Here is a 144,179-nt window from a genome sequence, read left to right on the forward strand (position 1 = left end):
CCCTGTCTCCCAATTTATCCCTCCCCCTTCCCCGCCTCTGCCCCATAACTATCTTAGCAAAGTGACTTTTCCAGTCTCCCCATCAACAGGTAGAGCCTATTACTCCACGTCTTAAATCGAGGCTTGACCAAGTCGTTTGATTTGGTTAGTGATTTTCTAAAAATTTTTATTTCTTTTTGGCTGTGCTGGGTTTTCATTGCTGCAAGCGGGCTTTTCTCTAGTTGAGTGAATGAGGGCTCCTCTTCGTTGCAGGGTGAGGCTTCTCGTCGTGTAGCCTGGGCTCTAGGGCACTCGGACTCAGTAGTTGTGGCGCATGGGCTTAGCTGCTCCGCGGCACGTGGGATCTTCCTGACCCAGAGGTTGAACTGCATCTCCTGCATCGGCAGGTGGATTCTGGTGTTTTATAATAACACATGTGACGCATCCAAACGTAGATGTGAGTCCATCTTCCTGGGAATAAGCCTGAAATAATATACGGAAGAGGCCAGGTGGAGCACTGACATGCTTCAGTCAACAGCCTGCCAATCTAGGTATGTGAGTGAGGCCTTCCAAGATCATTCAGGCCCATTGACAACTGACCCCAGAATCATCCAGAAGGATCATCCAACCAGCCCACAAAATCATGAGAAATAAATACCTATTGTTTAAGCCAGAAAAGAGAAACTATTTTATACAACTCTATGTAAAGAAATTTGAAATTTTGGATAATTTTTATTATAATCCAACTTGCTAAATTAATGATAATAATAATAATAATAATAACTTTAGCTGGGAGGGATCTCCCTTGCTCCAATAAGTGGCACCAGATTATGAAGTCTTCATTGGAGAATTCTACAAAACCTTTAAGTATAATCTTAGTCCAATAAAACTTTGACAACTTTGGAGCATAGTAAAAGAATCAGTGCCTTCAGATACACTTTTAAAATTTTCATTTTAATTATTTCACCCAGAAAATTTGCAAGAATAATACAAAAATTATCACATGCCCGTCACCTAGACTTTGCAATTTATTATCCAGGATCATGTGTTGCATTTAGCTGTCATGTCTCTTTTTCCTTCTTTATTTTTTTTTTTTATTTTTTTTATTTTTTTTTTTAACTATAATCATATGGGGAAAATTAACAATATGTAGAAAAAAGAACTGGAGGAAAAAATGCCAAGATGTTAACAATCCTTAATTGACTGGTTTTTGTGTAGTTGTTCGTTTCTTTATGCTTTTCCCAATTTCCTACAATGGGCATGTGAAACTTTAAAGGGCAGAAGTAAGCTAATTTAAATATATCTGTGGTGAAAGATCCCCTGAAGGAGGGCATGGCAACCCACTCCAGTATTCTTGCTTGGAGAATCTCACGGACAGAGGAGCCTGGCAGGCTACTGTCTTTAGGGTTGCAAAGAGTCAGACAGAAGCGACTCAGCACGTGGTAGAAACTATAGTCAGGAAAGAATGAAAAGTCCTTTCCAATTACCCTTCAGTAGTGTGAGGTGGGATGGGGATCGTAGATTTCATTTAACATAATCTGATCAGCTCTGACCACCAGCTTATACCAACACAGCATAGGGAGAGGGAGAGGGTGGGATGATTTGGGAGAATGCCATTCTAACATGTATACTATCATGTGAATTGAATCGCCAGTCTATGTCTGACGCAGGATGCAGCATGCTTGGGGCTGGTGCATGGGGATGACCCAGAAAGATGTTAACGTTTGGGAATGCATGTAAGAATTAAAGATTTTAAAATTTTAAAAATAAAAAAATAAAAAAAATAAAATAAAAATAAAAATAAAAAAGCCCTAACTACCACTACTACCCAAGTATACTCCATTCCAACCACCTTTCCATCAAGAATGACACATGCTAAATCAATATGAAACCAGTAATGGAATGTACCCAGGAAGGGAAAGTGAGCTCTTTTTCCTTCTTTAATCTGAAATAGGTCCAGTCTTCCTCTAGCATGACTCTATTTTTTGAAGAATATCGGTCAGTTATTTTTCAGAAAGTTCTTTCAATTTGGGTTCCTGTGATGTTGCCTCATAATTAGATTGAGGTTACCCTATCCTTTTCTTTTTTCAGTCAGAAGTACCGCAGAAGTTATCTTATTTCCTTCTCATTGCATAATATCAATATCAGGAGGCACATGGTATTGTTTTGTTCCAGTATTAATGATGTTAATGTGTAATACTTGGTCATGGTGATGTATGTCAGAGTTTACCACTATTTTCCCTTTTGTAAATGATACATATTTCTTACGGAGATATTTTGAGACTGAAAGTATCTCGGTTCTTATAAAAGTTTTAGCTAATAGTTATAACACAATGTTATCATTTTGTTAAGCATGATTGAGTTTTCTGTTTGGAGTATAGTTGCCTTACACTGCTGTGTCAGTTTCTGCTGTACGGCAAAGTGAATCAGCTCTAAATATATTAATACATGCATTCCCTCTTTCTGTGGATTTCCTTCCCATCTAGGTCACCACAGAGCACTGGGTAGAGTTCCCTGTGCTATACAGTAGCTTATCATTAGTTATCTATTTTATAAATAGTATCAATAGTATATATGTGTGTGCATATATATATATATATATATATATATCAATCCTAGTCTCCCAGTTCATCCCACCCAAGCATGATAGATTTTTTTAAAAACCTCTTAAACATAATTTTAGACCTACAGAAAAGTTCAAAATATAGTACAAAGAATTCCCTTATATTAATCACCAGGATTACCAAAACATAATATATTTTATTATATTTGCTTTATTCTGTCTCTCCCCCCACCCCGCCATATCTATGTATGTATTTGTACATGTGATTTTTTTCTGAACCACTAAAAATAAGTTGCAGACACAAAATTTCAATTGATATTTCTTAAAAAGCAAGGTCATTCTCTTTTAAAAACTATAGCACAATTACAAAAACTGAGAAATCAACATTAACACAGCTTATCTACAGACCTTATTCAAATTTTGCCAGTTATCTTAATAATGTCCTTTCTTAGAAAAAGAATTTGAATCATGAGTTGCATTCAATTGTCCTGTCTCTTTGCTTGGTTTCCTTTAATCTGGGGTATTTCATCATTTCTTTTTTGCCTCTCATAACCTTCACTTTTTTTATGTGCAAACTGTATTTATTCACTTTTAAATTGTTGTTTATTACCTATACAGTTTTTTTTTATTTTAATTTTTACTTTACAATACTGTATTGGTTTTGCCATACATCAACATGAATCTGCCACGGGTGTACATAAGTTCCCACTCTGAACCCCCTCCCACCTGCCTCCCCATACCGTCATTTTTGAGGCGTGCACGGTAGTTATTTTGTAGAATGTCCCTCAATGTGGGTTTGTCTGATGTGTCCTCTTGATTAGATTCTGGTTATGCCTTTTTTTGGCAGAACTATCACAGAACTGATGCATTTTGCTCAATGCATCACATCAAGAGGCAAAAAACGTCAATTTCTCCCATTACTGATGCCATTAACTGTGATAATTTTGATCATTGCATTAAGGAGTTGTCTCCCACTTTTCTCCACTATGAGGTTATAATATTCCCCTTTGTACAAATATCTTCTGGGAGAGACCTTAGGACTATGTATTCATCTGTTATACACCAAATGTTTAACCCTTGTTATAGCATACATTGTCGATTCTTGCCTAAATCAATTATTATTATGATGGCTGCCAAATGGTGATTTTCTAATTCCATCATTTCTTCTACACTTACTAGTTCATATTCCATTGTAAGGAAGAGTTCTTCCTTCTTCCACATTTATTTCAGTATAATGGATTCTTTTTTCTCAATGGATTATAATGTTACTGCCATTGTTTATGTTAATACTTAGATTGCCCCTTATTTGGCCATTGGTACACACTTTAAGAGCTTCTCTGGTGGCTCAGCAGTAAAGAATTTGCCTGTCAATGCAGGAGACCCAGGTTCAATCCCTGGGTCGGGAAAATCCCCTGGAGAAGAAAATGACAACCCACTTCAGTATTCTTACCTGGGAAATCCCATGGACAGAGGAGCCTGGCGGGCTACAGTCCATGGGGTCACAAAAGGGTTGGGCACGACTTAGTGAGTAAACAGCAACACAGTTTATTTAAGCCAGCTTCTCTGTGCTTTTCACATGTACACCGTTCTTTGACCACTTTCTTCTTTTCTTGACAATATGTTATTCAGAAGTCAGTATGTACTTTCCCAGTATCAGCCCGAGGATTATCCAGTTCTTCAAAAAACTTGATTCCTTGTGATACAGAATGGTATTTCCAAACTAAGATTCAAACGCTAAATGTGCTCATTGCTAGTGTGGTGTCACATTTCTAGGCTGTCTACATGGGCAAAGCTAGGAAACATGTGTTTTTATATGTCAATATTTACATATATGTATATACATATAGACACACCTGTATCTCTCTCTGTTTTTCATTCTGTCATTCTATCTACCTATCTATCTATAGTTACTTCAAAAGTGAATTTCATGTAGGTATCTCATGTTAAGTTTTTTTTCTATAGTTATGCATTATCAATTCTGAAACTACTTTCTGTGAATTCTCAGTTCAGTTCAGTTTGTGACCTCATGAACTGCAGTACACCAGGCCTCCCTGTCCATCACCAACTCCCAGAGTTCACTCAGACTCACATCCATCGAGTCAGTGATGCCATCCAGCCATCTCATCCTCTGTCGTCCACTTCTCCTCCTGCCCCCAATCCCTCCCAGCATCAGGATCTTTTCCAATGAGTCAACTCTTCGCATCAGATGGCCAAAGTATTGGAGTTTCAGCCTCAGCATCAGTCCTTCCAATGAACACCCAGGACTGATCTCCTTTAGGATGGACTGGTTGGATCTCCTCACAGTCCAAGGGACTCGCAAGAGTCTTCTCCAGCACCACAGTTCAAAAGCATCAATTCTTCGGCACTCAGCTTTCTTCACAGTCCAACTCTCACATCCATACACGACCACTGGAAAAACCATGGCCTTGACTAGATGGACCTTTGTTGGCAAAGTAATATCTCTGCTTTTTAATATGCTGCCTAGGTTGGTCATAACTTTTCTTCCAAGGAGTAAGCGTCTTTTAATTTCCTGGCTGCAGTCACCACCTGCAGTGATTTTGGAGCGCCCCCCCCTCCGAAATAAAGTCTGACACTGTTTCCTCTGTTTCCCCATCTATTTGCCATGAAGTGATGGGACCAGATGCCATGATCTTCGTTTTCTGAATGTTGAGTTTTAAGCCAGCCTTTTCACTCTCCTCTTTCACTTTCATCAAGAGGGTCTTTAGTTCCTCTTCACTTTCTGCCATAAGGGTGGTATCATCTGCATATCTGAGGTTATTGATATTTCTACCACCAATCTTGATTCCAGCTTGTGCTTCATCCAGCCTGGCATCTCACATGATGTACTCTGCATATAAATTAAATAAGCAAGGTGACAATATACAGCCTTGATGTACGCCTTTCCCAATTTGGAACCAGTCCGTTGTTCCATGTCCGGTTCTAACTGTTGCTTCTTGACCTGCATACAGATTTCTCAGGAAGGAGGTCACGTGGTCTGGTATTCCCATCCCTTTAATAATTTTCCACAGTTTGTTGTGATCCACACAGTCAAAGGCTTTAGCATAGTCAATGAAGCAGAAGTAGATGTTTTTCTGGGATTGTCTTGCTTTTTCTATGATCCAACTGATGTTGCCAGTTTGATCTCTGGTTCCTCTGCCTTTTCTAAATCCAGCTTGAACATCTGGAAGTTCTTGGTTCACATACTGTTGAAGTCTGATAGTTACATTCATTGAAATTTTGTGTCTCATTTTGGTATATTCTTCTGCTTGTTATTGCTCATGGTGCCTTGTTTGTTTATCTGCAGCAATAACTTTAGGCTAGGATGGAGTCACATTCCTTCAGAAAGATTTCCATTTGCCTCTGTCAAATGGAGCACTTGGGGGATTACTGGGGCTTCTCTCAGTTGAAGATAATGTTAAATTTTAAGGCTTGGGATTCCCTACATATCAGGCCAGTAGAACCTGCAATGAAATTCTGTTTGAGGGCTGGGCCACATTCTACACCCCTTTTGGGGTGTCAGCTTATTGAAGGATGGCTATCATGTTAGACTCCCTTCTTTGTCTACATCTTGACCTTTGTTTTGTGTTCCTCTTGTCTTAAGATATTATCAGAACAATTTTCTGATTTGGAAAATATTCACATGGGAAAAGTGGCCTCCTCATTTGTCTCTCTAGGTCTCCATTTTATCTTTATTTTGTCCAGGTAATGCCTTATTTACTTTAAGGCTTTTAAAATAAGAATATATTGTTTATTTTTTATACAGGCTTTTAAAAGTTGCTTTCAGATTGTTGGTAGGAATAACCTGGCCAGTCTTAACAAAATCCTGGAAGTATGCTGTGGAGCTGGGGAGGGTGGCCTCAGACATTGGCAGGTGGAGATGCTAGTGAACCTGTCCAACCTGCTCATACACTTTCTGGTCCATCCTGTCTTTGAAAGCATCTTCTTGGTGTGTATCCTTTTTTTTTCTATTTGCTGAAATTTATTCTTGAGATACATCCATTAGGAGCACCTGACTCTGTTTTTTGAATTTATACTTAATTTATTAGTGAAGGGGTCATGGTATGAACATATCTGGTTGATCATGCAATACTGACAACTTCTGGTGAGCTCTCCAATGGGCCTGCAGGCTGGCTTTTGGAGGAAGATGGCTAATTCTGCAGTGAGGCTCTTCCTACAAAGGACTGCCTTCATTTCCAGTTTTCTTACTAGGATTCAGCCAGGACGGTGAGCAACTCAGCATAGTGAACATACAGAACATTTAAGACATTCCTAAATTTGGGAGTAGAGAAGTAGTTGAATGAGGGGACCTTTGCGCTGTGCAAGCTCTTGGTCAAGCGGAACTGCGCACTTGAGTGGGCGGGGCACAACACCTGCCGGGAGCGTGGCCAGGGCCCAGAAGCAACGCTTTATGCATGGGCCCTAAAGCTGTGCTCCAGGGCCAAATATTTACACCAGACAGAATGGCTTTCTGTCTGTGGGTGGAGGGAGTTTCTACTTTCATATGTTCCCAGAGAACACTGGGACTCAAATAATACGCTGCCAGGCCTGTCTCAACCCAGAGCATAGCAGCAACTACACCAAGCACAGGGCTTTGAAGAAAACGAAGACCAAAGAGCACTTAGCAGCCACCAGACACAGTTCATGAAACCAGGACAAAGCCCAAAGACAAAAACCAGGAGCTCTGAGTGGGAAAAGCCATTTAAAAAGAGAGGGATAATTTCGGTGGCCTCACCATGAGAGTCCACGATGACAAATTAGAGGAGCTACCATATATGCTAGGTGTCCTCTGAAGTGTTTAGACATACAGGTTCATTTTGTTCCCATAACTCCACGAGGTCGGTACTATTGCAATTCTCCCTGTATTTATGAGGACACATAGGCACAGAGAGGTTAAGTAACTAGTGGAAAGTCACACAGCTACCAAGATGTGTTCTGTGTCCTTAGCCCAGCCCACAGTAGTTGTTGGCTGGGTTATGCTGAGGTCAAGAAAGAACATGGACGCCTGTCTTCTACAACGTGAGGGAGGAAGGCAGTAGGTCCAGGGAACACAGGGACAGCCAAAGACAGCTGCATTCGCAGCATCTATCCTTGCTGATTTTATTGCTGGAAAGAGTCATTCAGACTGTGTGATCAGGGAGGGGACGGGATGCTAAAGGGTGGAGTGTCCAGAGTGGAGCAGTAGCGTTCCACTTAGAGCGTTCGTTCACTTAGAGATGTGTGTGAGAGGTACGGGAAGATATGGGGTGCCGTTTGTCCTGAGCCCTAGTTTCACTCACCGGATGAGGACAAACTTGACCTGTGAAAAGCTGCCATTAGCCCTGGAAGGGGGCTTCCCTGGTCGCTCAGCGGTAAGCAATCTGCCGGCAATGCAGGAGATCTGGGTTCGATCCCTGGATCGGGAAGATTCCCTGGTGGAGGGCGTGGCAACCCACTCTACTATTCTTACTTAGAGAATCCCATGGACAGAGGAGCCTGGCAGGCTGCAGTCCATAGGGTCGCACAGAGTCTGAAGAAACTAAGCCGGTAGCAGCAGCAGCCCCGAACAGTCCCGTCCAGGCAGGTCTCTGTCTCCATCTAGCGGCCACGATGAGGAACGACACTCAGAGGCGACCCTGCAGCTGAGAGCCGAACTCAAGTTGGGAGGAGAATAGAGGAGGGGTTCTGAGCTCCAGGGGTTCGCGGGAAGGGCGGGAGGTTGTGTGAACATAAACCCCCTTGAATCATATGTAAAAGCAGCTGCGGGGCATTTCCCCGCAGCGGTCACCAGGTCTGCAGAGGCTTTTGTGAAGCACACAAGTTCAGAACCACAGCTGGAGTGTCGGAAAGTGGGGCCCAGAGCAGGTGGCTCCAGGCTGGGGGACCCTCCCCCTGTGTCGGAGCCCGGTGAGCAGAGAGCCTGCAGGCGGGGCCCAGCCCTGCGCCCTCTGCTCACAGAGGCAGGACGTTGGAGGGAGTACTGCACCCACGAGACCTTCTGGGTGGTGGCGTTCGGGCCCTCTTGGTATTCAGACGGCCGGGCGGGCCTCGTGACAGGGGCCCCTGGGACGGCTCACCTCCTTATCGGTCAGAGGCTGGCCCGTCGGCTCTCGGGGCCTTGCTCCCCTCAGCAGCCCACAGACTGGCACACGCCCAGCCTGTCGCCCAGGCTCTCCTTCCCTCCCTTTGCTGTAAGACCCGGGACCCTGCCTCCTCCCCTCTCTGTAGCTGCCCCCTCCACCCCTCCCTTTGCTTGCCCTTTTCCCTGGAGGCCTGGCTGCGGAGGGGGTCACAGCCCCCCTGCGCCTCCCTTCCTGGGCCTGGAAGCCCGGCAGGCAGAGCATCCTGCTTCAAGGGCTGCCCTCCGGCTCAGGCACGAGACGTTCAGGGCACACACAGCAGGGCCACTAACACTACCAACTACCTACTAACACTACTAACCAACCACTAACACTACCAACTAACTACTAACACTACTAACCAACCACTAACACTACCAACTACTTACTAACACTACTAACCAACCACTAACACTACCAACTAACTACTAACACTACTAACCAACCACTAACACTACCAACTAACTACTAACGCTACTAACTACTAACACTACTAACTGCTAGCACCCCCAACTAACTACTAGCACCACCAATTAACTACTAAACTACTAACTAACTACTAGCAATACTACCGAGAGCAGCAGGCAGCAGAGCGCCCTCCAGAGGTCTCCAAGGCCCCACTGCGGGTCTGTGGGGCCTTTTCCTTTTGACTCAGTTTTGACACCTAGAGGCCCACTTGGGCTCCTGTCCTTTGCTTTCTTCTCTTGATGATTAACTCTCCGCACCTTCCCCTGTTTTAGCGTGCTGCCTTGCAAGATAATTGTGACCTGATCAGAATATGTATTTTTTAAAATACTGTTCAAATTCCCCCATACTATGATTTTTAAAACAAGTTTTTATCATTTATATCTTGTTTAAACAAGATTTCTGAATTCTTTACTCCTGATATCCAGAACAAGAGAAGAATGCCCGGTTTGTCAATTCTATTGAATATTTTAGCGAACGTAATCAGGTAAGAAAAATGTACTAAAGGCATCCAAATTGAAAGGAAGTAGTAAAATTATCTGTCTTCAAAAATAAAATGTTTACATTTCATGAACATTCCAAGAAATCCACAAAAACAATAGAAATGCTGATTAATGAATTTAGCAAGTACTATAGTATACAAAAGCAACTCACAGAAATCAGTCATATTTGTATAAACTAGCAATGAACAAATGAATTTCTGGGTGTGCAGTATAGGCTTTGGTATTTTAAAAAAGCCCCCTGTGTGAATTGAAGGGGCAGCCGAGGGTGAGACACATACTAGGTGGCCAGATGAACTCTTAATTCAAGGCACCAGCAGAAGTCTGCTGAGGGAGTTGGTGAGAGACACAGTGCCCTAAAGACATTGACCTATATCCAGAATACTATGATGGTATGGCAGCTGGTGATACAGCTCTGTTCAGCTCTTTGAAGCCCTTTTCTAATACCTATCCCCTGGACACCCTAGTGAAGTGTCAATGATGAGTGTGATAAGTGGGGATGAGAAACCTCTTTGATATGTGACAGGCTTCAAAGCCTATCCCATGGGCTCACACACTGCCCAGTCTCCTGGGTGGTCACTGTATGCACAGTGTAACAAAAAGAATATCTTAAATGCTAGCAGGACATTTTGACTAATTACAAAGGACATACATAGAAAAGATACATGCACCCAAATGTTCATATCAGCTCCATTTGCAATAACTAAGACATGGAAACAACCCAAATGTCCATCTACCAATGAATGATTAAAGAAGATGTGGTATGGAATATACCCAGCCATAAAAAAAGAACAAAATAATGCCATTTGCAGCAACATGGATGCAACTAGAGATTGTCACACTAAGTCAGAAAGGAAAAGACAAATACCATATGATATCACCTATATGTGGAATCTAAAATACAGCACAAATGAACCTATATACAAAACAGAAACAGACTCATAGAGATCAGACTTGAGGTTGCCAAGGAGGAGGCGGGGAGCAAAAGGAATAGACTTGGAGTTTGGGGTTGGTAAATGCAAACTCTTACATATAGAAAGGATAAGGTGCACAGTCTCCTGGTATAAGCCATACTGGAAAAGAATATTTTTAAAAGAATGTATATATATGCAGATGGATAATAAACACATGAAAAGATGCTTAACATCACTCATTATCAGAGAAATGCAAATCAAAACCACAATGAGGTATCATCTCACCCTGGTCAGAATGGCTGTCATCAAAGTCTGCAAATAATAAATGCTAGGGAGGGTGTGGAGAAAAGGGAACCCTCTTACATTGTTGGTGGGAATGCAAACTAGTACCACCACTATGGAGAACTGTGTGGAGATTCTTTTAAAAAAACTGTAAATAGAACTGCCATATGTCCCAGCAATACCACTGCTGGGCATACACACCGAGGGACCAGAATTGAAAGAGACACGTGTACCCCAGTGTTCATCACATCACTGTTTATAATAGCCAGGACACGGAAGCAACCTAGATGTCCATTGGCAGATGAATGGATAAGAAAGCTGTGGTACAAATACACAGTGGAATATTACTCAGCCATTAAAAAGAATACATTTGAGTCAGTCCTGATGAGGGGGATGAAACTGGAGCCTATTATACAGTGCGAAGTAAGCCAGAATGAGAAACACTAATACAGTATATTATCACGTATATATGGAATTTAGAAAGATGATAACAATGACCCTATATGCAAGATAGCAAAAGAGACACAGATGTACAGAACAGACTTTTGGACTGTGTGGGAGAAGGCGAGGGTGGGATGATTTGAGAGAATAGCATTGAAACATATATATTACCATATGTAAAATAGATGACCATTGCAAGTTTGATGCATGAAGCAAGGCACTTAAAACCAGTGCTCTGGGACAACCCAGAGGGATAGGGTGGGAGGGAAGTGGGAGGGGGTTCAGGATGGGAGAACACACGTGCATTCATGGCTGATTCATGCTGATGTATGGCAAAACCCACCACAATATTATAAAGTAATTAGCCTCCAATTCGGAGAAGGCAATGGCAACCCACTCCAGTACTCTTGCCTGGGAAATCCCATGGATGGAGGAGCCTGGTAGGCTGCAGTCCATGGGGTCGCGAAGAGTCGGACACGACTGAGCAACTTCACTTTCACTTTTCACTTTCCTGCACTGGAGAAGGAAACGGCAACCCACTCCAGTATGCTTGCCTGGAGAATCCCAGGGACTGGAGCCTGGTGGGCTGCCGTCTATGGGGTCACACAGAGTTGGACACGACTGACGTGACTTAGCAGTAGCAGCAGCCTCCAATTAAAATTAATAAATTAAAAAAAAAAGAATGTATATATAAACCACTTCCCAGGTGGTGCTAGCGGTAAAGAACCTGCCTGCTGGTACAGGAAACCTAAGAGACACAGGTTCAATCCCTGGGTAGGGAAGATTCCCTGGAGAAGGGCATTGCAACCCACTCTAGTATTCTTGATTGAAGAATCCCATGGACAGAAGAGCCTGGCAGGCTATGGTCCATAGGGTTACAAAGAGTCAGACATGACTGAAGCGACTTAACACACACACACGTGCACAACTCACAGATGTTGTCGTTTAGTTGCTAAGTCATCTCAGACTCTTTGCGACCCCATGGACTGTAGCCCCAGGCTCCTCTGTCCATGGGATTTCCCAGGCAATATACTGGATTGGGTTGCCATTTCCTTCTTTAGGGAATATTCCCAATGCAGGGATTGAACCCATGCCTCTTGTGTCTCCTACATTGGCGGGTGGATTCTTTACCACTAGCACCCCTGGCAATACTACTCAGCCATTTAAAAGAAGAAAAGAATGCCATTTGCTGCAACATGGATGGACCTAGATATTATCATACCAAGTAAAGTGAGTCAGAAAGAAAAGGACAAATACCATATGATATCACTTATAAGTGGAATCTAAAGTATGACAGAAATGAGCTTATCTACAAAACAGAAACAGACTCTTGGATGTAGTAACAGACTTGTGGTTGCCAAGGGGGAGTGGGGTGGGGAGGGATGAACTGGGAGTTTGGGATTAGCAGATGCAAGCCCTTATGTATAGATGGATAAACAACAAGGTCCTACTATAGCACAGAGAACTATATTCAATATCCTGTGATAAGCCATAATGGAAAATAATATGAAAAAGAATCTATATGTGTAACTGAGTCAATTTGCTGTACAGTAGAAATTAACACAACAATGGTAAATCAACTATGCTTCAATAAAATACATTTTTAAAAAAGAAAGTCTTTAGTATTTTTACTATTATGAGACTTACCCTCCAAATTCTTCAGTAAAAATTGCTTTTCAAAATAATAATAAAATTAATAAAATGGCATAACCATTTTGGGGCAAAAATAATAATTTAGCTCCATAAATGTTAAACAGAAAAAAAAATCACTGTGGGAGAATGAAGTCAGAGGTGTTAATGGATGTGTGTGTGTGTGTATCTCTGTGTGCAGGAAAGTTCATCTCTTTCTTCCCCTCTCCTTTCTCTTTTTCTCCTCTCCACTCTTATTGCCCCAGTAACTGCCATTTCAGACTCCGCTTCGTGGTTCTTTATGCGTGTCTTCCAAAACCTGGCTGCAGAGGAAGGTACAGTAGCCACTGTCCACTCCTCCCTTCCCTGGGACCCCAGATGACTAGTACCCAGATAATTCTGACTTTAAGGATATTACTTTGGGGACTTCCTAGTGGCTCAGTGGTTAAGAATCCACCTGTTAATGTAGGAGACAGGGGATGGATCCCTGGTCCAGGAAGATTTCACATGCTGTGAAGCAACTAAGCACACGCACCGCGGCTATCGTACCTGTGCTCCAGAGCCCGGGAACTGCAGGCACTGAAGCCCGTGTGCCCTAGGGCCCGTGCTTTGCAACAAGAGAAGCCACAGAACGAAGAGTAGCCCCCACCTGCTGCAACTAGAGAAAGCCCGAGTGCAGCAACAAAGACCCAGCAGAACCAAAAACAAATAAAAAAATAAACACTTTTAAGGCTACGACTGTTGACCATCTTGGGAAACATTCAGGACATAGCAGAGCTTATCACTTGAAGAAACAAATTTAAAAGAACCAACAGTTCTCAAAATCACCATCCTGCCTCTGTAGTTCGCAGTTTCATTTTGACTCTCACAGTTCCTGAACCAAGATTCCAGTGGTCTCCCATATTCTTCTTCATTTCTTCTCTTCTCAACATTCTATCTTTTGAGAATCTAAGACATGAAGATATAAAATAGAACACCATGAGGTGCCCGTTGATTCTGTGTGACAGTGATCTGAGAGATTTTTCAGAAATAGTGATCTCCTACCCTAATTTGGACTTCCCTGGTGACCAGTAAAGAATCTGGCTGTAATGCAGGAGCCGCAGGAGATGCAGATTCAATCCCTGGGTTGGGAAGATCCCCTGGAGTAGGAAATGGCAACCCACTCCAGTATTCTTGCCTGGAGAATCCCACAGACAGAGGAGCCTGGTGGGCTACAGTCTGTAGTGTTGCAAAGAGTCGGACATGACTGAGGCGACTTAGTGTGCACCCTAATTCACTAGGCCTCTGCCTTTCAGGCAGGAATGATTTCTGTTGGTTTCATGTAAGATCCTATCATAGGTAATGTTATAACTTATGTCTGGAGGTCATTCTAATAGACTTCCAGGGCCTGGCCTAACATAAATACTGGTCTGGACCATCACATGATTACTTCAGTGATGCCATCTCCGTGAAGAAGTACCCATTTGATCACAGTGAGGTTTCTAGAAACTGCTCTTTATTTAACTAGGAAATAATGCAGGTAAAAGTATCTTTAGTTCTACATGAAGGGGACAGCGAACTCTGCAAAGGCTCAGATAGTGACAAATTTAAGCTTTGTAGGCAATATATGGTCTCTGTTATATATATATTCTTCATTTTTTCAAACAACTCTTTAAAAATGTAAGGACTTTTCTTAGCTTTCAGGCCTTACAAGTACAGATCATTAGCCAGATTTACTCTGTGAGCCATAGTTTTCTAACCCTTGTTTAGAGAGTCTCACCTCCCAAATCTATCAAAGGCCTCCACCATTTCTTGGGCTTTCCATAGTGCCAGTACAGATTTATGATGCATTTACCTTCTCTGACTCCTGAAAAGGGACTATGAAATTGATTTTTGTATATAGTGTGAAGGAGGAGAAAAGATTCATTGGTACACACAGATAGCCAGTAGTCCCAGGCCCACTTATTGAAAGGCAGTCACTCCCCCATAGACTTGAAATGACACTACCATCATATATCACATCTCATTTAGATAGCTATGGATTTCTCATTAGTAAGCATGGGGAGCAGAAGACAATGGAACATCCTCTTTATTGTGATTTTCTTTTTTTATGAAATATAGTTGATTTACAATATTATATTAGTTTTAAATGTACCTGGAATATTGTCTTGAAAGTGCTGATGGGTAAAAAATCAACCCAGAATTCTATATCCACTGGAAATATCCTCCACAAATGAAGATGAAATGTTTTCAGAAAAAATAAAGCTAAGATTATTTGTCACCAGCAGACATACACTAAAATAAATGCTATAGGACATTCTTTAGGCTGAGGAAAAATGACACCAGGGGATTACACAGATCTTCAGGAGCCAACAAAGAACATCAGAAAATTTGACTATCTGGATAAATACAAAAGACTATGCAGTTAGCACTCTGTATCCATAAATTCTGCATCTGCAGATTTAATTAACAATAGACTGAAAATATTTGAAAGATAAAAAATTCTAGAAAGTTCCAAAAAACAAAACTTGAAGCTATTTACATAGCATTTATATTTTTTCAATTATTTACATAGCATTTACATTATATTAGGTATTATAAGTAATATAGACATGATTTAAGGTATATGGGAGAATGTGTGTAGATTATATGCAAATACTATGCAGGGTTGCCGCAAACCTCCAATTTGTAAAACACACAGTATCTGTAAATTCCAATGAAGCAAAGTTCAATAAAATGAAGTATGCTCATAACTACTTTAGCTATCTTATGAATTGTGTTTATGTAACTTTTCCACCTGTTTAATTTTAGTCTATGTTCTTCAGATTAAATGTACAATAAACATCCTGTAAGTGGGTTTTCTTTACTTATCCATACTGGCGATTTCTGCCTTTTAGTTGGAATTGAGTCCATTTATATTTAATATTAATATGGCTGGGTTTATGTCTACTCTTTTGCTCTTTTCAGTTAGTCCAGTCTGGTCTTTCTTCCTTTTTGCTTCTTTTGTGTCATCTTTTGAATTATTTGGGTGCTTTTTAAAGTATGTTTTTATTCCTTCTCTTGACTTCTTAGATACACCACCATTTGTGGTCAATGCTAGGGTTTAAAATATAAAACTTTTATTATATTCTACCGTCAAATAATATTATGCTTGTTTAGGTATAAAATAATGGAATAAAGTTACAAGAGTGCTTTACTACTCAAATCTTCTGGTTTTATTTACAGATATTTTATTGCTACATGTTTTAAATATCACAATATGCTATTATTTTTATTTTATGTAGTCAATTTTCTTTAAAAAAAAATCAGAATATGTAAAACCTGCTTTACATTTGCCTATATATTTACTATTTCCAGAAATCTTTATCTTGTCATCTGGAGTTTCCATATGCCATCATTAAATTTTAGCTTGAAGAACTTCCTTTAACATTTATATTAGAGCAGGTGTGCTGGTAGCCAATTCTATCAGCTTCTGTTTGCCTGAAAATGCCTTTTTTACCTTAATTTTTGAAGGCTGGATTTTCTGGATAGAAAATTATAGATTGGCAGGTTTTTCTAACAGTGATTTATAGATGGTAATCCTTTGGCTATTTTGCATCAAATTTGATAAGAAGTCATCTGGCATTTTTATTGCTGTTCTGCTCCATGTAACCAGTCTTTTTGTTCAGCCTACTGTTGATTTTCTTTCTGTCAGTGGTATTTAGAAACTTGATTGCTTTCCCTTATTTTGGTTTTCTTTGTGTTATTTGACCTTCCTCAATCAGAATATTTATAATTTTTATTTAACCTGGTAAATGGTTTACTTTTATTTCTGCAAATATTTTCTGCCCTTTATGCCTGCATTTTCTCTCTTTTCTTTCATGAACTCAAAGTACATGAATGTTATTTTGATATTATCCCAAAGGTTACTGTGATTCTTTCCATCTTTTTCTGATTTAATTTTTCAATTTATATTGGAATATAGTTGATTTATAATATTGTGTTAATTTCAGGTGTACAGCAAAGTGAATCAGTTATACATATACATGTATTTACTTTTTTAAGATTGTTTTTCTTATAGGTTATTATAGAGTATTGAGTAGAGTTCCTTGTGTTATACAGTAGGTCCTTGTTGATTATTTTATATATAGTAGTATATATATGTTAATCCCAAACTCCTAATTTACCCCTCTCCCTCATGTTTCCCCTTTGGTAACCAAAAGTTTGTTTTTATCTTTCCATCTTTTTGTCCTTATTTATCTTTGTGCTTAATGTTGGATGATTATTGTTATGTTTCATATTCACTGATATTTTCCTCACAGTGTTAAATATGCTATTGAGTACCCTGTGAATTTTTCTTTTCAAAAAATTTTTTAGTTTTACAATTTCCTTTTGGTTCTGATTTTAGTTTCTATTTGTTTATTTCATTTTCTGTTTTTCTCTCGTATTATGGTCAGATTTTCCTTTAAATCCTTGAATGTATTTGTAAGAACTCTTATAATCTTTGTTTGTTCACTCAATTTATTCAGTTACATCTGTGTCAGGTTCTATTGGCTAATTTTTCTCTTGGTTATGAGTCACATCTTCATGCTTGTATGTGCATCTAAAGTTTTAGATTCTATACACATACATGCTCCTGCAAACACTTAAGGGAATCTTCAGAATTCATAAAGACTAAATTCCTATCTCTATATCTCACACCATTGATTTAGAGGAAACCAAATTATCTTACCTTCAGGATAAAACTCTCAGTTTTCTGAGAAAAAGAAACAAAATGAAAGACCATTTTCTCTATTTTATGATTACCTACAACCATAAACACATTTAGTTTGTAAAGAATGAATATGCACAAAGCAAAGTATCTGGAAGGCTTCTAAGCAAACTACTAATAGGATCTACCTCTCAAAAACGTAAGGTAGATTATATGTCAATTATATCTCAAAAAGCTGGAGGGGTGGGGAAGAATACATGATAGAGTCTACATGTTTTAATTATGCCTGTCTTAAAGACTGAATATTTGAAAGCAAACTCAGGTTATTTTTGAAATTCACACACACAAAAAAAAACAAAACAGAAATGGTCCTATTATAAATTTAATGAAACAGCAAGTTATAAAGGATCAGTTATTGTAAGATGCTATTTTTTCTATAGAAATAGACATAGTTAGGATTTCCCTGGTGGTCCAGTGTTTGAGACTCCAAACTTCCAATGCAGGGGTGCGGGTTTGATCCCTGGTTGGGGGAACTAAGGTCCCACATGCCACGAGGCCAAAAAGTAAATAAATAAAAAGAAAGAAATAGACACAGTTCTATGTACAAGGGTCTTCCCTGGTGGTAAAGAGTCAGTTGGTAAAGAGTCTATCCACAATGCAGGAAACCCAGGTTCAATCCCTGGGTCGGGAAGATCCCCTGGAGAAGGAAATGGCAACCCACTCCAGTATTCCTGCTTGGAGAATTCCATGAACAGAAGAGCCTGGTGAGTTACAGTCCATGGGGTCACAAAGAGTCAGACACGACTGAGTGACTAACCCTTTCACTTTCTATGTACATGCTGGAATGATTAACTGTCCTGCCTTTAATGGTCATGGAAACAAAAGCTTTTGGCAAATTATTACTTAACATAAAATCCAGTGTTCTTGGGTATGTTTAATTGAAAGTGGCCTTGCTATTAAAGATCTGAGAAAAACATGGAAAAAGAAAAAGTTTCTAACCACAAGAAAAATCCCATATATGGATGATGTCAGTTAAAATTTATAGCTAAAATCCTCTGTCTAGAAGCACAGAAATACACACACATGCACACAAATACAATACATATAGAAAAAAAGGACAGAATGCAATTGATTGCCATATCAGTTGAGTTTGTCAGTGAGAATCTCCTCTTTTATAATTGATTAATTTATCATTTCTTTGCCAGATATGTATATTGTTATTAGAATTTGATCAATAGCAAAGGAAATTTATGAGTATCCATTATCCAATGCTGAGTGAAGAAACAATGACAAAAACTCCACCTATGGTATAACCAGGATGCAACTGAAAAAAATGATGTGTTTATTTGGGGTTGGTTGAAAGTTTTGTGTTTCAAGCACTGTGTGAGCAAATAGGGGAGTTTATTGATGGACAGTAGGCTATATTTGTTTCGTTAAGTAACATCAGCTCTCATGAATGAATGGTTGTACATCTTGTCTACATTTGAACACATGTACCCATTAAGCTGTCCATAGTGGTTCCCTTGGGATAGATTGATTTGGGCTGAAGTGTTTCCATATGTCTTTCAGAGATGTGTGTATTCTGCAATAGTCTTCACAATGTTTATACTATAGTGTAATTCAATAGCAAGTACAGAACAAATATGTGCGGGAAAAATTATTCATGACAACTTGCTGTGTTTATCTCAGGAGTACTGACAGATCTGAACATATACAACGGGAGGCTTGAAGAGACAACTTATTTTTTAAGTTCTTAGGCTTGTGACTTCCTTGTGCTTCTTTGTAAATTGACTGTTGTACCTGGACTTACTATTAAGAACCATGTCTAATTTTGAGAAATCCCAAACTCAAGAGACCACTCTTTAATAAAATAACCAACATTTCAAAGAATATTTGATGAAGTTTGGAAATTATTCTAGCTTCAGTAAATGCAGAAAACATATTTGAACACTAGAAATCTGAAGGAATTTTCATTTTATTTTAAAAAGTTATTAGTATATTGTGTAAGAGGTGAGAATGACATTTTAAAAGTCTTTTTTCTTGTTGGGATTGAACATTCATTATTTTTGGCCTTTTGACTTCTCAAAATTTGAACAGTTTGCCTACAACAGATATTTCTTTTGTAAATCTCTTGGATAATAAGGCTCTTCCTATAGGAGAATAAAGAAATTCCAAGTTCTCCAAATATGTATATGAGAATATGGAAATTGTATAAGATAATGATTATTTCATCAGAACTACCTTCAATATGCATCCAATTATGTTTAAAGAAAAAACATAAATATTTGTACATCACATATAACCATGTGTATGTCTACACATGTGTAAAAATTATATATTTAATCATAGTGATTATTATAAGAATGCAATTAAACTTCACCCTCTGTGTCCATATATGCATGTATGAAATGTGTCTTTATGTGTATGTGTGTGTTTATATATATATGAAAAGTGAAAGTGAAGCTGCTCAGTTGTGTCTGATTCTTTGCAACTCCATGGGCTGTAGACCACCAGGCTCCTCCATCCATGGGATTTTTCCAGACAAGAATACTGGCGTGGGGTGCCATTTCCTTCTCCAGGGATCTTCCTGACCCAGGGGTTGAACCCATGTCTCCCTCATTGCAGGCAGACACTTTACTGTCTGAGCCACCAGGGAAGCCCCATATATATACATATATATATATATAGATATACACACACACACAAAAGTATAAATTGATATTTAGCTTCATACAAAATAGTCTATACTAAAATGAAATTTATTGGGACCTCCCTGGTGGTGTAGTGGTTGGCTACACTGCAGTGGTCCACTGCAGGCGGCATGGGTTCAACCTTAGATTGGAAAACTAAGATCCCACATGGCACACTGTGCAGCCAAAAAAAAAAAAAAAGGAATATATTCATATATCATCATTTCTATCATATTTTCACTTCTGTTTCCTGGAAAGCTTGTAATTATCATGAAAAATTGCTACAACTTAATTTTTAATAGGTAAATAAATAAGCATTGATGAACTATTATTGATGATTATAAAAAATGTGACTGCTTTCATCATCATGATTCTTTGATAGAATATACACCTGGATCACAATGTTAGGGTGATATAGACACAAATTTATTTATTTATACAGTAATGTAATCTGTTGTTATATTTTCTAATAAAATATTAATATTAAATTTTATATAAAAATATAGTTTAAAGTTTTGAGAAGTGGGAAAATCCTATATTTTCTGAGGCATATGTGTATAGTTGTCACTCAATATTTGTTTTAAGAATATATATATATCGTGTTAGCATAATAAAGACTAGAAAATGTAGATCTTAAAGTAATGGTGTCTGAGGGTTGGCATCATAGGCATTAAATTTCAGTTGTTTAGTAAGTGTCTTATGAGCTGAACATTTCTTCATTAAGAGCTGAATATTTTTGGTGAATGTGGCAATTGAGAAGCTCTTTGCAAGTGTTTTACTAAACATCAGGTCTTGAAAATTTTTCATGAAAATATGATCCAAATTATGACATACAAATTAATCTCATTTTAATGTAAATTTGTTGCCTTTGAAGCTAAATATACATGTAGGTATGTATGTGTTTATTGAAATGAGAGCATGCATATATGGAAGCAGTTTGTATGAGCATGTTGAAAACATAATCCAAATGTTTATCAGTGGTACTAACGAGTACTGTTTATGACAGTGCTTTACTCTTGATCATCACATGGCAATTTTCTGAATCCTTTGCAAGCACCATGTCGTATTTACATGTGAGAAAATGCTATGTGACTGACCCCTAAGATATAATCAGTGAAACATATATACAATAAAGTCATAGGAAGCCACTGAGGCCCTTTAATGATGTAGGAATGTGTCACTGTTCCAGTGTTAAATGATTAAACCATGACGCTAAAATCATGTCTGTCCCCTCTAACTGGAATTTGTACATATTTGAGTATATGTATCATTTCACTTGGGCACTGTATAGCATACAGTCTTGAGAACTATCTAGACACTTATCTTAGGCTTCCAGACAAATAGTTACCTCTCTCTTAGTACCCCCAAGTACTAGCACCCAAACCAGTAAAATGGAGCAGGATGCCCAGGGAACCTGGAAAGTGAGCCAGGTCCGTGTACTAGTGCCTAGATTTGCTCTTCTCCAAACCCTTAGGTGCAAATATTTTCTGTTCCCCCTTAGGCCTGGATCCCAGAGGTTAAAATATCCCAAGATAATTTGGTAACGAGAAAACACTGGACATAAAATGCTGAGTGAAGAAAAAGTATAACTGCAAAGACTAGGTAAGTGGAAACTGAGTTCTTGAACCAAAAAGTTGTCTGAGGAGAGTACAGGTTTAGGCCTCAGTTTGATGCTGATGGAAACCAAAAGCAGAATCACAATAGTGTGAGCATGTTTCTTGAAACTGGGCAAGAAGCAAAGCAGCCATGTTTCTTGCTGCCTGTTTCTCTTGGTCACATTTTTTTCACACCAGACGGGCGGGAGAAGAGGGCATGGGCTGCAGGAGGTGTGATGTTAGATAGAATTTCTGGAGCAATACTGCCATCATGAGGAAGTCACTGGAAGAAGTCCCAAAGGTTTCCTCTGAAAGGACTTTTCATCTGGAAAGGTCCCTTCTGTGAAGAGACTGAAGGGCTGGGCACCCAGCCTGAGCTCAGTGCCTCCTCCAGAAGCCAACTGGGAGCTCTGGACTAAGGTGGGGTTCAGCTCTAGGGGCTGGCCTTTGGGGAGGCAAGACAGCCAGCAGCTGCCAGGAAGTCCAGGCACAGGAAGTCGTGGGGTGGGGTCTTGGTTATTCTCCCAGGGTGGGCGGGACCAGAGGAAGCCACTAACAAAGTCTTAGGCCTGTGGGTGTTTTTCTCTCCCAGCCCTTCTGAGCACGTGGTATTCCCTTGCTCTGGGACCTGGGCTTTTTGTGGTAGCAGAATCAGGGCACAGAGGACAATGCCTGGGGGCTTATAGCAAGACCCAGTGTGTTGCTGGAGGTCTCAGGTGTATCCAAATTGGAGCTGGTAGAGCCTGAAGAAAAGTGGAACCACCCAGCCAAGCCAAGAAAGGTTAGTACTTCTGCTATGAGAGCAGACCTCACGCAAACAGATGGGAAGCAGAAACAAGGGAAGAGGATTGAAGATGAACCCACGTTTTAAAAGTCCTTGTCTGCCGGAGGTGGCATTACCTGTGACCTCGCTTCACTTCTTCATACATGGCTGTTGTAGCAGGTACATTGTAAAGAAGCATGATTATTTCTAGAAATGTGAAAACAGGTGGCAAAATTTTAAAACATGTCAAAATTCCGAAGAATATTTAATGCTGTTTTAAAAAGCATTCAAGCTGCAAAGTAAGAAAACTTGTTTTAATGCTCAAAGTAGAGGGAATTTGAACGTTGTTTTTTAAGTACATATATGTGAAAAGTGAAGAGAGAAGAATGCTTGGCAAAGACGTTTTAAAAGTGGGTTTTCTGACTGAGGTACCGATTGTTTCCAGCTTTATAATTTCTTAAAATTTGAATACTTTGCCAGCAGTAGCTATAACTTTTGTAATTTCTTAAAATAGGAAAGTCTTCTAGAGTAATATATAAAACATTTTGAAGCACACAAAAATATATTGGTATGCAGATAGGCAAATGATATAAGGTAGTGCTGAAGATTGTGTAAAACTACAACCTACAATATGTGTCCAGTTCTGTTTAGAGAGAAGCAGACTATGTATGTGCATGTTCGTATATTTGTGTGTCTGTATATGTATGTGTAAACATGTATTTATGTATATACTTATACATATATATATAAGCATTTTTCAAAGCTACATATTTAAAATGATGGTCAGTGTTGTAGTTACGAGTATGCTTTTCAACTTGAAATTCTCAGGCGACATATAAATAACATAAGGTATTAATGAAAGATTATAGCTGCATGTAAAGGGTGTGAGTGCATCTATCTCCTTAAAGTCTTAGGATACACATCTGGGTGATGGAATTTGAGAGATACCAATTTCAATCTTCAGTTATTGAGTTCTGTTTTCTTTCTTTATAATTTTAAAAGAAATTTTTAAGATAAAAATCGGGTATGAATTTTGAGAAGTATTTAAAAAAGAAATCTTAACGTTTTGGCTCAGGAGTATCCAGTGTCTGTTCCAATATTAGTTTTAGAGAAAAAAAGCATGTACGTGTATGTCGTAGTATTAATGATTAGGTAAGGCAAATCTCAAAATCAAAATTCCTGAGTGGTGGCATTATTGGTATGTTAGGTCCTGTGGATGAATTTTAAAAAGATTAAGTGAGAACCTAACTAATATTCTTTAATTAATGGGTCAGTCAAGTAGTTCTTTGCAACTGTTTTATTGTCTGAAATCCAAGTCTTGCAGACGTTCCATGGTAATTTCAAACTACCCAGGGAACAGAGTGAAAATTTGGGATCTAAAACAGGATGCTTATATAAAACCAATTTAATGTCAATTTATTGTAAGTTGTTACCATAAATACAGAACTAAATGTGTGTGTGTTGAAAGAATGGAAGCAAATGTGCAAAAGATTATCAGTGTTTAGTACAGATTTTCTGACAGCATGTTTACTCTTGATCAGCACATGGTTATTTTCCGAATGCTTTGCAAGCACCATGTGTTGGTTGCTTATAAGAAAATAAAGGAGACTGATACCTAAGACTTAATTAATGGCGTATATATACATAATAATAAAGTCACAGGAAGCCATTGAAGGTCCTAATCACATGCATGGGAATGTGGTTGTGTTCCGGTGTTAAATGATGAAACCATGAAACAAAATCCTGTCCCTTCTGACTGGAATTTATATACGTTTAAGTATCCATGTCATTTCAAGTGGGACAGTGTATGGAATTCAGATTGGAGAGCTATCTGGACCCTCCTCTTAGGGTTCCAGTCAAGTAGCTGCTTTCCACTCAACACCAGGCCTAGTGCCCACTCAGAAAATTTAGAACTCCCAAGGAACCTGGCAGTGAGATCCAGTGAAGAACCACGTGGCCTAGTGCCTAGGTTTGTTCTTCTCCAGGGCCTTATTTCCATCATTTTCTTTTCTCTCTTAGCCCTGGATCCCTAAGACTGCCAGTTAGAGTAAATAACAAGGGACAATGTTGGGGATCAAGGCAGGGAAGGGTTTGGTAGAGTAGAAATGAAATTCTTGAAAACATGGCTGATGAAGGTAGGTGGTTTAGGCCTCAGTTTGATTTATGAGGGAAACTAGGTGCAAAAATATGTCTGTTTGAGCAAATTTCCCCCACACTGGGCAATAGCAAGGTAGCTTTGTTTCCTGACTTCTTTGTCTCTTGGTGGCTCAGATGGATTGGGCGGGAATAGACCTAGGGTGGGTGGAGGCGGGCTGGGTTAATTGGCTTTTCCAGAGCAATACTGCCACCAAGAGGAAGTAGTCTGACAGAACCCAAGTTAGAACTGTGAGACCTAGAAGTTGAGAAGCTTGCCTTTTGCAAGGTTGAGGGGATGCTGGCCCTGAGCTGGGCCTTCACTTCAAACCTGAAACATTTGGGTCTAGATGTTCTTGAGGCTGTTCTTGGTTAAGGGCCGTCAAGGAAGATATGGAGACATTTAAGAAAGCATATCCCAATGGTCAAAAACCCTATGAAGATGTAATGTGACCTTTGACCTCTGCACCCTACTTCAGCTAAGCAGATAGCAAAGAAAGCTTGTGTCAGATGAACTAAGCTGCCTGAATTCTGTAAGCTTGACTTGTTCATATGCTAGACTAAGGAAGCTAGATGTATGAAGACAATGACCCATATCTGCAGTTAGAGTTGAGTGTGACAGAATTCCCTAGACCTGGAGTTCTTCATGCTCAAGAATTTTCAGTTCACAGATTTTGGTATACATTAAGAGACTGTGTTTGGCCAGGAAGTGGATGGAAGCCTAAAACAACAGTACCTTTCTGAGTGTCAGGAATTCAAACGTGACACCATGACCCAGCAGTAGATTGTAACTCTTGCCAACCCTAACTACTGCTCAACCATTGGCACTCATCTCAGATCAAAAGCTGCTTCCGGATGAAAAGTTAACAACAACAAAAAGCCCACCTAGTAGGAAAGGTGGCAAAGGAAAGAGCAGACAATAAAAGGCCATGTAACACAACAGTCTTACTAGTAGAGATTTTCAGATTCACCACTTCCAAAGTAAATTTCAATCCCACATGTGCTCTTATGATACTCTTCATTCTTCCTTATAACCCTGAGCAAACCACTGAAAATAAAACAATATCACCCAATTTGTGTAATGATTTGTATGATGGAATTGGACAACCTCCTAACCAGGTGACATGTATTGTCAGCTGACACAACTCTTTGGAGGTCAAACGGTCAGCATTGACCAATTGGTCAATTGGTTATCTTTTACAGGAGAATACCCTTTGTACGGAGACTCTGCCTCTCAAAAGTAATCACACGGGCACACTCTCACAGCAAAGCAGAAAGGTGGGGCCAAGGGTGATCATGAAGGTTTCCTTTATAAGAATGGGAGGGGCAAAAGGTCCATTTTCTAGGTTCAGCTACAGCAAGTTCAGCTAGCGCAGGCAATCTTTGTCCACCTTTGGAAAAATTGAAATCCATTCTATTTAGTCCTTCTCAGGAGAGATGTCCAAACCTTTGATTCAGGGGCGAAAAGCAAAATACTGAAACTTCAGGATCAAACCATCCAATGTGACTAATACAAGAAAATGAAAAGAAAAAGCTTATCTTTTTCTACTTATTACATTCATGATTAATTCAAGTTGAACACATAAACACATGCATTTTAAAAAGTGAATAGGCACAAGGGAAGTATCTAGAAAGTGAACAACCAAACAACAGACAGTGTCTAACTTTGTTGAGTGATGTTTCCCATGGCTTACCTTCAAGTTTTAACTTTCTTCTTGTCTGAAGTGTTGAAGTGTTGAAAGCAAGAAAAGCTTGCATTTGAAATTGTTTAAAGAAGAAAGGAACATTATCCCAATATGCAATTAAGAAAAGACTGTGTTACAAGATCTATTTTTCTTATAAGTATGTGCATAGGTCTATGTATATGCAGGATTTAAAGACCTCACTCTTAATTAGTATGCCAGCAGAATGGCATTTCTAAATTGTGCTTAATAGAAAATCTGGTTTTCTAAAGCATATTTAATGTCATATGAAAAGGCTTTTATGATATAAGACCTAAGAAAATGATAGAAGGAAGGAACTCAAACTTCAAGGATATTGCACCTGAATCATGTAAGTCAAAATCCATACAGCAAACCATGAAATCCATTACACAGGTGCCCACACATGTATAATTATATAATAAATGTAACATAAAAGCAAAATGCAATAGCTTAGATATCAATGGAATGTCTGTTGAGTTCCTGTGACTTAGAGTATCATTTCTTTACTGCTTTATATTTGGTCTAATTACTGAGTCTTTTCTAGATGCATGTTATTTTATGATTTGATCAATAATAAAGGGATACTATGAAATTTAACCATGAAAAACTATTGTACTGCTCATGAATAGTTAATGCTGTTAGCAACTGCCCACTGTCCACTGCTGACTCAAAAATTCATGGCACCAAACTCCATGTATAGTGTGACCAAGTTGGGTTTGAAGAAAAAAAAAGGAAATGTTGTGTGTGTGTGTGTGTGTGTGTGTGTTTAGTGTTGCGCTGAGGAATATAGGGAGTATAATGATGACATGTAGACTAAATCTATTTAGCTGTTGAGAATAGTTTTATATCACTTTTATTAAATTTAAACAAACATACTCATCAATCTGCTAATAATGGTTCCCTTGGGAAAGAAGAATTTTGGATAAAGTGTTTATATTTGTTCTTGATAGACTGTGTTTTTCAAGAAGCCAATAATAAATTTGTAATTTGAGAACAAATTTAGAACAGATACGCACAGAAGAAATGATTAACATAACTTATTTGGTGGCCATTTGATAACTAATGTCTTTATATCTCTAACTGGTCACAAAAAACACCATTTGACACACCAATATTTTGAAAATAATTACCTGCTTGAATGGGCATCACTGCACTTTAAGAATGGCTGATGTACCTGGTAATTTTGTAAACAAGAATGCTTAAATCTAAGAAATGCAAAAAGATGGGAGGCACCTTTAGAAATAGGAAGTATTCCAGGGAACATTTAATGATGTTTGCAAGGAACTGAAACTATAATCAGTGAAGAAAACAGGTTTGAACACTTGAGGTACAAGGAAACTGGGATTTTAGGCTAAAGAATATATGTGCACAGGAAATATGTAAGAACATATGGCAAAGATAGGTTAAAAGTTATTTCTACTTTTGACTGAGGTGCCATTTATTTTTGGCTTTATTAATAAAATATGAACAGGTTGCCAACAGTTAGGCATCACTCTTTTAACTGCCTTAAGGAGAGACCTCTTTCTAGAATAAAATGTAAAGAAATTTCAAGCTGGGTAAAATATATATTGATATTTATATAAGGTTATGCAGAAAACTTTGTGTAAAACTACACCCAATATAAGTAAAATTATGATTAAGCAGGAACAAGTGAGTACATGTGTACATATGCATATAACAGATACCTTATATATATTATATATTCAATATATGATAAATAGGGTGATAAAAAGCATTTTCATAAACTATTTACTAAAATTAGGACTTGCAAATTTTATATAACCTTAAAATGCCTGGGAATCAAGAGTGAAAATTTCTATGGAAACCATAATGTACTAATATACAGTTTTAATATAAATTATTGTTGTGTTTGAACCAAATGTAGAATTCCATGTATTGAGAGGAGTGGAAAGACATAATCCAAAAGGTTATGAGTGGTCATAAGTTTTATGGTAGATCTTTGCTCTTGATCAGCACATGGTTATTTCTGAATCCTTGGCAAGTACATCTTACTTATTAGTGAGGAAATGGTTTTAAAACTGATCTCTAAGAGACAAATGGTAACACACACATACTTATACCCTATTAGAAAAGGAATTGGAGGCCATTTAATGACATGAGAAAGTAACTTCTGATGTGGGTCATTGTATGACATATGAGGAGAGCTACGTGGACCCTCTTCTTGGGGTCCCCGTCAAATGTCTGATGACAATTCAACACATAGAGCCTAAGTCTTTACCTAGAAAATGTTGGGACATCCCTTGAGAGGTGTAGAGATAAGCCAGGCAAGGATACATGGATGTGTAGAGATGCCCTCCTGGATGAATTTTCAGCATTTTGTTTTTCTGTTTAGGCCTGGATCCCTGAGACTTATCCACAGAAGCAGATAACTTGATGACTTGGGAAAAGGCTGGGGATGAAATGCTGAGTGAGCAAAAACAGAACTGTGAAGACTAGGCCTAGTGGAAATTGAAGATGCCCGATTAGAGTGGGTAGTTTTAGGCTTCAGTTTTCAGATGAAAATCAAAGCATAAGGACAGCAGTGAGCAGGTTTTCTCAAACTGGGCAAGATACTAGGCAGCCATATTACCTGGTGACTTTGCCTCTAGGTAACGTTTTTTTCTGACAGGTGAAGAGGGCTGGGGGGCAGGGAGGACAATACTTGCTGACATAGACAGAGCACTACTGCCATCATGCGGAAATAATTTAAAATCTACCCACTCCAGTTTTGTTTTGTTTCTGTGATGACTTTCAGTTTCGAAAGATCCATTCAGTGGAAGGGTTATGTGAGCCCTGGTCTTAAATTAGGCCTTCCTGTCTTCTCTGAATGATTATAGGAGCTCTGGCCAAAGGCCTAATGCTGCTATGACAAAGGAGAGGTCCAGGTCTAGGAGTTGGCCTGTGGGACTGGCTGGACTAAGCCATCTGCCACAAGGAAGTTCCAGCACAGGAAGTTGTGGGGTGAAAACTTCAAGTAGTTAAAAACACATACAAAGACACATCGGTGCTCAAACTCCTGAAACCTAGGATAAAGAGAAAATTTAGAGGATCCGTGGAGAGGAGCAAATATAAGGTTTATAGAAGACTGGACAAGCATTATGCAAGCTACAAGGAAACAGACTGGCATCTTAACAGTACTGAAGACAAAACAAAGATAAAATGATCAACCCAGAAGTTTATACCATCAACAATGTCTTTCAAAATAAGGAGAAATGCTTTTTCAGACAAAATCTAAGAGAATTCATTATTAGCAGACCTTCACTACAATAAATACTAAAGAAAACTCTTCTGGCAGAAGGAATGTGGTGTCAGACAGACACACAGGATTGACACAAAGAATTAGAGATCTATAGAAATGGTTAAAATGAAAGTAAATACAAAAGGCGTTTTTCCTTATTTCTAATTGTTTTCAAATATATTTGATTGTCTGTTAGAAGAATAGTAGTTTATTTTAGAGGTATAAAGACAGCACAAAAGATAGGAAGCAAGAACGTATTGTCATAAGGCTCTTCCACTACGTGAGATGCGATATATTTATTTGAAATCAAACTGGGATTAATTGCATGTATAGTTTCTAAACCTGAGGTCAACCACATATGGGCTTCCCTAGGGGCTCAGAGGGTAAAGAATCCACCTGCTAATGCAGGAGACCCTGGTTTGATTCTTAGGTTGGGAAGATCCCCTAGAGAAGGGAATGACTACCCACTCCAGTGTTCTTGCCTGGAGAATCCCATGGACACAGGAGCCTGGCGGGCTACAATCCTTGGTGTGGCAAAGTTGGACATGACTGAGCAAGTAAGCACACACATGCACACAGCCACATACAAATTTAAAAAGAAGTATAAATAATGAGCTAATAGTAATAAAACTAGAATCATAAAAATGCTCAACAGATCCACTAGAATTTCAGGAAAGATGAAAAAAAAAAAGAACTAATAGAAAGCAACCAGAAAAATGATATATTTAATTGCTGCCATATTAATAATTACATTCAATATAAATGATCCAAGCAAGTATTTAAGAGACAGAGATTTTCAGATTGTATTACTTAAAGTAAGAACTGAGTATGTTTTGGCTGCAGGAAATCCACTTTAAATATAAAGATTAAAAAAATATTAAAAAATAAATAAATAAATATAAAGATATTGATATGTTAAAAATAAAAATGATGGGATAATATATACCAAGCAAACATTATAATCAAAAGAAAGCCATACTGCCTCTTTCAATATCTAAGGAGACTCCTAATGGTAAAGGATATAGACCCAAACATAGAAGAACTATATTGGAGAAGATCAACTTTAAGGGAGAAGAGAACTTTAAAAAATAATTATTATCAATATCTTCAAACAAGCAAGAGATAATATTTGAACTATAATAGAAAGGATATGGTGAAAAAAATAAGGTTACAATGGAGAAGAACACAATTAAAAGTAACATAGCAGAAATACTAAACTCATCAAAGAGGTTGGAAAAAGACCATACTTGTAATTTTAAAAATTGAAAAAGGGAAGAAAACTAAGAAAATAAAGTGCATCAGTAAATGTGATTTAATATCCAAATAATAGGAGTTCCCAGCAAGTTCACAGAAATGTAAAATCCTAGATACCAGGTTGAAAGGGACCATTAAGTTGCCAACATAGTGGGTAAAAAGAGACCTACCTGAGGACGTATTATTATGAAATTTCATCACACCAGTAACAGGGAAAATCTTATCACCTATAAATACAGAGAATTAGAATGACTTTGAACTTCTGAACATCAACACTGGAAACTAGAATTCAATGAGACAACGTCTTCAAAATACTGAGGAAAAATATTTCCAACCTAGAATTCTATACACAACCAAACTTTCACTGAAATATAAGGATAAAGATATCCTTGATTTGCAAAATCTTAAAAATTTACTTGCCTTAGAGCCTTTTTCAAAAAGTTCCTTTAGCCTGTCTTTTCAAAAAGTTTTACAATTAAAAGGGAAAATATGGGTTTCAGGAAATTGGAGCTCTCATAGAGGAGATATGAAAAAGAAATCCCCAGAATGTGGATGAAAGAAATATCAAAATGATAATTAAACACCAGACAGAGGGGAAACCAGGATGCATCCAAGGGGCTCAGAAAATTATGACATAAATTTTGCCAAGTAGGTCACATTGATATAAATACTTAATATGAATTAGATTCTTGAGAGATATTTTAGGTAGCTTGTATACATCTATAGATAAATATATAATAAATTTATTTCAGTCATTATGCATAAGCGAAATGCGATTTTTAAAAAACATGTTTTCATTTTGATACATATGAAGTATAGGGATATTTCAAAAATAACTATGATAAATTAATGAAACAAATAGAGTTGTTTGTTTAATATCTAGGAACAAACCCCAAGAATATAAGATTTTGGCAAGACGTTCATTATGTAGTATGTAACCAAAGAAAGATATAAAAACATATATTAAGTATAAATTTATTTTATGAATAAAAACTATTAATATTATATCTGCAAGGCAAAGAAAAGAGCCACAAAATTTTAAAATTCTAGTTACTACCTATAAAAAGTAGAATTATGAACATTTATTCATTTCTAATTTATAACCTTTTTAGTTTTGAATATTTTAAAGTGATGCATATCACCTTAGTAGCTGTGGGAAAATAAAGCTATTCTCATAGTAAAATATAAATTAAGGATATGGGCCCATGTACAATAATTATTGTGTTAAAAATATAGGGCAAAATTAGATTCGATAATATCAAACACAATTTCTAAAAACTCACATGTGCACATATAGTCACATTCACCAAATAAATTCATTTTTGTTGGCCGAATTATATAATTTATGTCAATGTGTGTAAAAACAGATTCCTAAACAAATATGCATGAAAAATATCATCAAAAATGTACATATAATAAAATGTACTTCTACTTGAAAAAGCAGATGTTGGAAATGAAAATTCAAAATATAGACAGGCATGCATTGAAATCTTAAGTTCTAATAATATGTCCCCAAGATTCACTGGAAACAAATAATCTTCTATCTATGCTAACCTAGAGAAGCAAAAATTAGCTTCTGCCATAGAAGTGATAGAAATGTGAAAAATAATATACATTTTAAATTTAAAAATGAATATAGGTGTACATATGGAATTCCAAGTTGGATGTGCCATTAACCAGTAAGAGTTACTTTAGGCCTTAAAGAAAGAATCTCAGGAGCTGAGTCAAAAAACAGCCTTACACCAAACATAAAAGTATTAATGTGTCCCAGAAAGTGGATGGAGACTCTCCCTGGGAAGCCCTTGAGGACAGGTGACTAGAGACAGTCTCCTCCAGGCTTGAACTTCCAGCATTTTCTTCCATTTAATCCTGGTATTCTGAGACTTGTCCTGAACTTGATAATTGGGATAAAGTGCTGGAGAACTAATGTTGAGTGAAGATGAGCTGAACTGTGAAGCTGAGATCTGGTGCAAAGCAAATGCTTTATGAAGAAGATGCCTGATGCTGAGGAGTAGTTTAGGCTTCAGTTTAATTATACACAGAAATGGAAAGCAAAACCACTGTAGTGTGAGCAAACTGGGCCATGTGTGAGACAGTTTTGCTTCCTGCTGCCTTTTTTTTTTTTTTCAGACTAGACGGGCGGGAGAAGAGGGCCTCAGGGCAGGGCTGGTTGACATTTCTGGAGCACTACTGCCATCACGAGGAAATCATTTGGTGGAGCTCTGAGTCCATTACTATTTTCTCTCAGGAAACCCAGAAGTTGAAGACCGTTGGACCTGTGGGAGGTTGAGCATACTATAACTCCAAGGTTTGCATCCTTGCCTTCATCTCAGATACATTGGCAAAGACAAGATATAATTGTAAAATCTGGCTACCGAACAGGCAGCTGCCAGGAAATCCAGGCACGGGAAGTCGGGGTGGAGCCTCTCCCATTGCAGGCAGCACTACAGGAAGTGGTTTAAGACCCAGAGCAGAATTTCTGATCATTTGCCTCTTCGTGTCTGGAGGGCTACAGTCCACGGGGTTGCAGAGTCGGACACGACTTCAGTTTCACTTTCACTTTCGTGTCCCTTGAGCATGAGGGAGACAGTCTGGGACTCAATACTTCGGCACACTGGGACCTTGGCACCATTTGGCAGTGGTGTCAGAGCTCAGAGTGCAGGGGAAAAAATCTCACTGTTGATCATGAGATATTTTGAAGAGTGTGTTTGAGCTGAGAAGCGTAATTGATCAATGACACAGTGTCATTAGCTCTCAGGAGAGTCTTGAAGACATTTGGCGGAACATGCCTCAGTGACCCCTGGTGCCTTATGAAAGTGAAAGGTGACTCCTGACCTCCTAAAATTTCTGCTGAAACAGACCAAGAGAGAAAGCCTGGACCAGATGTGCTGGAGATCAGCACTTTGACTTAGCCACATGCTTGAGTAGAGTAGACAAATGTATAGAGAGAGAATCATGAGCAACGCAAGCAGTGGCCTCAGCTCTGGAATTTCTTAGGCTCAAAAGTACTGTGTTCACTTCACCCCAGCTATCCTTAACAGAAGCCAATGGACAAAGACTGGATAGAAGACTAAGGAAATACTTTCTCCCTGAATTTCAGTTACAGTGAAAATAGCAAAAACTAGATACTAAGAACAACTATTGTCAATATTACTGCCCTTCAACGATTGACATCCATTACGAATCATTGGCTATTAAATGGAAAGCTAAAGGAAAACAATTTAGCAGGAAAGGAGAAAAAAGAACGGGGCTCAACCTTCCCAGAAGAAAAAGGCCATGGAACAGAAAAGTCTGTTGGCAGAGGTTCTCAAATTCACCATTACCCAAGTAAATTATGGTTCAAGAAGTTCTCAACCATCTCCATCTCCCAATGAATATATCCTGAGCGAGCTACTGAAAATGAAGCCAGCAATATTGCCCAGTGTATGATTATTTGTAGAAACAGACAAGCTCCTATGAGCTGGGAAGCAGTCAATTGATTTAACTTGTCCGAGGACAATTTATGTGCATATTTCACATGACCATACCCTTCCTCCAGATACTATGCCTTCCAAAATTGATCACACAGCCACATTGCAATAGGAGATGAGAGTGTAGGGAAAGTAGATTCATTGCGCTTTCGTTTACAATGGCTGACATTGCAGAGGGAAAGGACCTATTGTTCTCAGGTTGGATCTCACTTGGTTCAGTTACGCTGGATAGTCTTCTTAAGTCCTTGTGAAGACTGAATTCCATTCTCTATGATCAGGCAAGGTATCTCACACCCTTTGATTAGGGATTAAAGCAAATTATCTTCAGAATCAAATCATCCTAGTTTGTTAATATAAGAAAAGAGAAAGGGAAAAGTAAAGTCTATGCTTATCACATGTATTATTACTCAAAGTTGAATACATAAATATATATGGATTCGAAAGAGTGAATATGCACAATGGAAGGATTCTAAGCAAGCAGTTTTTTGTATCTACCTTTCTCGAGTAATTTTTCTAAGGTTATGCCATCAAGTTTTAACTTTATACATGTCTGAATCTTTGAAATACTAACAAGCCTGGGTTACATTTGAAATCAAAAAACCAAGATATAGCCCTCAGGCTTCAGGATAACCTTCCATGTAAGATTTCATTTCTTTTAAAAAAATCTGCATAGTTCTATCCACAAATGGAAATGGAAAAGGTCAGTTTTTTTCAGTAAAGAAAACAAATATCTTTGGGCAAACTTCTAAGTAATACAAAATCCAATGATCTGAAGGATATTTAGTGACATGTGAGATGCCCTTGTGATAAAAGGACTCAGAAATGTATGACAGAAGGAAAACAACCCCAAACCCAAGGATATCCTTATACTAAAAAAAAAGGAAAAAAGAAAAGTGAAGCCACTTAGTCGTGTCCAACTCTTTGCGACCCCATGGACACTAGGCTCCTCCGTCTATGGGATTTTCTAGGCAGGAGTACTGGAGTGGGTTGCCATTTCCTTCTCCAGGGAACTTCCCGAACCAGGGATCGAACCCAGGTCTCCCACAATGTAGACAGACGCTTTCCGTCTGAGCCACCACTTGATCTTAGCCAAAATATCCTTATATAAGTATCCTTATACTAAGGTATCCTCATAAGGATATTCTTACACAACCCCATGAGAGCTATACATGGGAACATTCAAATGGAACAGATTTAGAAGGAAGAGCAGGAGAAAGAAGATAAAGATACAAAGCTTGTTTCCATGGACTGCTCGGCCTTTCTCTAAGGGGTTATATACTGAGATGATATCAGGTACAGAAGAGTAAGTGGCACTAAAATAGGTGAGAGTTCAGGAGTCTGATGTACTCGGTTTTCTGAAGAGGATATCTTATGAAGCCTATAAAGAGTCTTCATCAATGAAAGGCTAAGAAGCAGGCTCTGAGAATAATACTAGCTGAGACGAATGAATGATTAGGTCCCAAACCCCAAGGGTCTCATCTTCCTTAGGTAAAAGCTAACCACTTAAGAATTCATCTCTGTACCTGATGACTGGATTGCTTTAGCCCTAAAGAAAAGCTGCAAAGTCACAACCTCCTGGGCTGAGAAGATATCTCCAGGCTGCCTTCTCCATTCTTGGTTCCCATATGGTTGTTACATCGGCACTCCTACTAATGCTCTAGAATTCATCGGCTTGACATGGCAGTGTGACCATCCTTGCTCCAGGCAATGAGTGTACCAACCATTTGGGTATCCCGGAGAACTCCAGATCACAGACCAGCTGCTGTTAGATGTGACATGGACTGAGATTCCCATCCCAGACCCCAACTCTGACCCTGCTGATACAGGGTGCCTAGACCCCAGAGTACAACTGTTTCATTCTGTAAGAGGCGGGAGACAGATGCCCAAGGTCTGCACAGACTCTAAATGATTTCCTCTAGTTCTGTCTCTGAACCCCCACCCCTGCCACAGTCCTGGCCCCTCACCTAGAAACTTCTCTACCAATATTCTGCCTTTGTGCAGAACTCCTAGACAGTCTCAGAGTTCAAGTAAAGGAGACACAGCTTGGTCAGGGCCCATTTATCCTGGGAATTAGCCTTACATTTCCTAAAGGCTAGATCTCACAGAAATTCACACTAACAATTTTGTCTTTTCCTTTTTTCAAATATTATTTATTTATTTGAGATCTCAGATCTTTGTTGTTAGGGATCTCTGATGTTTGTTGTGGCATGCTGGGTGGTTTCTTTCTTTCTTCTTTTTTTTTTTTAGTTGCTGCACACAAGATCTTTTAATTGAGGCAAATGGGATCCCTTTCCTCAGCCAGAGATTGAACCTGGGCCCCCAGCATTAGGATCATAGAGTCTTAGCCACCAGGCCATCAGGGAAGTCGAAATTTTGGCTTTTCTAAAACTACTTCCTTGTGAGGGCAGTAGGCCTCCAGCTAAGGCAACCAGCCCTGCCCCCAGCGCTTCTTCTCCCGCCCATACAGTCTGAAAAAAACACCACAAAGCTGTAAAGGAGCTAGAAAACATGGCTGCCACACTTGAAATCCATTTTGGGGAGACAGGCTTGCAGTGTTTGTTTTTTGCTTTTGGTTTCCATTTGAAATTGAAATGTACCCGAAAATCACCGACCCTCATAAGACATCTTTTCAAGAGTTCTTTTGCAGATCTTATTACCGAGTCCAAGCTCACTCTGCTCTCCGCAGGATAGGCCGATGAATGGGAGAGGCAAGGTGTTGAGGCAAGGAAGGGACTTTAATCTGGGAGCCAAATGACCGAGAAAATGGCAGGCTAGCATCTCAAAATAATGATCTTATTAGGGTCTGGATGCCAGGTTCTTTTATAGATCAGAGTGAAAGAAGCAATGAGGAACTAAAGTCAAAAGGCAGAATAGAGAGGAAGATGCAGTGGGGAAGTAAAGTTAAAAGGTCTCCAGTCTTATAAAACATCTCCAAGAGAATGTCCAACCTTTGAAAGATATGTTAATCTCTTCTATCTTTAGTCACCTAAAGGAAATCAGTCCTGAATATTCGTTAGAAGGACTGATACTGAAGCTGAAGCTCCAATACTTTGGCCACCTGATTCGAAGAACTGATTCATTGAAAAAGACTCTTATGCTGGGAAAGATTGAAGGTGGGTAGAGGAGGGGAGGACAGAGGTGAGATGGTTGGATGGTGTCATCAACTTGATGGACATGGTTTGAGCAAGCTTCGGGAATTGGTGATGGATAGGGAAGCCTGGCATGCTGTAGTCCATTGGGTCACAAAGAGTCAGACAGACTGAGCAACTCAACTGACTGAAGTAGTCCTCTTAAGTCCTTGAGAAGACTTCATTCCGTTTCTTCTAGTACTGCCCACAATGGGAGGAAACAAAACCCCCCTGCCACAGTCAGGCCCCTCATTCAGAAGCTTCTCTGCCAACATTCTACCTTTGTCCAGAGCTCCAAGACAGCCTCAGAGTTCAAGTAAAGGAGACCCAGGTTGGTCAGGGCTCATTCAGCATGGGAATTAGCCATAAATTTCTTTAAGGCCAGATCTCACTGGAATTCACACTAACATTTTTTTTTTAATAGTATTTATTTATTTGACTGCCAGGGTCTTAGTCATGGGCTCTTGGATCCTCATAGAGTTAGTGGATCGCTGATGTTTATTGTGGCATTTGGGATGCCTTTTTTTTTTTTTTTAAAGTTCTTGCCTTCAAGAGCTTTTAGATGAGGCATGTGGGATCTAGTTCCTCAACCAGGGATTGAACCCTGGCTCCCTGTATTGGGAGTAAGGAGTTTTAGACACTGGGTCATGAGGAAGTCCAAATTTTGGCTTTTCTAAAACTACTTCCTCGTGAGGGCAGTATGGCTCCAGGAAAGGCAACCAGCCCTGCCCCCAGCGCCTCTTATCCCGCCCATACAGTCTGAAAAAAACACCACAAAGATATAAAGGAGCTAGAAAACATGGCTGCCACACTTGAAATCCATTTTGGATTTGCAGTACCTTGCTTTTGCTTTTGGTTTCTATTTGAAATCGAAATGCACCCGAAAATCACAGACCCTCGTCAGACATCTTTTCAAGAGTTCTTTTGCAGATCTTATTACCGAGTCCAAGCTCAATCTGCTCTCCCCTGCTGCTAAGTCGCTTCAGTCGTGTCCGACTCTGTGCGACCCCATAGACAGCAGCCCACCGGGCTCCACCGTCCCTGGGATTCTCCAGGCCAGAACACTGGAGTGGGTTGCCATTTCCTTCTCCAGTGCATGAAAGTGAAAAGTGAAAGTGAAGCCGCTGAGTCGTGTCTGACTCATAGTGACCTCATGGACTGCAGCCTACCAGACTCCTCCACCCATGGGATTTTCCAGGCAAGGGTACTGGAGTGGGATGCCATTGCCTTCTCCACCGGATAGGCCAATGAATCAGAGAGGCAAGGTGTTGAGGCAAGGAAGAGACTTTAATCTGGGAGCCAGCAGACTGAGAAAATGGCAGGCTAGCATCTCAAAATAACGATCTTATTAGGGTCTGGATGCCAGGTTCTTTTATAGATCAAAGTGAAAGAAGCAATGAGGATTCAAATCAAAAGGGAAATAGAGAGGAAGATGCAGTGGGGAAGTAAAGTCAAAAGGTCTCCAGTCTTGTAAAACATCTCCAAGAAAATGTCCAACCTTCGAAAGATGTGTTAATCTCTTCTAACTTTAGTCACCTAAAGGAAATCAGTCCTGAATATTCTTTAGAAGGACTGATACTGAAGCTGAAGCTCCAATACTTTGGCCACCTGATGCGAAGAACTGATTCATTGAAGACCCTTAAGCTGGGAAAGATTGAAGGAGGGAAGAGAAGGGAACCACAGAGGATGAGATGGTTGGATGGCATGATCAACTTGATGGACATGAGTTTGAGCAAGCTCTGGGAGTTGGTGATGGACACGGAAGCCTGGCATCCTGTAGTCCATGGGGTCACAAAGAGTCAGACCAACTGAGCAACTCAACTGACTGAAGTAGTCCTCTTTCCTTGAGAAGACTTCATTCCATTTCCTCTAATTCTGCCCACAGTGGGAGGAAACAAACCCTCCTGCCAGAGTCCTGGCTCCTCACTCAGAAGCGTCTCTACCACGATTCTACCTTTGTCCAGAGCTCCTAGACAGCCTCAGAGTTCAAGTAAAGGAGACCTAGGTTGGTAGGGCTCATTCAGCCTGGGAATTCACCATAAAATTCTTTAAGGCCAGATCTCATGGGAATTTACAATAACATTTTTTTTTCTTTAAAAATAAAATAGTATTTAATCATTTGACTGCCAGGGTTATTAGTCGTGGGCTCTTGGATCAACATTGAGGTCTTGGATCACTGATGTTTATTGTGGGATTTGGGATGCTTTTTTTTTTTTTAAGTTGTGGCCTCAAGATCTTTTAGATGAGGCATGTGGGATCTAGTTCCTCAACCAGGGATTGAACCCTGGCTCCCTGTATTGGGAGCATGGAGTCTTAGCCACTGGGTCATCAGAAATACGAATTTTGTCTTTTCTAAAACTACTTCCTCGTGAGGGCAGTATGGCTCCAGGAAAGGCAACCAGCTCTGCCCCCAGCGCCTCTTCTCCCGCCCATACAGTCTGAAAAAAACACCACAAAGAAATAAAGGAGCTAGAAAACATGGCTGCCACACTTGAAATCCATTTTGTGGGGACAGAGTTGCCTTACCGAGCTTTTGCTTTTGGTTTCCATTTGAAATCGAAATGCACCCGAAAATCACAGACCCTCATCAGACATCTTTTCAAGAGTTCTTTTTCAGAGCTTTTTACCGAGTCCAAGCTCACTCTGCTCTCCGCAGGATAGGCCGATGAATGGGAGAGGCAAGTTGTTGAGGCAAGGAAGGGACTTTAATCTGGGAGCCAAACGACCGAGAAAATGGCAGGCTAGCATCTCAAAATAATGATCTTATTAGAGTCTGGATGCCAGGTGCTTTTATAGATCAGAGTGAAAGAAGCAATAAGGAACTAAAGTCAAAAGGCAGAATAGAGAGGAAGATGCAGTGGGGAAGTAAAGTTAAAAGGTCTCCAGTCTTATAAAACATCTCCAAGAGAATGTCCAACCTTTGAAAGATATGTTAATCTCTTCTATCTTTAGTCACCTAAAGGAAATCAGTCCTGAATATTCGTTAGAAGGACTGATACTGAAGCTGAAGCTCCAATACTTTGGCCACCTGATTCGAAGAACTGATTCATTGAAAAAGACTCTTATGCTGGGAAAGATTGAAGGCGGGTAGAGGAGGGGAGGACAGAGGTGAGATGGTTGGATGGTGTCATCAACTTGATGGACATGGTTTGAGCAAGCTTCGGGAATTGGTGATGGACAGGGAAGCCTGGCATGCTGTAGTCCATTGGGTCACAAAGAGTCAGACGGACTGAGCAACTCAACTGACTGAAGTAGTCCTCTTAAGTCCTTGAGAAGACTTCATTCCGTTTCTTCTAGTACTGCCCACAATGGGAGGAAACAAAACCCCCCTGCCACAGTCAGGCCCCTCATTCAGAAGCTTCTCTGCCAACATTCTACCTTTGTCCAGAGCTCCAAGACAGCCTCAGAGTTCAAGTAAAGGAGACCCAGGTTGGTCAGGGCTCATTCAGCATGGGAATTAGCCATAAATTTCTTTAAGGCCAGATCTCACTGGAATTCACACTAACATTTTTTTTTTAATAGTATTTATTTATTTGACTGCCAGGGTCTTAGTCATGGGCTCTTGGATCCTCATAGAGTTAGTGGATCGCTGATGTTTATTGTGGCATTTGGGATGCCTTTTTTTTTTTTTTTTAAAGTTCTTGCCTTCAAGAGCTTTTAGATGAGGCATGTGGGATCTAGTTCCTCAACCAGGGATTGAACCCTGGCTCCCTGTATTGGGAGTAAGGAGTTTTAGACACTGGGTCATGAGGAAGTCCAAATTTTGGCTTTTCTAAAACTACTTCCTCATGAGGGCAGTAGGCCTCCAGCTAAGGCAACCAGCCCTGCCCCCAGCGCCTCTTATCCCGCCCATACAGTCTGAAAAAAACACCACAAAGATATAAAGGAGCTAGAAAACATGGCTGCCACACTTGAAATCCATTTTGGATTTGCAGTACCTTGCTTTTGCTTTTGGTTTCTATTTGAAATCGAAATGCACCCGAAAATCACAGACCCTCGTCAGACATCTTTTCAAGAGTTCTTTTGCAGATCTTATTACCGAGTCCAAGCTCAATCTGCTCTCCCCTGCTGCTAAGTCGCTTCAGTCGTGTCCGACTCTGTGCGACCCCATAGACAGCAGCCCACCGGGCTCCACCGTCCCTGGGATTCTCCAGGCCAGAACACTGGAGTGGGTTGCCATTTCCTTCTCCAGTGCATGAAAGTGAAAAGTGAAAGTGAAGCCGCTGAGTCGTGTCTGACTCATAGTGACCTCATGGACTGCAGCCTACCAGACTCCTCCGCCCATGGGATTTTCCAGGCAAGGGTACTGGAGTGGGATGCCATTGCCTTCTCCACCGGATAGGCCAATGAATCAGAGAGGCAAGGTGTTGAGGCAAGGAAGAGACTTTAATCTGGGAGCCAGCAGACTGAGAAAATGGCAGGCTAGCATCTCAAAATAACGATCTTATTAGGGTCTGGATGCCAGGTTCTTTTATAGATCAAAGTGAAAGAAGCAATGAGGATTCAAATCAAAAGGGAAATAGAGAGGAAGATGCAGTGGGGAAGTAAAGTCAAAAGGTCTCCAGTCTTGTAAAACATCTCCAAGAAAATGTCCAACCTTCGAAAGATGTGTTAATCTCTTCTAACTTTAGTCACCTAAAGGAAATCAGTCCTGAATATTCTTTAGAAGGACTGATACTGAAGCTGAAGCTCCAATACTTTGGCCACCTGATGCGAAGAACTGATTCATTGAAGACCCTTAAGCTGGGAAAGATTGAAGGAGGGAAGAGAAGGGAACCACAGAGGATGAGATGGTTGGATGGCATGATCAACTTGATGGACATGAGTTTGAGCAAGCTCTGGGAGTTGGTGATGGACACGGAAGCCTGGCATCCTGTAGTCCATGGGGTCACAAAGAGTCAGACCAACTGAGCAACTCAACTGACTGAAGTAGTCCTCTTTCCTTGAGAAGACTTCATTCCATTTCCTCTAATTCTGCCCACAGTGGGAGGAAACAAAACCCTCCTGCCAGAGTCCTGGCTCCTCACTCAGAAGCGTCTCTACCACGATTCTACCTTTGTCCAGAGCTCCTAGACAGCCTCAGAGTTCAAGTAAAGGAGACCTAGGTTGGTAGGGCTCATTCAGCCTGGGAATTCACCATAAAATTCTTTAAGGCCAGATCTCATGGGAATTTACAATAACATTTTTTTTTCTTTAAAAATAAAATAGTATTTAATCATTTGACTGCCAGGGTTATTAGTCGTGGGCTCTTGGATCAACATTGAGGTCTTGGATCACTGATGTTTATTGTGGGATTTGGGATGCTTTTTTTTTTTTTAAGTTGTGGCCTCAAGATCTTTTAGATGAGGCATGTGGGATCTAGTTCCTCAACCAGGGATTGAACCCTGGCTCCCTGTATTGGGAGCATGGAGTCTTAGCCACTGGGTCATCAGAAATACGAATTTTGTCTTTTCTAAAACTACTTCCTCGTGAGGGCAGTATGGCTCCAGGAAAGGCAACCAGCTCTGCCCCCAGCGCCTCTTCTCCCGCCCATACAGTCTGAAAAAACACCACAAAGAAATAAAGGAGCTAGAAAACATGGCTGCCACACTTGAAATCCATTTTGTGGGGACAGAGTTGCCTTACCGAGCTTTTGCTTTTGGTTTCCATTTGAAATCGAAATGCACCCGAAAATCACAGACCCTCATCAGACATCTTTTCAAGAGTTCTTTTCAGAGCTTTTACCGAGTCCAAGCTCACTCTGCTCTCCGCAGGATAGGCCGATGAATGGGAGAGGCAAGTTGTTGAGGCAAGGAAGGGACTTTAATCTGGGAGCCAAACGACCGAGAAAATGGCAGGCTAGCATCTCAAAATAATGATCTTATTAGAGTCTGGATGCCAGGTGCTTTTATAGATCAGAGTGAAAGAAGCAATAAGGAACTAAAGTCAAAAGGCAGAATAGAGAGGAAGATGCAGTGGGGAAGTAAAGTTAAAAGGTCTCCAGTCTTATAAAACATCTCCAAGAGAATGTCCAACCTTTGAAAGATATGTTAATCTCTTCTATCTTTAGTCACCTAAAGGAAATCAGTCCTGAATATTCGTTAGAAGGACTGATACTGAAGCTGAAGCTCCAATACTTTGGCCACCTGATTCGAAGAACTGATTCATTGAAAAAGACTCTTATGCTGGGAAAGATTGAAGGTGGGTAGAGGAGGGGAGGACAGAGGTGAGATGGTTGGATGGTGTCATCAACTTGATGGACATGGTTTGAGCAAGCTCCCGGAGTTGGTGATGGACAGGGAAGCCTGGCATGCTGTAGTCCATGGGGGTCACAAAGAGTCAGACGGACTGAGCAACTCAACTGACTGAAGTAGTCCTCTTAAGTCCTTGAGAAGACTTCATTCCGTTTCTTCTAGTACTGCCCACAATGGGAGGAAACAAAACCCCTCTGCCACAGTCAGACCCCTCATTCAGAAGCTTCTCTGCCAACATTCTACCTTTGTCCAGAGCTCCAAGACAGCCTCAGAGTTCAAGTAAAGGAGACCCAGGTTGGTCAGGGCTCATTCAGCATGGGAATTAGCCATAAATTTCTTTAAGGCCAGATCTCACTGGAATTCACACTAACATTTTTTTTTAAAATAGTATTTATTTATTTGACTGCCAGGGTCTTAGTCATGGGCTCTTGGATCCTCATAGAGTTAGTGGATCGCTGATGTTTATTGTGGCATTTGGGATGCCTTTTTTTTTTTTTTTTTTTAAAGTTCTTGCCTTCAAGAGCTTTTAGATGAGGCATGTGGGATCTAGTTCCTCAACCAGGGATTGAACCCTGGCTCCCTGTATTGGGAGTAAGGAGTTTTAGACACTGGGTCATGAGGAAGTCCAAATTTTGGCTTTTCTAAAACTACTTCCTCATGAGGGCAGTAGGCCTCCAGCTAAGGCAACCAGCCCTGCCCCCAGCGCCTCTTATCCCGCCCATACAGTCTGAAAAAAAACACCACAAAGAGGTAAAGGAGCTAGAAAACATGGCTGCCACACTTGAAATCCATTTTGGAGAAACAGGCTTGCAGTACCGTGCTTTTGCTTTTGGTTTCCATTTGAAATCGAAATGCACCCGAAAATCACCGACCCTCATCAGACATTTTTTCAAGAGTTCTTTTGCAGATCTTATATCAAGTCCAAGCTCATTCTGCTCTCCGCAGGATAGGCCGATGAATGGGAGAGGCAAGGTGTTGAGGCAAGGAAGAGACTTTAATCTGGGAGCCAGCCGACTGAGAAAATGGCAGGCTAGCATCTCAAAATAACGATCTTATTAAGGTCTGGATGCCAGGTTCATTATAGATCAGAGTGAAAGAAGCAATGAGGAAGTAAAGTCAAAAGGCAGAATACAGACGAAGATGCTGTGGGAAGTAAAGTTAAAAGGTCTCCAGTCTTATAAAACATCTCCAAGAGAATGTCCAACCTTTGAAAGATGTATTAATCTCTTCTAACTTTAGTCACCTAAAGGAAATCAGTCCTGAATATTCGTTAGAAGGACTGATACTGAAGATACAATACTTTGGCCACCTGTTGCGAAGAACTGATTCATTGAAAAAGACTCTTATGCTGGGAAAGATTGAAGGAGGGAAGAGAAAGGGACCACAGAGGATGAGATGGTTGGATGGCATCACCAACGTGATAGACATGAGTTTGAGCAAGGTCCGGGAGTTGGTGATGGACAGTGAAGCCTGGCATGCTGTAGTCCCTGGGGTCACAAAGAGTCAGACCAACTGAGCAACTCAACTGACTGAAGTAGTCCTCTTAAGTCCTTGAGAAGACTTCATTCCATTTCCTCTAATTCTGCCCACAATGGGAAGAAACAAAACCCCCCTGCAACAGTCCTGGCCCTTCTCTCAGAAGCTTCTCTGCCAACATTCTACCTTTGTCCAGAGCTCCTAGACAGCCTCAGAGTTCAAGTAAAGGAGACCTAGGTTGGTAGGGCTCATTCGCCTGGGAAAGTGAAAGTGAAGTCGCTCAGTCCTGTCCAACTCTTTGTGATCCCAGAGACTGTAGCCTACCAGGCTCCTCCATCCATGGGATTTTCCAGGCAATAGTACTGGACTGGGTTGCCATTTCCTTCTCCAGGGGATCTTCCTGACTTAGGGATTGAACCTGGGTCTCCCGCATTGTAGACAGATGCTTTACCATCTGAGCCACCAGGGAAGCCATAAGTTTCTTTAAGGCCAGATCTCACGGGAATTCACAATAACTTTCTTTTTTCTTTAAAAAATAAAATAGTATTTATTTATTTGACTGCCAGGGTCTTGGTCATGGGCTCTTGGATCCTCATAGAGTTAGTGGATCGCTGATCTTTATTGTGACATTTGGAATCCTTCATTGTATGTGTGACCTAAGGATCTTTTAGATGAGGCATGTGGGATCTAGTTCCTCAACCAGAGATTGAAATCTGGGTCCCTATATTGGGAGCATGGAGTCTTAGCCACTGGGTCATCAGCAAAGTCTGAATTTTGGCTTTTCTAAAACTACTTCCTCGTGAGGGCAGTATGGCTCCAGGAAAGGCAACCAGCCCTGCCCCCAGCACCTCTTCTCCCGCCCATACAGTCTGAAAAAAACACCACAAAGCGGTAGAGGAGCAAGAAAACATGGCTGCCACACTTGAAATCCATTTTGGGGAGATAGGCTTGCAGTACCTTGCTTTTGCTTTTGGTTTCCATTTGAAATCGAAATGCACCCGAAAATGCACCGACCCTCATCAGACATCTTTTCAAGAGTTCTTTTGCAGATCTTATTACCGAGTCCAAGCTCAATCTGCTCTCTGCTGCTGCTGCTAAGTCGCTTCAGTCGTGTCAGACTCTGTGCGACCCCATAGAAGGCAGCCCACCGGGCTCCACCGTCCCTGGGATTCTCCAGGCCAGAACACTGGAGTGGGTTGCCATTTCCTTCTCCAGTGCATGAAAGTGAAAAGTGAAAGTGAAGCCGCTCAGTCGTGTCTGACTCATAGCGACCTCATGGACTGCAGCCTACCAGGCTCCTCTGCCCATGGGATTTTCCAGGCAAGAGTACTGGAGTGGGGTGCCATTGCCTTCTCCGCCAGATAGGCCAATGAATCAGAGAGGCAAGGTGTTGAGGCAAGGAAGAGACTTTAATCTGGGAGCCAGCAGACTGAGAAAATGGCAGGCTAGCATCTCAAAATAACGATCTTATTAGGGTCTGGATGCCAGGTTCTTTTATAGATCAAAGTGAAAGAAGCAATGAGGATTCAAATCAAAAGGGAAATAGAGAGGAAGATGCAGTGGGGAAGTAAAGTCAAAAGGTCTCCAGTCTTGTAAAACATCTCCAAGAGAATGTCCAACCTTTGAAAGATATGTTAATCTCTTCTAACTTTAGTCACCTAAAGGAAATCAGTCCTGAATATTCTTTAGAAGGACTGATACTGAAGCTGAAGCTCCAATACATTGGCCACCTGATGGGAAGAACTGATTCATTGAAGAAGACCCATAAGCTGGGAAAGATTGAAGGAGGGAAGAGAAGGGGACCACAGAGGATGAGATGGTTGGATGGCATGATCAACTTGATGGACATGAGTTTGAGCAAGCTCTGGGAGTTGGTGATGGACAGGGAAGCCTGGCATCCTGTAGTCCATGGGGTCACAAAGAGTCAGACCAACTGAGCAACTCAACTGACTGAAGTAGTCCTCTTTCCTTGAGAAGACTTCATTCCATTTCCTCTAATTCTGCCCACAATGGGAGGAAACAAAACCCTCTTGCCAGAGTCCTGGCTCCTCACTCAGAAGCGTCTCTACCACGATTCTACCTTTGTCCAGAGCTCCTAGACAGCCTCAGAGTTCAAGTAAAGGAGACCTAGGTTGGTAGGGCTCATTCAGCCTGGGAATTCACCATAAAATTCTTTAAGGCCAGATCTCATGAAAATTCACACTAACATTTTTTTTTCTTTAAAAATAAAATAGTATTTAATTATTTGACTTGCCAGGGTATTAGTCATGGGCTCTTGGATCATCATTGAGGTCTTCTTTTAGATGAGGCATGTGGGATCTATTTCCTCAACCAGGGATTGAACCCTGGCTCCCTGTATTGGGAGCATGGAGTCTTAGCCACTGGGTCATCAGAAATACGAATTTTGGCTTTTCTAAAACTACTTCCTCGTGATGGCAGTATGGCTCCAGGAAAGGCAACCAGCCCTGCCCCCAGCGCCTCTTCTCCCGCCCATACAGTCTGAACAAAACACCACAAAGAGGTAAAGGAGCTGGAAAACATGGCTGCCACACTTGAAATCCATTTTGCGGGGACAGAGTTGCCTTACCGAGCTTTTGCTTTTGGTTTCCATTTGAAATCGAAAGGCACCCGAAAATCACCGACTCTCTTCAGACATCTTTTCAAGAGTTCTTTTGCAGAGCTTTTTACCGAGTCCAAGCTCACTCTGCTCTCCGCAGGATAGGCCTATGAATGGGAGAGGCAAGGTGCTGAGGCAAGGAAGAGACTTTAATCTAGGAGCCAGCCGACCGAGAAAATGGCAGGCTAGTGTCTCAAAATCACGATCTTATTAAGGTCTGGATGCCAGGTTCTTTATAGATCAGAGTGAAAGAAGCAATGAGTAACTAAAGTCAAAAGGTAGAATAGAGAGGAAGGTGCAGTGGGGAAGTAAAGTTAAAAGGTCTCCAGTCTTATAAAACATCTCCAAGAGAATGTCCAACCTTTGAAAGATGTGTCAATCTCTTCTAATTTAAGTCACCTAAAGGAAATCAGTCCTGAATATTCATTAGAAGGACTGATACTGAAGCTGAAGCTCCAATACTTTGGCCACCTGATGCGAAGAACTGATTCATTGAAAAAGACCCTTATGCTGGGAAAGATTGAAGGCTGGTAGAGAAGGGAATGACAGAGGAGGAGATGGTTGGATGGTGTCATCAACTTGATGGACATGAGTTTGAGCAAGCTCCAGGAATTGGTGATGGATAGGGAAGCCTGGCATGCCGTAGTCCATGGGGTCACAAAGAGTCAGACGGACCGAGCAACTCAACTGACTGAAGTAGTCCTCTTAAGTCCTTTAGAAGACTTAATTCTCTTTCCTCTAATTCTGCCCACAGTGGGAGGAAACAAAACCCCCCTGCCACAGTCTTGTCCAGAGCTCCTAGACAGCCTCAGAGTTCAAGTAAAGGAGACCCAGGTTGGTCAGGGCTCATTCAGCCTGGGAATTAGCCATAAGTTTCTTTAAGGCCAGATCTCATGGAAATTCACAATAACATTTTTTTTTTTCTTAAAAAATAAAATAGTATTTATTTATTTGACTGCCAGGGTCTTAGTCATGGGCTCTTGGATCCTCATAGAGTTAGTGGATCCCTGATCTTTATTGTGGCATTTGGGATGCCTTTTTTTTGTTGTTGTTCTTGCCTTCAAGAGCTTTTAGATGAGGCATGTGGGATCTATTTCCTCAACCAGGGATTGAACCCTGGCTCCCTGTATTGGGAACATGGAGTCTTAGCCACTGGGTCATCAGAAATACGAATTTTGGCTTTTCTAAAACTACTTCCTCGTGAGGGCAGTATGGCTCCAGGAAAGGCAACCAGCCCTGCCCCCAGCGCCTCTTATCCCGCCCATACAGTCTGAAAAAAACACCACAAAGATATAAAGGAGCTAGAAAACATGGCTGCCACATTTGAAATCCATTTTGGGGAGACAGGCTTGCAGTGTTTGTTTTTTGCTTTTGGTTTCCATTTGAAATCGAAATGCACCCGAAAATCACCAACCCTCATCAGCCATCTTTTCAAGAGTTCTTTTGCAGAGCTTTTTACCGAGTCCAAGCTCACTCTGCTTTCTGCTGGATAGGCCGATGAATGGGAGAGGCAAGGTGTTGAGGCAAGGAAGGGACTTTAAGCTGGGAGCCAGCCGACCAAGAAAATGGCAGGCTAGCATCTCAAAATAAGGATCTTATTAGGGTCTGGATGCCAGGTTCTTTTATAGATCAGAGTGTAAGAAGCAATGAGGAACTAAAGTCAAAAGGAAAATAGAGAGGAAGATTGTAACACATCTCTAAGAGAATGTCCAACCTTTGAAAGATTTGTTAATCTCTTCTAACTTTAGTCAATACTAAAGAAAATCAGTCCTGAATATTCATTAGAAGGACTGATACTGAAAGTGAAACTCCAATACTTGGCTACCTGCTGGGAAGAACTGATTCATTGAAAAAGACCCTTATGCTGGGAAAGATTGAAGGAGGGAAGAGAAGGGGGTGACAGCCAATGAGATGGTTGGATGGCATCACCAACTTGATGGACATGAGTTTGAGCAAGCTCTGGAAGTTGATGATGGATAGGGAAGCCTGGCATGCTGCTGTCCAATGGGGTCACAAAGAGTTGGACGTGACTGAGCGACTGAAGTTAACTGACTGAATCATATCTAATCACAGGTTGGCAGTTACAAGCTATCTCTCCATGAGCTGAACAAAGGCACTTTAGTATACAGTCAAGCAGAGTTGCAGGGTCCTCCAGGCAAATCATTGAGTATGATTATAATAATAAAAGCAAGTCAGAGAAACATTTCCTACATGAAGTCCAAATTGGCTTTCTCCCTTCCTCATTCAACACTCTGTAGAATTTTCTGCATTTTCAAGTTTACTGATGCAGGGCTCAAGTCTCAGGGATCCCTGCAAGGGGAAAAGAAATTGCTGGAATGCCAAAGCTTGCAGGAAGCCAGTTGCAGGCACTGGACTTTGTGGTGTTTGGTTTGGCTCGTTTCTCAGCTTCCCTGGTGACTCAGACAGTTCAATCTCTGGGTCAGGAAGTTCCCCTGGAGAAAGAAATGGCAACCCACTCCAGTATTCTTGCCTGGAGAATTCCATGGACAAAGGAGTCTGGCTGGCTACAGTTCATGGGGTCACAAAGAGTAGGACATGACTGAGCCACTATCACTTTCACTTTCAGGCTCCTATCAGTTCAGTTCAGTTCAGTTGCTCAGTGGTGCCCGACTCTTTGCGACCCCATGAATCGCAGCATGCCAAGCCTCCCTGTCCACCTCAGGCTCCTATGGAGTCCTCCATTTTCTGGCTCACATACTTTAGAAAGTAACCAAAATGGTGTCTCTCCTTTTCAATGTCTTTGTAGATCGGAGAGCACACTAGTAACTCAAAATAAGCATTCATATTTAGTTAGTTTCATTTAAGGAAATGCTAAAAACCAAAGTTCAAAAGAGAAAAATTTTAAATCTGGTTTTATTGAATGATTTATGAATTAGGCAGCACCCACCTAGCATGTAGAAGGGAGCTCCAAAGGGGTACAGGAAAGGAAAAATTTTCAAAGGCAGGACAAGTAAGTCATAAATAGAGAAAACTGTTATTTCAGAGTAGGTCTTCTCCCTTCTGGAATAAGGGAGTTTTATTATTTGATTTACCTCATCTTCCTTTGGGGGATGGAGAGGGCCCATGTAACAGAGTACGTCGTGGTGCTAATGGGAAAGTTATTGATTGTTTCAATTAAGACTGTATTTCTGAAGGAGGTTGAATTGTCAATTCAGTTAGACATTAAGCCCTAGTTTGCTGGTATGGCCTAGCGTAAGTGACTCCATTTTGGGCCTGTGGTTTTCTTTTTTACAGAAATTAGAGTCAAACTCTACATAGGTTTTTCTTTTTTTTCATCTAAGTATAGTTGATTTACAATGTTGTGCCAATTTCTGCTGCACAGCAAAGTGAATCAGTTATATACATATGTACACTTTTTATTTATGATCTTTCCATTATGGTTTATCACAGCTTATTGAATATAGTTCCTATGCTATACAGTAGGACCTTGTTGTTTATCCTTTCTAAATGTAATGGTTTGCATCTACCAACCCCATGGTTTTTGAATGTCACAGTTTTTGAGTGACTTTCACTTTAAGATTCAAGTTTTTTATCAAATGACTTTTCTTGTTTCTTTATACTTTTATGCCTCATATAGATCCGTATTTTAATTTTTGCATAAGTATTAATGTTTTCTAAGAATATATAATGTGTTTTTAATAATGAATTTGATAATTAAGTAGAAATTATAAATTGTGTACTCTAAGTGCTTACATAATTTATGGACCAAATTAGACAGCTGCTGTAAACTGTAATTTCCCAAGGCAAGCTAAGAGGAATGTTCACTGTATTTACAGTTCCATAGTCCTGAGACAAACACTGATTACATTTTTATTTGATCTTTACCATGTTCTATATTTACAAAAATATATTGATGCATTTTAATTTATATATATACGTACATGTTTTACAATAATTGGGTATTTTCTTACTTATCTGTTTCGTTTTATACCTTTTTCCCTTTTGCATTTTATGAGCATTTTGAGTAGTTTAGTTATCCAAACTATAATTTAAAAATATGAAAAAAGGGAATTCCCTGGTGGTCCAGTGGTTAGGACTTCTCACTCTCACTGCAGAATGCACAGGTTACATCCCTCGTTGGAAAATGCAAACCTCACTGTGCAGCCAGAAAAAAAAAAAAAACTGTTTATTACTTATGAAAAATAACCTTTATTCAATATAGAATATTTAGTTCATGTGGAATTCAGATAAGTGAACACAAAGAGGCCTATAATATTATTTGTATTTTATATATGTATTTTATCTTTATATGTATGTTGGAATTCTGCTGGCTAACTTTATATCCTCTTCTTTATTCACTATTCATGTTTCTCTACTACTCAGTGCCTCATAATCCATGGGGTCGCAAAGAGTCGGACTGGACTGAGTGACTTTCACTTTCACTGTGCCTCAAATGGTTGACCTGAATTGATTACATAATCTGGCTACCTTGCCATATTTATGAGTCCTGGTTATGTTCTGCCAGAGGGTTCTGGTATGATTTCAAGGATAGGTCGGGGTATTTCTTTAATCAGGCCTCTCAGTTTGACTTCATCCCTTGGCCCAATATTGCTGATCTTAACAGTATCCAGGAGTAATAGAAATATTTGGTAAATAGCCAAAATTAATTCATGAGAAGATACTGGCAAATATATATGAAGACAATGCAGCACTTACACAGTTGAACAATGTTAGCAGGTTTTTTCTGATTATTGAAACACAGAGACTTGCATGTGTTTCCTTTCCTCTCCACTCCCAATTCCTCAGCATTTTCTGAGCCAGAGGAGTCCAGAGATATACAGGTAGCTGAGTATAAATAGGGCCTTTATGGAAATTTCTTCCTAGGCCTGCTTATCCAAATGAAAGTCAAGTTAGGAGAATTTGGAAAGTTTAAAGGTTTGAAATAAAACGCAGCACATTGTAGAAAGAGCTTAACCTGAGAAACAAGTGGACTAATGTTTAGAAGGTCAACAGAATCTGACTTGTTTTTATCTGTGTTCCTGTATGCCAAGAATCCAAGATGGAACTGAACTTGTTTCCTGAATCCTCTCTGCACCTGAGTCTTAGAGAATGTAAGCAAAACAGAAAAGGTTGGGAGGCTTCCTCAACGTGCCCCAGAACTGAGCCTATAGTTTATTTCTCTAGTGCTTAAGAGTATGAGTTCTGAAATCTGATTATTCTGGTTTTTAAATTGTCTCTATTCCTTGGGAAAGGTTTGTAAAATTTCTGTGCTATGTTTCCTTATTTATTAAGTGGCAAGAATCACTCTACTCATCCAGAGGGATGCTGTCAAGAATCAATCTATGAATTCTTACCAAAAATCTGTGGAATACTTACTGGTATACTGTAAATACTCAATAATTATCAGCAACAGTTGTTGCCTAGAAATGCCCTAATGTTGTCCTTGATGTTCTGGACTGATCTTTTTTTCTCCTAGGCCTGGCTGGCTCCTTGAGACTTGGCCAGAGAAGCAGACTATTGATACATTGAGAAATTCATAGGAAGTAAAGCTAAGTAAAGAAGAACAGAACTAGGTCAGGTAGAAATTCAGTTCTTGCAAAAGAAGATGCCTGATGGAAATATGTAAATTAGGCCTCAGTTTTGATTTCAGTGGAAACGAAAAGCAAGAGACAACAGCATGAGCAAGTTTCCTGAATGGTCAGTCATGTCCCACTCTTTGTGACCACATGGACTACAGCGAGACTTCTCTTGTCCATGGCATTCTCCAGGCAAGAATACTGAAGTGGGTTGTTATTTTCTATCCCAGGAAATCTTCCCTGCACCAGGGATGGAACCTGTGACTCCTGTATCTCATGGATTGTTAGGCAGATTCTATACCATTATGCCACCTGGGAAGCCAAGCAACTTTCTTAAAACCCTCCAAAATACAAGGCAGCCTGTTTCCTGGAGCCTTTGTCTCCTGGTGATGTTTTTTTTTTTTCAGACCGGTTGGGTGGAAGATGAGGGTTCAAAGACCTGGCCGGCCTACATATCTGGAGCACTACTGCTCTCATGAAGAAATTGTTTGAAAACACCAAAAACTTACAACTTCCTTGCTTTGAGGCCAAAAGTTGTAGAAGAGCACACATGTGGGGACTTGGAAAAGGCTTGGACCCAAGCTGGGCCTCCTTCTTTCTTCTCTATGGCCTTACAGGATTCTTGAACACTGGTGGAATCCTGGTGTACAGTGTGGAGAGTGAGGGACTAGAACTGAGCCAGCAGCTGCCTGGTCCAGGCAAGCAAGTCATGGGTAAGGCCTTGTTCCCCACCCAATGCAGACAGGATTAGAGAAATCCACTGAAAGACAGAGGCAGGCTCTGGTGGGTATGTCTCCTGTTCCTGCTCTTTGGAACAAAAGGTAGTAGGCTTTCAAGTGCCACCCAGGTATAAGGGGATGTGGATCTTTAATGGCAGCAGCGTCAGGACATCAAAGACAAGCCAGTTCCAGGTAGCATTATGACAGGAGCAGGTGTGCTTGCTAAGTACTCGGGTTCACCCAGATGTTTACAGGCCCACTGCCTGGAGTTCACAGGGCCTGAACAGAGGCGGAACCACCCAGCCAAACAAACGAGTGTTAAATGACCTTGTGTTATTTCTTCATATATATCTGTGTAGCAGGTACTTCCTGAAGAAGCATGATTGTTTCTAGAAAGGTAAAACCATGTGGCAAATATGATGTCACTGAAGATGGTGAAGCAGGGAACTCCAGTGATGCATCCCTCCATAAAAGTAACAAAGGAGCTGATAAAGTGTCATGATCCAATTTTACAGAGCTCTAGATCTAGTTGAACACATAAGACAATCAACAATGGCTTGGTGAAGAAAGAAGTGACTACTTTGCAGTGAGAGAGGACTGCGGCATTCAAAATTCCCCACCTACCACCCGCTAAAACCACACTGCCTTAAAGATGGCTCTTGTCATCCTGGTGCGTGATGTGAGTTCCGGAGGGGGAGATACGGAGTTACTCTCAAAGAATTGTGGTTGTCAAGTCTGACCTCTCTGGAGGCTCCCTGAAAGGTTGGTGCAAGAGCTTGTCTTTGTCTTGACTTCCTTGGAGTGTTTCCACCGCTGAGCTGTCTTGAAGAAAGGCATTTACTAAAAAAATGTAAAGGCACAAGAATTGATCAGAAAAGCCTGGGGCAATAGACAAAACTTAGGACAAGAAGTAGACAAATGGAGAAGCACAGAAAGGAGAAGGCTATGAAAGGAAATATACTGCGGAAGAAAGAACTTTAAAAGTTCTTACATGTACTGGAGAAATTAGAAACGTGCAGACCTCTGCAGGGCTACACGACTATTCAGATGAGGCCTGAGACCCTAAATATTTGTGTCTCTTTAGGCTCCTTGCAAGCTGGAAGTGAGGAGGAATTAACAAGAGTATTCTTGCCTGGAAAATCCCATGAACAGAGGAGCCTGGTGAGCTACAGTCCTTGGGTCTCACAGAGTCGCACACCACTGAGCGCACACACTGCAAAGCTGGAAGGAAGGGTACAGTAGTTGTGAACAGCCTATATAATCATTGAAAGAGTTCCGAATTACAAAAGCAAAGACTGGAAGTATTTTTCAAATGTTTAAAGAAAGCCTGTCACAATGCTAAGTGATCACTAAGCTAACATAACATAGATGTGAGTGACCACACACGACAAAGTACAGACTTTACAAAAATGAGAAAAGACACTAAACAAGAAAAAAGCAGTACAAAACAAGTGCCGTCAGCTAAACCTGTGTGTTGGAAATCTAATTTCCATGTTGTTACATTGTAAAATTTAAAATGTTCAGTTTTCACCACCAATAAAAAAGATGAGACATCCAAACTAACAGGCATATCCATTTACAGGGAGAAAAGCAATAAATTAAAGTTGTCTAGAATGAAGGCTAGGCAATGGATGTACTAGAAAAGACTTTAAATAAACTCCTCTAAATATGGGGATATTTGAGGGGCATCTTTAAATATGAAAGGGATAAAAAACTAAATACAAAGAACTGATGAAAACCAGGAAAACAATGTCTCACTAAATAGAGTATACCTATAAAGATATAGAAATTATAGAAAGAGAACAAAATAGTAATTTGGAAAGTGAAAGTACATGAACTGAAATTGAAGAACTCACTACAATATTGTTACAGTAGATTTGAACAGGCAGGAGAAAGAATTAGGAACTTGAATCTTGGTCAGTTGAGATTTTCCAATCAGAAACAAAAATCAGAGCGGAACAAAAAAGAATGAAGAAAAATGAACAGAGATTGCAAGACCTATATGACATGATTTAGTAAATTATCTTACACATAATGTTACCAAAGGAGGAGAGAGAGAAAGAGGCAGAAACACTAGTTGAAGAATAAGGGCCCACACTAGGAATTTAATGGAAGAAGTGAATATTTACATCTAAGAAGCTCAAGGAGCTTTTAATAAGATAAACACAAAGATGTCGAAAATGAGTCACGTTATAATCAAACTTACAAGAGCCACGAGGTTAGAATCTTTTTTTTTTTTTTGAAGCTAGAATCTTGTAAGCATCAATGAAAGTGAAAGTCGCTCAGTCCTGTCCAACTTATCAATACACATCATTATATACAAGGTAGTCTCAATAAGATTTGCAGTTGATTTCTCTTTAGAAACCTTGGAAGCCAAAAAGCATTTAAAATTCTAAAAGAAAACCTGTCAACCAAGGATTCCACATCCAGCTAGACTCTTTCAAAAATGAAGGAGAGACTAAGACATTCTAAAAACAAAAACTAAAACAGATGCAGTTTGTTACTAAAAGACCTGGCATCCCAGAAATCTAAAAGGGGGTCCTCCAAGGTGAAATGAAGACACTAATCAGTAACTCATATTCATGGAAACAAAAAACATGGAAAAAGTAACTCCATAGATATATATAAATAACAGAATAATAGTTTTATGTCATATATATTACATAGATTAATATGTATGTGCTGGTATTATATGTATGTGTGTGTGGTTTGTCCCTAAATCCTGTCCAATTTGTCTGCAATCCTAGGGCTATCCTCTGTGTGATTTTCCAGACAAGAATACTGGAGTGTGTTTCCATTCTCTTCGCCAGGTGATCTTCCCAGCTCAGGGACTAAACCTGCATATCCTGCATTGGCAGGAGAATTCTTACCACTGAGCCACTGGGAAAGTCATATATATATTTGCTTGCAGGATCTTAGTGTACATGTCAAACCAAGGATTGAAACCTAGCCACAATAGTGAGAACACTGACTCCTAACCACTGGATTACAGGGAACTCCCTATATTTGTTTTCTAATTTTTTATTTTCCTTTGGAATTTAAAAGGTAAGACAAGTACACAAGGTATAAGTATAAATCTATGTTAATGGGAATGCAGTGTTTGAACGTATAACTTGTGAAAACAAAGATTTTGAAGCTGCAAAGGACAAAAGTAGTTGTTTAATTATGCAGTTTATGTTAATTATACATAGTTAACGAAAAAAAGACTTGAATCTGGAAAAAAGAAGATGCCTGATGAGGTTGGGTCATTTAGATCCCAGTTAAATATTCAATACAAACCACAAACTAAATGAACAGACTAGGAGCTGGTTTCCTCTAACCAAGAAAGTACAAACTAGCCATATTTCCTACTGCCTTTGTCTGTTCACAGTGTTTTTTCAGACTGGAAGGGCGGGAGAAGAATGCTGGGAGCAGGGCTTCTTGTCTGTTCTGAGACCATACTGCCATCGTGCGGAAAATGTTTGATCGGGCCCAAGCTGTGAGCTGCTCTTCTTTGCAAGGCCTAGCAGTGGAGGCAGGTCAGACCAATGTAGAACCAACAGAACCTGAACTCAAGCCTGGCCCGTCTCTACCTTTTTCTCTGTGGTCTGGCAGGATCAGTGGACAGTCAGGTTCTGGGCTCAGTATCTGATCAGTGAGCGACCAGGGCCCGGGAGCCCTCCAGCTGCTGCCCGGAAGTCCGGCCACCGGAAGGACGGAGGCGGGGCCTCAGTTTCCTAACAGTGTGGGCTGGACTTAGAGCCAAGCAAGGGAAACGGGGGTATTTGTCTTGTGAATCTGCCCTTTGAGGTTCAGGCCTCCTGGTTACCCCTGTGTTGTAGGGTCTGGGCCCACTGTGACAAGAGCAACAGAGCGCAATGGACGGGCCAGTGCCAAGAACCCTACAGAGCCGGTGTCATTGATGGAGTTGAGGGTGACCAAATGTCTAAAGTACCATGGCTTGGAGCAAGAAGAACCTGTATGGAAAGAATGGGCATACACCGTTTAGGTGGTGTGAGCCAGGACATCTCGGAGAGTGCAGTTGCTCAAGGGAATGAAAATCAGGAATGTACTGGATCGGCCAGCTGGCTCCTGGGCCCTGGCCCCTCACGGAGCTGACTGACCGCCCCTGCTCCTGCCAGACCATAGAGAAAAAGGTAGAGAGGCCAGGCTCGAGTTCAGGTTCTGTTTTCTCTTCCATTGGCCGGACCAGGTTCTCAAGGAGGAACAGCTCACAGCTTGAGCCTGATCAAACTGTTACCGCACGATGGCGGTATGATCTCAGGACAGACATGGAGCCCTGCTCCAAGCATTGTTCTCCCGCCCTTCGAGCCTGAAAAAACGCCATGAACAAAGATATAGGAAAATGTGGCTGCCCAGGATTTTGTTCAGTTTGATGAAACCTGTTCATACTTTTGCATTTAATTTTTGCTTTCCGTTAGATATCAAACTGAGATGCAAGCCATCCAAACTCATCGGGCATCTTCCCTTTTCCAGATTTCCTTTTGTACTTGACCAAGGTTTCCCACATTTGCTCTTATTCTCTCACCCTTTTATCTCCAGCAATTTTTCATGCTATCAAATTGTTTCGTGGTGTCAAAGGGCACACCTCAGGAATTCATGCCAAAGGAAGGAAAAAAAAATGATATACCTAATGTCTTGGTCAGTCTAGGCAACAGCCCGCATGATGGTTATTATTCTATCTCATTTCCCAAACTCCCTGGGGTCTTCATATGTTAGACCTTGTGTGCTGTGTTGGAGCAGCCATTTGGTGGAGCCCTAGGAGGAAGGACTTACAGGACTGAATGCAGGCAATCTCCTACTCCAATCTCCTACTTATAATCATAACATTCTTCAGTTCAGTTCTGGGGCTCAGTCATGTCCGACTCTTTGCGACCCCATGAATCGCAGCACACCAGGCCTCCCCGTCCATCACCAACTCCCGGAGTTCAGTCAGACTCACGTCCATCGAGTCAGTGATGCCATCCAGCCATCTCATTCTCTGTTGTCCGCTTCTCCTCCTGCCCCCAATCTCTCCCAGCATCAGAGTCTTTTCCAATGAGTCAACTCTTCGCATGAGGTGGCCAAAGTACTGGAGTTTAATCTTCAGCATCATTCCCTCCAAGGAAATCCCAGGGCTGATTTCCTTTAGAATCGGCTGGTTGGATCGCCTTGCAGTCCAAGGGACTCTCGAGCCTTCTCCAACACCACAGTTCAAAAGCATCAATTCTTAGGTGCTCAGCTTTCTTTATAGTCCAACTCTCATATCCATACATGACCACTGGAAAAACCATAGCCTTGACTAGACGGACCTTTGTTGGCAAAATAATGTCTCTGCTTTTGAATATGCTATCTAGGTTGGTCATAACTTTTCTTCCAAGGAGTAAGCATCTTTTAATTTCCTGGCTGCAGTCACCATCTGCAGTGATTTTGGAGCCCCCCAAAATAAAGTCTGACACTGTTTCCACTGTCTCCCCATCTATTTCCCATGAAGTGATGGGACCAGATGCCATGATCTTCATTTTCTGAATGTTGAGCTTTAAGCCATCTTTTTCGCTCTCCTCTTTCACTTTCATCAAGAGGCTTTTTAGTTCTTCTTCACTTTCTGCTATAAGGGTGGTGTCATCTGCATATCTGAGGTTATTGATATTTCTCCCGGCAATCTTGATTCCAGCTTGTGCTTCTTCCAGCCCAGCGTTTCTCATGATGTACTCTGCATAGAAGTTAAATAAGCAGGTGACAACATACAGCTTTGACGTACTCCTTTTCCTATTTGGAACCAGTCTGTTGTTCCATGTCCAGTTCTAACTGTTGCTTCCTGACCTGCATATAGGTTTCTCAAGAGGCAGGTCAGGTGGTCTGGTATTCCTATGTCTTTCAGAATTTTCCACAGTTTATTTTGATCCACACAGTCAAAGGCTTTGGCATAGTCAATAAAGCAGAAATAGATGTTTTTCTGGAACTCTCTTGCTTTTGCAATGATCCAGCAGATGTTGGCAATTTGATCTCTGGTTTCTCTGCCTTTTCTAAAACCAGCTTAAACATCAGGGAGTTCACGGTTCACGTATTGCTGAAGCCTGGCTTGGAGAATTTTGAGAATTACTTTACTAGCATGTGAGATGAGTGCAATTGTGCGGTAGTTTGAGCATTCTTTGGCATTGCCTTTCTTTGGGATTGGAATGAAATCTGACCTTTTCCAGTCCTGTGGCCACTGCTGAGTTTTCCAAATTTGCTGGCATGAGTATCAATTCAAGTCAGATGGGACATGTGACTTTGTCTCATGGTATCAGCATATAACATTGGAAAAAGGCATTTTCCATATCACTAAATTTCCTGCTACTTTACTGTGTATGTACATCACTTAAAATTTTATTTTATTTTTAATTGAAGGATAATTTCTTTACAATATTGTGATGGTTTCTGCCATACATCAACATGAATTAGTCATAGGTATACATATGTCCCCTCCCTCTTAAGTCTCCTTCCTACCTCCCTCTCCATCCCGTGCCTCTAGATTGTCACAGAGCACAGGTTTGGGTTTCCTGTGTCATACTAGAAATTCCCACTGGCCATCTATTTTACATATGTAAATATATATGTTTCAGTGCTACTCTCTGAAATCATCCCACCTTTTCCCTTCTGCATTGTGTCCAAAAGTCTGTTCTCTGTCTGTACATCCGTTGCTGCTCTGTAGGTAAGTTCATCATTAGCATCTTTCTAGATTCTATGTGTTTGTGTTAATATATGATATTTATCTTTCTGTTTCTGATTTCACTTTGTGTAATAGGCTCTAGGTTCATCCATCTCATTGGAACTGACTCAGATGCATTCTTTTTATGGCTGAAGAATATTCCATTGTGTATATGTACCACAACTTCTTTATCCATTCATCTGTCAATGGACATCTTGGCTGCCACCATGTCCTAGCTGTTGTAAATAGTGCTGCAATGAACATTGATTGGATTACATGTGTCTTTTTCAATTATTGTTTCCTCAGGGTATATGCCCAGTAGTGGGATTGCTGAGTCATCTGGTAGTTTTATTCCTGATTTTCTTAAGGATTCTCCATACTGTTCTCCATAGTGGCTGTATCAATTTGCATTTGCACCCAACCGTGTCAATGTGTGTGTCTGTGTGTTTTCTTACTTAAAGAACAACCTTATAATATTTTCTTATTAGTTAGACACAGAGCTTGTTTCTACCTTTGCAGAAGAGCCAGACATGACTGAGCAACCGAACTGAACTGAACTGACAAGGTCTTTTCAGTAGGTGCTTACTCAGTTGTGTTCAACTCCAGGACCCCAGGGACTGTAGCCCTCCAGGCTCCTCTGTCCATGGGATTCTCCAGGCGAGAGTACTGGAGTGGTTGCCATTTCCTTCTCTAGGGGATCTTCCCAACCCAGGGTTTGAACCCACATCTCCTCAGTCTCCTGCATTGGCAAGCTGGTTCTTTACCTGCTGAGCTATCAGGATTTCTAGGTCTTTAGCAGGACCTTATATCATTTACCCATATCCATATTAATAGATCTTTCAGAGTACTTTAATTTTCTTATATTTTATTCCAGAACACGTTTAGGAAATTATAAAGTCAAAAATATATGCTTGATCATTCACTATGAGAAGAATTAACCACTTTCAAAATGTCTTTGCCATGCATCATCATCCCTTCCCTATGTATATAAGATACATACTTTTATAAAATACTGTTCCAGTCTCGCAGTACTATGATTGTTAAGTTCCTGTCACTTATAGCTTGAATGTTTTTCAAATATCATTAATAAATCTTTGGAATACTAGCATGTTTAAAATATTGCTACTTTTACAATTTGAGGTCAAATTCATGTAACATAAAATTAATTATCAATTCAGTGACATTTAATACACTCGGAATGTCGTGCAAGTATTTTCTGTATCTACCTGCAACTGATTTTCTTTACCCCAAAAGAAACCCTAAATACATGAACTAGTTTTTCTCCATTACCCAAGTTGTTCAGTTCTTTGCAAGAACTAATCTGCTTTCTGCCTCTGTTGAATTTACCTACTCTAGTTATATCATGTAAATGGAACCATACATTATGTGGCATTTCCTGTTTTTCCTTTACCACTTAGCAGAATGATTTCAAGGGACATCAATGTCATAACATATATCAGTGCTTCATTTATTTTTATGGCTGAATAATATCCATTTTACATATCCACAGGGTAATGGAGAAAAACTATTTTATGGCTATAAGGTTACATTTGGGGTAATGAAAATGATTTGGAGGTGAATAGAAATAATACTTTCACAGCATTTGGAATATCCTAAGTGTTGCTGAATTATACCCATTAAAATGCTTAATCTATATCACATCTTATTTATCAAATCATCAAGTGATGGAAATATTTGGGTTTGGGCTGTTATGAATATGTGTTTATATGTGTACTTGTATAAGTACTTTTTTTCACTTCTTTTGGGTATATATTTTGGAGTAGAATTGCTGGGTTATATGGTAATTTTTTTTCCCAGTCTTTCTTCTTCCCTTGTCACACCGTTAGCAATATTCCTGGGTAAGTCACCTGGGATTAAGTTTAAAAACCATCTTGAAATTTTTCTGCTTACATTGGATGAACTTAGACTGAGATTTATTTAAATATTTAATTTTATTTGTTTTGCTGCAGGGTAAATTCTAGAAGAACACCTTTCCTTTTCACAGTTCACCTGCAATTCTTTTTGTTCTGCAAAGAAAGACCCTGCCTTCAGACATAAACGTTACGGTAGTAAAATTCTTGAAATAATTTTGTGCCCCAAGGTAATTCTGTGTTTAAATATTTGAAGCATTGCCAAACTGCTTTCCATGGCAGCTGCATATTTTGGATTCAGGTCAGCACAGTTTCTATACCCTCATCAATTGTTGTACTTTCCTTTATTTTTTGCATTATAGTGGGCATAAAGAGGTATTGCTTAGTGGTTTTAATTTACAATTCTGTTTTGACTGTTATGTATCTTTTCATGTTCTTACTGGCCATTTATATATCTTCTTGTGAGAAATGTATATTCAAGTCATTTTCCTATTTTTTGAATTAGGTTGTCATTTCATTCCTGGGTTCTTTATATACTATAGATACTAGAACTTTGAAAGATAAATAATTTGCAAATATTTTCTTCCAAACTGTGGTGGAGATAATGAAGATAATGGAGACCTCCCTCAAAAGGTCCCATGCATGCACTGCTACTCTCAGTGCCCCCAACCCTGCAGCAGGCCACCACCGACCCACGCCTCCGCCTAGACTCCCAGACACCCATAGGCAAGTCTGGGTCAGTCTCTTGTGGGGTCACTGCTCCTTTCCCCTGGGTCCTAGCGTGCACAAGCTTCTGTTTGTGCACAAGGTTCTGGCAGCTCTATGGTGGGGTTAATGGTGACCTCCTCCAAGAGGGCTTATCCCACACCCAGGTCTGCTGCACCCAGAGCCCCTGTCCTGAGGCAGACCACCGCCGAGCCATACCCTCCACAGGAGACACTCAAACACAGTTCTGGCTCAGTCTTTGTGGGGTCCCTGGGTCCTGTGCACACAAGGTTTGTTTGAGCCCTCTGAGCATCTCTGGCAGGAATGGGATTTGATTCTAACCGTGAATTCGCCCCTCCTACTGTCTTGCTGGGGCTTCTCCTTTGCCCTCGGACATGAGGTATCTCCTCACAACCGCTCCAGCACCTACCATCTTACTGGGGTTTCTCTGACCTTGGACATGGGGAATCTCCACACGGCTGGTCCAGCAAAGTGCAGCTGCTGCTCCTGACTTTGGATGTGGGTTATCTCCTCACAGCTGCTCCAGCAAAGCATAGATGCCACTCCTGACGCCATTTCATGAGAAATGCTGGGCTGGATGAATCACAAGCTGGAACTGAGATTGCTGAGAGAAATATCAATAACCTCAGATATGCAGATGACACCACCCTTATGGTAGAAAGTGAAGAACTAAAGAGCCTCTTGATAAAAGTGAAAGAGAGTGAAAAAGTTGGCTTAAAGCTCAACATTCAGAAAACAAAGATCATGGCATCTGGTCCCATTACTTCACAGCAAATGGATGGGGAAACAGTGGAAACAATGGTAGACTTTATTTCTTTGGGCTCCAAAATCACTGCAGATGGTGACTGCAGCCATGAAATTAAAAGATGTGTACTCCTTGGAAGAAAAGTTGTGACCAACCTAGACAGCATATTGAAAAGCAGAGACATTACTTTGTCAACAAAGGTCCGTCCAGTCAAGGCTATGGTTTTTCCATTGTTCATGTATGGATGTGAGAGTTGGACTATAAAGAAAGCTGAGCGCCAAAGAATTGATGCTTTTGAACTGTGGTATTGGAGAAGACTCCTGAGAGTCCTTTGGACTGCAAGGAGATCAAACCAGTCCATCCTAAAGGAAATCAGTCCTGAATGTTCTTTGGAAAGACTGATGTTGAAGCTGAAACTCCAGTACTTTGGCCACCTCATGCGAAGAGCTGACTCATTTTAAAAGACCCTGATGCTGGGAAACAGTGAAGGTGAGAGAAGGGGACAATAGAGGATGAGATGGTTGGATGGCATCACCGACTCAGTGGGCATGAGTTTGAGTAAACTCTGGAGTTGGTGATGGACAGGGAGGCCTGGCGTGCTGCAGTCCATGGGGACGCAAAGAGTCGGACATGACTGAGCAACTGAAATGAACTGATTTTCTTCCATTTTCCAGATTGTCCTTTTACTTTCTTGATAGTGTCATTTGATGCACAAATGTTTGTGGGGGGTTTTGTTTCATTTTTAGATTTTGATGAAAAAAATTTTTTTCCTCTTCTTCTAGTGACATATCTAAGAAACCATGATCAAATCCAAGATCATGAAGCTTTGTCCTTATATTTGTCTCTTAAGTTTTATATTTTCACCTCTTACATTTAGAACTTTGACCTATACTGATTTAATTATTGGGTATGGTGTGAAGATGTGTCTGAAGTCATTTTTTGTATATGGGTAGCCAGTTTTCTTAGCACCATTTATTTGTTAAATAGGCAACTCTGCTTGCTCTGCTCTCTATATGACAGGCCAATTAACTGAGAGACAGAGTGTTAAGGCAAGGAATATGACTTTATTTAGAAAGCTAGCAGGCCAAGAAGATGGCAGAGTTATGTCGCAAAATGATGATCATACAGGGGTCTGGATGCCAGGTTCTATTATAGAACAGTGATGGGGGGAGATAAAAGGACATTAATCTTTCAAATATCTCCTGGAATTGCCAACCTCATGGAGGAGATGTGTTAATTTTTTCCTTCCTGTAGCCATCCATAGATATATGGTGTGTTGAACAAAGGCATTTGGTTTAACATTCAGGCAGAGGGGCAGGGTTCCCCAAGGCAGCCCATTATGTATCAACAGTATCCTTTTTGTGAACAAAACCAATAGGAAGCAAAGGTTAGAGAAAAATAAACAGATCCATCACGGAATCAGTTCTTCCCTGTAACACTTTGAATTCTCAAGCATCGTTTTTAAAAATCAATTGACCATAGTGTATGGCTTGATTCTGCACTCCCAGTCTATTTATTGTTCCATTCGTCTATTCATATTTTAGTATCACACGTCTATTCGTATTTTAGTATCACACTGCTTTTATTACTGTAGCTTTCTAGCAAGTTTTGAAATATGAAAGTCAGTCCTCCAGCTTGGTTTTTCAAATTCAAGATTATTTTTGCTACAGAAGTCAGTTGCAATTCCATAGCAATTTTAGGATTAGCTTTTCCATTTCTGCAAAAAGAGTGTTGTTGGGATAATGACAGAGATTATATTGAATTTGTAGATCTCTTGGGGTAGTACTACTGTGTTGACAATATTTAGCCTTCCAACCCATGAGTAAAAGATATCTTTTTTAAGTCATCTTTAACTGTCAGTAAGTTTCAATGTACTTCTAATTTTTACTTATTTATTGTCCTAAGTATACTGTTCATTTTGAAACTATAGCAAATGGAATTGTTTTCATTTCCTTTGCAGATTGTTCATTGCTAGTTTATTCAAATATGACTGATTTCTGTGAGCTCCTTTTCTATCCTATAAATATGTAAGTGTTAGTTGCTCAGTCATGCCTGACTCTTTGCGACCCCACAGACTGCAACCCACCAAGCTCTTCTGTCCATGAGACTTTCCAGGGAAGGATACTGGAGTGGGTTGCCATTTCCTTCTCCAGGGGATCTTCCCAACCCAGGGACTGAACCCAGGTCTCCTGCATTCCAGGCAGATTCTTTACCGACTGAGCTACAAGGGAAGCCTATAGTACTTGCTAAATACATTAATCAGCACTAAAATTTGCATTTCTTGATATTTTCTTTGTATGTAACCATGTTATCTGAAGACAGATAATATTACTACTTCCTTTTTGATTTGGATGCCTTTAATATATTTTTCTTGCCTAATTACCCTGGCTAAAATATTCAATAGAATTGACAAATATGAGCATTCTTATCTTGTTCTGGGTGTCAGAGGTAAAGAATTCATGAATCTTGTTTGAATAAGCTCCAAGTGATAAAAAGTGTTTTAAAAAGCATAGTACTGGGGAATTTGAACAGTATTTTACAGAAGTACATATTGCACGTACATAGCGAAGTGATGATGATACACGCCAAGGACATTTTGAAAGTGGTTAATTCTTCTCATTGTGAATGACCTAACATGTATTTTGGACATTATAATATCCTAATTAACTGTGTTCTAGAATAAAATATATGAAATTCAAGCGCTCTGAAAGACCTATTAATATGGATATGTATAAATGATACAAGGTGCTAACAAAAACTTTGTCCATAAGTAAAAACAAGCTCTGTTTCTTTCTTACTAATGAGAAAATATTATAAAATGAATCTTTAAGTAAAAAAACAGTGATAATATACAATAAGGTCTAAGGCGATGTAATGACATAGAAAATGCCTGTTTTTTTTTCCAATGTTGTATGATGATACCATTAGACAAAGTTGCGTGTCCCATCTGATTGGAATTTATAGTCCTGTAAGAGTGTATGATTACACGTAGGCAATTGTCTGCATTCAATCATGAGAGGTATCTGGGTCATCCTCCTAGAGCTTCATCAAATGGCTTCTTCAAGTCAATGCACAAAGCCTAGAATTTGAAGACCCCAGGAAATTTGGAAAGTGTGTGTGTTATTCGCTCAGTTGTGCCTCACTCTTTGAGACCCCGTGGACTGTAGTCCACCAGGTTCCTCTCTCCATTGAATTCTCCAGGGAAGAATGCTGGCATGTTTTGCCAGTTCCTTCTCCAGATCTTCCTGACCCATGGATCAAACCTGGATCTCCTTCATTGCAGGCCGATGCTTTACCTTCTGAGTGAGACAAGATAATAAACATGTGGCCTGTTGCCTAGATTTGGCAAGTCCTTAGGTACAGTCATTGTCTTTTGTCTCTTAGGCATGGATCCTGAATCCATGATACCTCCAAACAATATGATAGCTTGAGAAAACGCTGGAGACAAAAAACTGAGTGGAAAAGATCTAATGTGGGAAGACATGATCAAGTAAAAACTGAAATCTGGAGAACAGATGTGTGATGAAGTCGGGTGCCTTTGATCTCAGTTTGATATCCAATGGAAACCAAAAAGAAAATGCAAAAATATGACCAGGTTTCCTTGAATTGAGTCAAATACAAGGCAGCCATATTTCCTGGTGTCTTTGTCTGTTTACAGTGTTTTTTTCAGACTCGAAGGGCGGAGGGAAAAGAATGCTTGGCGTAGGAAGTTTCAGTACCGGGACAACACTGCCATCATGCGGAAATAATTTGATCAGGTCCAAGCTGTGAGCTGGTCTTCCGTGCTAGGCCTAGCAGTGGAGGCTGGTCAGACCAACTTAGGAACAACAGAACCAGAACTCAAGCCTGGCCTCTCTACCTTTTTCTGTGTGATCTGGCAGGATCAGTGGACAGTCAGGTTCTGGGCTTAGTATCTGATCAGTGAGGGTCCAGGGCCCAGGAGCCCTCCAGCTGCTGCCAGGAAGTCCAGCCACCAGAAGGAGGGAGGCGGGGCCTCAGTTTCCTAACAGTGTGGTGGGCCTTAGAGCTAAGCACTGAAAATGGGGGCATTTGTTTTGTGAATCTGCCCTTTGTAGGGCCTGGGCCCATTGTGACTGGAATGACAGAGCTCAGTGGACTGGCTAATGCTAAGTACCTTAAATAGCTGATGTCATTGACAAAGTTGAGGGTGACCAAAAGTCTAAACAAAGTACCATGACCTGGAGCAAGAAATACCTGTATGGAAGGAATGGGAATACACTGATTTGCTGGTTTGAGTCAGAACATTTTCTAGGAGCCTGCAGATGGTCAAGTGGATGAAAATCACAAATGTAGTGGAAGGCCTACATTCTCTGAACCTACCCACCAGCTGGGAACTTCTGTGTCTTTCCAGGTTCACTGTAAAGCCCAGGGTCAATACCCTTGTCCTGACCTGCCCCTGATGTTATCTCAGTTCTTGCAGGGTGGGCAAAGACCTGGCTTTGGGGTTGGTGTGTGCAAAGTCTCTTCAGTCATGTCAGACTCTGTGCGACCCTATGGATTGCAGCCTGCCAGGCAAGATGGCATTATTTCCTTCCTGTGATTTAAGATGGAAAGCAAACTGCTGCACTTTGAGGATCATGTTTTACCTACTTCTAAGCTATGGTTTTACTCTACTTCTAAACTACTTTATCTTGGGGGACTCCAAAATCACTGCAAATGGTGACTGCAGCCATGAAATTAAAAGACGCTTACTCCTTGGAAGAAAAGCTATGACCAACCTAGATAGCATATTAAAAAGCAGAGACATTACTTTGCCAACAAAGGTCCATCTAGTCAAAGCTATGGTTTTTCTAGTAGTCATGTATCAGTGTGAGAGTAGGAATATAAAGAAAGCTGAGTGTCAAAGCATTGATGCTTTTGAGCTGTGGTGTTGGAGAATACTCTTGAGAGTCCCTTGGACTGCATGGAGATCAAACTAGTCAATCCTAAAGGAAATCAGTCATGAATATTCATTGGAAGGACTGATGTTGAAGATGAAACTCCAATATTTTGGTCACCTGATGTGAAGAACTGACTCATTTGAAAAGACCCTGATACTCAGAAAGATTGAAGGTGGGAAGAGAAGGGGATGACAGAGGATGAGATGGTTGGATGGCCTCACCAACTTGATGGACATGAATTTGAGCAGGCTCCGAGAGTTGGTGATGGACAGGAATGCCTGGTGTGCATGGGGTTGCAAAGAGTCGGACATGACTGTGCGACTGAACTGAACTGAAGCAATGTGGTAAGTCTGAACCAAACATACATTTACGTATTGTACAAAGCCAATATTAACATTGGAATTAATGTTTAAATATTTGGAGAAAACAACTAATGGTGTCTTCACTTCTAAGGTGACTTTTTTGTGGGTGTACTTTCAATTTTGCCCATGTATAGTGACAAACAAGGCTTAATTTTGATAGTATTCTGTATAACATCATATTCTCTAAAAATGACACAGCACTATCCACATAATGAAATGACTAAATATTTCGCTGTTATAGTCAAGGGTTTTAATAAATCATTACTTGACACAAAATCCAGTCATCTATACTTAATGACATTTAAGTAGCCTCTCTATATAAGACCTAAGAAACTAACAGGACAAATCTCCAACTGTATGGAAATTCCACATAAAAATTGTCATTTGAAATCCTTAACAAACAAAATGTTCATACACACCTGCTGCAGCCTTTAAAATTATAAATAGAATAACAACTGGACTGTAATAAATTTAGATGTTGAGATTTTACTGAGCTTTGGCCAATAATGAATATCCTACTTTATCCTATTTACTTTATAATTGTCAAATTTTGTATTTCTTTGCCAGATATTTTAATATCCTTAGGATTTGAACAATTTTAAAGGTATTATAAGATTTAGCAAGGAAAGTATTATTAGTTACCACATAAAGAATAATACTATTGGAAATTTCGAATTATCTAAAATTGTGGGAAATATCCATGGCACTTAATTCTACCTATTTTGTTACCAGGATGGAATTGAGCTAAGATTTTCTATGATTGTCTATGTATGTAGGTGAACACTCCTTTGATCAAATATTGATGGGCTTCCCTGGTGGCTCAGAAGGTAAAGAATCTGCTTGCAGTGCATGAGACCTGGGTTCCATTACTGGGTCGGGAAGATCCCCTGGAGAAGGGAATGGCAATACTCTGCAGTATTCTTACCTGGAGGATTCCATGGAGAGAGGAACCTGGTGGGCTATGTCCATGGAGTCTCAAAGAGTCAGACACAAGTGAGTGTCTAACACACACACACTGATTGATTGGCCTGTATCTATTTACTTAAATGGTATCAGCTTTTGTGATTAATCATACATAATATTTGAATATTTATCATGTTGGTAATGCTAGATGCCGCAGGAACATGGCATTTGTGATCAACTGTTTCTATTTGACCTTCGAAGGTTTGTGAATTCTCATCACTTGAGAAATTTACAGTCTCCTAGAAGAAGCCTCTGGCTCACACCAGCAAGTCAGTCTATTCCCATTTCTTCCAAATAGGTCCTTCTTACTCCAAGCTATGGTGTGTGTGTGCTTTTGTGCTCAGTTGCTCAGGTCTGTCTGACTCTTTGCAACCCCATGGACTATAGCCTGCCATGCTCATTTGTCCATGGGTTTTCCTGGCTTTACTATAGGCTTTTGGGTGGATTCAACTTCATCAATGACACCGGCTCTTTAGGGTACTTGGCACTAGTCAGTCCACTGCCCTCTGTCACTCCTGTCACAATGGGCCCAGGCCCCACAACACCCAAAAGGCAGAATCACAACACTAATGCCTCCCTTTTCTGCACTGGGCTCTAAGTCCCATCCACACTGTTGGGAAACGGAGGCCCCGCCTCCCTCCTTCCTATGCTTGGACTTCCTGGCAGAAACTGGAGGGCCCCTGGGCCCTGGCCCCTCACTGATTAGACACTAAGCCGAAACCTGACTCTGTCCCTGTTCCTGCCAGGCAACAAAGAGCATGCCAGGCTTGGGCTCAGGTGTGTTAGGCTTGCATTGACCTGAGCTACCTCCACTGTTCCTCTGAAGGAAGAACTGATCACAGCTTGGGCCCGATCAAACTGTTTCCGCACGATGGCAGTATTATCCCGGAACAGACAAGAAGCCCTGCTCCAAGCATTCTCCTCCGCCCTTCAAGTCTGAAAAAACACCAGGAACAAAGACACCAGGAAATATGGCTGCCTTGTATTTTGCTTGGTTTGAGGAAACCATGTCTTAGTCTTTGTTAGTTTTTTGGTTTCCATTGGATATCAAAATGAGATCTAAGTGGCCCAACCTCATCAGGAATCTTCATTTTTCTAGATTCCATTTTCTACTTGACCAAGTCTTCCCACATTTGCTCTTCTTCACCCAACACTTTATCTCCAGTATTTTCTCATGATATCAAATTGTTTGGAGGTATCAAGGGGCAAACCTGAGGGATCCATGCCTAAGAGAGGAAAGAAAATGACTATGCCTAAGGACTTGGCCAATCTGGGCAATGGGCAATGTGATTATTATTCTATCTCACTTCCCAAATTCCCTGGGCTCTTCATATGTTAGATCTTGTGTGTTGAGTTGGAGGAGCCATTTGGTGGAGCTCTAGGAGGAAGGACTGGAGACCTCGCATGACTGAATGTAGACAATCTTCTAATTAGAATCATACATTGTTACATGAGTATAAATTCCAATCAGATGTGACCTGTGACTTTGTCACATAATTTGACACTAAAAATCAAGCATTTTCCATGCCATTAAATGGCCTTAGACTTTACTGTTTATGTTTGACACTTTTTTTTTTACTTCAAGATCCATTTTATAGTATTTTCTCATTGGTAAGAAACAGAGCTTATTTTTACTTTTGCACAAAGTCTTTAGCAGCATCTTGTATCATTTACACATTTCCATATTAAGGTATCTTTCAGAGTTATTAACTTTTCTTCTATTAAAGAAAAGATTTTTTACTCTGCTGGGTCTTCACTGCTGTGTGGGCTTTTCTCTAGTTGCAAGGAGCTTCTCCTTGTGATGGCTTCTCTTCTTATGGGGCACAGGCTATATGGCACGCGGACTTCAGTAGTTGCAATGTATGGGCTCAGTAGTTGCAGCTCCCAGGCTCTAGAGCACGGGATTTGTAACTGTACACAGGCTTAGTTGCCCCATGGCATGTGGGATCTTTCAGGATCAGGGATTGAACCTGTGTCTCCTGCATTGGCGGGCAGATTCTTTCCCTTAAGCCACAAGGGAAGCCTGAATTTTCTTATATTTTATTCTAGAACACATTTGTTGTATTAGTCGCTCAGTTGTGTCTGACTCTTTGCGGCCCCACGGACTGTATCCCACCAGACTTCTCTGTCCATGGAATTCTCCAGGGAAGAAAACTGGAGTGGGTTGCCATTTCCTTCTCAGGGGATCTTCCTGACCCAGGGTTCAAACCCGCGTCTCCTGCACTGCAGGCAGATTCTTTACCATCTGAGCCAAACATGTTTAGGATATTATAATGTCAAAATATATTTTAGGTCATTCACAATGAGAAGAATGAACCACTTTCAAAATGTCCTTTCCACGCATCATCATCATCCCTTCCCTGTACATAAGTATGTAAGATATGTACTTTTATAAAATAATGTTCAAATTCCCAAGTACTATGTTTGTTAACAAACAAGTTTTTATCATTTTTAACTCGTTCAAAGAAGATTTCTGAATTCTTTACTCCTGACATCCGGAAAAAGAGAAGAATACCCACTTTTGTCAATTCTATTGAATATTTTAGCCAAGGTAATCAGGCTAGAAAAATGTATTAAAGGCAGCCAGATTAGAAAAGAAGTAGTAAAATTATCTGTCTTCAGAAATAAAATGCTTACATTTAATATCTAAGAAATCCACAGAAGCAATATAAATGCTGATTAATGAATTTAGCAAGTACTATAGGATAGAAAAGCAACTCACAGAAATCAACTCATATTTGTAGAAACTAGCAATGAACAATCTGCAAATGAAGTGAAAGCAATTCCATTTGTAATAGTTTCAAAATGAATAATATTCTTAAGACTACATATAACCAAGGAAATAGAAGCCTAGTACATTGAAAATTACTGACAATTAAGGATGATCTAAATAAATACAAAGATATCCTTTATTCATGGGTTGGAAAACTAAATATTGTCAAGACAGTAGTACTACCCCAAAGGGTACTACAAATTCACTATAATCTCTGTCATTATCCCAACAACACTCTTTTTGCAGAAATGGAAAAGCTAATCCTAAAATTTCTATGGAATTGCAACTGACTTCTGTAGCCAAAATAATCTTGAATGTGAAAAACCAAGCTGGGGGACTGATTTCCATATTTCAAAACTTGCTAGAAACCTACAATAATCAAATCAGTGTGATACCAAATAAGAATAGACCCTTAGAACAATTAAATAGATTGAGAGTGGAGAATCAACCCATACTCTATGATCAAATGATTTTTGAAAAAGGTGTGTAGGTAATTTAAAGGGCAGAGTTGTCTCTTAACAAATGGTGCTGAAATAAAAAATGACTTAGACACCTACTTCACACCATATACAATAATAAACTCAGTATGTGTCTAAGTTCTAAGTGTAAGAGGTTGAAAGTATAAACTTGTAGAGAAAAATATAAGGACAAGCTTCATGACCTTGAATTTGGTAATGGTAACAACTTTTGTGCATCAAAGGACCCTATCAAGAAAGTGAAAGGGCAGTCTTGAAAATGGGAGAAAATACTTGCAAACTGTTTGTCTTCCAAAGTTCTAGTATCCAGAGTATATAAAGAACTCAATGACAAAAAGACAACCCAATTTAAAAAATAGGAAAAGGACTTGAATATATGTTTCTTCACGATACATGGGCTTCCCTGGTGGCTTGGACTGTGAAAGATCTGCCTATAATGCAGGAGACCTGGGTTCGATTCCTGGGTCGGGAACATCTTCTGGAGAAGGGAATGGCTACCCACTCTAAAGCCTCATGGACAGAGGAGCCTGGTGGGCTACAGCCCATGGGGTTGCAAAGAGGCGAACAGAGTGAGCAACTAACACTTTCACTTTCACTTTTTAAAATTTAAAATTTATTTTTTAATTGGAAGATAATTGCTTTACAGAATCGTGTTGGCTTCTGCCAAACATCAGCATGAATCATCCATAGGCATACATATAAAGGAGATACATAAATGGCCAGCAAACCCATGAAAAGATACATAACAGTCAAAACAAAAATGTAAATTAAACCCACCAAGTGGTACCTCTTTATGGCCAGTACAATGTAAGAAAGGAAAGAAAAGTACAAGCATTGATGAGGATGTGGAGGAATTAGAACATTCATGCAGTGCTGGTGGGAATTGAAAATGTGCGGCTCTATGGAAAACAGTTTGGTGATGTTTCAAATATTTAAACATAGAATAATCACATGGCACAAAGTTAATTCAAGAAATTTACTATCATAACTTTATTTCTGAAGGCAAGATCTTTCATTTCAGAACAGTAAGAGTTGCAGGTGAACTGTTAAAAGGTCATTTGGAATTCTTTTAGAATTTATCCTGCAGCAAAACAAAATTAAATATGACCCAGCAATTCTACTCCAAGCATGTGTGCGTGCTCTGTCACTTAGTCATGTCCAACTTTTTGTGACCCCATGGACTGTAGCCCTCCAAGCTTCTTAGGCAAGAATACCGGAGTGGGTTGCCATTAGGATTCATCTCCAGGGGCTCTTCCCTATGCAGGGATCTAAATCGCATCTCCTTCATCCCCTGCATTGACAGGCAGGTTCTTTACCACTGAGCCACCTGGGAAGATATATACCCAAAAGAACTGAAGACAAATACTTACACATACATGTATATAGATATATTCAGAGCGGACTATTCACAACAGCCAAAAGGTGGACACAAGCAATATGTCCATCACTTGATGATTTGATAAACAAGATGTGATATAGATTAACCATTTTAATGGGCATAATTCAGCAACATTTAGGATACTCCAAATGCTGTGCAAATATTATCAAGCTCTCAGTCGCTGAGTCATGTCTGACTCTACTGCGACCCCATGGACTGTGGCCCGCCAGGCTCCTGTGTCCATGGGAGTCCCCAGGCAGGAATACTGGAGTGGGTTGCCATTCCCTTCTCCAAAGTATTATCACTATTCACCTCCAAATCATTTTCATTACCCCAAATGAAGCCCTCAGTTCAGTTCAGTCGCTCAGTCATGTCTGACGCTTTGCAACCCCCATGGACTGCAGCACGCCAGGCTTCCCTGTCCATCACCAACTCCCAGAGCCTACCCAAACTCATGTCCATCACGTCGGTGATCCCATCCAACCATGTCATCCTCTGTCATCCCCTTTTCCTCCTGTCTTCAATCTTTCCCAGCATTAGGGTCTTTTCCAATGACTCGGTACTTTGCGTCAGGTGGCCAAAGTATTGGCGTTTCATCTTCAGCATTAGTCCTTCCAATGAATATTCAGGACTGATTTCCTTTAGGATTGACTAGTTTGGTGTCCTTGCAGTCCAAGGGACTCTCGAGAGTCTTCTCTAACACCACAGTTCAAAAGCATCAATTCTTCGGCACTCAGCTTTATTCATAGTCCAACTCTCATATCCATTCATGACTACTGGACAAACCATAGTTTTGACTAGATGGACCTTTCTTGGTAAAGTAATCTCTCTGCTTTGTAATATGCTATTTAGGTTGGTCATAGTTTTTCTTCCAACCAGCAAGTGTCTTTTAATTTCATGGCTGCAGTCACCATCTGCAGTGATTTTGGAGCCCCCCAAAATAAAGGATGTCACTGTATCCATTGTTTCCCCATCTATTTGCCATGAAGTGATGGGACCAGATGCCATGATCTTAGTATTCTGAATGTTGAGTTTTAAACCAACTTTTTCACTCTTCTCTCTCACTTTCATCAAGAGCCTCTTTAGTTCTTCTTCGCTTTCTGCCATAAGGATGGTGTCATCTGCGTATCTGAGGTTATTGATGTTTCTCCCGGCAATCTTGATTCCAGCTTGTGCTTCATCCAGCCCGGCATTTTGCATGATATACTCTGCATAGAAGTTAAATAAGCAGGGTGACAATTTACAGCTTTGACCTATTCCTTTCCCAGTTCTAACTGTTGCTTCTTGACCTGTATACAGATTTCTCAGGAGGAAGGTCAGGTGGTCTGGTATTCCCATCTCTTTCAGAATTTTCCACAGTTTATTGTGATCCACACAGTCAAAGGCTTTGGCATAGTCAATAAAGCAGAAATAGATGTTTTTCTGGAACTCTCTTGATTTTGCAATGATCCAGCAGATGTTGGCAATTTGATCTCTGGTTCCTCTGCCTTTTATAAAACCAGCTTGAACATCTGGAAGTCCTCAGTTTATGTACTTGTAATGTTGAAGCCTGGCTTGGAGAATTTTGAGCATTACTTTGCTAGTGTGTGAGATGAGTGCAGTCGTGAGATAGTTTGAACATTCTTTGGCATTGCCTTTCTTTGGGATTGGAATGAAAACTGACCTTTTCCAGTCTTGTGGCCACTACTGAGTTTTCCAAATTTGCTGGCATATTGAGTTGCAACACGTTCACAGCATCTTTTAGGATTTAAAATAGCTCAACTGAAATTCCATCACCTCCACTAGCTTTGTTTGTAGTGATGCTTCCTAAGGCCCACTTGACTTCGCATTCCAGGATGTCTGGCTCTAGGTGAGTTTTCACACCAACATAGTTATCTAGGTCATGAAGATCTTCCTTGTACAGTTCTCCTGTGTATTCTTGCCACCTCTTCTTAATATCTTCTGCTTCTGTTAGGTCCATACCATTTCTCTCCTTTATTGTGCTCTTCATTGCATGAAACGTTCCCTTGGTATCTCTAATTTTCTTGAAACCCTAGACCCATGAAATAGTTTTTCTCCATTACTCTGGATAGGTAAAATGGATATTATTCCACCATAAAAAGAAATGAAGCACCAGTGTATGTTCTGACATTGATGCACCTTGAAATCATTCTGCCAAGTGGTAAAGTAGAGACAGGAAATGCCACATTATGTATGGTTCCATTTATATGATATAGCTAGAGTAGGTGAATCCAACAGAGGCAAAAGCAGATTAGTATTTGCCAAGAGCTGGACAAATTGGGTAATGGAGAAAAACTAGTTCATGGATCTAGGGTTTCTTTTGGGGTAATGAAAATGAATTGAGAATAGAGAGAGATAATACCTGGCACAACATTCCATGTGTATTAAATGTCACTGAATTGCTAAGTCACTTCAGTCGTGTCCGACTCTGTGCGACCCCATAGACAGCAGCCCACCAGGCTCCCCAGTCCAAGGGATTCTCCAGGCAAGAACACTGGAGTGGGTTGCCATTTTCTTCTCCAATGCATGAAAGTGAAAAGTGAAAGTGAAGCCGCTCAGTCCGACCCTTAGTGACCCCATGGACTGCAGCCTTCCAGGCTCCTCCATCCATGGGATTTTCCAGGCAAGAGTACTGGAGTGGGGTGCCATTGCCTTCTCCAGTCACTGAATTATACATATGAAAATAATTAATTGTATGTTATAAGAACTTTACCTCAAATTGTAATAATGGCAATAATTTAAACATGTCAGTATTCCAAAGATTTCTTAATGATATTTGAAAAGCGTTCAAGCTAGATAAGAACTTGTTGTAACAGTCAGAGTATTGGGGAATTTGAACAGTGTTTTATAAAAGTACATATCTTACATATGTAAGGAAAGGATGATGATGCATGGCAAAGACATTTTGAACGTGATTAATTCTTCTCATAGTGAAGGTTCTAAGACATTTTTTGACTTTGTAATTTTTTAAATGTGTTCTAGAATAAAATATAAGAAAATTCAAGCACTCTGAAAGATCTATTGATATGGATATGGGTAAATGAAATAACGTCCTGCTAAAGAGTTTGTGCAAAGGTAGAAACATACTCTGTGTCTTAGTGATGAGAAAATACTATTTTAAGACTGATCTTGAAGGAAAAGAAAAGTGACAAACATACACAGTAAAGTTGAAGGCCATTGAATGGTACTGAAAATACCTGTTTTTTCTAATGTTAAATGATAACATGAGACAAAGTCACGTGTCACATGTGATTGGAATTTATACTCATGTAAGAATGTATGATTGTAAGTAGGAGATTGGAGTAGGAGATTTCCTGCATTCAGTCATGTGAGGTCTCTGGTCCTTCCTCCTAGGGCTCCACCAAATGGCTGCTCCAACACAACACAAGGTCTAACATATGAAGACCCCAGGGAATATGGAAAATGCGATAGGATAATGACCACCACGTGGGCTGTTGCCTAGATTGACCAAGTCCTTAGGTATATCATTTTTTTTTTTTTCCTTTCTTAGGCATGAATTCCCGAGGTTTGCCCCTTGACACCGCAAATCAATTTAATAGCATGAGAAAATACTGGAGATAAAAGGCTGAGAGAATAAGAGCAAATGTAGGAAGCCTTGGTCAATTAGGAAAAGAAATCTGGAAAAGAGAGGATGCCCGATGAGGTAGGATGACTTACATCTCAGTTTGATAACTAACGGAAAGCAAAAATTAAATGCAGAAGTATGAACAGGTTTCATCAAACTGAACAAAATACTGGGCAGCCACATTTTCCTATATCTTTTTTCATGGTGTTTTTTCAGACTCAAAGGGCGGGAGAAGGATGCTTGGAGCAGGGCTCCTTGTCTGTTCTGAGACCATACCGCCATCGTGCAGTAACAGTTTGATCGGGCTCAAATTTGAGCTGTTCCTCCTTGACAACCTGGTCAGGCCAATGGAAGAGAAAACAGAACCTGAACTCAAGCCTGGCCTCTCTACCTTTTTCTCTATGGTCTGGCAGGAGCAGGGGCGGTCAGTCAACTCCGTGAGGGGCCAGGGCCCAGGAATCAGCCGACTGCTTCCAGCTTCCAGTACATTCCTGATTTTCATTCCCATGAGCTACTGCAGTCTCCTACATGTCCTGGCTCACACCAACAAAGCCCCCATTCTTTCCACACAGGTCCTTCTTGCTCCAAGCGATGGTACTTTAGACATTTGGTCACCCTCAACTCCATCAATGACACCGGTTCTTTAGGGTACTTGGCACTGGCCCGTCCATTGCGCTCTGTTGCTCTTGTCACAATAGGCCCAGACCCTACAACCCAGGGGTTACCAGGAGGCCTGAACCCCAAAGGGCAGATTCACAAGACAAATGTCCCTATTTTCCTTGCTTGGCTCTAAGTCCAGCCCACACTGTTAGGAAACTGAGGCCCCGCCTCCCTCCTTCCAGTGGCTGGACTTCCGGGTAGCCTCTGGAGGGCTCCTGGGCCCTGGGCCCTGACTGCTCAGATACTAAGCCCAGAACCTGACTGTCCGCTGATCCTGCCAAACCACAGAGAAAAAGGTAGAGAGGGGCCAGGCTTGAGTTCAGGTTCTGTTGGTTCTACATTGGTCTGACCTGCCTCCACTGCTAGGCCTTGCAAAGAAGAGCAGCTCACAGCTTGGGCCCGATCAAAGGCTTTCCGCATGATGGCGGTATGGTCTCAGAACAGACAAGGAGCCCTGCTCCAAGCATTCTTCTCCCGCCCTTCCAGTTTGAAAAAACACTGTGAACTAAGGCAGTAGGAAATATGGCTACTTTTTACTTTCCTGGTTTGAGGAAACCAGCTACTAGTCTTGTCTTTTTTTTTTTTTTTTTTTTAATAATACATGACATTTATTATTTTTTAATATAATTTTATTTTAATTGGAGGTTAGCTTTACAATATTGTATCGGTTTACTGTACATTTTTTACAATACTTTACAATATTGTATTGGTTTTCCATACATCAACATGAATCCCCCACAGGTATACATGTGTTCCCCATCGTGAACTCCCCTCCCTTCTCCCTCCTGGTACCATCCCTCTGGGTCATCCCAGTGCACCAGCCTGAAGCATCCAGTATCATGCATCGAACTTGGACTGGTGATTCGTTTCATATATATTATACAGGTTTCAATGCCATTCTCCCGAATCATCCCCACCCCCACCCTCTCCCACAGAGTCCAAAAGACTGTTCTATACATCTGTGTCTCTTTTGCTATCTCGCAGACAGGCTTATCGTTACCATCTTTCTAAATTCCATATTTATGCCTTAACATAGTGTATTGGTGTTTTTAACTATTTTCGGTGATTCCAAAATCACTGCAGATGGCGACTGCAGCCATGAAATTAAAAGATGCTTACTCCTTGGAAGAAAAGTTATGACCAACCTAGATAGCATTAGAGACATTACTTTGCCAACGAAGGTCCGTCTAGTCAAGGCCATGGTTTTTCCAGTGGTCATGTATGGATGTGAGAGTTGTACTGTGAAGAAAGCTGAGCGCCGAAGACTCTGATGCTGGGAGGGATTGGGGGCAGTTGGAGAAGGGGACGACAGAGGATGAGATGGCTGGATGGCATCACTGACTCGATGGACGCGAGTCTGAGTGAACTCCGGGAGTTGGTGATGGACAGGGAGGCCTGGCATGCTGCGATTCATGGGGTCGCGAAGAGTCGGACATGACTGAGTGACTGAACTGGACTGAACTGAAGAATGTATGATCTATGATCATAACGAGGAGATTGGAGTAGGAGATTGCCTGCATTCAGTCATGTGAGGTCTCTGGTCCTTCCTCCTAGGGCTCCACCAAGTGGCTGCTCCAACACAACACACAAGGTCTAACATATGAAGACCCCAGGGAGTTTGGGAAATGCGATAGAATAATAACCACCACGTGGGCTGTTGCCTAGACTTACCAAGTCATTAGGTATCTCATTTTTTTTTCTTCCTTTGGCATGAATTCCTGAGGCTTGCCCCTTGACACCACGAAACAATTTGATAGCATGAAAAACTGCTGGAGATAAAAGGATGAGAGAATAAGAGCAAATGTGGGAAACCTTGGTCAAGTACAAAAGGGAATCTGGAAAATGGAAGATGCCCGATGAGTTTGGATGGCTTACATCTCAGTTTGATATCTAACGGAAAGCAAAAATTAAATGCAGCAGTATGAACAGGTTTCATTAATCTGAACTAAATACTGGGCAGCCACATTTTCCCATATCTTTGTTCATGGCGTTTTTTCAGGCTCGAAGGGCGGGAGAAGGACGCTTGGAGCAGGGCTCCTTGTCTGTTCTGAGACCATACCGCCATCGTGCGGTAACAGTTTGATCGGGCTCAAGCTGTGAGCTGTTCCTCCTTGACAACCTGGTCAGGCCAATGGAAGAGAAAACAGAACCTGAACTCAAGCCTGGCCTCTCTACCTTTTTCTCTGTGGTCTGGCAGGAGCAGGGGCGGTCAATCAACTCCGTGAGGGGCCAGGGCCCAGGAGCCAGTTGGCTGATCCAGTACATTCCTGATTTTCATTCCCTTGAGCAACTGCAGTCTCCGAGATGTCCTGGCTCACACCAACAAGGCGCCCATTCTTTCCACACAGGTCCTTCTTGCTCCAAGCCATGGTACTTTAGACATTTGGTCACCCTCAACTCCATCAATGACATCGGCTCATTAGTGTACTTGGCACTGGCCCGTTTATTGCCCTCTGTTGCTCCTGTCACAGTGGGCCCAGACCCTACAACACACGGGTAACCAGGAGGCCTGAACCCCAAAGGGCAGATTCACAAGTCAAATGCTCCCATTTTCCTTGCTTGGCTCTAAGTCCAGGCCACACTGTTAGGAAACTGAGGCCCCGCCTCCCTCCTTCCAGTGGCTGGACTTCCGGGCAGCAGCTGGAGGGCTCCCGGGCCCTGGTCGCTCACTGATCAGATAGTGAGCCCAGAACCTGACTGTCCACTGATCCTGCCAGACCACAGAGAAAAAGGTAGAGAGGGGCCAAGCTTGAGTTCAGGTTCTGTTGGTTCTACATTGGTCTGACCTGCCTCCACTGCTAGGCCTTGCAAAGAAGAGCAGCTCACAGCTTGGGCCCGATCAAACACTTTCCGCATGATGGCGGTATGGTCTCAGAACAGACAAGGAGCCCTGCTCCAAGCATTCTTCTGGCCTTCCAGTCTGAAAAAACACCTTGAACAGAGAAAAGCAGTAGGAAATATGGCTACTTTGTACTACGTGGTTTGAGGAAACCAGCTGCTAGTCTTGTCTTTTTTTTTTCAATCATATATGACACTTATTTTATTTTTTAATATAAATTTATTTATTTTAATTGGAAGCTAATTATTTTACAATAGTCTTTTCATATAATTTGTGGTTTCCATTGAATATCAAACTGTGATCTAAGTGACCCAACCTCGTCAGACATCATCTTTTTCCAGATTTAAGTCCTTTTTGGTCAGGTATGTATAATTAACTTATACTTAATAGGTTAGTATCAAATTACTTTTGTTCTTTTGCAGCTGTAAAATCTTTTTTTAAATTTAAATTTATTTTAATTGGAGGCTAATTACTTTACAATATTGTATTGTTTTTTCCATACATCATCATGAATCCCCCACAGGTATACACCTGTTCTCCATCCTGAACCCCCCTCCCTCCTCCCACCTCTTACCATCCCTCTGGGTCATCCCAGTGCACCAGCCCAAAGCATCCAGTATCATGCATCAAACCTGGACTGGGGATTGGTTTCATATATGGTATTATACGTTTCAATGCCATTCTCCCTAATTATCCTCCCCTCCCCCTCTCCCACAGAGTCCAAAAGACTGTTCTATACATCTGTGTCTCTTTTGCTGTCTCGCATACAGGCTTATCGTTACCATCTTTCTAAATTCCATATTTATGCGTTAGGATACTATATTGGTGTTTTTAACTACTTTATTTTCGGTGATTCCAAAATCACTGCAGATGGTGACTGCAGCCATGAAATTAAAAGATGCTTACTCCTTGGAAGAAAAGTTATGACCAACCTAGATAGCATTTTGAAAAGCAGAGCCTTTACTTTGCCAACGAAGGTCTGTCTAGTCAAGGCCATGGTTTTTCCAGTGGTCACGTATGGATGTGAGAGTTGGACTGTGAAGAGAGCTGAGCGCCAGGGAATTGATGCTTTTGAACTGTGGTGTTGGAGAAGACTCTTGAGAGTCCCTTGGACTGCAAGGCGATCCAACCAGTCCATTCTGAAGGGAAAGCCAATCCCTCGGATTTCTTTGGAGGGAATGATGCTGAATCTGAAGCTCCAGTACTTTGGCCACCTCATGTGAAGAGTTGACTCATTGGAAAAGACTTTGATGCTGGGAGGGATTGGGGGCAGTTGGAGAAGGGGACGACAGAGGATGAGATGGCTGGATGGCATCACTGACTCGATGGTCGTGAGTCTGAGTGAACTCCGGGAGCTGGTGATGGACAGGGAGGCCTGGCGTGCTGCTATTCATGGGGGTGGCAAAGAGTCCAACATGACTGAGCGACTGAACTGGACTGAACTGAAGAATGTATGATCATAACGAGGAGATTGGAGTAGGAGATTGCCTGCATTCAGTCATGTGAGGTCTCTGGTCCTTCCTCCTAGGGCTCCACCAAATGGCTGCTCCAACACAACACACAAGGTCTAACATATGAAGACCCCAGGGAGTTTGGAAAATGCGATAGAAATATAACCACCACGTGGGCTGTTGCCTAGACTGACCAAGTCATTAGGTATATCATTTTTTTTTCTTCCTTTGGTACGAATTCCTGAGGTGTGCCCCTTGACACCATGAATCAATTTGATAGCATGAAAAATTGCTGGAGATAAAAGGTTGAGAGAATAAGAGCAAATGTGGGAAATTTTCATCAAGTACAAAAGAGACCCCAGGGAATTTGGAAAATGCTATAGAATAATAACCGCCATGTGGGCTGTTGCCTAGACTGACCAAGTCATAAGGTATATCATTTTCTTTTTTTTGTTTCTTCATTTGGCATGAATTCCCTTTGACACTGAATCAATTTGATAGCACGAAAAATTGCTGGAGATAAAAGGGTGAGAGAATAAGAGCAAATGTGGGAAACCTTGGTGAGGTAGAAAAGGAAATCTGGAAAAGAGAAGATGCCCGATGAGTTTGGATGGCTTACATCTCAGTTTGATATCTAACGGAAAGCAAATATTAAATGCAAAAGTATGAACAGGTTTCATCAAACTGAACAAAACCGGTCAGCCACATTTTCTTATATCTTTGTTCGTGGCGTTTTTTCAGACTTGAAGGGCGGGAGAAGGATGCTTGGAGGAGGTCTCCTTGTCTGTTCTGATACCATACCGCCATCGTGCGGTAACAGTTTGATCGGGCTCAAGCTGTGAGCTGTTCCTCCTTGACAACCTGGTCAGGCCAAAGGAAGAGAAAACAGAACCTGAATTCAAGCCTGGCCTCTCTACCTTTTTCTCTGTGGTCTGGCAGGAGCAGGGGCGGTCAGTCAGCTCGGTGAGGGGCCAGGGCCCAGGAGCCAGTCGGCTGCTTCCAGTACATTCCTGATTTTCATTCCCTAGACCAACTGCAGTCTTGGAGATGTCCTGGCTCACACCACCAAAGCGCCCATTCTTTACACACAGGTCCTTCTTGCTCCGAGACATGGTACTTTAGACATTTGGTCACCCTCAATTCCATTAATGACACCGGCTCATTAGTGTACTTGGCACTGGCCCGTCCATTGCGCTCTGTTGCTCCTGTCACAGTGGGCCCAGACCCTACAACACAGAAGTGATCACGAGGCCTGAATGTCAAAGGGCAATTTACAAGATAAATACCCCGTTTTCCTTGCTTGGCTCTAAGTCCAGGCCACACTGTTAGGAAACTGAGGCCCCGCCTCCCTCCTTCCTGTGGCCTGACTTCCAGACAGCAGCTGGAGGGCTCCCGGGCCCTGGTCGCTCATTGATTAGATAGTAAGCCCAGAACCTGACTGTCCACTGATCCTGCCAGACCACAGAAAAAAAGGTACAGAGGGGCTAGGCTTGAGTTCAGGTTCTGTTGGTTCTACATTGGTCTGACCTGCCTCCACTGCTAGGCCTTGCAAAGAAGAGCAGCTCACAGCTTGGGCCCGATCAAACGCTTTCCGCACGATGGCGGTATGGTCTCAAAACAGACAAGGAGCCCTGCTCCAAGCATTCTTCTCCCGCCCTTCCAGTCTGAAAAAACACTGTGAAACAGACAAACGCAGTAGGAAATATGGCTACTTTGTACTTTTTCCTGGTTTGATGAAACCAGGTGCTAGTCTTGTCTTTTCATTTTTAATCATATATGACATTTATCTTATTTTTTAAATATAAATTTATTGATTTTAATTGGAGGCTAATTACTTTACAATAGTCTTTTCATATAATTTGTGGTTTCCATTGAATATCAAACTGTGATCTAAGTGACCCAATCTCATCAGACATCTTCTTTTTTCCAGATTTAAGTCCTTTTTGGTCAGGTATGTATAATTAACGTATACTTAATAGTTTAGTATCAAATTACTTTTGTTCTTTTGCAGCTTTAAAATCTTTTTTTAAATTTATTTTAATTGAAGGCTAATTACCTTACAATATTGCATTGGTTTTTACATGCATGAACATGAATCCCCCACAGGTATACAGGTGTGTTCCTCATCCTGAACTCCCCTCCCTCTTCCCGCCTCGTACCATCCCTCTGGGTCATCCCAGTGCACCAGCCCGAAGTATCCAGTATCATGCATGGAACTTGGACTGGCGATTCGTTTCATATATGATATTATACACGTTTCAATGCCATTCTCCCGAATCATCTCCCCCCCCCCCCACACCCACAGAGTCCAAAAGACTGTTCTATACATCTGTGTCTCTTTTGTTGTCTCGCATACAGGCTTATCGTTACCATCTTTCTAAATTCCATATTTATGCGTTAGAATACTATATTGGTGTTTTTAACTACTTTATGTTGGAGGACTGCAAAATCACTGCAGATGGTGACTGCAGCCATGAAATTAAAAGATACTTACTCCTTGGAAGAAAAGTTATGACCAACCTAGATAGCATTTTGAAAAGCAGAGCCTTTACTTTGCCAACGAAGGTCTGTCTAGTCAAGGCCATGGTTTTTCCAGTGGTCACGTACAGATGTGAGAGTTGGACTGTGAAGAAAGTTGAGCGCCAAAGAATTGATGCTTTTGAACTGTGGTGTTGGAGAAGACTCTTGAGAGTCCGTTGGACTGCAAGGCGATCCAACCAGTCCATTCTGAAGGAGATCAGCCCTGGGATTTCTTTGGAGGGAATGATGCTGAATCTGAAGCTCCAGTATTTTGGCCACCTCATGTGAAGAGTTGACTCATTGGAAAAGACTCTGATGCTGGGAGGGATTGGGGGCAGTTGGAGAAGGGGACGACAGAGGATGAGATGGCTGGATGGCATCACTGACTCGATGGACATGAGTCTGACTGAACTCCGGGAGTTGCTGATGGACAGGGAGGCCTGGCGTGCTTCGATTCATGGGGTCGCAAAGAGTCGGACACGACTGAGCGACTGAACTGAACTGAACTGAAGAATGTATGATCATAACGAGGAGATTGGAGTAGGAGATTGCCTGCATTCAGTCATGTGAGGTCTCTGGTCCTTCCTCCTAGGGCTCCACCAAGTGGCTGCTCCAACACAACACACAAGGTCTAACATATGAAGACCCCAGGGAGTTTGGAAAATGCGATAGAATAATCACCACCACGTGGGCTGTTGCCTAGACTGACCAAGTCCTTAGGTATCTCATTTTTTTTTCCTTCCTTTGGCATGAATTCCAGAGGTGTGCCCTTGACACCATGAAACAATTTGATAGCATGAAACATTGCTGGAGATAAAAGGTTGAGAGAATAAGAGCAAATGTGGGAAATCTTCGTCAAGTACAAAGGGAAATCTGGAAAGAGAAGATGCCCGATGAGGTTGGATTGCTTGCATCTCAGTTTGATATCTAACAGAAAGCAAAAATTAAATGCAGAAGTATGAACAGGTTTCATTAATCTGAACAAAATACTGGGCAGCCACATTTTCTTATATCTTTGTTCATGGCGTTTTTTCAGACTCGAAGGGCGGGAGAAAGATGCTTGGAGCAGGGCTTCTTGTCTGTTCTGAGACCATACTGCCATCGTGCGGTAACAGTTTGATCAGGCTCAAGTTTGAGCTGTTCTACTTGAGAACCTGCTCTGTCCAATGGAAGAGAAAACAGAACCTGAACTCAAGCCTGGCCTCTCTACCTTTTTCTCTGTGGTCTGGCAGGAGCAGGGGCGGTCAGTCAGCTCCGTGAGGGCCAGGGCCCAGGAGCCAGTCGGCTGCTTCCAGTACATTCCTGATTTTCATTCCCTTGAGCTACTGCAGTCTCCGAGATGTCCTGGCTCACAGCACCAAAGAGGTGTATGCCCATTCTTTCCATACAGGTCCTTCTTGCTCCAAGCCTTGGTACTTTAGACATTTGGTCACCCTCAACTCCATCAATGGCACCCCACTCCAGTACTCTTGCCTGGAGAATCCCAGGGATGGGGGAGCCTGGTGGTCTGCTGTCTATAGGGCCGCACAGAGTCGGACACAACTGAAGTGACTTAGCAGCAGCAGTAGCAGCAACTCCATCAATGACACGGGCTCTTTAGGGTACTTGGCACTGGCCCGTCTGTTGCGCTCTGTTGCTCCTGTCACAGTGGGCCCAGACCCTACCACACACGGGTAACCAGGAGGCCTGAACTCTAAAGGGCAGATTCACAAGACAAATGCCCCCGTTTTCCTTGCTTGCCTCTAAGTCCAGGCCACACTGTTAGGAAACTGAGGCCCCGCCTCCCTCCTTCGGGTGGCTGGACTTCCGGGCAGCAGCTGGAGGGCTCCCGGGCTGGGGCCGTGACTGATCAGATACTGAGCCCAGAACTTGACTGTCCACTGATCCTGCCAGACCACACAGAATAAGGTAGAGAGGGGCCAGGCTTGAGTTCAGGTTCTGTTGGTCCTACATTGGTCTGAGCTGCCTCCACTGCTAGGCCTTACAAAGAAGAGCAGCTCACAGCTTGGGCCCGATGAAACACTTTCCGCACGATGGCGGTATGGTCTCAGAACAGACAAGGAGCCCTGCTCCAAGCATTCTTCTCCCGCCCTTCCAGTCTGAAAAACACTGTGAACAGACAAAGGCAGTAGGAAATATGGCTACTTTGTACTTTCCTGGTTTGAGGAAACCAGCTGCTAGTCTTGTCTTCTTTTTAAAATCATATATGACATTTATTTAATTTTTTAATATAAATTTATTTATTTTAATTGGAGGTTAGCTTTACAATATTGTATCGGTTTACTTTACATTATTTACAACACTTTACAATATTTTATTGGTTTTTCATACATCAACATGAATCCCCCACAGGTATACAGGTGTGTTCCTCATCCTGAACTCCCCTCCCTCTTCCCGCCTCGTACCATCCCTCTGGGTCATCCCAGTGCACCAGCCCAAAGCATCCAGTATCATGCATGGAACCTGGACTGGCGATTCATTTCATATATGATATTATACACGTTTCAATGCCGTTCTCCCAAATCATCCCACCCTCCCCCTCTCCCACAGAGTCCAAAAGACTGTTCTATACATCCATGTCTCTTTTGCTGTCTTGCATACAGGCTTATCGTTACCTCATTCTAAATTCCATATTTATGCGTTAGCATACTGTATTGGTGTTTTTAACTACTTTATTTTGGGGGACTCCAAAATCACTGCAGATGGTGACTGCAGCCATGAAATTAAAAGATGCTTACTCCTTGGAAGAAAAGTTATGACCAACGTAGATACCATATTGAAAAGCAGAGACATTACTTTGCCAACAAATGTCTGTGTAGTCAAGGCTATGGTTTCTCCAGTGGTCACGTATGGATGTGAGAGTTGGCCTGTGAAGAAAGCTGAGCACCGAAGAATTGATGCTTTTGAACTGTGGTGTTGGAGAAGACTCTTGAGAGTCCGTTGGACTGCAAGGCGATCCAACCAGTCCATTCTGAAGGAGATCAGCCCTGGGATTTCTTTGGAGGGAATGATGCTGAATCTGAAGCTCCAGTATTTTGGCCACCTCATGTGAAGAGTTGACTCATTGGAAAAGACTCTGATGCTGGGAGGGATTGGGGGCAGTTGGAGAAGGGGACGACAGAGGATGAGATGGCTGGATGGCATCACTGACTCGATGGTCCTGAGTCTGAGTGAACTCCGGGAGCTGGTGATGGACAGGGAGGCCTGGCGTGCTGCTATTCATGGGGGTGGCAAAGAGTCCAACATGACTGAGCGACTGAACTGGACTGAACTGAAGAATGTATGATCATAACGAGGAGATTGGAGTAGGAGATTGCCTGCATTCAGTCATGTGAGGTCTCTGGTCCTTCCTCCTAGGGCTCCACCAAATGGCTGCTCCAACACAACACACAAGGTCTAACATATGAAGACCCCAGGGAGTTTGGAAAATGCGATAGAAATATAACCACCACGTGGGCTGTTGCCTAGACTGACCAAGTCATTAGGTATATCATTTTTTTTTCTTCCTTTGGTACGAATTCCTGAGGTGTGCCCCTTGACACCATGAATCAATTTGATAGCATGAAAAATTGCTGGAGATAAAAGGTTGAGAGAATAAGAGCAAATGTGGGAAATTTTCATCAAGTACAAAAGAGACCCCAGGAATTTGGAAAATGCTATAGAATAATAACCGCCATGTGGGCTGTTGCCTAGACTGACCAAGTCATAAGGTATATCATTTTCTTTTTTGTTTCTTCATTTGGCATGAATTCCCTTTGACACTGAATCAATTTGATAGCACGAAAATTGCTGGAGATAAAAGGGTGAGAGAATAAGAGCAAATGTGGGAAACCTTGGTGAGGTAGAAAAGGAAATCTGGAAAAGAGAAGATGCCCGATGAGTTTGGATGGCTTACATCTCAGTTTGATATCTAACGGAAAGCAAATATTAAATGCAAAAGTATGAACAGGTTTCATCAAACTGAACAAAACCGGTCAGCCACATTTTCTTATATCTTTGTTCGTGGCGTTTTTCAGACTTGAAGGGCGGGAGAAGGATGCTTGGAGGAGGTCTCCTTGTCTGTTCTGATACCATACCGCCATCGTGCGGTAACAGTTTGATCGGGCTCAAGCTGTGAGCTGTTCCTCCTTGACAACCTGGTCAGGCCAAAGGAAGAGAAAACAGAACCTGAATTCAAGCCTGGCCTCTCTACCTTTTTCTCTGTGGTCTGGCAGGAGCAGGGGCGGTCAGTCAGCTCGGTGAGGGGCCAGGGCCCAGGAGCCAGTCGGCTGCTTCCAGTACATTCCTGATTTTCATTCCCTAGACCAACTGCAGTCTTGGAGATGTCCTGGCTCACACCACCAAAGCGCCCATTCTTTACACACAGGTCCTTCTTGCTCCGAGACATGGTACTTTAGACATTTGGTCACCCTCAATTCCATTAATGACACCGGCTCATTAGTGTACTTGGCACTGGCCCGTCCATTGCGCTCTGTTGCTCCTGTCACAGTGGGCCCAGACCCTACAACACAGAAGTGATCACGAGGCCTGAATGTCAAAGGGCAATTTACAAGATAAATACCCCGTTTTCCTTGCTTGGCTCTAAGTCCAGGCCACACTGTTAGGAAACTGAGGCCCCGCCTCCCTCCTTCCTGTGGCCTGACTTCCAGACAGCAGCTGGAGGGCTCCCGGGCCCTGGTCGCTCATTGATTAGATAGTAAGCCCAGAACCTGACTGTCCACTGATCCTGCCAGACCACAGAAAAAAAGGTACAGAGGGGCTAGGCTTGAGTTCAGGTTCTGTTGGTTCTACATTGGTCTGACCTGCCTCCACTGCTAGGCCTTGCAAAGAAGAGCAGCTCACAGCTTGGGCCCGATCAAACGCTTTCCGCACGATGGCGGTATGGTCTCAAAACAGACAAGGAGCCCTGCTCCAAGCATTCTTCTCCCGCCCTTCCAGTCTGAAAAAACACTGTGAAACAGACAAACGCAGTAGGAAATATGGCTACTTTGTACTTTTCCTGGTTTGATGAAACCAGGTGCTAGTCTTGTCTTTTCATTTTTAATCATATATGACATTTATCTTATTTTTTAAATATAAATTTATTGATTTTAATTGGAGGCTAATTACTTTACAATAGTCTTTTCATATAATTTGTGGTTTCCATTGAATATCAAACTGTGATCTAAGTGACCCAATCTCATCAGACATCTTCTTTTTTCCAGATTTAAGTCCTTTTTGGTCAGGTATGTATAATTAACGTATACTTAATAGTTTAGTATCAAATTACTTTTGTTCTTTTGCAGCTTTAAAATCTTTTTTTAAATTTATTTTAATTGAAGGCTAATTACCTTACAATATTGCATTGGTTTTTACATGCATGAACATGAATCCCCCACAGGTATACAGGTGTGTTCCTCATCCTGAACTCCCCTCCCTCTTCCCGCCTCGTACCATCCCTCTGGGTCATCCCAGTGCACCAGCCCGAAGTATCCAGTATCATGCATGGAACCTGGACTGGCGATTCGTTTCATATATGATATTATACACGTTTCAATGCCATTCTCCCGAATCATCTCCCCCCCCCCCCACACCCACAGAGTCCAAAAGACTGTTCTATACATCTGTGTCTCTTTTGTTGTCTCGCATACAGGCTTATCGTTACCATCTTTCTAAATTCCATATTTATGCGTTAGAATACTATATTGGTGTTTTTAACTACTTTATGTTGGAGGACTGCAAAATCACTGCAGATGGTGACTGCAGCCATGAAATTAAAAGATACTTACTCCTTGGAAGAAAAGTTATGACCAACCTAGATAGCATTTTGAAAGCAGAGCCTTTACTTTGCCAACGAAGGTCTGTCTAGTCAAGGCCATGGTTTTCCAGTGGTCACGTACAGATGTGAGAGTTGGACTGTGAAGAAAGTTGAGCGCCAAAGAATTGATGCTTTTGAACTGTGGTGTTGGAGAAGACTCTTGAGAGTCCGTTGGACTGCAAGGCGATCCAACCAGTCCATTCTGAAGGAGATCAGCCCTGGGATTTCTTTGGAGGGAATGATGCTGAATCTGAAGCTCCAGTATTTTGGCCACCTCATGTGAAGAGTTGACTCATTGGAAAAGACTCTGATGCTGGGAGGGATTGGGGGCAGTTGGAGAAGGGGACGACAGAGGATGAGATGGCTGGATGGCATCACTGACTCGATGGACATGAGTCTGACTGAACTCCGGGAGTTGCTGATGGACAGGGAGGCCTGGCGTGCTTCGATTCATGGGGTCGCAAAGAGTCGGACACGACTGAGCGACTGAACTGAACTGAACTGAAGAATGTATGATCATAACGAGGAGATTGGAGTAGGAGATTGCCTGCATTCAGTCATGTGAGGTCTCTGGTCCTTCCTCCTAGGGCTCCACCAAGTGGCTGCTCCAACACAACACACAAGGTCTAACATATGAAGACCCCAGGGAGTTTGGAAAATGCGATAGAATAATCACCACCACGTGGGCTGTTGCCTAGACTGACCAAGTCCTTAGGTATCTCATTTTTTTTTCCTTCCTTTGGCATGAATTCCAGAGGTGTGCCCCTTGACACCATGAAACAATTTGATAGCATGAAACATTGCTGGAGATAAAAGGTTGAGAGAATAAGAGCAAATGTGGGAAATCTTCGTCAAGTACAAAGGGAAATCTGGAAAAGAGAAGATGCCCGATGAGGTTGGATTGCTTGCATCTCAGTTTGATATCTAACAGAAAGCAAAAATTAAATGCAGAAGTATGAACAGGTTTCATTAATCTGAACAAAATACTGGGCAGCCACATTTTCTTATATCTTTGTTCATGGCGTTTTTTCAGACTCGAAGGGCGGGAGAAAGATGCTTGGAGCAGGGCTTCTTGTCTGTTCTGAGACCATACTGCCATCGTGCGGTAACAGTTTGATCAGGCTCAAGTTTGAGCTGTTCTACTTGAGAACCTGCTCTGTCCAATGGAAGAGAAAACAGAACCTGAACTCAAGCCTGGCCTCTCTACCTTTTTCTCTGTGGTCTGGCAGGAGCAGGGGCGGTCAGTCAGCTCCGTGAGGGGCCAGGGCCCAGGAGCCAGTCGGCTGCTTCCAGTACATTCCTGATTTTCATTCCCTTGAGCTACTGCAGTCTCCGAGATGTCCTGGCTCACAGCACCAAAGAGGTGTATGCCCATTCTTTCCATACAGGTCCTTCTTGCTCCAAGCCTTGGTACTTTAGACATTTGGTCACCCTCAACTCCATCAATGGCACCCCACTCCAGTACTCTTGCCTGGAGAATCCCAGGGATGGGGGAGCCTGGTGGTCTGCTGTCTATAGGGCCGCACAGAGTCGGACACAACTGAAGTGACTTAGCAGCAGCAGTAGCAGCAACTCCATCAATGACACGGGCTCTTTAGGGTACTTGGCACTGGCCCGTCTGTTGCGCTCTGTTGCTCCTGTCACAGTGGGCCCAGACCCTACCACACACGGGTAACCAGGAGGCCTGAACTCTAAAGGGCAGATTCACAAGACAAATGCCCCCGTTTTCCTTGCTTGCCTCTAAGTCCAGGCCACACTGTTAGGAAACTGAGGCCCCGCCTCCCTCCTTCGGGTGGCTGGACTTCCGGGCAGCAGCTGGAGGGCTCCCGGGCTGGGGCCGTGACTGATCAGATACTGAGCCCAGAACTTGACTGTCCACTGATCCTGCCAGACCACACAGAATAAGGTAGAGAGGGCCAGGCTTGAGTTCAGGTTCTGTTGGTCCTACATTGGTCTGAGCTGCCTCCACTGCTAGGCCTTACAAAGAAGAGCAGCTCACAGCTTGGGCCCGATGAAACACTTTCCGCACGATGGCGGTATGGTCTCAGAACAGACAAGGAGCCCTGCTCCAAGCATTCTTCTCCCGCCCTTCCAGTCTGAAAAAACACTGTGAACAGACAAAGGCAGTAGGAAATATGGCTACTTTGTACTTTCCTGGTTTGAGGAAACCAGCTGCTAGTCTTGTCTTCTTTTTAAAATCATATATGACATTTATTTAATTTTTTAATATAAATTTATTTATTTTAATTGGAGGTTAGCTTTACAATATTGTATCGGTTTACTTTACATTATTTACAACACTTTACAATATTTTATTGGTTTTTCATACATCAACATGAATCCCCACAGGTATACAGGTGTGTTCCTCATCCTGAACTCCCCTCCCTCTTCCCGCCTCGTACCATCCCTCTGGGTCATCCCAGTGCACCAGCCCAAAGCATCCAGTATCATGCATGGAACCTGGACTGGCGATTCATTTCATATATGATATTATACACGTTTCAATGCCGTTCTCCCAAATCATCCCACCCTCCCCCTCTCCCACAGAGTCCAAAAGACTGTTCTATACATCCATGTCTCTTTTGCTGTCTTGCATACAGGCTTATCGTTACCTCATTCTAAATTCCATATTTATGCGTTAGCATACTGTATTGGTGTTTTTAACTACTTTATTTTGGGGGACTCCAAAATCACTGCAGATGGTGACTGCAGCCATGAAATTAAAAGATGCTTACTCCTTGGAAGAAAAGTTATGACCAACGTAGATACCATATTGAAAAGCAGAGACATTACTTTGCCAACAAATGTCTGTGTAGTCAAGGCTATGGTTTCTCCAGTGGTCACGTATGGATGTGAGAGTTGGCCTGTGAAGAAAGCTGAGCACCGAAGAATTGATGCTTTTGAACTGTGGTGTTGGAGAAGACTCTTGAGAGTCCGTTGGACTGCAAGGCGATCCAACCAGTCCATTCTGAAGGAGATCAGCCCTGGGATTTCTTTGGAGGGAATGATGCTGAATCTGAAGCTCCAGTATTTTGGCCACCTCATGTGAAGAGTTGACTCATTGGAAAAGACTCTGATGCTGGGAGGGATTGGGGGCAGTTGGAGAAGGGGACGACAGAGGATGAGATGGCTGGATGGCATCACTGACTCGATGGACGCGAGTCTGAGTGAACTCCGGGAGCTGGTGATGGACAGGGAGGCCTGGCATGCTGCGATTCATGTGGTCGCAAAGAGTCGGACACGACTGAGTGACTGAACTGGACTGAACTGAAGAATGTATGATCATAACGAGGAGATTGGAGTAGGAGATTGCCTGCATTCAGTCATGTGAGGTCTCTGGTCCTTCCTCCTAGGGCTCCACCAAGTGGCTGCTCCAACACAACACACAAGGTCTAACATATGAAGACCCCAGGGAGTTTGGAAAATGCGATAGAATAATCACCACCACGTGGGCTGTTGCCTAGACTGACCAAGTCCTTAGGTATCTCATTTTTTTGTTGTTGTTTCTTCATTTGGCATGAATTCCTGAGGCTTGCCTCTTGACACCACGAATCAATTTGATAGCTTGAAAAATTGCTGGAGATAAAAGGGTGAGAGAATAAGAGCAAATGTGGGAAACCTTGGTCAAGTACAAAAGGAAATCTGGAAAAGAGAAGATGCCCGATGAGTTTGGATGGCTTACATCTCAGTTTGATATCTAACGGAAAGCAAACATTAAATGCAAAAGTATGAACAGGTTTCATTAAACCGAACAAAATACCAGGCAGCCACATTTTCCTGTATCTTTGTTCATGGCGTTTTTTCAGACTGGAAGGGCGGGAGAAAGATGCTTGGAGCAGGGCTCCTTGTCTGTTCTGAGACCATACCGCCATCGTGCGGTAACAGTTTGATCAGGCTCAAGCTGTGAGCTGTTCCTCCTTGACAACCTGGTCAGGCCAATGGAAGAGAAAACAGAACCTGAACTCAAGCCTGGCCTCTCTACCTTTTTCTCTGTGGTCTGGCAGGAGCAGGGGCGGTCAGTCAGCTCCGTGAGGGGCCAGGGCCCAGGAGCCAGCCGGCGGATCCAGTACATTCCTGACTTTCATTCCCTTGAGCAACTGCACTCTCCGAGATGTTCTGGTTCACAGCACCAAAACGGTGTATGCCCATTCTTTCCATACAGGTCCTTCTTGCTCCAAGCCATGGTACTTTAGACATTTGGTCACCCTCAACTCCATCAATGACACCGGCTCTGTAGGGTTCTTGGCACTGGCCCGTCCATTGCGCTCTGTTGCTCTTGTCACAGTGGGCCCAGACCCTACAACACAGGGGTAACCAGGAGGCCTGAACCTCAAAGGGCAGATTCACAAGACAAATACCCCTGTTTTCCTTGCTTGGCTCTAAGTCCAGGCCACACTGTTAGGAAACTGAGGCCCCGCCTCCCTCCTTCCGGTGGCCGGACTTCCGGGCAGCAGCTGGAGGGCTCCCGGGCCCTGGTCGCTCTTAGATCAGATAGTGAGCCCAGAACCTGACTGTCCACTGATCCTGCCAGACCACAGAGAAAAAGGTAGAGAGGGGCCAAGCTTGAGGTCAGGTTCTGTTGGTTCTACATTGGTCTGACCTGCCTCCACTGCTAGGCCTTGCAAAGAAGAGCAGCTCACAGCTTGGGCCCGATGAAACACTTTCCGCACGATGGCGGTATGGTCTCAGAACAGACAAGGAGCCCTGCTCCAAGCATTCTTCTCCCGCCCTTCCAGTGTGAAAAAACACTGTGAACAGAGGAAGGCAGTAGGGTATATGGCTAGTTTGTTCTTTCCTGGTTTGAGGAAACCAGCTTCTAGTCTTTCCTTTTCTTTTTTTAATCATATATGACATTCATTTTATTCTTTTAAAATATAAATTCGTTCATTAAATTGGAGGCTAATTACCTTACAGTAGTCTTTTTATATAATTTGTGGTTTCCGTTGAATATCAAACTGTGATCTAAGTGACCCAACCTCATCAGGCATCTTTTTTCCAGATTTAAGTCTTTTTTGGTCAGGTATGTATAATTAAAGTATACTTAATAGTTTAGTATCAAATTACTTTTGTTCCTTTGCAGCTTTAATATCTTTTTTTAATTTAAATTTATTTATTGTAGTTGGAGGCTAATTACTTTACAATGTTGCACTGGTTTTTCTAAACATCAACATGAATCTGCCATGGGTAAACACATGTTCCCCATCCTGAACTCCCCTCCCTCCTCCCTCCCTGTACCATCCCTCTGGGTCATCCTAGTGCACCAGCCCGAAGCATCCAGTATGGACTGGCGATTCATTTCATATATGATATTATACATGTTTCAATGCCGTTCTCCCGAATCACCCCACCCTCTCCCTCTCCCACAGAATCCAAAAGACTGTTCTATACATCTGTGTCTCTTTTGCTGTCTCGCATACAGGGTTATCGTTAGCATCTTTTACATTTCATATATATGCATTAGTATACTGTATTGGTGTTTTTCTTTCTGGCTTACTTCACTCTGTATAATCGGCTCCAGTTCATTAATCGGCCATCCACCTCATTAGAACTGATTCAAATGTATTCTTTTTAATGACTGAGTAATACTCCATTGTGTATATGTACCACAGCTTTCTTAACCATTCATCTGCTGATGGACATCTAGGTTGCTTCCATGTCCTGGCTCTTATAAACAGTGCTGCGATGAACATTGGGGTACACGTGTCTCTTTCAATTCTTGTTTCCTTGGTGTGTATGCCTAGCAGTGGGATTGCTGGGTCATAAGACAGTTCTATTTCCAGCTTTTTAAGGAATCTCTACACTGTTCTCCATAGTGGCTGTACTAGTTTGCATTCCCACCAACAGTGTAAGAGGGTTCCCTTTTCTCCACACCCTCTCCAGCATTTATTGCTTGTAGACTTTTGGATCGCAGCCATTCTGACTGGTGTAAAATGGTAACTCATTGTGGTTTTGATTTGCATTTCTCTGATAATGGGTGATGTTGAGCATCTTTTCATGTGTTTGTTAGCCATCTGTATGTCCTCTTTGGAGAAATGTCTATTTAGTTCTTTGGCCCATTTTTTGATTGGGTCGTTTATTTTTCTGGAATTGAGCTACAGGAGTTGCTTGTAAATTTTTGAGATTAGTTGTTTGTCAGTTGCTTCATTTGCTATTATTTTCTCCCTTTCGGAAGGCTGTCTTTTCACCTTGCTTATAGTTTCCTTTGTTGTGAAGAAGCTTTTGATTTTAGTTAGGTCCCATTTGTTTATTTTTGTTTTTATTCTTTGCAGCTTTAAAATCTTTTATGTTATTTTCACAGATTATATCTTAGTACACTGCATTCCCATTAACTTAGATTTATAATTTTCCTTGTGTACTTGTCTTACATTTTAAATTCCAAAGGAAAAGAAAAGATTAGAAAACAAAAATAAGGAGTTTCGAGTTAGTGCTCTCACTACTGTGGCTGGGATTCAATCCCTGGTCTGACATGTATACTAAAATCCTGCAAGCAAATATACATGACTTCTGTAGTGGCTCAGTGGTAAAGAATCCTTCTGCCAATGCAGTAAACACAGGTTCAAACCCTGGGTTGGGAAGATGCCCTGGAGAAGGAATTGTCAACCCACCCCAGTATTCTTGTCTGGAAAATCCCACAGACAGAGGCGCCTTGGCAGTGTATACAGTCCATAGGGTTGCAAAAGAGTTGGCTAGAACTTAGTAACTAAACTCACACACACTATTATTATGGCATTTAAATTTATTTATTCATTATCGCATTTAAATGTTACCTGTATCTTTGTTCTTTATTTCTTCATATGACTTCAAGTTATTGATTAGTGTCTTCATTTCACCTTAGAGGACTCCCTTTTACATTTCTGTTATGCTAGGTCTTTTAGTAACAAACTTCATTTGTTTTCTTTTCTAGGAATGTCTTAGTTTCTCCTTCATTTTTGGAAGAGTCTAGCTGGATGTGGAATCCTTGGTTGATAGGTTTTCTTTTTCTTTTAGAATTTTAAAGGTTTCAGAAGAGAAATCAACTGCAAATTGTATTGAGGCTACTTTGTATATGATAATGTGTATTGATGCTTGCAAGATTCTTGCTTTGTGGCTCTTGTAAGTTTGATTATAAACTTTAGTGTTATATTGTTTTCCTGGTTTTCATCAGTTCATTGTATTTAGTTTTTTTTTTTAAATCCCTTTCATATTAAAAGATGTCCATCAAATATCCCCATATTTAGGGGAGTTTATTTAAAGTCTTTTCTAATATATCCATTTCCTAGCCTTTATTCTAGACGACTTTAGTTTATTGGTTTTTCCTATAAACACACATATACCTCTGTTACTTTGGATGTCTCATTTTTTAATTGGTGGTGAAAACTGAACATTTTGAATTTTCTGATGTATCAACATGGAAATTAGATTTCCAACACACAGGTTTAGTTGATGGCACTTCTTGTGTACTGCTTTTTTCTTGTTTAGTGACTTTTCTCAATTATTTTTGTCAAGTCTGTACTTGGTCATGTGTGGTCACTCACGTCTATGTTGTGTTAGCTTGGTGATCAGTAGTGTTGTGACAGACTTTCTGTAAACATCTGAAAAATGCTGCCAGTCTTTGCAATTGAATTTGTCTCGAGAACTCTTTCAATGATTATAAAGACTGCTCACCGCTCTATCCTTCACTTCCAGCTTGCAAGGAGCCTAAAGAGATACGAATATTTAGGGTCTCAGGCCTCATCTGAATAGTCGTGTAGCCCTGCAGAGGTCTGCACGTTTCTAATTTCTCCAGTACATGTAAGAACTTTTAAAGTTCTTTCTTCCGCAGTATATTTCCTTTCATAGCCTTCTCCTTTCTGTGCTTCTCCATTTGTCTACTTCTTGTCCTAAGTATTGTCTATTGTCCCAGGCTTTTCTGATCAATTCTTGTGCCTTTAAATTTTTTTAGTAAATGCCTTTCTTCAAGACAGCTCAGCGGTGGAAACACTCCAAGGAAGTCAAGACAAAGACAAGTTCTTGCACCAACCTTTCAGGGAGCCTCCAGAGAGGTCAAACTTGACAACCACAATTCTTTGAGAGTAACTCCGTATCTCCCCCTCCGGAACTCACATCACGCATCAGGATGACAAGAGCCATCTTTAAGGCAGTGTGGTTTTTAGGGGGTGGTAGGTGGGGAATTTTGAATGTCACAGTCCTCTCTCACTGCAAAGTAGTCACTTCTTTCTTCACCAAGCCATTGTTGATTGTCTTACGTTTTCAACTAGATCTAGAGCTCTGTAAAATTGGATCTTGACACTTTATCAGCTCCTTTGTTACTTTTATGGAGGGATGCATCACTGGAGTTCCCTACTTCACCATCTTCAGTGACATCATATTTGCCACATGGTTTTCCTTTCTAGAAAGAATCGTGCTTCTTCAGAAAGTACCTGCTACAACAGATATATATGAAGAAATAACACAAGGTCATTTAACGCTCGTTTGTTTGGCTGGGTGGTTCCGCCTCTGTTCAGGCCCTGTGAACTCCAGGCAGTGGGCCTGTAAACATCTGGGTGAACCCGAGTACTTAGCAAGCACACCTGCTCCTGTCATAATGCTACCAGGAACTGGCTTGTCTTTGATGTCCTGACGCTGCTGCCATTAAAGATCCACATCCCCTTATACCTGGGTGGCACTTGAAAGCCTACTACCTTTTGTTCCAAAGAGCAGGAACAGGAGACATACCCACCAGAGCCTGCCTTTGTCCTACAGTGGATTTCTCTAATCCTGTCTGCATTGGGTGGGGAACAAGGCCTTACCCATGACTTGCTTGCCTGGACCAGGCAGCTGCTGGCTGAGTTCTAGCCCCTCACTCTCCACACTGTACACCAGGATTCCACCAGTGTTCAAGAATCCTGTAGGGCCATAGAGAAGAAGGAAGGAGGCCCAGCTTGGGTCCAAGCCTTTTCCAAGTCCCCACATGTGTGCTCTTCTACAACTTTTGGCCTCAAAGCAAGGAAGTTGTAAGGGTTTTCGGTGTTTTCAAACAATTTCCTCATGAGGGCAGTAGTGCTCCAGATATGTAGGCCGGCTAGGTCCTTGAGCTCTCATCTTCCACCCAACCATTCTGAAAAAAAACACCACCAAGAGACAAAGGCACCAGGAAACATGGCTGCCTTGTATTTTGGAGGGTTTTAAGAAAGTTGCTTTGGAGAAGGCAACAGCATCCCATTCCGGTACTCTTGGCTGGAAAATCCTGTGGATGGAGGAGCCTGGTGGGCTGCAGTCCGTGGGGTCGCCAAGAGTCGGACTCGACTGGGCGACTTCACTTTCACTTTTCAGTTTCATGCATTGGAGAAGGACATGGCAACCCACTCCAGTGTTCCTGCTTGGAGAATCCCAGGGACGGGGGAGCCTGGTGGAAGGCTATCTATGGGGTTGCACAGAGTCATACACGACTGAAGCGACTTAGCAGCAGCAGCAGCAGCAGCAGCAGCAGCAGCAAGAAAGTTGCTTGGCTTTCCAGGTGGCACAATGGTATAGAATCCGCCTAGCAATCCATGAGATACAGGAGTCACAGGTCCCATCCCTGATTTGGGAAGATTTCCTGGAGTAGAAAATAGCAACCCACTTCAGTATTCTTGCCTGGATTATTTCATGGACAAGAGAAGTCTGGCTATAGTCCATGTGGTCACAAAAAGTGGGACATGACTGACCATTCAGGAAACTTGCTCATGCTGTTGTTCTCTTGCTTTTCGTTTCCACTCATATCAAAACTGAGACCCAAACTCTGTGTCTCCATCAGGCATCTTCTTTAGCAAGAACTGAATTTCTACCTGGCCTAGTTCTGTTCTTCTTCACGCAGATTTACATCCCATGTATTTTTTCAAGGTATTACATAGTCTGCTTCCCAGGGTAAGTCTCAAGGAGGCAGACCTAGGAGAAAAAAGATCATTCCAGAACATGAAGGACAACATTAGGGCATTTCTAGGCAATAACTGTTGCTGATAATTATTGAGTATTTACAGCATACCAGTAAGTATTCCACAGATTTTTGATAAGAATTCATAGATTGATTCTTCACAGTATCCCTCTGGATGAGTAGAGTGATTCTTGCCACTTAATAAATAAGGAAACATAGCACAGAAATTTTACAAACCTTTTCCAAGCTTAGATGGCTAATAATATAGACAAAAGCAGAATAATCAGACTTTAGCACTCAAACTCTTAAGCACTAGAGAAATAAACTGTAGGCTCAGTTCTGGAGTGCTTTGTGGAAGCCTCCAACTTTTTCTGGTTTTCTTGCATTCTCTAAGACTCAGGTGCAGAGAGGATTCAGGAAATAAGTTCAGTTCCATCTTGGATTCTTGGCATACAGGAACACAGGTAAAAATAAGTCAGATTCTGTTGACCTTGTAATTATTAGTCCACTTGTTTTTCAGGCATAGGAAATTGTTCAGTTTCATCTACGCCTGGGTCTCTTGTGGCTGAAGCGTCTGCAAGATGATTAAGTTTGTTCTGAGGGCAGTTTAGCAGTATCTGGTATGCTTGTATGTCATAGACCATGCCAGTTCTGGAGTCCCATGTAGCGCTGGCTAGCTGAATAGACTTACACATCCTAGTGAAGTTACCAAATGGAAAAGAAGACCAAGAAGTATTCGCTAGGTCTGGAAGGAGAAGGCAGCTACAGTAGATTTGTAGCTGTTTATTAGGCCTAGATGAAATGCTTAATGGAGTCTTGATATTATCTCAGGTGTCACAAGAGGACAGGCCTATGAAATTCCTTCATCTCCATCCAGCTTTAGTTATGAAGCAAAATCAGAGAATGTTGATTACTATAATGTGATTAGTGGTCTCAGGTCTTAAGAGTATTATGTCTTCCCTTCTTGTGACACTTGAGAGGAGATCAAGATTCCCTCTTGGGTAGATCTTTTTTCTTTAGCTAGCCTAAGTTAGACTGGGCATATTAGCCTCTACTTCTAACTTGCCCCCTTTGTTTCCGGGCAGTGGGGCTCTATAATTTTTTCTGACTTGAGACTCAGAACAGTCAAACCAAATGCTGCTGAATTTCCCTTGGAATAGGCTTGTCCATCATGCTTTAATACTTTAGCCGAAGGAACTGAAGCCCTGTAGCATAGGGACACCATATGAAAGTGTGTTAACTCTGCTTGCAAGGGGCAAGAACAGGGGACAAATGTTTACAGAAGCTTACATTAGTCTTTGTGTGAGTTCTACTAGTCCAGCCCATTTTGGAAGGAAACCTAACCCCCACCCTACAACTTTCTGTACCTTGACCTCCTGGTGAAAATGAAAATGTTAGTCGTTCAGTCTAGACTCTTTGAGACCCTGTGGACTGTAGTCCACCAGGCTCCTCTGTCCATAGACTTCTCCAGGCAAGACTACTGAAGTGTGTAGCCAGTCTCTTCTCCAGGGGATCTTCCTGACCCAGGAACTGGACCCAGGTCTCCTGCATTGTGGGCAGATTCTTTACCAAGTGAGGTATGACGTGTGGCACCTGGCTTACTCCAGCAGATTCTAGGCCCCCTCACCCTGCAGATTCTAGGCCAAGATGCCCCCAACATCCAGGTCTCCGGTAGGCTTTAGAAAAGAAAGCAAGGAGGTCCAGCTGAGGGCCCAAGCCTGTTCTACCTTCTCATAGGTCTGATATTCCTTGACTAGTAGAACTTACAAGGACAGTGTAACAACCTAGGATGTTTTGAAACTGTTTCCGCATGATGGCAGTAGCGCTCCAGCCATGTCAATAGACCCTGTCCTTAGCTCTCTTCTCCCGCCCTTCCAATTTGAAAAAACTTCACAAAGAGACAAAAGAACCAAGATAGCATTTTGTCCAATTTGAGGAAACTTGCTCAAGCAGGTACACTTCTGCATTTTGGTTTTCCATGAAATCAAACTGAGGCCTAAAACCACTCACCCTCATAAGACATCTTGTGCTTTCAGAAATTATATCTACTTAGCCTAAGCATTTCTTGTTTTCTTCATTCAGCATTTCATATTCAGTATTTTCCGTTGGTACCAAGTTTTATGTCTCAAGGGATAGTTCTGACATGTCCAAATTTAAAAGAAAAAGAAATGCTGCAAGTTCAACGTGTAGAAGAGGATACCCCTAGCCATACAGCTTATCTCTGAGGCTCTCAGAGATTCTGACTCCATTTTTTGTCTTAGCAGTCATACCCCTGGTTTTTTGTTTTTTTCTTTTCTAAACAAAATAACCCAAAAGCCCAATAGTAAGGCCTATTTAGTGCTCTTTACTCTATTCAAAACAATGCCTCACATGCAGTGACACACTTCTGTACACTTCTTTCATAAAAGACTTTTTTAAATGTAGTGTATGCTTATTGTTGGTTTCATTTAAGATTACAGTAGAAGTCATTTCCAATGTCATTGAGTAACCTTTTCCTTTTATATATCTTAAGCTTTTTACTTTATTATTTATTGATTTTTTTTTTACTATTTTTTAGTAGAAAACGCCCTTTTATTTGTAAAAGGACTGAGGAAATAAAGAAATGTTCTTAAAAAAAGAAAATCACGAATATAAATGGACTATGTCAAAATAAACACTGAATAAATTTATGGATATTCACTTCTGATTCTTTTGCTTTACACATACACCAATCTTAGGTTCTTGTAGAACACAAGAGAATTGAATTAATTAATAAACATAAATTACTTACTAACTATATAATCTTACATTTCCCCACTTAGGGAATGAGGTTTATTTAAAAAAATTTTGAAGTATTTATAGAAATTCATTATTTGCTTGGCCCCAAAATCATGTAATATATTAAAACTGCTAGTATCTTGTAGTTCACATTGTCTATTGTCCAGTAATTTTACAAATAATGCTGCTGCTGCTACTGAGTCACTTCAGTGTGTCCGACTCTGTGTGACCCCATAGATGGCAGCCCATCAGGCTTCCCTGTCCCTGGGATTCTCCAGGCAAGAACACTGGGGTGGGTTGCCATTGCCTTCTCTGTTACAAATAATGAAAAGTTACCAAATCTTATCTAATTTGAAATTAGGAAGCACATTTTTCCTTTGACTCAAATAGAAAAGAAAAAGGTAATTTATATAACATCCATCAAGGAATTAAAGAAGGAAGACATGAAATCACATTCTATTCTTTCTGTAGATGTTTTACACAAAAGGAAGCTTTCATCCATAAATGCCTTTGTAATGTTTTTAATTAAAGAATACCAAAAAGAATGAGTTCATTTTACTAAATATTATGAAACAACAAAAACATTCTCTTTAAAAGGAAAGATTGAGTCAGTCATTATAAAAATAAATTCAAGGAAGTAGAAAGCCAAAAATGCAATAGAAATAATAAATTCTAGACTCTTTGAAAACATCAATAATAAATATCAACCTATTCTGTTTGATTGAGAAAGAAAATGATTATCAACAAAAGGGGACCACATCAAGACACATGGAAATTAAAATGGCAAAAACTAAAGATAAAGAGAGACTATTAAAGCAACAAGGAAGGGTGAAGCAACAAATCACAAAGTAGAGAATACTCATAAGGCCATCAACTGACTTTTCAGCAGAAATTCTGCAGAGCAGAATACAGCGGCATGATATATTTAAAGTGATTGAAGGGAAAAGCCTACAACCAAGAATACTCTACCAAGCAAGGCTCTTATTGAGATTTGATGGGGGAGAGCAACAGTTTCACAGACAAGTGAAAACTAAGAGTTCAGCACCACCAAACAAGCTTTACAAGAAATGTGAAAGGAAATTGACTAAATGAAAAAGAAAAGGAAAAACTAGAAACATGGCAATCATGAAATGAAAAACTTCACCAGTAAAGGCAAACATACAGTACACATAGTAAATCATCTATGCAGAAAGCTAGCAGGGAGGGTAAAAGATAAGTTAGTAAAATCATCTATATCCACAATAACCAAGGTAGAGATACACAAGACAATTAAATGTAAAATATGATATCAAAAACAGTAATCATGAGGGGAGAGGAATACAAATACATGTTTGTTACAGTGCATTTGAAATTAGGAAAATGGAACTTAAAACATATATATGTATATATATTCACATCTAGCTATATAAAAACCTTATGGTAACCACAAATCAAAAGCCTATGATAGATAGATATATTAAAAGAAGGAACCCACAGGTAGTCATCAAATCACAAGAGAAGAGAACAAAAGAAGAAGCAAGGTGAAAGACCTACATAAATAACTCCCAAACAATTAACAAACTGGTAATAAGTACACATCAATAATTGCCTTAAATATAAATGGACTAGATGCTTCAGTTAAAAGACACGGAGTGGTTGAATGGATACAGAAACAAGACCTGTATATATGCTGCCAAGGGTAGACTCACTTCATATCTAAAGACACTGAAAAGACTGAAAATGAAGGGATGGAAAAACATTCCATGTAAATGGAAAGCAAAAGTAGGCCAAGGTGTCAATACTTGCATCAGTCAAAATAATGGAATAATAAAGATGATTACAAGAGCAAATGGACAGTATATAATGAAGGGATCAATCCAAGAAGAAGATATAACAATTACAAATATATATATATATATATATATATATATGTATGTATAAATATGTACCCAACATAGGAGCACCTAATTACATAAAGCACATGTTAATGGATATAAAGGGAGAAATCCCCAGTAACACAATAATACTGGGGAGACTTTAACATTCCACTTACATTAATGGACACATCATCCAGACAGAAAATCAATAAGGAAACACTGGACTCAAATGACACATTAGGCCAAATGGACTTAAGAGGTATAGAACATTCCATCCAAAAGCAGCAGAATACACATTCTTTTCAGGTGCATATGGAACATTCCTAGAATCACATGTTAGGCCAGACAAAATAAATTTAAGAATTTATTTAAACCTCAATAAATTTAAGAAAATTGAAATCATATTAAGCATAATTTCTGACTACAAAGCTATAAGACTAGAAATAAATTATAAGAAAAAGCTGCAAAAAAAAATGCATGGGGACTAAACAAAATGCTACTAAATGGATCATGAACCAATGAAAAAAAGACATCAAATGAAGTGTGGAGACCTATGAAAACACACTGATCGAAAACCTATGGGATGCAGCAAACAGTTCCAAGAGGGAAGCTGATGATGATACAAGCCTACCTCAGGAAACAAGAGAAATCTCAAAACTTTCCACCTAAAGGAAAAACAACAAACAAAACCCAAAGTTAGAAAGAAAGAAATCATAAAGATCAGAGCAGAAATAAGTGAATTAGAGATTTAAAAAAATAGAAATGATCAGGTTCTTCGAGAAGATAAGCAAAATGATTAACCTTCAGCAAGACTCTGCAAGAAAAAAGAGAAAGGGACCAAATAAATACAATTAGAAGTGAAAAAAGAGAAGTTAAAAATAACATCACAGATGTACAAAGGATTATAAGAGACTGCTACCAACAACTATATGCCAATAAAATGGACAAACTAAAGAAGTGGACAAATTCCTAGAAATGTCCAATCTGCCAAGCTGAACCAGGAAGAAATAGATAGTATGAACAGACCAATTTCCATTCCTGAAATTGAATCAATACTCAATAAGCAAAATACCAGGACCAGAATGGCTACACGGGTGAGTTCTAGCAAACATTTAGAGAAGTGTTAACACCTATCCCTCTGAAATTATTCCAGAAAATTGCAAAGGAAGGAATATTTTGGAACTCATTCTATGATGACAGCATCATTCTCATATCAAACTCAGAAAAAAAGAAATTATACACCAAATATCAACGATGAATGTAAATGTAAAGTTGTTAACAAAATAGTAGCAAACCAAGTCCAATAATACATTAAAAAGATCATTTACCCTGATCAAAGGGGATTTAATCCAACAATGCAAGGATGAGTCAGTATATGTAAATCAATCAGTGTGACACACTACCTTAACAAATCGAAGAATAAAAATGTGTGATAACAGATGCAGAAAAGTTTTTTTTTTTACAGAATTCAATATTCATGTACAATAAAATCTCCACAAATTCTGTGTAGAGGGAACATACCTTAATAAAGGCCATATAATGATAAATCCATAGGTAACATCATACTTAATGGTGAAGTGCTGAAAGTATTTTCTCTTAAGATGAGGATCGGGATAAAGATGCTCACTCATGCCACTTTTATTCAAGATAGTTTTGGAAGTCCTAGCTGTGGCAGTCAGAGAAGAAAAAGAAATAAAAGGAATCTAAATTGAAAAGAAGTTGTAATGTCACTGAACATAACGATACTATACGTGAAAAATTCTAAACATGCCACCAAAACCTACCAAAGCACATCAATAAATTCAGTGAAGTTTCAAGATACAAATGTAATATGCTTTAAATCTGTTTCATTTCTATATAGTAACAACAAACTTCAAGAAAGAAAAGTTAAGGAAACAATCCCATTTTCAATTGAGTCAATAGAATAAAATACCTAGGAAATAAAATACCTGTACTCCAAAAACTGTAAGACACTAACGAAAGAAATTGAAGATGATAGAAAAGGATGGAAAGATATACCATGTTCATGGTTTAGAAGAATTAATATTGATAAAATGATCATACTACCCAATGTAATCTACGGATTCAGTATAATCCCTATCGAAATGCCAGTGGAATTATTTGCAGGACTAGAACAAATAATTTAAAATATCTATGAATATAAAGTAGCCAAGCAGTCTTTAGAAAGAAGAACAGAGCTGGAAGAATCATGTTCCCTGATTTCAGATGACACTACAAATATACAGTAATCAAAATAGGTTAGTACTGGCACAAAAACAGAACAATGGAACAGAATAGAGACCCAGAAATAAACCTACACACTTGTGGTCAATTAATCTGTCAAAAGAGACAATAATATAAAATAGAGAAAAGACAGACTCTTCAGTAAGTGATGGTAGGAAAACTGGAAAAGTTTGTTACATGTAAAAGAGTGTAATTAGAACATTTTCCACACCATATACAGAAATAAACCCCAGATGGATTAAAGACCTAAATGTAAGACCAGAAACCATAAGATCCCTGTGTAGATGTAATCATAGGCAGAACATTCTTTGACATAAATCATAGGGATTTTTTTGATCTGTCTACTAAAGGAAGAAAAAGCAAAAATACACAAATGGAACCTAGTCAGATATACAACTTCTGCACAGCAAAGAAAACCCTCAACCAAATGAAAATATTTGCTATTGATATGACCAATAACTTCATGGCAAGTAGATGGGGAAACAATGGAAACAGTGAGAGACTTTATTTTTCGGGGGGCTCCAAAATCAGTGCAGATGGTGACTGCAGCCATGAAATTAAAAGAAGCTTGCTCCTTGGAAGAAAAGCTATGACCAACCTAGACAGCATATTAAAAAGCAGCAACATTACTTTGCCAACAGAGATCTGTCTGGTCAAAGTAGTCATGTATGGATGTGAGAGCTGGACTATAAAGAAAGCTGAGTGCTGAAGAATTGATGCTTTTGAGCTGTGGTGTTGGAGAAGATTCTTGAGAGTTCCTTGGACTGCAAAGAGATCAAACCAGTCAATCATTAAGGAAATCAGTCCTGAATATTCACTGGATGCTGAAACTCCAATAATTTGGCCACCTGATGCAAAGAAAGGAGTCATTGTAAAAGACCCTGATGCTGAGAAAGATTGAAGCTGGGAGGAGAAGGGAATGACAGAGGATGAGATGGTTGGATGGCCAACTCTATGGACATGAGTTTGAGCAAGCTCCGGGAGTTGGTGATGGACAGGGAAGCCTGGTGTGCCGCAATCCATGGGGTTGCAAAGAGTCAGACATGACTGAGCGACTGAACTGATGACCAATAAACATTAATATCTAGCATATATAAACACCTCATACAACTCAATGTCAAAAATAATTGGGTTAAAAAATGTGCAGAAGACCTGAGTAGACATTTTCCCAAAGAACACATACCAATGGCCAACATGCCCATGAAAAGATGCTCAATATTATTAATCATCAGAGAAATGCAAATTCTCTGATGAGATACCACAATGAGATATCACCACACACCTGTTAGAATGGCTGTTATCAAAAAGAACACAAATAACAAATGTTGCCAAGGATGCAGAGAAAAAAGAACTCATACACTGTTTCTGGGAATGTAAACTGATGCAGACTCTGGAAAACAGTATAGAAGTTTATGAAAAAACTAAAAATAAAACCATATGACCCAGTAATTTTATTCCTGGGCATTTATCCAAAAAAAGTGAAAATACTAATTCAAAAATATATATGCACTCCAATGTTCTAGCACCATTATTTCCAATTGCCAACATATAGATGCAACCCAAATGTTCATCAACACATGAATGGACAAAGGTGTGCCCTACACACACACAATGGATTACCACTCACTCATAAAAAAGAATGAAATTTTGCCATTTTCAGTAACATGGATGGACTTGGAGGGTATCATGCTAATTGAGATAAGTCAGGCAATGACAAAATAATGTGTATCACTTATATATGGACTCTAAAAATGAAAACTAGTGAATATAACAAAAAGGAAACAGACTCACAGATGTAGAGGAGAAATTAGTACCAGTGCAGAGAGGGAAAGGGTAAGGGACAAGACAGGAGTAGGGGATTAAGAGGTACAGACTACTATGTATAAAATAAATAAGCTACAATGATACATTATACAACACAGGGAATATAGTCAATATTTTATAAGGATTATAAATGGAGTATAACCTTTAATAATTGAATCACTATGTTGTACATATGTAACATAATATTCTACATCAACCATATCTCAAGAAAAGATAAAAAGAGACAATAGCCAATAGGTATATGAAAACATGCTCAACATCACTAATCATCAGGGAAATGCAAATTAGAACCACAATAAGATATCACCTCACATCTGTTAGGATGGCTATTTTCAAAAAGACAACATGGCGGACTGCAAAACTACCTTTCTCTACTTTAATCTACAACCACTAAAGCATTCACAATTTAAGATGCTTTTGCCCAACACAACAGGAAGCCAGAGAATTGCACACATCTGTACATCTAAAGGTTCATATAGTGGAACATGGAGAGGAGGCAGAACCTGAGGAACAGGGAAGTTGGTGCTTGTAATCCCAGCCCTCTGAAAACAGCAGATGAATCTGTGTCTTTAGAGAACCCAGTATCAACAGGGAAGGCATTGCATAGGACTCTAGCCTCCCAAGGGTTACAGGTAACTGGGAGCCATGGCAGTGGGGACTGGGACCCCATTCTTCCAGTTTCTAAGACACACAACCCTAGCCCCTAAACCGCCATCCGCAGAGGTGGATACCACAAACCTTACGCCAGACAGTGTAGAGGCACTTGTCTGATCCTGTCTCTTCCCTCACTGACTCCCTTCCCCCATGGTACAGCTTGCAAATCAGGGGATCCTGGGCACAAGGGGAGAGCCCACAATCCCTGTGATGACAGGGGGTCTGGCAGAATCAAGACAACAAAGACCTTGGAGGCACAAGAAGCAACAAGGGTATGGAGCCACACTTCTAACAAAGACATTGAAGGCTGGAAAGTCAACTCTCAAGTATAACCAGAAGCAGCACAGGTAAGAGAAACAAAAACTGGGAAGCAAAGAACTCTTAACTTCTAATGTATCATTTAACTTCAGATGTATTGGCAAGGGGACAATTCATCAAGCACCGTGAAGAATCATAGTAACACTATACCACCAAAAGAAAGTGACAGTGCTCCAGAAACCATACTTAAAGTCATGGAATATTGTGATCTGAGAGAGAACTTAAAATACCTGTCATGAGGAAACCCAACAAACTGGAAGGAAACCCAGAAAGGTAGTTTAATGAGCTCAAAATCAATGAGCAGAAGGAATACTTTACCAAAGAGATTGAAACTCTGAAACAACAAACAAGTTCTGGAACTGAAGAATGTAATAAAGTGAAGAATATACTAGAAATCATTGGAAATAGAGCTGACCATATGGAAGGGAGAATTAGCAAGGTCAAAAATAGAAATCTAGAAATAATACAAGTAGAAGAGATAAGCTATTTTAAAGTGAGGGATTTCTACATAAGCTATCTGACTTTTTATGAAGGAGACTATTTTGTTGTGGTTATCCCAGAAGAAAAGAGGGAGAAGGGAGCAGAGAGTTTATTTAAAGAAGTAATGACTGAGAACTTTAGAAGCCTGGGGAAGGAGCTAGATATACAAGTTCATGAAGCTAAGAGAACATCTAATTACTCAATGCAAAAAGGCCTTCAAAACATGTCATATTGAAACTGTCAAAAGTCAGTGGATTTTAAAGGCAGCCAGAGAAAAAAAGATGGTAGACTACAAAGGAATCCCCATTAGGCTATCAGCAGAAGTTACAGACCAAGAAGGAACAGAATGACATTCTCATAACACTGAAAGATAAAAGCTGTCACTGGAGAATACTCTATCCAGCAAAGTTATCATTCAGATATGATGGAGAAATGAAAACTTTCTCAGACAACAAAACCATAGGTAATTCATCAATGCTGACCTGCCTTACAAGACATAGTGAAAGGAGTTCTTCTACCAGAAGTGAAAAGGCAAAAATATACAAAACATCGAGTAAGATGATAGGTAGACAGAATCTGAAAGTGGAAACTCTTTATCAGAATAAGTTTTTTTAAATTTTTTAACACTTTAGAATAGTATAAAGGTTAAAGGGGAGGAAAGGACACAAAACTATAGCTACCTCAATTTGGTAACAGACTCATAACTTAAAAAGGGAAAATTTGAGACGACAAAAATGCAAAAGGGGAAGAAAAAATGGATGGAACCCATATAGGTAAGTGAAGATGCTATCAACAGAAAAGGGACTAGTTTATCTATGAGATATTTTAAACTAAACTCATCGGAACCACAAAACAAATCTAGAACAGAGACATGAAACATACAAAAGACGAATCTGAGTTAAAACATCATGGAAAACCACCAAACCAAAATGGCAGACAGAAAAAAAGGAAAAAGAACAACTGAGATACAGTGTAACCAGAAAGCAAAAATAAAATGTTAGTACTAAGTCCTTATCTACCAGCAATTACTCTAAATGTAAATGGATTGAATTCACCAATCAAGAGACATGGACTAGTTGAATGAATTTAAAAATAAGACCTAACTATTAATACATGCTGCCTCCAGGAGACATTGACAGCAACACAATAATAACAGGGGATTTTACCCCCATTTCCCAACTTACATCAATGGACAGATCATCCAGATAGAAAGTCAACAAGGAAACAGTGGCCTTAAATGAAATATTAGATCAGATGGATGTGATAGATTTGCACAGAACGTCCCATCCAGATGCATCAGAATGCACTTTCTTCTCAAGCACATATGGAACATTTTAAAGTACAGATCATATGTTTGGACACAGAACAATATTCAATACATTTAAGAACACTGAAATTGCATCAGGCACCTTTTATAAGCACAGTGATATGAAACTAGAAATCAGCTATGAGAAGAAAGCTGGAAGAAATCATAAATAGGTGGAGACTGGACAACATGATACTGAACAACTATTGGGTTAATAAAGAATTTAAAGGAGAAATTAACAAGTACCCAAATACAAGCCAAAATGAAAATACAATATACCAAAATCTATGGGATCCAGCAAAAGTGGTACTAAGAAGTAAGTTTATAGTAATATGGGCCTACCTCAAGAAACAAGAAAAATATCAAATAAATAATCTAATTTTAAACCTAGAGGAACTATAAAAAGAAGAGAAATGAAACCTAAAGTTAATAGAAGGAGTGAAATAATAAAAATCAGAGTGGATCAATGAAATGAAGAGCTGGTTCTTTGAGAAGATAAAATTGACAAACCTTTATCTAGATTCACTAAGGAAAAAGAGATAGCTCTAGTAAATAAAATCAGAAATGAAAGAGAATAATAGTGGATACAACAGAAGTAGAAAGGAGTTTTAGAGAATACTAGGAACAACTATATGTCAACAAATTGTACAATGTAGAAGAAATGGGCAAATTCTTATAATCATACAACCTTCCAAGACTGAATCATGAAGAAATAGAAAATCTGAAGTTGTATCACTGATCAATATGACTTCACAGAGACTGAAACAGTAATCAAAATCTCCCCTCAACCAATAGTCCAGGACCAGAGAACTTCACAGGTGAATTCTACCAAACATTCAAAGACAATTTAATGCCTATCCTTCTCAAAATATTTCAAAAGAATCGAAGAGAAAGAATGATTCCAAAGTCTTTCTATGAGATAAGCATTAACCTGATACCCAAACCATATAAAGACATTGCAAAAAGAAAAAAAAATTACAGGCCAGTATCTGTGATGAATGTAGATGCAAAAATCCTCAACAAAATAGTAACAAGCTAAGCAAAAATTCATTGATAGGTTCATACACCACAACCAAGTGGGATTTATTCCAGGAATTGAAGAATGGTTCAATATCTGCAACTCAATCAACACGATACATTACATTTAAAAAATGAAGGACAAAAACCATATGATCATCTGAATTAGATGCAGAAAAGGCATTTGACAAAATGTTATGATAAAAACTCTCAATCAAGTAGGTATAGAAAGGATTTATTTCAACATAAGAAAGTCCATATACAACAAACCATAACTAAACCCTAAAACTCCACCAAAAGGCTATTAGAACCAATCAACTCAGTAAAGTTTCAGTATGCAAAAATCAATACATAAAGTTCTTTTGAAATTTTTATGCCTATAGTGAACTATGAGACATTGTTGAAAGAAATTGAAGAAGGCACAAATAAATGGAAAGATATCCACACTCATGAATTTGAAGAATTAACATTGTCAAAATATTCATATACCTAAAGCAATATACATATTCAATACAATGTCTACCAAAATCCCAAAAACGCATTTCACAGAAATAGAACTATATCTATGGAACTAAATAGAACTATTTCCAATAGAACTAAAATTTCTATGGAACCACAAAAAATTCTATATAACAATTCTGAGGGAAAAAAAAAGAGAACAAATTTGGAGGTAACACACTCTTTCAAAGCCATAAAAATCAAAACAGCATGGTATTACCATAAAAACAGATACATATATCAATGGGACAAAATTGAGAGTCCAGAAATAAACCCATGTATTTGTATGGAAAATTAATTTAGGACAAAGGAGCAAAGAACATGTAATGGAAAAAGGCTAGTGTCTTCAGTAGGTGGTACTGGCAAAACTGTAGAGTCATGCAAAAAAAATGAAGCTCAACTACTGTCTCATATACAAAAGTCAACTGATGTCATATGATATTTATCTTTCTTTGGCTGACTTGCTTCACTTAGTATAATAATCTCTAGTTCCACCCATGTTGCTGCAAATGGCATTTTTAATGGCTGAGTAATATTTCATTGTATTCATATACCATATCTTTATCCATTCATCTGTTGATGGACACTTAGGTTGCTTACATGTTTTGTCTATTGTAAATAGTGCTACCACAAGCATTGAGGTGCATGAGTTTTCTCCGGATATATGCATCAGAAATGAGAAAGGGGTAATTATAACTGATACCGCAGAAATACAAAGACTCATAAGAGACTACTACAAGTAACTACATCCCAATAAAATGAACAACCTAGAAGAAATGGACAGATTCTTAGAAAGGTACAATTTCCCAGGAAGAAACAAAAAATATAAACAAACTTATTACCAATCCTAAAATTGAATCTGTAACTTAAAAACCCCCAACAAAAGTCTAGGGACAGATGGCTTCAGGTGAATTTTACCAAACATTTAGAGGAGAGTTAACACCTATCCTTCTAAAACTGTTTCAAAATATTGCAGAGGAAGGAACACTTCTGAACTCATTTTATGAGGTCACCGTTACTCTGATACCTAAACCAGACAAAGATAGCACACAAAAAAGAAAACTATGGGCCAATATCAGTGATTAACATAGATGCAAAAATCCTCAAGTACCAGCAAACCAAATCCAGCAATACAGTAAAAGAATCATACACCATAATCAAGTGGGATTTATCCCAGGGCTGCAAGGATTTTTCAATATCTGCAAATCAATCAGTGTGATACACCACATTAACAGGTTAAAGTATAAAAACCACATGATCACCTCAATAGATGCAGAAAAAGCTTTTGGTAAAATTCTACATCTGTTTATGATAAAAACTCTCCAGAAAGTGGGCATAGAGGGAACATACCTCAACATAGTAAAGATAAATGGAATGAAAAAAACCACAGCTAACATCATACTTAACAGTGAAAAGCTGAAAGCATCATCAAGTATTAGTCACAATAGCCAAATGGTAGAAGCAACCCAAATGTCCACTGACAGATATACACACAATGGAATATTATTCAGCCCAGACTTAAAAAGGAAGAAAATTTTGAGACGTGCTATCATATGGATGAAACCTGTAGACATTGCGCTAAATCACATAAATGTCACAGGACTTCCCTGGTGGTCCAGTGGTTAAGAATCCAGGTGCTCATGCAGGAGACAGGGTTTGATCCCTGGTCCGGGAAGATTCCATATGCTTCAGGGCAACTAAGCCTGTGTGCCACAATTACTGAAGCTTGTGCATCTTAGAGCGCATGCTCTGCAAAAAGACAAGCCACCACAATGAAAAGCCTATATGTATAGGATCATGTATCACAACTAGAGAATAGCCCCTGCTTGCCACAACTGGAGAAAGTCTGTGTGCAACAGTGAAGACCAGTGCAACCAAAGATAAACAATTCAATTAAAAAATAAGATTCACAAAAAAGACAAATATGAGTCATCTAGAGAAGTTAAATTCATAAAAATAGTAGAATGGTGGTTGCCAGAGGCTGGGGAAAGGAGAGATCAGGAGTTTGTGATTCATGGATATGAAATAATTCTGGCAGTTGTTTGCATATCAGTGTGAATACACTTAACAATAGTTAACTGCACACTTGATAGTTAGGATAGTAAGTTTTATGTTATATGTATTTTACCATGAATTAAAAGTTGCAGCATTATTTACAATAGTCAAGATATGAAAGCAACCTAAGTGTCCATCCACAGATGCATCTATATGAAGATATGGTATATATATTACAATGGCATAATAGCCAGAAAAAAACAATGAAATCTGTCATTTTTGACAACATGGATGGACTTGGAGGGCATTATGTAAGTGGACTAAGTCAGGTAAAGATGAATATTGTATGTTATTACTTATATGTGGAATCTAAAAATAAAACAAGTGAACAAATTAATAAAAATACCCAGAAACAGATTCATAGATACAGAGAATAAACTAGTGGTTGCCAGAGGGGAGGTATGTGAGCAATGGATGAAATAGGTGAAGTAGATTAAACAGTACATAATTCAACTATAAGTAGATAACAGGGATGTGATGTACACATAATGAATATAGCCAATAATATTGTAATGACTTTGTATGGTTACAGATGGTAACTGGTCTTAGATCATTTCATAATGGATAAAAATATTGAATCGCTATGTTGTACACTTGAAGCTAATATAATATTGTATGTTCATTATAACAATAAGACTTATGCTTATCCATCAAGACCAGTAAATTGAAATCATGTTTAGGCAATTTGAAAGCACACCAAAGTGAGAAAATTGCTTTAGCACTCATTTTGTACTGTTTAAGTACAGATGCTATATTTTCTTTATTATGTATTATTTTGTAGACTTAAATTTGAATAAAATTTTCATTAGCACCTAAGATATAAACACTAATTAGAAATATTAATTCATCTGATCCGAATTAAAAGGGAACACAGTAAGTCATACATATTCTTCAAGAGAATTAGTCATTTTACTCCAGCTCTTGCTGACCCATAGATTGGAGTAAAAAATGCCAAGTAGATTAGTGGGGGACAAATAGCGATTTCAGATATGGATCCAAGTATTGATATATATGGATTAATGATTAATACATGACAAAAGTCAACATTAAAAGAAAACTAAGATAATGGCATCTGGTCCCATGACCTCATGGCAAATAGAAGGAGCAAAAGTGGAAGCTGTGACATATGTTATTTTCTAGAGGCTCCAAAAACACTGCAGATGGGGACTGTAGCCATGAAATTAAAAGACGCTCCTTGGAAGGAAACCTATGACAAAACTAGACAACGTACAAAAAAGCAAAGACATCACTTTGTCAACAAAGATCTGTATAGTCAAAGCTATGGGTTTTTCAGTAGTCATGTATGGATGTGAGAGGTGGACCAGAAAGCAAACTCCAGGAGATAGTGAAGAATAGAGGAGCCTGGCATGTTACAGTTCGTAGGGTCGCAGAGTTGGACATGACTTTGCAAGTGAACAGCCACATAACAGAAGAAGTGTTCAGTGTCTGTCAGCAAAGAATGTTTTTTTATAAATAATACTGGAAAAATTGGAAATTCATGGAGCAAAATTAAACCAGCCCCTTTCCTCATGTTTTGTGTGGAAGTAACATACGGCTGGATTAATACCTTAAGTAAAACAATGCAACATGAAAGAAAAATGTGGTAGTCTTTAAAAGAAAAGTGGGGTAGTCTTTAAATAGGCAAGACCTTTATAAGTAACCGAGAAGTCACATATACACACTGCTATGTATGAAATAGATAACTAGTAAGCACCCAGTGTATAGAACAGGGAACTCTACTCAATACTCTGTACTGACCTATATGGGAAAAGAATGTAAAAAAGAGTAGATATATGAATATGTCTATGTATAACATATATGTTCATGTATAACATATAGCACCTTGCTATACAGCAGAAACTAACATTGTAAATCATCTATACTTCAATAAAAATTAACCCCTCTCCAAATAAACTAAACTAAGTCCTCTGTAGAAACAAACAGCAAAAAGAAATCACTAAAGACAAAACCAAATGAGAAACAATAAACTGAAATATATGGCACATGTGTCAGACAAAGGTTAAATATATCTTGATCAGAGTGAATCAAACGAATGAATTGAAAAATGCGTGATGTACAGGAAATTCCCGGAAGAGAAAATAAAAATGTCCAATAAACATGCAAAAATTCTTAACTTTATTATTTGTGAGGGAGCTGCAAAGTGAAGCACCGACCACTAAAGGAGCAAATCCTCTGCTGGTGAAGATGGAGAGGGAAAGAGCTGGCCACACACTGCTGGTGGGGGTATAAACTGCTAGAAGCTTTTAATGAAATAGTTATGATAATGTTTGGTAATAGTATAAAACATTTTCTTTTACTCAGCACACTGACTTTGGGGAATCAGTCCTTTGGGATCACAAAGATATATGTACAAAATATTTATTTCAGCTTTACTTGTACTGTCAAAAAAAAAAACAAAACTGAAACCAAACTGAAGTTTCACCCAGAAGAGAAAGGAATAGTTAAATAAAGTGTTATACATTGCTGCTATCAATTACTATGCAACTATTAAAAGCAATTATATATATATATAGTTGACTCGGATAGATGTCCATCATAGAGTAAGTGAGAAAAACAAGTTATGGAGTAAATGATTGCATTTTTGTGAAAACAACCAAGTAACCACCCATTTCTGTTTATATAACATTTTGTTCATCACTTCAAAGAAATGGACAAATGACTTTCTTCATACCTCTGTTAAAGTATATATACTTTGGCAATTACATTATTAAATAAATACAATTAAATGTTTCACACTTGTCTTTATGTTTTTTTCTTTTCTTTTTTTTTTTTTTTAAAGTTCGAGTTATCATTGAGTGTCAAAGATGGAGAAGCTCTATACAGTCAGCAAAAACAAGACCGGGAGCTGACTGTGGATCAGATCATGAACTCCTTATCGCCAAATTCAGACTTAAATTGAAGAAAGTAGGGAAAACCACTAGACCATTTAGGTATAACCTAAATCAAATCCCTTATGATTATACAGTGGAAGTGAGAAATAGATTTAAGGGACTAGATCTGATACACAGAGTGCCTCATGAACAATGGATGGAGGTTGGTGACATTGTATAGGAGACAGGGAGCAAGACCATCCCCATGGAAAAGAAATGCAAAAAGGCAAAATGGACGTCTGAGGAAGCCTTACAAATAGCTATAAAAAGAAGAAGAAGTGAAAAGCAAAGGAGAAAAGGAAAGATATAACCATTTGAATGCAGAGTTCCAAAGAATTAGCAAGGAGAGATAAGAAAGCCTTCCTCAGTGATCAGTGCAAACAAATAGAAGAAAACAATAGAATGGGAAAGACTGGAGATCTCTTCAAGAAAATTAGAGATACTAAGGGAATATTTCATGCAAAGATGGGCTCATTAAAGGACAGAAGCAGAAGATATTAAGAAGAGGTGGCAAGAATACACAGAGTTCATTTCAGTTCAGTCCCTCAGTCATGTCTGACTCTCTGTGACCCCATGAATCTCAGCACAACAGGCCTCCCTGTCCATCAACATCTCCCAGAGTTTACCCAAACTCATGTCCGTTGAGTTGGTGATGCCATCCAGCCATCTCATCCTGTCGTCCCCTTCTGACCCCAATCCCTCCCAGCATCAGGGTCTTTTCCAATGAGTCAACTCTTCCCATGAGCTGGCCGAAGTATTGGAATTTCAGCTTCAGCATCAGTCTTTCCAATGAACCTCCAGGACTGATCTCCTTTAGGATGGACTGGTTGGATCTCCTTGCAGTCCAAGGGACTCTCAAGAGTCTTCTCTAACACCACAGTTCAAAAGCATCAAATCTTCGGCACTCACCTTTCTTTATAGTCCAACTCACACATCCATACACGACCACTGGAAAAACCATAGCCTTGAGTAGATGGACCTTTCTTGGCAAAGTAATGTCTCTGCTTTTGAATATGCCATCTAGGTTGGTCATAACTTTCCTTCCAAGGAGTAAGTATCTTTTAATTTCATGGCTGCAATCACCATCTGCAGTGATTTTGGAGCCCCGCAAAATAAAGTCAGCCACTGTTTCCACTGTTTCCCCATCTATTTCCCATGAAGTGATGGGAACAGATGCCATGATCTTCGTTTTCTGAATGTTGAGTTTTAAGCCAACTTTTTCACTCCTCGTTCACTTTCATCAAGAGGCTTTTTAGTTCTTCTTCACTTTCTGCCATAAGGGTGCTGTCATCTGCATATCTGAGGTTATTGATATTTCTCCTGTCAATCTTGATTCCAGCTTGTGCTTCCTCCAGCCCAGCGTGTCTCATGATGTACTCTGCATAGAAGTTAAATAAGCAGGGTGACAATATACAGCCTTGACATACTCCTTTTCCTATTTGGAACCAGTCTGTTGTTCCATGTCCAGTTCTAACTGTTGCTTCCTGACTTGCATACAGGTTTCTCAAGAGGCAGGTCAGATGATCTGGTATTCCCATCTCTTTCAGAATTTTCCACAGTTTATTGTGATCCACACAGTCAAAGCCTTTGGCATAGTCAATAAAACAGAAATAGACATTTTTCTGGAACTCTCTTGTTTTTTTGATGATCCAGTGGATGTTGGCAATTTGATCTCTGGTTCCTCTGCCTTTTCTAAAACAAGCTTGAACATCTGGAAGTTCACGGTTCACGTATTGCTGAAGCCTGGCTTGGAGAATTTTGAGAATTACTTTACTAGCATGTGAGATGAGTGCAATTGTGCGGTACTTTGAGCATTCTTTGGCATTGCCTTTCTTTGGGATTGGAATGAAATCTGACCTTTTCCAGTCCTGTGGCCACTGCTGAGTTTTCCAAATTTGCTGGCATATTAAGTGCAGCACTTTCACAGCATCATCTTTCAGGATTTGAAAGAGCTCAAGTGGAATTCCATCACCTCCACTAGCTTTGCTCATAGTGATGCTTTCTAAGGCCCATTTGACTTCTCATTCCAGGATGTCTGGCTCTAGGTGAGTGATCACACCATCGTGATTCCCTGGGTCATAAGATCTTTTTTGTACAGTTCTTCTGTGTATTCTTGCCACCTCTTCTTAATATCTTCTGCTTCTGTTAGGTCCATACCATTTCTGTCCTTTATCGAGCCCATCTTTGCATGAAATGTTCCCTTGGTATCTCTAATTTTCTGGAAGAGATCTTTAGTCTTTCCTATTCTGTTCTTTTCCTCTATTTCTTTGCATTGATCGCTGAGGAGAAGGCTTTCTTATCTCTCCTTGCTATTCTTTGGAACTCTGCATTCAAATGCTTATATCTTTCATTTTCTCCTTTGCTTTTTGCCTCTTCTTTTCACAGCTATTTGTAAGGCCTCAGACAGCCATTTTGCCTTTTTGCATTTCTTTTTCTTGGGGATGGTCTTGATTCCTGTCTCCTGTACAATGCCACCAACCTCCATCCGTAGTTTATCAGGCACTCTGTCTATCAGATCTAGTCCCTTAAATCTGTTTCTCACTTCCAGTGTTTAATCATAAGGGATTTGATTTAGGTCATACCTGAATGGTCTAGTGGTTTTCCCTACTTTCTTCAATTTAAGTCTGAATTTGGCAATAAGGAGTTCATGATCTGAGCCACAGTCAGCTCCTGGTCTTGTTTTTGCTGACTGTATAGAGGTTCTCCATCTTTGGCTTCAAAAAATATAATAAGTCTGATTTTAGTGTTGACCATCTGGTGATGTCCATGTGTAGAGTCTTCTCTTGTGTTGTTGGAAGAGGGTGTTTGCTATGACCAGTGCGTTCTTTTGGCAAAACTCTATTAGTCTTTGCCCTGCTTTATTCCATATTCCAAGGCCAAATTTGCCTGTTACTCCAGGTGTTTCTTGACTTCCTACTTTTGCATTCCAGTCCTCTATAATGAAAACGACATCTCTTTTGGGTGTTAGTTCTAAAAGATCTTGTAGGGCTTCATAGAACTGTTCAACTTTAGCTTCTTCAGCATTACTGTTGGGGCATAGCCTTGGATTACCATGATATTGAATGGTTTGCCTTGGAAATGAACAGAGATCATTCTGTCGTTTTAGAGACTGGATCCAAGTCCTGCATTTTGGACTCTTTTGTTGACCATGATGGCTACTCCATTTCTTCTAAGGGATTCCTGCCCACAGTAGTAGATATAATGCATTAAATTCACCCATTCCAGTCCATTTTAGTTTGCTGATTCCTAGAATGTCGACGTTCACTCTTGCCATCTCCTGTTTGACCACTTCCAATTTGCCTTGATTCATGGACCTGACATTCCAGGTTCCTATGCAATATTGCTCTTTACAGCATCAGACCTTGCTTCTATCACCAGTCACATCCACACTGGGTATTGTTTTTGCTTTGGTTCCATCCCTTCATTCTTTATGGAGTTATTTCTCCATTGATCTCCAGTAGGATATTGGGCACCTACTGAGCTGGGGAGTTCCCCTTTCAGTATCCTATCATTTTGCTTTTTCATACTGTTCATGGGGTTCTCAAGGCAAGAATACTGAAGTGGTTTGCCATTCCCTTCTCCAGTGGACCACATTCTGTCAGACCTCTCCACCATGACCCGTCCATCATGGGTGGCTCCACACAGCATGGCTTAGTTTCATTGAGTTAGACAAGGCCGTGGTCCATGTGATCAGATTGGCTAGTTTTCTGTGATTATGGTTTCAGTGTGTTTGCCCTCTGATTCCCTCTTGCAACACCTACCATCTTACTTGGGTTTCTCTTACCTTGGTCACGGGGTATCTCTTCACGGCTGCTCCAGCAAAGGGCAGCCGCTGCTCCTTGTCTTGGATTAGGGGTACCTCCTCATGGCCACCCCTCCTGACCTTGAACGTGGAGTGGCTCCTTTTGGCCCTCCTGCACCATGCAGCCGCCGCTCGTTGGACGTGGGGTTGCTCCTCTCAGTCGCCGTCCCGACCTTGAACGTGAGGTAGCCCCTCTCAGCCTCTCCTGAGAAGAACTATACAAAAAAGATCTTCATGACCCAGATAACCATGATGGTGTGATCACTCACCTAGAGCCAGACATCCTGGAATATGGAGTCAAGTGGGCCTTAGAAAGCATCACTATGAACAAAGCTAGTGGAGGTGATGCAATTCCAGTTGAGCTATTTCAAATCCTGAAAGTTGATGCTGTGAAAGTGCTGCACTCAATATGCCAGCAAATTTGGAAAACTCAGCAGTGGCCACAGGACTGGAAAAGGTCCGTTTTCATTCCAATCCCAAAGAAAAGCAATGCCAAAGACGCTCAAACTACCTCACAATTGCACTCATCTCACAAGCTAGTAAAGTAATGCTCAAAATTCTCCAAGCCAGGCTTCAGCAATACATGAACCGTGAACTTCCAGATGTTCAAGCTTGTTTTAGAAAAGGCAGAGGAACCAGAGATCAAATTGCCAACATCTGCTGGATGATTGAAAAGGCAAGAGAGTTCCAGAAGAACATCTATTTCTGCTTTATTGACTATGCCAAAGCCTTTGACTGTGTGAATAACAATAAACTGTGCAAAATTCTGAAAGAGATGGGAATACCAGGCTATCTGACCTGCCTCTTGAGAAACCTGTATGCAGGTCAGGAAGCAACAGTTAGAACTGGACATGGAACAACAGACTGGTTCCAAATAGGAAAAGGAGTATGTCAAGGCTGTATATTGTCACCCTGCTTATTTAACTTGTGCAGAGTACATCATGAGACACGCTGGGCTGGAGGAAGCACAAGCTGGAATCAAGATTGCCGGGAGAAATATCAGTAACCTCAGATATGCAGATGACATCACCCTTATGGCAGAAAGTGAGGAAGAACTAAAGAGCGTCTTGACAGAAGTGAAAGAGGAGAGTGAAAAAATTGGCTTAAAACTCAACATTCAGAAAACGAAGATCATGGCGTCTGTTCCCATCACTTCATGGCAAATAGATGGGGAAACAGCGGAAACAGTGGCAGACTTTATTTTTTGGGCTCCAAAATAGCTGCACATGGTGGCTGCAGTCATGAAATAAAAAGATGCTTACTTCTTAGAAGAAAAGGTATGACCAGCCTAGACAGCATATTAAAAAGCAGAGACATTACTTTTCCGACAAAGGTCCATCTAGTCAAGGCTATGGTTTTTCCATTGGTCATGTATGGATATGAGAGTTGAACTATAAAGAAAGCTGAGCACCGAAGAATTGATGATTTTGAACTGCGGTGTTGGAGAAGATTCTTGAGAGTCCCTTGGACTGCAAGGAGATCCAACCAGTCCATCCTAAAGGAGATCAGTCCTGAGTGTTCATTAGAAGCACTAATGTTGAAGCTGAAACTCTAATACTTTGGCCACCTGATGCAAAGAGTTGACTCATTTGAAAAGACCCTGATGCTGGGAAAGATTTAAGGTGAGAGGAGAAGGGGACAACAGAGGATGAGATGGGTGGATGGCATCACCCAGTCGATGGACATGAGTTTGAGTGAACTCCGGGAGTTAGTGATGGACAGGGAGGCCTGGCGCTGCAGTCCATGGGGTTGCACAATGGGACATGACTGAGCGACTGAAGTGAATTGAACTGATCATTAAGTACATTTTACTTTTAACTCAGTTCAGTTGAGTTGCTCAGTTGTGTCCGACTCTTTGTGACCCCATGAATCGCAGCACGCCAGGCCTCCTTGTCCATCATCAACTCCCAGAGTTCACTCAGACTCACGTCCATTGAGTCCGTGATGCCATCCAGCCATCTCATCCTTGGTCGTCCCCTTCTCCTCCTGCCCCCAATCCCTCCCAGCATCAGAGTCTTTTCTAATGAGTCAGCTCTTCCCATGAGGTGGCCAAAGTACTGGAGCTTCAGCTTTAGCATCATTCCTTCCAAAGAAATCCCAGGGTTGATCTCCTTCAGAATGGACTGGTTGGATCTCCTTGCAGTCCAAGGGACTCTCAAGAGTCTTCTCCAACACCACAGTTCAAACGCATCAATTCTTCAGCACTCAGCCTTCTTCACAGTCCAACTCTCACATCCATACATGATCACAGGAAAAACCATAGCCTTGACTAGACAGACCTTAGTCGGCAAAGTAATGTCTCTGCTTTTGAATATACTATCTAGGTTGGTCATAACTTTCCTTCCAAGGAGTAAGTATCTTTTAATTTCATGGCTGCAGTAACCATCTGCAGTGATTTTGGAGCCCCAAAATAGAAAGTCTGACACTGTTTCCACTGTTTCCCCATCTATTTCCCATGAAGTGATGGGACCAGATGCCATGATCTTCGTGTTCTGAATGTTGAGCTTTAAGCCAACTTTTTCACTCTCCTCTTTCACTTTCATGAAGAGGCTTTTTACTTCCTCTTCACTTTCTGCCATAAGCGTGGTGTCATCTGCATATCTGAGGTTATTGATATTTCTCCCAGTAATCTTGATTCCAGCTTGCGCTTCTTCCAGTCCAGTGTTTCTCATGATGTACTCTGCATATAAGTTAAATAAGCAGGGTGACAATATACAGCCTTGACGTACTCCTTTCCTATTTGGAACCAGTCTGTTGTTCCATGTCCAGTTCTAACTGCTGCTTCCTGACCTGCATACAGATTTCTCAAGAGGCAGGTTAGGTGGTCTGGTATTCCCATCTCTTTCAGAATTTTCCACAGTTTATTGTGATTCACACAGTCAAAGGCTTTGGCATAGTCAATAAAGCAGAAATAGATGTTTTTCTGAAACTCTCTTCCTTTTTCCATGATCCAGTGGATGTTGGCAATTTGATCTCTGGTTCCTCTGCCTTTTCTAAAACAAGCTGAAGCCTGGCTTGGAGAATTTTGAGAATTACTTTACTAGCATGTGAGATGAGTGCAATTGTGTGGTAGTTTGAGCATTCTTTTGCATTGCCTTTCTTTGGGATTGGAATGAAAACTGACCTTTTCCAGTCCTGTGGCCACTGCTGAGTTTTCCAAATTTGCTGGCATATTGAGTGCAGCACTTTCACAGCATCATCTTTCAAGATTTTAAACAGCTCAACAGGAATTCCATCACCTCCACTAGCTTTGCTCATAGTGATGCTTCCTAAGGCCCACTTGACTTCACATTCCAGGATGTCTGGCTCTAGATTAGTGATCACATCATCATGATTATCTGGGTCGTGAAGATCTTTTTTGTACAGTTCTTCCGTGTATTCTTGCCACCTCTTCTTAATATCTTCTGCTTCTGTTAGGTCCATACCATTTCTGTCCTTTATCAAGCCCATCTCTGCATGAAATGTTCCCTTGGTATCTCTAATTTTCTTGAAGAGATCTCTAGTCTTTCCCATTCTGTTGTTTTCCTCCATTTCTTTGCAGTAATCGCTGAAGAAGGCTTTCTTATCTCTTCTTGCTATTCTTTGGAACTCTGCATTCAGATGCTTATATCTTTCCTTTTCTCCTTTGCTTTTCACCTCTCTTCTTTTCACAGCTATTTGTAAGGCCTCCCCAGACAGCCATTTTGCTTTTTTGTATTTCTTTTCCATGGGGATGGTCTTGATCCCTGTCTCTTGTACAATGTCACGAACCTCCGTCCATAGTTCATCAGGCACTCTATCTATCAGATCTAGGCCCTTAAATCTATTTCTCACTTCCACTGTATAATCATAAGGGATTTGATTTAGGTCATACCTGAATGATCTAGCCGTTTTCCCTACTTTCTTCAATTTGAGTCTGAATTTGGTAATAAGGATTCATGATCTGAGCCACAGTAAGCTCCTGGTCTTGTTTTTGCTGACTGTATAGAGCTACTCCATCTTTGGCTGCAAAGAATATAATCAATCTGATTTCGGTATTGACCATCTGGTGATGTCCATGTGTAGAGTCTTCTCTTGTGTTGTTGGAAGAGGGTGTTTGCTATGACCAGTAAATTTTTTGGCAAAACTATTGGTCTTTGCCCTGCTTTATTCCGCATTCCAAGGCCAAATTTGCCTGTTACTCCAGGTGTTTCTTGACTTCCTACTTTTGCATTCCAGTCCCCTATAATGAAAAGGAGATCTTTTTTGGGGATGGAGCCAAAGCAAAAGCAATACCCAGTTGTCGATGTGACTGGTGATAGAAGCAAGATCTGATGCTGTAAAGAGCAATATTGCATAGGAACCTGGAATGTCAGGTCCATGAATCAAGGCAAATTGAAAGTGGTCAAACAAGAGATGGCAAGGGTGAATGTCAACATTCTAGGAATCAGTGAACTAAAATGGACTGGAATGGGTGAATTTAACTCAGATGACCATTATATCTACTACTGCAGGCAGGAATCCCTCAGAAGAAATGGAATAGCCATCATGGTCAACAAAAGAGTCCAAAATGCAGTACTTGGATGCAATCTCAAAAACGACAGAATGATCTCTGTTTGTCTCCAAGGCAAACCATTCAGTATCACAGTCTATGCCCCAACCAGTAATGCTGAAGAAACTGAAGTTGAATGGTTTTATGAAGATCTACAAGACCTTTTAGAACTAACACCCCCCCCCCCAAAAAAAAGATGTGCTTACTTTTAACTACTTATCATAATTCAACATTTCTTCAATGGAAAAATGTGTTTATGGCTATGTGTTAAACCACCTGGGAAAGATTTTTTTTTCTGTGTTGCTGCCTCTCTCCTGTCCTCCCCCTGACCCTTCCAAGCATGGTGGGTACAAGTAGACTGGACATGAGTGTTTTTAATTTTCACAAGTGTTTCTGCTATGCCCCCGAAACCCTATGCCATCACCCCTGGTTGAGAACCACTGAATCTATTAGCAACTGAGTCGTTGACTGAAGCTTAGAATTATGGCTGGGTTGTAATCAGTGCATTTTCCTAAGGAAAGTTATGTTTAATTTTTCCTGAAAGTGGAGGCATTCTAAGGAATGCCTTACAATTTCCACAAATTTGTTTTGTAATTTCGCTCTCTGTGAGACCTTATGACATTTAAAAAAAGCCGTATGGGGTAAGTTTTTAAAGCGCTAAACAAATTGAGTCATAGGGAATATTTTTCTGAATCATATTGTAGTGAAGTTACCTTCAATATCTCAACACTCGGTAGTTGGTACCATATGAAAACAAACCTCTGACTCTCTTGTAGGGTTGCAGCCTCCCTCTTATTCATTCTTACCAGTCCCTTGTTCCCTGCTTGCTTTGTAATCTTTATGCCTCTGACCTGAACAATTCCATTCTGCCTATTTATAGTCTTCCCTCATTCATCTGAGCTAAGGTCAGGACTAGTGTTTCCTATAGCTTTTCAAGCTCTGGTCTTTGCCTTTCTCATTCATTGTGGTTCATACTTCAGTTCAGTTCAGTCGCTCAGTCATGTCCGACTCTTTGCAATCCCATGGACTGCAGCATGCCAGGCCTCCCTGTCCATCACCAACTCCTGGAGTTTACTCAACCTCATGTCCATCGAGTCGGTGATGGCATCCAACCATTTTATTCTCTCTCGTCCCCTTCTCCTCCTGCCTTCAATCTTGCCCAGCATCAGGGTCTTTTCCGATGAGTCATTTCTTCACATCTGGTGGCCAAAGTACTGGAGTTTTAGCTTCAGCATTAGTCCTTCAGACTTACTTACTTGATTACATTGGTTCTTGCCTGTTCTAATAAGCTCCCGAGGTCTTTCACCTCATTCTTGATACTCTAACTCACCCACCTCTACCTGAGTTTATCCCAGACTCACAAACAGTATCCAGATAACATGACTTTGGGGTGGCTTAGAGTTTGTCTTGCCCACGCTAGTATTTCTGAGAAAGATGAACCAGGTATCCTCTTACCACTAGATCTTTGACTATCAATTCCTGTGCAGATAAGGGCCAATTAATTTCATCTGAGAATAATTTTCTCAAGAAATTGAGAAAAAGGCTCAGCTCTCCTGCACAACCCCATGTGAGGCTGGTTTGCACTGCAAATAGAAGAAAGTATATATTGGGCTTCCCTTGTGGCTATTGGATAAAGAATCCACCTGCAATGCAGGAGACACGGGGTCGATCCCTGGGTGGGGAAAATCCCCTGGAGGAGGAAATGGCAACCTACTGTAGTATTCTTGCCTGAAAAATCTCCATGGTCAGAGGAGCCTGGCGGACTACAATCCGCAGGATCCCACAGAGTCGGACATGACTGAGCGGATAAGCCCGCATGCAGTCTTTAAATATGAATAGTGAGGTTTACTTAATGGAAGAAAAAAAAGTGTAAGGGGATCTGGAGTTAGAGAAACGCCTCCGCAGATCAGAAGAATCCTTACTTCCTCGGGATGAGGAACGGAATTCAGGTCAGAGAGTATGCTTCAAGGCGGCACACTAAAACGGGAAGGTGCGTAGAGTCAACCATCAGAGAAGAAAGGGAAGGACAGGAGCCCAAGTTGGCCTCCAGGTGTCAGCACTGAGTCAAAGGCAGAAGAAACCCACAGACCCGCAGTGGGGCCTCCGAGACCTCTGGAGGGCGCTCTCCTGCTGCTCTCGGTATATTGTTAGTAGGTAGGTAGTAGTTTAGTAGTTAGTGGTGCTAGTAGTTAGTTGGTGGTGTTAGTAGTGTTAGTAGTTAGTAGGTAGTGTTAGTGGTTGGTTAGTAGTGTTAGTAGTTAGTAGGTAGTGTTAGTGGTTGGTTAGTAGTGTTAGTAGTAGGTAGTGTTAGTGGTTGGTTAGTAGTGTTAGTAGGTAGTTGGTAGTGTTAGTGGTTGGTTAGTAGTGTTAGTAGTTAGTTGGTAGTGTTAGTGGCCCTGCTGTGTGTGCCCTGAACGTCTCGTGCCTGATCCGAAGGGCAGCCCTTGAAGCAGGATGCTCTGCCTGCCTGGCTTCCAGGCCCAGGAAGGGAGGCGCAGGGGGGCTGTGACCCCCTCCGCAGCCAGGCCTCCAGGGAAAAGGGCAAGCAAAGGGAGGGGTGGAGGGGGCAGCTACAGAGAGGGGAGGAGGCAGGGTCCCAGGTCTTACAGCAAAGGGAGGGAAGGAGAGCCTGGGCGACAGGCTGGGCCTGTGCCAGTCTGTGGGCTGCTGAGGGGAGCAAGGCCCCGAGAGCCGACGGGCCAGCCTCTGACCGATAAGGAGGTGAGCCGTCCCAGGGGCCCCTGTCACGAGGCCCGCCCGGCCGTCTGAATACCAAGAGGGCCCGAACGCCACCACCCAGAAGGTCTCGTGGGTGCAGTACTCCCTCCAACGTCCTGCCTCTGTGAGCAGAGGGCGCAGGGCTGGGCCCCGCCTGCAGGCTCTCTGCTCACTGGGCTCCGACACAGGGGGAGGGTCCCCCAGCCTGGAGCCACCTGCTCTGGGCCCCACTTTCCGACACTCCAGCTGTGGTTCTGAACTTGTGTGCTTCACAAAAGCCTCTGCAGACCTGGTGACCGCTGCGGGGAAATGCCCCGCAGCTGCTTTTACGTATGATTCAAGGGGATTTATGTTCACACAACCTCCCGCCCTTCCCCCGAACCCCTGGAGCTCAGAACCCCTCCTCTATTCTCCTCCCAACTTGAGTTCGGCTCTCAGCTGCAGGGTCGCCTCTGGGTGTCGTTCCCGATAGTGGCCGCTAGATGGAGACAGAGACCTGCCTGGACGCCTAGCCTCTCTTCCAGGGCTAAGGGCAGCTTTTCACAGGTCAAGTTCGTCCTTAACTGGTGAGTGAAACTAGGACTGGGGACAAATGGCACCCCCGTGTCTTCCCCTCATATCTCACACACATCTCTGAGTGGATGAAGGCTGAAAAAAACCACTTCCTGCTCTACCCGGGACACTCCACCCTTTAGCATCCTGTCCCTTCTCTGATCACACAGTGTGAATGACTCCCTCCAGCAATAAAATCAGCAAGGATAGATGCTGCGAATGCAGCTGTCTTTGACTGTCCCTGTGTTCCCCGGACCTATTGCCCTCCTCCCTCACGTTGTAGAAGACGGGCGTCCATGTTCTTTCCTGACTTCAGCATAACCCAGCCAACAACTACTGTGGGCTGGGCTAAGGACACAGAACACATCTTGGTAGCTGTGTGACTTTCTGCTAGTTACTTAACCTCTCTGTGCCTATGTGTCCTCATAAATACAGGGAGAATTGCAATAGTACCGACCTCGTGGAGTTATGGGAACAAAATGAACCTGTATGTCTAAACACTTCAGAGGACACCTAGCATATATGGTAGCTCCTCTAATTTGTCATCGTGGACTCTCATGGTGAGGCCACCGAAATTACCCCTCTCTTTTTAAATGGCTTTTCCCACTCAGAGCTCCCGGTTTTTGTCTTTGAGCTTTGTCCTGGTTTCATGAACTGTGTCTGGTGGCTGCTAAGTGCTCTTTGGTCTTCGTTTTCTTCAAAGCCCTGCGCTTGGTGTAGTTGCTGCTATGCTCTGGGTTGAGACAGGCCTGGCAGCGTATTATTTGAGTCCCAGTGTTCTCTGGGAACATATGAAAGTAGAAACTCCCTCCACCTACAGACAGAAAGCCATTCCGTCTGGTGTAAATATTTGACCCAGGAGCACAGCTTTAGGGCCCATGCATAAAATGCTGCTTCTGGGACCGTAGCCAAGCTCCCAGCGGGCGGTGCTATGCACACTCAAGGGTACAATGCTGCTTGATAATGACCAAAGTCCCCAGGGTTTCCCAAAGGCTGACCTGCTGCATAGAATTGTGCACAAAGTTCAGGGTGGCCTGAAATTTTCTTCTTGTGTCTGATTTGTATATTCTTACTGCTTTTTTTTTTTTTTACAAAATTGAGATATTGTTCACATACCATAACATTTACCCTTTTTGAATGCACAATACAGTGCTTTTTTTTTTTTAGCATATTCACAAAGCTTTGCAACAACTGTCACTGTCTAATTCTAGGACTTTCCATCATCCCTGAACGAAACCCCATATCTATTACATTCTCATTCCCAGTTTCCCACCCCTACCCCCAACTCCTGACAACCACTGATTTGCTTTCTGTTTCTATGGATTTGCCTGTTCTTGACATTGCATATGAATGGAATCATAAAATATGTGGCATTTTGTGTCTGACTTCTTATACTTAACATGACATTTTGGAAGTTCATCCATGTAGTAGCCTGGATCAGTACTTCATTTCTTTTTATGGCTGGTAAGTTTTGAGGCATATGAGTAGGGAGGGCAGATCTAACATTCAAGGACTGATGGAATAAACCCCTCTCCAACTTATCCCTTCTGTTTCCAGGCCAGGATTATGTATCTTCTTAATTCTGCCATTTTCAGATCAGTTTTTGTTTTCATACATTTGTGATATGGCAACTCAATTCCTTACCTTCACCCAAACTGCTTAACATTGGCGTCGGAAAGATAAGGCAGGTACTTACCCCAATCCTATCCTCTGAGTTCTGGGATGGCCTAAATTTCTCAAGATAAATCACTTTGTCAGCCCAGTTCTAGCCCAGACTTGCCTTTCTAAACAGAAAATAGAATAGGCTGCTGAAGCCCCTGCTTGTGGGTCACCAAGTCCTGGGACAGAGCCACCAAGGTGGGGGGCAGCCCTTCCCTTAGAAAACGTTTGCTGCCTGTCCCCCCTCCCCCATCGACTTCCCACCCACCACTAAGCTTCTTTGCCCTCACCCACTTGTGGAAGTGAATTGATCTTCCTCAGTCCTGGTTCTGGGCCTGGGTGTTATGTGCAATGATAACCACAAGAGGCTGATATAGAGCTTAGCTGGAGTCTCTCTTGTGTCTCCTGGGGCTGAGCAGCCATTTGATTTGACTCAGTTTCATTCATGCCCTAGTATGTATGAAACACCTACTATGTCATAGCTCTCTGCAAAGATCGTCCGAACAGCCTCGACATTCCCCAACCTGATTCTTTTCTCCAAAGGGATCAATTAGAGAAATGGAGCCTCCTACAGTGAGCATTGTAAGAGCCCTGAGCACACCTATGTCATTTTTCTTTTCCACGATCTTGGCCTCTCCCTTCTAACACCACATGTCACTGTGCTTTTCATATTATCGTTGTTGTTCACTTGCTCAGTTGTGCCTGACTCTTTGAGACCCCGTGGACTGCAGCATGCCAGGCTTTCCTATCCTTCACTATCTCCTGGAGTTTGATCAAACTCAGGTCCATTGAGTCGGTGATGCCATTCAACCATCTCATCCTCTGTCGCCCTCTTCTCCTGCCTTCAATCTTTCCCAGCATTAGGGGCTTTTCTAATGAGTTGGCTCTTCACGTCAGGTGGCCAAAGTATTAGAGCTTCAGCACCAGTCCCTCCAGTGAATATCCAGGGTTGATTTCCTTTAGAATTGACTGGTTTGATCTCCTTGCAGTACAAGGGGCTCTCAAGAGTCTTCTCCAGCAGCACAGTTCAAAAGCATCAATTTGTCAGCTCTCAGCCTTTTTTATGGTCCAACTCTTACATCCATACATGACTACTAAAAACCATACCATAGCTTTGACCTTGTCAGCAAAGTGATGTCTCTGCTTTTTAATATGCTGTCTAGGTTTGTCATAGCTTTCCTTGCAAGAAGCAGGTGTCTTTTAATTTTGTGGCTGGAGTCACTGTCTGCAGTAATTGTGGAGCCCAAGAAAATAAAATTTGTCAGTCTCTTCATTTTTTTCTTATCTATTTGCCATGAAGTGATGGGACCAGATGCCATGATCTTACTTTTTTGAATGTTGAATTTTTTCATTCTCCTCTTTCATTCTCATCAAGAGGCTCTTAAAAAAAGAAAAAGAGGTTCTTTGTTTCCTCTTTGCTTTCTGCCATTAGAGTGATATCATCTGCATATCTGAGGTTGTTGATAATTCTCCCGGCAATCTTAATTCCAGCTTGTGCTTCATCCAGCCTGGCATTTCACATTATGCATAAAAGTTAAATAAGCAGGGTGACAATATACAGCCTTGACGTACTCCTTTTCCTATTTGGAACCAGTCTGTTGTTCCATGTCTGGTTCTAACTGTTGCTTCTTGACCTGTATACAGATTTCTCAGGAGGCAGGTAAGGCGGTCTGGTGTTCCCATCTCTTTAAGAATTTTCAACAGTTTGTTGTAATCCACACTGTCAAAGCCTTTAGCATAGTCAGTGAAGCAAAAGCAGATGTTTTTTTTTTTTCTGGAATTCTCTTGTTTTTTTTTTTTTCTGTGATCCAACGGATGTTGACAATTTGGTCTCTGGTTGCTCTGCCTTTTCTGAATCTATCTTGTACACCTGGAAATACTGTTGAAGCTTAACTTGAAGAATTTTGAACATTACCTTGCTAGCATGTGAAATGAGCACAATTGTATGGTAGTTTGAACATTTTTTGGCATTGCCTTTCTTTGAGATTGGAATGAAAACAGACATTTTCTAACACTGTGCCCATTGCTGAGTTTTCCAAATTTGCTGGCATATTGAGTGTAGCACATTCACAGCATCATCTTTTAGGATTTGAAATAGCTCAGCTGGAATTCCATCATCTCCACTAGCTTTTGTTCATAGTGATGCTTTTTAAGGCCCATTTGACTGTTGGCTCTAGGTGAGTAACCACACCATTGTGATTATCCAGGTCATTAAGTCCTTTTTTGTATAGTCCTGTGGATTCTTGTCTCCTCTTCTTAATCTCTTCCACTTCTGTCAAGTCCTTGCTGTTTCTGTCCTTTATTGTGCCCATCTTTGCCTGAAATGCAAATATTATATCATATCATACCTAAAATTGGCTCTCCTGGGTTGGTCTAGTGGCCCCACAAATGCTCATGTGCAGTTGTGGACCATAAGCTTGTCCACGGGCTCAAGATAGATTCTTGAGGTTCAAATATTGTATATTGCAATATTTTCAAGGATAGCAGCCATGCACTCCTGATATTTTATTTATATATTATGCCAATATTTTTGAGTACCTCCTTCTTGCCAAGCACTGTGCTTAATTATTTAGAGGCAATAGTGAGTTAAAACAGTGTCCACACGCTTTTGGAACTTCTTTCATTTCCAGCTGTGCTAGGTACAGTGTTTAGTATATATTAGAATTTCAGTCATTGTTTGCATGATCATTTGTTTGTATGAAAGATTGTAATTATTTTCAAGACGTGACAATGATTTTCATTTTGAACCATTCAATTAAATTGTCTGAGTGGCTAAATACATTAATAACACTTTCAGTGAGCTTCAAAGGTTTGACTAAAGGACATATGTTAATAAATTTAAATGTTAGTAAATCCTATTAGGAGGATTACCAAGGGGAATTTCAAAAGATGGTTACTAAGGGAGGTGAAGGGTCCTTTAACATCAAAGGCAAGAACTTTTGCAATGCTTGGTACTACTGTCTTTAACATACTGGTGATACAATTTGTTGGCCAGAACAGATTGTAACTTTTCTGTAAATTAGATGGCTTGTTTAATCTTATTTTCTGTTAGAGTGAATCTACTGTGATAAAGTACCACTTTGGATCTATAAAATTTTGCCCAAGCCTAGCCATCTCTTTAAAGAATTCCATAGATGTAGCTGTCTTACCTAGCCCTGGAGGGAGAAGAATGAGAAAATTCACAACTGTTCCTAATATTCGCCTTATGTCACACACAAACCACAGATGAGTCGGTGTATACACTCAGGAAAAGCACTGGGTTTTGTGTGAAAATATTTGAGTTCAAGCCTTGCCTGTTGCACTTATTAAATCTTTAACCACACTAAGAATAAATATTTTATAGACATATTCAGTTCAGTTGCTCAGTCATGTCTGACACTTTGCAACCCCGTGAACCACAGCAAGCCAGGCCTCCCTGTCCATCACCAAACTCCCAGAGTCCACCCAAACCCATGTCCATTGAGTGGGTGATGCCATCCAACCATCTCATCCTCCGTTGTCCCCTTCTCCTCCTGCCCTCAATCTTTCCCAGCATCAGGGCCTTTTCAAATGAGTCAGCTCTTTGCATCAGGTGGCCAAAGTATTGGAGTTTCAGCTTCAACATCAGTCCTTCCAATGAATACCCAGGACTGATCTCCTTTAGGATGGAGTGGTTGGATCTCCTTGCAGTCCAAGGGACTCTCAAGAGTCTTCTCCAACACCACAGTTCAAAAGCACCAATTCTTCTGCACTCAGCTTTCTTCACAGTCCAACTCTCACATCCATACATGACCACTGGAAAAACCATAGCCTTGAGTAGATGGACCTTTGTTGGCAAAGTAATATCTCTGCTTTCTAATACGCTGTCTAGGTTGGTCATAACTTTCCTTCCAAGGAGTAAGTGTCTTTTAATTTCATGGCTGCAGCCACCATCTGCAGAGATTTTGGAGCCCCAAAAAATAAAGTCAGCCACTGTTCCCACTGTTTCCCCATCTATTTGCCATGAAGTGATGGGACTGGATGCCATGATCTTAGTTTTCTGAATGTTGAGCTTTAAGCCAATTTTTTTTCACTCTCCTCTTTCACTTTCATCAAGAGGCTCTTTAGTTCTTCTTCACTTTCTGCCACAAGGGTGGTGTCATCTGCATATCTGAGGTTATTGATATTTCTCCCGGCAATCTTGATTCCAGCTTGTGCTTCCTCCAGTCTAGCATTTCTTGTGATGTACTCTGCATATAAGTTAAATAAGCAGGGTGACAATATACAATCTTGACATATTCTTTTTCCTATTTGGAACCAGTCTGTTCCATGTCCAGTTCTAACTGTTGCTTCCTGACCTGCATACAGGTTTCTCAAGAAGCAGCTCAGGTGGTCTAGTATTCCCATCTCTTTCAGAATTTTCCACAGTTTATTGTGATCCACACAGTCAAAGGCTTTGGCATAGTCATATTGGAAGGACCAAATAAGATGATTCATGGAAAAGTGTTTTGTAAAATAGCAAACTCAAGTCTAAGATCTACCATTGTTAAAAATTGTACCAGATTAATTAATTAATTAGTTAAGCAAATGTTTACCAGGTACCTATTCTGTGCTCTCTGCTAGGCACACAGGAGTGATTTCAATGTCTTAAGGTCTGGCAACAGAGTTTATTTGGGAGGCACGTGTATGAACAAAGCTGGTCATCAAACATCATGCTGTGATAGAACAGAGAATACAGCATGCCTGGCCAGGCAGACTTGTGTGATGGCACGACAGGAGAGTGCAATTTTTAAGAACATAGATATCCACGTAAATACTGGCCTACTTATGTGACCTAAGTTCTTTGTGTGTAAGTTTCCTTATCTGGGAAGAGGGCATAATCTTGGTGTGTAATTTATAGGATTATTGCAGAGACTGAGTGAATATATTACATGCCAAGCACCTAGGACAGCACAGAGTAACGACTGTTAATACCTAAGTTTTAGTTGTGTGTGTTTTGTGTTTTTTAAATTCTCTCTAGCAGCAGTGTCAGGTACAGTTGCATGGAAGATCTGACCTATGGACTTCACCTTGAGTGATGAGTAGTTTTTTGCCAGGTGGACCTAGAGAACAAAGGAACAGAAAACGGTGAATTTCAGAGGCTCATGAGAAGATGTACAGAAGGAAACATACAAGATCCTGCAAGTAGATCATGGTAGCTGAGAGGAACCTCAAAACGAGGAAAAGAACAAGGAATGTGGCTGTAGAGAGGGCAGGAGCTGCAGCATGGAGGCCATCGTTCACCAGGTTTCAGTGTTTAGACTTTCTGGTGATCGGGAGTGGACATGGAGACTGAATAAGAGGGAAGTGTGTGGGAACACCCTTAAGGCTTGTGACCCTTGAAACTGGAGTTATGGTGCTGATGACCAAGAAGTATAGGAGCGTGTCTTAGCCTGAGTTCATTGGAAAACAGAGACTGAAGCAAAGCTTTTGTGCTAAGGGCTTATCGAGGGTTGCAATTCCAGAGCAGTTAAGAGTGGGCAGAGAGAGGAAATGAGGCAAGGAGGGAGAGAAAGCAATACAAAGTAGCGCTTCCAGGGATTCCTGCAGTTTCATGAGAAAACACAACTGGTTGCTGGTTCACAGTGGATGTGTCTGGATAAGCACTGTGGAACCACTGCGCCCTGGTTCAGCTGATTAAGATCCCTTGAGCTTGCCCTTGTGTTCCTCCTCTCCATCTTTCAAATAATCATTGGAGAGTCAGAGCCCACAGCCCATGGAATACCATTTCATTTAAGGCTGAAAGAAGTGGAAAAAGCCAGAGTTTCCATGCGTCTGATAGGGTCAGGCTTTGTGCTGAGGCTGCTGTCATTTCCATCAAATCAGGCATGAAGGGGCCCTAGTGGAACCTAGATCTCAGCCCAAGGAAGGCCATGGGCGTCAGTGATATTACAAGACAAGGTGATAGCAGTAATAGCCAGAGATGACCTTTGAGCAAGTGGCCCAGGACCCGGCAGGTCAGGCACTCCTCTTGTGTAAACTGAAGACAGGCATAAATTCAGGATGATATCATCTGCCCCTTGATACTATCATTTGGAACCTCTGTTTCTTTCCTGCATGAGGGAGCATTTCTTCAAAATGGTGGCCATTTATACTTTTTGGAAAAGGTCTAAGAGGGTTAAATGGCAACCCACTCCAGTATTCTTGCCTGGAGAATCCCATGGACGGAGGAGCCTGGTGGGCTATGGTCCATGGGGTCGCAAAGAGTCAGACATGACTGAGCGACTTCACAAAAGGGTTTTTACACCAAGATATAGTTCCTGCTATTCTATCTCACCCCAGAACCTTAATTTATATTAATCATCTCCCTATATGACCACCATTTTAGTATTTTCCTCACAATAAACTAGCATCTTGGCTAATTTAGGTTTCTTGCTTGGTGAGAGGACCCTGACCTTCATCCTGGAGGGGTCTGAGCACTCAGTTGCCTTTTTCTTTTTGGGCCAGGGTTGCTACAATTAGGTATTCAGTTATCATTGAGAATAGACACTTTAAGAAATGTTTCAGTTGATATCCTGAGTTCCAAACATAATTCTCCCTATCTCTGTGTAAAGTAGTGACTCTGCTGACATAAATTAGGGTGATGACCTTATAAGAGTTTGTTTCTTTGCTTGTTGTTCCATTGACATTAGGAACGTCCTATCTTGCCCAAGGTTGCAAGATAGGAATTGCAATTTCTGGTTCATTGAAACATTTACTGTGGGTGTCATCAAGTGAAAGTAGCCCCCTACTTTGGTTCCTGAATCTAAGGTTTCCAGCTTTTCAAGAAAATCATATACTGATGATGGCTTTAGTGATTATACTACATCTAAAGAGGCTGTGGCTGAGCTGGTGCCTTAGCTCATCCTTGGACATGTCTATGCACCATTGTTGTAAGCTTGCTGATTCTAGCTGATGAGATACATGGTAACTCCAGGGATTATCATGTTCATAAGCCCATTGTTGCATCTCCTTTGCTGTAATATAGGTTGCTGGTATTGGACATTTTTGTGCACAATTCAATGCCAGTGGATCAGAAGTTTTCTCAGTTCTTGCTTGGTGGGGAGGATGGAGGTTCTACAAAGATGGCAAACACCTATCTTATATGTATCTATTCAGACAGAGGGTAACTGAGGCTCTGCCTAAACTGGAAGGAGTCTGTTGTAATTGCCCTTCTACCAGTTGTCTGGCTGAGCTACTCAAGGAATGATGCCATATTGGGTTCGACTAGTACAAGTTTGAAATAATCAGCAGTTGCAGATGGATTAACCTTTTTCAAAGGGAGCTCATGTGGTTGGGCTCATGCACGCAGAGCTGGCATCCTTTTTTCAGGAGCACATTGTGTAAGTAGTGGAGTAGCTGAGGAGAGACATGGGCTGAGATCCACTTCATGAGTAAGTCTCTTGTCTACGTGATTGTTATGAAATTTCTCTGCAATGTCTATTATCTGGTAGATATTAACTTGAGACATAAAGATATATGTGTTTTATGTCTATTCCCATGGATTCATCCATATACCCCTTCCTTATACTCAGTCCCCCAATTCTGGTCACGGAGTAGTGCTGTAACATGGCAGCAGAAGTCTATTTCTGATGCCAAACTACTGTGCTGCTCTGTCTATAAATTAGCACCTTGCGATTCCCTCTTCTCGCAGCTGGTTACAGAGATCTCATGAGGCCACTGATATGAGTTGAAGAACAGGCGTTAATGCAACAAAGTTAGGCGACGTGGGTATCTGGGCCATCTACTCATGTAGTTGATTCATACGTTCTGGACTTGCCTCAATCTAGTTCCAAATGCATTAATTCATTGTACAGGGGGTTAAATGGATAGCTGTTCTAATTACCCCGACTTATGTCGTGGTGGCTCTAACACCGTGGTGTTCTCATGATGGGCATCTCTCTTTGCAAGTTCTTTTGGTATCCTCTGGGCAGGTGTCCAGTCTTGACCAGGGCACAGTAATTCAGCAGAATACATTTTGTAAACAGTGTTTCTCTGCTGTGGAAGGTGTGTTCTTTCTCTAGAGTCCTAGGTGTCTGTTTTTTTATTTAAAAAAAAATTTTATTGAAGTATATCTGAGTTCCAATGTCGTGTTAATTTCTGCTGTATAGCAAAGTGACTCAGATAGATACACACACACACACACACACACACACACATGTTCTTTTTCATATTACTTTCCATTATGGCTTATCACAGGATATTTGATATTGTTCCCTGCACTATACAGTAGTACCTTGTTTATCCCTTGGTGACTATTTTATGACTCTCCTATTGTGGCCAAATAGCCACTGTTCCTCCCTCTTGGTTCTAAGAGTTACAAAGTACAGCAATGTGTCTTTTACTTTAGAAAAATATTGTAGTATCTTTCAAGACAACCCCCCTACTAAAACTTCACCAATATGGCAGGCCCCCAAAACTTTTTGAGGTTTCTTTATCACCTTTTGGTGTACAAGCAAACCCCTAAAAATTTTAACACTATGGTAGGTCCAAAATCTTTATAGAACTTATTTTCCACCTTTTGGTATACAGGTCTTATTCAGGGTATTTGCCATTTCCAGATTATCAAGTCCAATTAACATAAGGTAGGCCATAATGCAGAGAAGGCAATGGCACCCCACTCTAGTACTCTTGCCTGGAAAATCCCATGGATGGAGGAGCCTGGAAGGCTGCAGTCCATGGGGTTGCTGAGGGTTGGACACGACTGAGCGACTTCACTTTCACTTTTCACTTTCATGCATTGGAGAAGGAAATGGCAACCCACTTCAGTGTTCTTGCCTGGAGAATCCCAGGGACGGGGGAGCCTGGTGGGCTGCTGTCTATGGGGTCGCACAGAGTTGGACACGATTGAAGCAACTTAGCAGCAGCAGCAGGCCATAATGATATTCTGAGGAATTTCAAGATATTCAGGGTCAAGATATTCATGATATTATATCAAAGAGCAAGAGAGTTAACACAGCACTCAGACAAGAAAATGTATGTACTCTGCTACTTTTGACACAAAAAAGTGAATTGCTATCAGTCTTCCCTGCTCATGTGGGTCACAAAGGAAGCATTCCGTCTAATCAATAGCTTTATACTAAGTGCCTGATATTAGGTTGAACTGCCTTCATAAAATAGCACATCCAGCATAGCAGGGCTCCAGTTTTGTTAAGCTTATAATAGTTCGCTATCACCAGGCATGAACCACCTGATTTTGTAGGGGTAAATTTGGAGAATTGAGAGAATTATAATAAGATCCTTCTAGCCTATCTTTGAAATCTTTGATGCTGACATTAGTTTCTGCAGTCCCTTTGGCAATGTGGTGATTCTTCCAGTTTGGATTTCTGGGAGGGGAAGAAAACCCTCTAACGGAGGTTTTCATTTGGCCCTTCCTATTTTGATAGTCCTTAATCCAGAGGTCAGAGAAGCGATGGGAGAGATCTTGTAGAATCTAAGAATGTGCATTCCATTTATACATCCAGAGACAGAGAAATAGCCAGTATGGGTGTGTGGACTTGTTGACTCACTGTCAGATGGGCATTGCTTTCTGGACCAGGTTTTGCATTAGGTTGACTCACATGAAAACATTCTGGCTTGAAGGTTCACTTTTAGGCCCTACAGATTCATACCTAAATATCCATGACCTCAAACTCTCAAACCAGAGGAAGTATATGAATTAAATATAGCACTTGAAGAACATATATATTTCTTGCACGTGCCTACTAAGCCACTGTGAGTTTCACACTTGCATTTTCTACGCCCACCAGCACGACTTTGACATCAGGGCCTGCTGTGTGTCAGGAAGGACTATATGATCTATAGGATAGCCTTGAGTTGGACTGAGATCATTCTGTGGTTTCCGTCTACAGGTAGGGCTAACCAGTGTAAACCATCAAGTAAGAGATTCGTGCTGGTCATTCTGTCATGTCCACTGCACCTGGTCCTGCTGGAAGCTCTAGAGCCGATCCTAGGTCTATTGCTGAGTTCGATAGGTTGTAAAATCCTATCACATTGCACTTCTAGCTCCTCATTTCTTTACACACAGCTCCCAAATTCTTATAACCACTTTTTCCAGAGCTCACTCATTTCTCACACATTTATATTCCATCTGAATAATCAGAGATAGTAAACTGGAATATTTATTGCAGAGTGTCGGTGTCTTGCCACCTTCAAGACCCACTGGAGAGAGCACTGAAACTGATATGAATAGAGATGACAGTTCTCATGAGCATACTTCTAAGGTATGATTGGTGTCATTGCAAGTTTCCATCTCATCATGACTCTCAAGCCTACCAGAAATAGAGCTATTTTAAAAGAAAATAACTAAACTTATTTCTACTTTGAATCTCAATTTTGACAGAGAGGCAGAAATGTAACTGCAGTCATGTTGAGGTTTCCAAGCCCTATCGCCAGGTTGCATTTCCCCCCTCCCCTCAGGCCCTGGGAATCACTCTTCTACTTTATGTTTCTGTAAATTTGGCTACTCTAGACACTCATATAAGTGGAACAGAACACTATTTGTTTTTCTGTGACTGGATTATTTAACAGCATAATGTCTTCAAGGTTCATCCATGCTGAAGCACGTGAAAGATTTTTTTCTTTTAAAGGACAAATAATAGTCCATTATTTGTATATATTGCATTTTACTTCTCCATTGATCTGTTGGTGAACATTTGGGTTGTTTTCCCTTTTGGCTATTGTGAATAATGCATCTATGTACACGGTGCGCCATTATTTCTTCAAGACCTTTCTTTCAGTGCTTTTGGATATGTGCCCAGGAGTGGGGTTGCTGGATCATGTGACAGTTCTGCTTTTAACTTTTAAAAAACCACCATACTGTTTTCTATAGCTGCTTTATCATTTATGTTCCCACCAATAGTGAACAAGGCTTCCAGTTTCTCCACATTCTTGTCAGCACTTGTTTTTTATTTTATTTTTAAATTATAATTATCCCAGGGTATGTGAGGTCTTCATGCTACTCTTGTTTCTCCTCTTCAGTGAATGAGAAGAGGTTTCATTTCAGAGTTCATCGCGGGCAACTCAGTCACATTATCTGCTTCCTAATAGAATGAGCAGAGTTGGCCATCTCATTCACATGCCTCAACATTTCCCCAGTCTCAAAAACGTACCAGGGGGATAGCAATTCAGGCATCAGATTCACTGTCTTAATCTGGATTCAAATTTATGCTTATGATAAAGGTGAGCAAGATTTGATTGGGGTACGAAATGGGGCTTTCACATTCAATTTTAGCTGCTTTTTACAATGTCCTCTAAAGCAATGTATATATGTTTATAGTCTTTGGTTCATTCACTGTGCAAAACATAATATCTGAAATATATAAAGTGCTCAGCAAATGCTTAGTTATCGGTTAGGTGGGAGAGAGAGAGGGGGAAAAAA

General features: G+C 40.9%; 2 long non-coding RNA genes across 2 annotated transcripts; both read left to right on the forward strand.

Annotated features, from left to right (window-relative positions):
• The first annotated feature begins 22,399 nt into the window (after window positions 1–22,399).
• LOC121818178 (uncharacterized) lies at window positions 22,400–66,804 on the forward strand. Its single transcript, XR_009598789.1, has 2 exons — window positions 22,400–22,765; window positions 62,734–66,804. It is a non-coding gene; the product is annotated as an uncharacterized LOC121818178 (long non-coding RNA).
• Window positions 66,805–94,163: 27,359 nt separating this feature from the next.
• On the forward strand, window positions 94,164–104,361 carry LOC132658776 (uncharacterized). Its single transcript, XR_009598790.1, has 2 exons — window positions 94,164–95,292; window positions 99,733–104,361. It is a non-coding gene; the product is annotated as an uncharacterized LOC132658776 (long non-coding RNA).
• The last annotated feature ends 39,818 nt before the right edge of the window (window positions 104,362–144,179 follow it).

Source organism: Ovis aries, chromosome X (assembly GCF_016772045.2).
Source record: "Ovis aries strain OAR_USU_Benz2616 breed Rambouillet chromosome X, ARS-UI_Ramb_v3.0, whole genome shotgun sequence".
NCBI classification, from domain to species: domain Eukaryota; kingdom Metazoa; phylum Chordata; class Mammalia; order Artiodactyla; family Bovidae; genus Ovis; species Ovis aries.